We start from the raw sequence: 143,783 nt of genomic DNA on the forward strand, positions 1-143,783 counted from the left end.
GTTCGGCAGGGATCAGACACCCTATTTCCCGGTTAAGAAACTGAAGAGACTGCCGTGTTTGGGAGGGCGCTGCAGCCCCTTCAGCACTTGCCAAGCACAGCTCTGTACTTGGTATTGCACCTCAGCTCACTCACTTGAATAGGACTGAGCTGCAGTCAGGCCATGTGACCTATGAACGTGGTGTCATGTCTTGTGAATAGAGATTGCTGCTGCTTCATACAGCTAATTTATGGGGGTCCATTACATATTATATGCAGAGTGAATCTCCAGGAACAGGGAAGTCTTTGTACATGCATGACATGACCCTGCAGCGTGTAACTCAAGAATCAGTGTGGGATAAGAATAGCGAGTGCAACTATGGTGTAGAATAAATACTGTAACCCAGGACTCAATACGGGATAAGCAATGTGATGTAGGTACTCAGTGACTCCACCAGCAGAATAGTGTGTCTATGCAGCTTGTAACTTACAATCAATATACTATAACTAATGTAATATAGTTACTGCAGATGAATAGGGAGTCCAGCTCTGGTGCATGGTACAGGCTCTATTCAAGATCATAAATTTATATCTGTTTTCATCAACTCCCCACCAGGTGTTTTCTGTTCTGATCTCCCTTTTGTTTTTTCCTTCTGAGCAGTGACATTATTGAGTGAGTCTGTAACATTTACAATTTCCCTGTTTCCTACAGGTTAGCTGCTGGCTCAACACGGTTCTGTGCAGGTGTAGTGAGCACAGTCAAACATATTTCCATAGAGACGGAAATTGCTGATTACTCAAACAAACTTTATCAGCAACTGGAAGCAGAGACTGGGGTCCCCACAGGCAAGTGTTTACCCTATGAAGAAGTGGCGTCCTATAGACAGCAGTGTACAATCAATAAAGGCCTAGTTACATTAAAAAAATATTGGGACACTTACCTGAGACAAGTGTCCATAGAAATTCTTGTTCCTATAATTATCTCATCTAAGGGTGTTGCCACACATTTTTCTGCCTGTAGCGTAGATGCACTTAGTGCTGCTGGTGCTTTCTCTTGCTGACCACCCATTGACTATATGCATCAAATACGGGTAGCTGCAACTGGATGCCGGTGCAGCACACCAGCATCCAGTCACATACTCCGCTCCAGATTAGGCCGCAATGAATGGGCCTAGTCAAGAGGAGGGAGTGTCTTCAGGCGGATTTGCGCGGCAACTCCACCTGAAGAATGAGCATGTCCGTTCTTTTTTCCGGGAGCCGGAACAAATGGCTCCTGAAAAAAACAGCTGATCGACTCCCATTGATTTCAATGGGAGCCGTCCTTTTGTTCAGGATTTTGAGGTGGATACGACCTAAAAATCCTGACCAAAATAAAAGGGTTCATTGCCATCTCTAACTTCCTGATCGCTGTATACAAAGCTCAATGAGCACTGTGTTATACAGGTATGGAAGTCGGCATCTGAAAATATAAAAATACCAAAAAACCTGAATGTATCTGATCAAAAATGACCTGTACAATTATTATAAATAACAATCAAAACATTAGACATTCCTCCACAATGGTAAGAATAAAAAAAATACATCGACAACCATATTCTTTGTCGATGGTTAATTTGTGTTTTGTTTTATTTATTTTTTTTAATGTTTATCTGCAGCACATTACTCTGCTACATATTATCCTCCCCCATGTAATTTGCATCAGCCAGTATAAGGCCCCGTTCACACGGGGCACAGAATGGCGGATTTTGGTCCCGATTCTGACGCGGGAAGCCCCTGTGTGGATGGGGCCTAATAGGCCGATACTGGCAAGCAAAAAGTGATATGTTTGTCCACAGGTCTAATACACCACTTATACCCTAGAGCAGATCTTATAATTCTGCTGCTTCAGAGCTGAAATATCCCACCACTCATTGTTTCTTTAGGCTGGTTTGACACAAGTGGGGGATATTTGAGGTAGGGTTCAAACTACCATTGGTGTCTGTTGAGAAAATGTCTGTTTAAAAAACACAAAAAACGGACACCTATCATAACGGACAGTAACTGATGGCTATCAGTTACTGTCCATTATATGTCTGTTGCTCATAGACCTCAATGTTAATTTAAAAGAAAAAAAAAGACACTTGCATGTAGGATCTTTTTTGTCCGCTTGAAAAAACGGACATGGTTGTAAACGGACGCTAAAGGACACAAGATAAAATCCCATTGAAATGAATGGAAATTGCAAACGGACCAGCTATTGTCCATTGCTAAAATCTTGTACAGACAATCGCCACGGACACTGCCGAGCGGACACCAATGGTAGTATGAACGCCCCCTTAGTGTTTTTTACATCCAAAAAGGTTTTATTTGGTTCTACAACAAAAAGGAAAACCTAACTTGCTCTGTCAAGAGGAGAGAGACAAGAAGGCAGGGAGGGTGGGAAACAGCAACAAAATACACAATAAACTGGGGAATTGTAACGTTCACAATAAAACAGTGGAATTGTAATATTGAGCACAAAAAAAGGATAAGGTCTCAGAGGTGGAGAAGGAGCTCCAGGAAAGGGAGTATAAAACAAGATCCGAAAAAAAGAAAAGACAAATAATTGAGATGAGCGAGTACTGTTCGGATCAGCCGATCCGAACAGCACGCACGCATTGAAATGAATGGACGTAGCCGGCACGCAAGGGGTTAAGCGGCCAGCCGGCGTCAAAGCGGAAGTACCAGGTGCTTCCATTCATTTCAATGCGTGCGTGCTGTTCGGATCGGCTGATCCGAACAGTACTCGCTCATCTCTAATAATTAAAGTAAAAGATATTCCACAACTTCCACACTTTCTGGTTTTGAGTGTTTTTAAAAAGTGTTTTAATATTTTATCCTTAGTATAGACCATAAACAGCCAGCCCATGGTTGTTTCTGATGCCCATACTATACATACAACAGGGCAATTGGCTCTGTAGCCTGTGTAATGGCGGGGCATTCGTACCGCAGCTCCGCTCCCATGCCCACTATAAAGGGACTGCAGCTAACTGTGGGTTAGTCAGTAAGTTGTAAATTGTGAATAACCCTACATACATGGGTTTTTTGGAAAAAATACAGGAACAATGATATGTGAATAAAAACACCAATGGCAAAAAAAATATAAAATGCTTAGCCATGCAGGTTTCTTTTATTATTTTGTGAAGTAGCCTAACTCCAGGTTCTGCACAGTTATCTGATGTAGCCCGCTGTTCATTGTACATGTGACTTAGTATCCGGTTAGTTTTGTTCCCTTGTGATGGACAGAGGAACTGAAAGTGTTAACTCATCACATGGAAGCTTCTTTTCTTGTGGGTTTTTTCTTTTGGTTACTCTCTGCATCGTCTAAGAATACACCCCCTACCTTTCCCTACAATGCTTCTCTAATTTTTTTTTCTTCATATAGATACCAGATAGAAATGAAACAATATTCATAAAAACTCAGCATCTTTTTACATTAAAGGGATTCTACCATTAAAACCTTTTTTTTGTGGATAAGACATCGGAATAGCCTTTAGAAAGGCTATTCGTCTCTTACCTTTAGACGAGGTCTCCACTGCGCCGTTCCTTAGAAATACCTGCTTTTACCGGTATGCAAATGAGTTCTCTCGCAGCGATTGGGGCGTTCCCACCGTTGCCAGAGAAGTGTTTCCAGCGCCACCTCCTCTTCTTCAGCAGCGTCATCTTCAGCCTCTTCTTCTGGCGCAGGCTCGTAACTTCTAGGCCTCGGGTCTTGGGCAGAGCAGACTGCGCAGGCGCACAGGCCACTGGAAAATGAATTCAGCGCACTGTCGGCTTTCCCGATCCGTGCCCGGTGTAAAGCGCTATCAGTCCCGGTACCGTAGCGCTTTACAGTCAGAAGGGCGTTTCTGACCATTAGCCAGAGACGTCCTTCTGCCTCGCGGCGCCAATCGCGCTGTGCTGTGGAGCCGGGAGGAACGCCCCCTCCCGCTCCTGATAATGCTAGTCTACGGACGAGCTGTGTGAGCAGAGGGAGGGGGCGTTCCTCCCGGCTCCACAGCACAGCGCGATTGGCGCCGCGAGGCAGAAGGACGTCTCTGGCTAATGGTCAGAAACGCCCTTCTGACCATAGAAGAGCTACGGTACCGGGCCGTAAGCTCTTTACACCGGGCACAGATCGGGAAAGCCGACAGTGCGCTGAATTCAGCGCACTGTCAGCTTTCTGGCAGTATATAGAACTGCCTGTGCCCGGATATGGTGAAAGGTCCTCTTTAAAATTAAATTCCACATGGTAGCAAGGAAAGTTTTACCATTTGGGAATCTATATATGCTGGATAAAAATCCTGAAGGGTCATGCATGCGGTGGGCAGTTCTTGTGTAAGAAGATGTTGTTACAGCCCCCCACTAATAGTAGGGCTAGTGTGAGGTATGTGATTCTCCAACAGCTCAGCATGTATTTTGCAGGTTACAAGAGGACAGGATCCATCTTACTGGCTCAGACTCAGGATCGGCTTATATCTCTGAGGCGAATGGTATCACGGTTAAGGTGAGAATTGGCATAGAGATTGGTAACTTCAGTGGGGCAGAGATTAACCCTTTATTTTGATTCATAGAATGAAGAGCATTCCATGTGAGATCATTACACCTAAGCAAGTTAGAGAGCTCCACCCCCTCATTAACATTCATGATCTGGTTGGAGCAATGTATGTGCCTGAGGATGCAGTGGTCTCTACAGCGGATATAACTCTGGCTCTGGTTACTGCAGCACAGAGTAAAGGTGAGAGCATAGCAGATGGTCTGGGGAAGTGACTGTACTGAGGGGTTTATATTGGAGTATCGGCAGCTAAGAAATTGTTCAGTGAATAATAATCACACATTCCCTGTCTTTTCTGCAGGTGTTCAGGTCCATGAGCACACGGCTGTCAACCATGTACTAGTAGAACGGGGTTGTGTCAGCGGCGTGGACACTGACCGGGGGCAGATCGAGTGCGAGTATTTTGTGAATTGTGCAGGCCAGGTAATAGGAGCCATAGTTCCCTGTACAGAAACAAATATCAGGATTATACCTATGTTCACCCTGTCCTCCATATTGATCAAAGAAAATATTACAGAACATATCTGACTTTTTACAGCATTGGTCTTCAATCTTTGGCGCTGGATTGGTTGCAAACTACAACTCCCAGCATCCTCTGAAAGAACAGTGTGTGCAACAGTTTTGCAAGGTGGCAATGTGGTCAACTTAAGCCTGTCCAGCTGTTGCAAAGTAAATCTCCCAGCAGGCTGTCAGAGGATGGTTGTAGTTTTGCAACATCTGAAAAACCCCTGGAGACCACTGCTAGGTACGCTATTGTGATGCTGAATAAGTATATATATGCTTCTCCTGCAGTGGGCTTATGAGCTTGGTCTGTCTAATGAAGAACCGGTCAGTATCCCACTTCATGCTTGTGAGCACTTTTACCTCCTGACTCGCCCACTCCGCACACCACTGCAGGATAACACTCCAAGTACGTGGTCAGCCCCTTACCCCATCTGTATGTTACTCAGTTCTTCTTGTTGCTGTATAAGCTATGTTCCCTGTCAGTGGTTGTTTTCTGGGTCCTGCTGTCCCAGGATCACACCAGTAACGCACAAGTTAAGTCCTATGGATAGAAAGTTCATGCTACCAGTCTCTTCTGGTATAAATCATTATCCATGGTATTTTGGCAGCATTAGATCTAATATGGCGCTAGTTCTTTTTTTTTTTTTTTCTTTTTTTTTCTTTTTTTTTACGTCATCTTCCTTTTCTGTCATTAGATGTTGTAGACCCTGATGGAAGGATTTACATCCGCAACTGGCAAGGTGGTATTCTGTCTGGAGGCTTTGAAAAAAATCCAAAACCCATCTTTACAGAGGGCCGTAATCAACTGGAAATCCAGAACCTGCAGGAGGACTGGGATCACTTTGGTAAAGTACATAAAAATGTGACCAATCCCTCTGAAATTGTGTGTCCCTAAATAAATATCTCTGCCCTTATAAGAGACATGGGGGGTGTTGGGAAATGAGTCTGATACTTGCTGTAGATTTTTGGGCTGATGTTGTGGTTTTTACTACAGAACCTCTACTAAGTGCTTTGCTGCGCCGGATGCCATCCTTAGAGGCTTTGGAAATCCTGCGTCTTGTGAATTGCCCAGAATCCTTTACTCCAGACATGCGTTGTGTGATGGGAGAGAGCCCAACCCTTTTGAGATACTTTACCCTTGCTGGAATGAACTCCCAAGGATGTTCCCTTGGAGGTGGGGCTGGAAAGTAAGTGCCCCTAATATTCAACTCCTTCATTAACCACTTTACACACGCTGAGACTGTCATCTTCTCTTCTTCACTCAGGTTCCTTGCAGAATGGATGGTCTATGGTTACCCACAAGATAATGTGTGGCCCCTGGACATCAAGCGCTTTGGGGCTTTACAGAGCAGTAGAACTTTTTTGCGGCACAGGGTGATGGAGGTCATGCGTGAGTACTGGGCAGTGATTATGGATAGGACATAGACTTGTAGGATCCTTTACCATTTGTATTGGTAAAAACAATCAACATATCCTCTGCTCTTGGCTTATGCAGCTTTGATTTATGACCTGAAAGTGCCACGTTGGGATTTCCAAACTGGGCGACAGCTGCGCACATCCCCTCTCTATGATCGACTTGATGCTCAAGGGGCACGATGGATGGAGAAGCATGGATTTGAGAGGGCCAAGTACTTTGTACCCCCTGGGAAAGGTCTGTAAAATTCGGAGTCTGGGATTGTAAAATGCCATATAATTTTTTTATTTTTTATGGACAGATCTTTGATCTTGTAACACTGCTGTTTTCTTCCACAGATCTGCTGTCTCTAGACCAGAGTAAAACCTTCTATAAACCAGATTGGTTTGATATTGTGGGCTCTGAAGTAAAGTGCTGTAAAGAGGCTGTGTGTGTCATAGACATGTCATCCTTCACCAAGTTTGAGATCAGCGTGAGTGCCCTCAGAATCCTACTTGCTTTGTTTATCTGGACTATGGTTTTGGTCATATTTCCCTGGACACCTTTTTACTCTCTCACCTCCAACTCCAGTGTACATGCTCATACTGGATGTTGTTTATACCTTATTTCAATTGGCGTATTATAAGCCTGAATTTTATGACACAGTTTTGGTCCAATTAAGTTATGGGGTCTTCAGAGAAGCCATGTCCGCGTTTCTAGCAAGTCGGAAAATTTTACTGTAAACTGGAGGCGCTTAGATGCATCACCTTAACTCCAGTGTCTATTCATAGCCACAATAGTAAATATGAGTCAGTGTTTTTAGCTTGTGGCATGCATAACTTGTGGTCCCCTAATATTCCTTCTCTTGTAGTCTCCAGGGGATCAGGCTCTGGACACCCTCCAGTATCTTCTTTCCAATGACGTGGATGTTCCTGTGGGGCACATTGTCCACACCGGAATGCTGAATGAGCGTGGAGGATATGAAAATGACTGCAGCGTGGTGCGGCTCCAGAAACGCAGGTACACAGCTGGACAAGGGTAGAATTGTTATACTGCAGCTGGGGGCTCAAGTGGATTATGGACACTTGTACCAGAAGCATCACACAAATAGAGAACAAGCCATAACATACAAGAACTAGCCCCTGTCATGATATATAGGTGTGATCTCCTCAAATCTCCTATAACATGCACTTTATTTCTTTGGAGAAAGAGATATAAGGCCTGCCAGACGCTTACAGTGCTGTTCTTGCCAGTGACCCCCTTGTATGTGTGATGGTTGGTGAAAAGCCACAGGATTCCACAGCTCTTATCAGTGCTCTGAGTTCAATAGTTGGGGTGTAGCAGTGAGCTAGTGAGTGATTCATTTCTGTAAAGAATGGTGGTCCCACAGCTTTAAGGTCAAAGTGTCTTGTCTTATTGGTCAGAACATTAACCCTTCTTGTATCATTTTGCAGCTTTTTTATGATCTCTCCCACAGACCAGCAGGTGCATTGCTGGTCATGGCTAAAGCAGCATTTGCCAAGTAACAGTGACTTGTTTCTTGAAGATGTGACCTGGAAATATACAGGTGAGTAAAGATCAACCTGCTGGGCTCCACCTCCTGCTCTGTGGTTACTGGTTTCAGATTAGATTTTTTTTGTTTGTTTGTTTTTCAGCTTTAAACTTGATTGGTCCACGTGCTATGGATGTTCTCTCAGAGCTGTCCTATGCCCCAATGACCCCAGACCACTTCCCATCACTATTCTGCAAGGTTAGAACCACACAGTGCTTTTCCTGCTTAGCACAATGAGACCCCAGTGTACATCCTAATCTTTTCTATATGTGCACCCTTTCTGTGCAGGAGATGAGTGTGGGATATGCCAATGGAATCCGGGTAATGAGTATGACACACACTGGAGAGCCAGGCTTTACCCTCTACATTCCTATTGAGGTGAGTTACATAAAACAGTCAGTGACCTAGATTTACATAATGGTTTGTGCCTAGAAAATAGCCAAAAATGTACCTATATTTGAATCATAATGGCACACCAGTCTTAATAAACTCTTCCCATATTGTTCAAATTTTAAGACCAATTGCATAGAGTGACTGTTTTGATATTTGCCCTATGATACTCCTGCAGTATGCACTACACGTCTACAATGAGATCATGAGTGTGGGTCAGAAATATGGAATTCGTAACGCTGGTTATTATGCCCTGCGGAGTCTGCGCATCGAGAAGTTCTTTGCCTTTTGGGGCCAGGATCTGGACCCATTCACCACTCCACTCGAATGTGGACGGGAGTTCCGGGTCAAGTTGGACAAGGTAGACAATTATTTATATGGTGAACAGATTTGTGCAATAGCATGACACGTTGTCTCCTTCCATCACTACTGTTATTATGTCAGACCCTATAATATTTGCATTTACTGTAGACTCTGCTCCCCTCCTCCTTAGTCATTGGCTGGGGCTATAGTCACATGAAGTATAAGTGCTGTACTTTTTTTTTTTTATGCTGTGATTTTGTGCATATTCGTTTCTCTATTGAAAATCTCAGGTAAAAGAACTGTATATAAAGTGGACACTCGAGTGACTTTGTTCCTTTAACTGCTTTAAAAAACAAGTAAAATGCATTAAAATCTCAACCGAAGAATTGTTTCTTTGTACTATTACAGCATGTTTCCAATTGTGGCATACATCTTATAGATTTTTTCAGTCTAACCACTGTTTGTTTCTGTTCCCCAGGGCTATGACTTCATTGGCCGAGATGCATTGTTGCGTCAACGTGAAGAGGGCATATTTAAGCGATTCACAATGTTTATCTTGGAGGATCATGACACAGATCTGGACTTGTGGCCCTGGTGGGGGGAGCCAATTTACCGAAATGGAGAGCATGTGGGCAAGACAACCAGTAGTGCCTATAGCTACACATTGGGGAGACATGTGTGTCTGGGGTTCATCCACAGCCCTAACCCAGTCACCCCAGAGTTTATCAACCGAGGAGAGTATGAAATAGAGATAGCCGGCCAAAGGTTCCAGGCCAAAGCCAAACTATACCCTTTCAGCTCTTTGTTTACCCAGAGACGCAGGAAGGAAGACATGGAGATGGGGTATTGAGGATAAGATGTGCTGAAGGACACTAAAAGGGTTAATGCCATGGTCATGCAGGGGACCTTGCACTGTGACCTAGGGAGAGTGAGGGGAGATACAGAGGTCCGAATAACAAAGTTCTGGTGTGCTGCCCTCAGGGGCACTTTTGCTAAGCCTATACTTAATGATCTCTATATGCAATCTGGGGGGAGGAATAAATGACATAGGGGTCATTCAGCTGCACCACAAATCTGACAGTGCAATGGTTTATGACCAAGCGCATTCGAGGGAAGATGCCCCCCTACTGTTGTGTTATGTCCCTTTATTTCTTCAGACTATCTGTGGAAGAATCCATTATAGTTATCATATGTCATAGACTCAGTGACATCTAGTGGCTATGGTAGGTTGACCTCCAGTCCTAAGATCTCCATATGATCTCTTGGTTTTTATCTGTTTTTACAACTTGCAGCGTCTCTTTTATTCTGAAGTTCCCATGTATTTGCACGGGTCCTGTCTTGCCAGTTGTTGAAACCATTACAGTTCCTCTGTAATGGCTCCAATACCATGCGAGATGAAGCACAGACAAATGCACTTTAATACCTGGACATTGATCTGGGACCGGAGAGCACTAACCCCATCCTGGGTGATGCCTCATAACCTGTGTGACAGATTTGTGCTGAATGCTCATGTCCTGGATACTTCATTTTTATCAATACAGGAAGGGGGGGTACTCTGACCATAAGAGGAGATGGGGTCTGTAACTTCAGGAGTGCCAGTCCTTCCCTATCAAATACTCTGCAATGTTTATATCATTTTTACTGTTCTTGTATATACAGGAGCTGACAATAAACAAGTGTTTATCTGCGGCTGATGCTTCTCTTTAGATACCAATTTAGATACATGTCGGGTTTTTCTGTCCGCTTGAAAAGTCTGACATCTTTACAAGCGGACAGTGAAGGAAGGGCACAGAGTGCAAAAGAACGCACCCGATCGCCATTTAAATAAATGACAAGTGTCACGGACACAGCTAGTGTCCGCTTCTAATGTCCATGCGAGATTTTGAACGGACACTAGGAGCGGACACTACCTGTCGGACACAGACGGTAGTGTGAACGCCCCCTTATGTATCCGTTTTTTTTAACTGATCCATTTAATGGATCAGTTAAAAAAAAAAACGGACACATTAATATCAGTTAGTGTCTGTTTTTTTATACTGTCCGTTTTTGGTTTTTTTTTCTGTTTTATGCTTTCTGAGCATGTACAGAAAATAACGGACTGTAACTGATGGCCATTAGTTGCTGTCTGTTATATGTTCGTTGCCCATAGACCTCAATGTTTAAAAAAAAAAAAAGACACTTTCTGTCCGTTTTTTCAAGCAGACAAAAAAACCTGCATGTGTGATTTCTCTGTCCGCTTGAAAAAACGGACATGGTTGTTAACGGACCCTTAAGGACACAAACGGACAACAGATGAAATCTCATTGAAATGAATGGAAATTGTAACAGACACAGCTAGTGTCTGTTGCTAAAATCTTGAACAGACAGTAGCAATGGACACTGCAGTCGGATACCAACGGTAGTGTGAACGCCCCCTAAACGGTAAAACATGAACAAGTTAGAACTAGACATTCCAAAGGTACACCAGATTTTCAAACCGCATTAGACACTTTGTAGAATCTGGTGCAGTTTAAGACTGTCTAGTCTATTTTAGTTTATCTTTCTGTAAAACTGTTAAGTTTTATAACACAATGATAGAGCTTCATGTACAGGATCTTGTTCCTTCCCAAATGTGGTCTGCAATCTGTCGGTGTCTGGTAGCCGGGTCTCTGGGCATACACTTCCCCTGTGTTCTTTTCTGGGTCTGGATCCTATTTTGTGCTGTGGCTACAGGTTCATGGAGAATATGTAATTCCTGGACTCTACCATCCCTGGATCTGTTTACCTGACAAATTACTGTTCACAAACTGTCCTTTGTCAGTTGCCTCCTGTGCTGTAGCCCTGTCCTTACATTACCCTGGAGTGATTTCAGCACCCCTCTTCCAATCACTGTGGACCTTATAAGCTATGCCTCTACTAAGGCCCTCATATGCAGACAAACTAGCGTCAGAAGCTCCAACATCCACTTGCCAGGTCCTCTGCAGAGGAAGCATGTTTATTTTACACACCTATAAAATCAGCAAAGAAAATAAGCAGCATTATGAAGTGATAACTCTTTCTAAACAGTTGCCCTGCTCTGTGCAGATTAATTCTTTCATGGTTATCTAAGTGCATATGCAGAAATGTGTAAGTTAACCTTCATGTGTAGTTAGAACATGTACTGTGACACAAATAGTGTGACAGTGAATATATGTCTCCCCAGCAACCCTTGCGGTGACATCTCAGCCATCTCTACATCCACTTTTAGTTCTGCTGGGCCGCTCACTGACTTAGTGAGGAGGAGTTCTCCCCTGTGCCTGCCGGCTTGTCGTACTTCCAAACCACGATGACCTTTGCCCTTTATTAGTGTAAAGCGCTGGCTGTCTCCTTGGGAGCGTGGAGCGGTCATGGTGAACAAAACTCTGGGCACAGACAAATGGGACTGCAAAGGGATGTAGTGGAAAGAGATGGAGTGGGGGGCGTCCAGGCAGCTGCTGCTTCCCAAGGAACATGGTGTCCGCTCACACTGGCTGCATAGAGAAAGGAGGGAGAAGTGATCAAACTGCACCACACATTGGCATGTAAAAAGCTATAGTCACTCTGGCCCAGGGCAATTAAGGAGGATCTTGCACCACCTCCACCAATTCATATTCTTAGTATATTTGATGAATGTGACATCACTGACTTGTGAAGCCCCACCTTTGTTTTATGCATACTACTGTTATCAATACCTAAGTTCTAGGAAAACCTTAAGAACTAATGCAAAATGATAACATTCAGTACTGAATGTCCCACCTCATCATTAACTTTATACAACACCAGTAGCTCATTTATATCATCCTCATAACCCTGGTGTAGCTAAAAGGGCGATTGGATTTACATGGGACTACAGCACCTGGAGAGCCCCTTCATGCATAGGTACTGGCATAGGTGGAACAGAGATCTGTCATCACATACACAAAGAGGACATCATAGCTAGTTCATTTCTACCCATACTCACTGACTGGAGACTTTGACGTATGTCACGTTCATCTTGGGTTTTGGACACTCAGGTCGGACACAGGTGAAGCCTCCATAATGATTAACACATTGTTCACCTCCAGAACAAGCTGAATGATTGGAGACACATTCATCTACATCTGGAGAAGAGAAGAATCCAGTGACAGTAGCTGTGCACAGAGAACAACATGCATTATACTGACCATCTTACCTTTACAACTGTTCTGTTGCGAATCCAAAAGATAACCCTGTGGGCAGACACAGTGGTATGACCCAGGTGTGTTCACACATTCATGCACACAGATCTTTGAGCCTGCTTTTCCTTGGTACAAACCACATTCATCGATATCTGTGGGAGAAGGAAAAGACAGAATACAGAAATAGAGGACCTTCTTCGGTCCTGATAGTTTTTCAATACATTAATATACAGTAGAAATATTTGCGCTTTTGTCGTGTTCAGCTCACACTAGATTGTCAAAGTTGGATATAGTGTAACAAATTGTAAGCAATGATCTTCAATGGTATAAGGTCTTCAGCCTCTGGGTGTAAACAATGATTGTCTCACTCACTGACGGTAAGCAGAAATCCGAAAGTGTTTTGATAAGCGATAATAATATGGTTTTCACCCAGAATGTGATGTCATTGACCATTATAGAATCATTACACAACGATCATTCAGGATCAATGAAATTTCTGGTTTTTGTGGCTATGTGTATTTATTTTTGGTTGACTATTGATCATCTCTATAATACACTGAGACAAATCAGACGGGAGCAGTTACCCTGACAGAGGCCTCCGCTTTGGATGACATATCCAGGTTCACAGGCACAGTGCTGAACTCCCTGGGAGGTGGAACATTTGGCTGGACGCAGGGATGAGGTGTTGGTCACAGATGTAAGCTCTATGGACAGGAAAATTACACGGGTAGATGAAACATCCCTGCTACTGACACTCCACCTAGCTACTAATCTCATCTGAAAGACATACAGTAATATTGAGAATGGGGGTCTCTTTTGGGATTCCTTGATTGTAACAATGGAATCAACCTACAATGAGAGTTAGATCTTCTAGGTAGTTGGGGCCACTAGTTTAGAGGAAGCCCCAGTATTTACATTGACCAGACCAACTCACTGCTGAGGACATCAAACAATACAGGATTTCTATACAGCTTAATTTTGATCTAATTACCTGCCCAATAAACTAGCTCCGCCCACTGTGATGACATCATTTTAATACCTATAGTTCTCTACACATTTAACGCTCCCTTCTGATTCAGACTCTGTTCCTTTTATCTAGATTGATCATCAGCTCCTCAACTTCTGCACTTTATACACAACAGACAAAATGAATCGGTTCATCATCTATTCCCCACATTACGGTAAATCCTTCCACACAGACATGAGATTTATAGCCAAACACTGACCATGTTCTGTCTCCTTACCTGTATCTGCTCATACATACCCTCAACATATACCACTCAGCAACTGCAACCACCTCTACAGACTCCTATTTCTCCTCACTTCTCTACTTTTCATCTCTTACTTTCCTCCTTCTCTCTATACCGCATGGATTTCTCCCGTACTGCTCCCTTTTTCAGCCTAAATTTTATTTATTTATTTTATTAATTAATTAGGAGAGGTGAAAGAAAATAAAAAAAAATATAAATAAATAAAACATACATACGTACATACTCTTCTGTCTCAATTGCTCTGGTGTCCTCCTAGCACAGTTCGGTCCTGCTACTTAGCTGCAGACTGTGCATGCCCACAGGCCACGAAAAGATGGCCGCTTACAATACTGTGTAAGTGGCCACTTTCTCGTGGCCTGTGGGCATGCGCAGTCTGCTCTGCCCGAGGCCTAGAAGTCTGAAACCTGTGCCGGAAGAAGAGGATGAAGAGGCCGTTGCTGACAAAGATGGAGGCGGCGCTGGAGAGAGTTCTCTCGCAGCATTGGGGACGCCCCCAGTGCTGCGAGAGAACTCATTTGCATACTGACAAAAAACGGGATTGAAAGGTTCCGACGTATTAAGGAGAAAAAAACGTGTTTGATAGATAGGATCCCTTTAAAGTGTTCACTATGCAGCCAAAAATATATGTTTATAGGTTTAGGTATAGGTTTGTAGGTCTGACCGTTTTAGACATGGGGGTACCTAATGTGTGTATTTTATAGTATAATCTAGTGAAAGGGGGGATTTGAACTTTTATTTATTAAATTTGTTTTTAAGTGTTTTTTTTTTTTTTTTTTTTTTTTTTAGCCCTGCAGGGAGCTAGAACCTGCACAGTTCACTTGTTCCATGAGCAATACGACTGTATTGTACCTATTGAGTTTTGTTGAAGTCAAACCTCAATAGATACAATACTATGACAGGCCTGTCATGGTAGTAGGTCAGCTCCTGCAATCTTGCCATGCGGGACCTGTCCTACAAAACAAAAGTTAAAGTAAGTACCAGAGGGGAAAGTGGTCACATCAGGGAGTCAAACGATGAAACAGCGAAGACCCGACAATTATGGCGTTCACTCTGCTTTTAAGAAGGTGCCATATTTAAAACCCCATCATCCACCATAATAGTAAAGCATATGTCAGAGAGGGGTTAAACAAATTCCATCCATATACAGTGTGCCAATTATTGCTACATGTTTGGCTGTGGTTTTCAACCTTGAAACCTGGGCCCAGTTGCTTGGGAATTACAACTGGAAGCTGCAGTGAAAACCAACTGTTTACAACTGTATTTTTGCTGCAGGTCAGGTCCATTGCGGGATGTGTGCAGTAGACATTAGGTTGGGGGCTTAGCCTTTGGTCTTTTCCCTTTTTTTGTTTCTCCTTCCTCTCTTTTCCTCTTCTTACCCATCCTCATACCCTTTTCCCAGTGCCTTCTTTTCTCCTCTTGTCCCCCCCCCCCCCCCCCACACACTTTCTCTTGTTACCTTCTTGACTAGCAGTCCCCCTTGCCATTGTGAATTTTATGGTGCCTAGGGTATTATATTTGGGCCTGTTCTGGGTTTATATTGCCCAGGTTATACATCTGTTAACTTCTGAAAGTGGTTTATCTGTGTTGGGATTGTATGTGCAACCCTGCTGAGTTGAGCAAGAGATACACTGAGAGACTGTTACTGCTGTGAGGTAAAGTAGTCTGGGCATTATGGTTGTGCTGTAGGTCCCTCTCTTGTGGATGGCCAGTGAAAGAGCAGTCTTGTTGTGGATAACTATGTAGGCATCCTATGTATAAAAGGACTGTGTTCTATCAGAGGTTTACAACTATAAGCTGTGTCTTCAGTGGTAGACTTTGCAACCACCAAGATGACTGCCTCACATTTGTCTCTGTAACCATTAAGGCTGAGTTCACACAGGTATGCACGCCTTTTGCATCTAGCTGGAGGAAGAATGGGCAACTCCCTTGTTTTATGTGTAAATCCACATGTAGTTTAATCTATGTACACTGTACATTTAAGGTTGTAGTCTTACCTCCTTGAGGGTATATGGAACACACTCTGCAGCCACTCTGTGCAGTGTCCTGATGTGGACTTTATGGTTATATATTTAGGTGAAAAAACTGTGGCATGCAGCAGTAGACAGGGCTCACTTGGCTAGAAGACCCCAATTTGTATCAACACTAATAGGGCTTATATCTTTGGAGAGGCTGAGTAGATTTGGATAACCAAAACTCTCATTGCTCAGTATCTTGCAGATGATGTACGTCAAGGACTTTTAAATTCAACCACCACTGATTCTTACTCTTTCTGTGACAAAGTCAAGGACTTTTAGTAGACTGATGGCTTATCCTCTTTAAGCCTAAAATGTGCCATGACTTTCACTTCATTCTTACTCTCACTCTATGTTGCATACATCTTTCAGATAAAACACAACCCTCCGTGCTGTAGACTGTAAGCTCCTGTGATCTCCTTGTATCATCTTTGCTGGTAAAACTACTTTCTTACATACTTAAGTATGAGGTTCCACAATGTGAAAGCGCAGCTTTTTTTTTTTGCAGATTTTTTGAGCCCACCATACCGAAGGGAATTGTCTAAGAGCTTCCTTTATATTTTTCACTCCTTTTCAAGCAACTCTTGACTTTGTCAATCTGCATCACAAACTGCAACAAAACACTCTGCGTTTCCACAATGTGGGGCCTTAGCCTATAGGGGTTTTCTAGATTTTTTTTTTACAAAAATTGCCTGATGGCAAATATGTGCATATCTACTCCGCAGCATCTGCTACCCCTTTGTCTACAGATACACTGAGCTGACATGGGCAGATCTTGGTCTGGGTACACTCAATCCCTCCACAGTCCTCAGTTGATACCGCTGCAGACAGCAGGCTGCCCACTCCAAGTCTGGTTGTCCATGCAGGTTCTGGATTCAGAGCCAGTCAGCTGGTAGCTTGGGTCACATAGGAAATGCAGCTCATGGCCCACCTTCAGCTTTTTGCCTAGTATTCGACCATGACGTGGTGGTTTTAACTGTGGACAGGAATCTGTGATATGATAAAACCATAGTGAAAAAAAGAATTAGCAGTCTGATAGACAATGGGGGTTAAGAAGGGGAGTTCTACACCCACCTTTATCTTCTTGTTTCTGCAGCTGCAACCTCAGCTGGTTGAGTCTTCTGCCAAGTGTCCTTATGCCCCGCAGATACGAGGCCTCATGGTCAGTAAGCAACTTCTGAACCTGGCGGAGGATTCTGAGAGCCTCACGCTGATCAGGACAGGCCTGGGGATACAGAACATTGAATGTATTACCTGATTTATCCATACGCCCAAATCATAACATTTCTTGGAAACTTGGCCCTTGATTTGTGAGCCATGGGTGACAATGATGATAGGAGCAATATATGGTGTGTGAGATAAGGAGATTTTTTTTTTCTTTGTGAGCTCTTCGGATTAGAAATGAGGGGCAAAATAACTTACACTGATAACTTACCTCCCCAGGGGTGTAGCTATAGGGTGCAGAGGTAGCAGTTGCTACTGGGCTCTGGATCCTGAGGAAGCCCCAAAGGTCCATCTACCCCTTAAAATATACAACTATTCTAAACAGCACAAGGTATATTAGGGCCCCATTAGAAATTTTGCACGGGAGCTACAGTTTCACCTCTGCCAATCCCCCAACCCACAACTCTTAAGTAGCTTTCCCATTTTTTACGTGTCTCCTGAGTACTCACCTGCCCCTCACAGTCACCCAGTAGATGGAGGGAAACACTCAGAAGGAGAACAGTCTTCAACATTGTGTCTGTACAATTCGAAAATCAGATTTCAGATGTTTTCCTGTAGTACTGGAGACGGATAGCAGACGCCTCACAACTTGCACATCCTACATGATGGGTAATGACACAATGGATGGGATCTTATAATAGAAGCATACCTCTACCATCTGCATGTTTATGAGATCATGCATGGAGTTGGCACCTCAGATGGAAAGCAAAGTTCCCACAAACTGTATCTCTGTTATATTACATTTGCGTCACCTTTAAAAGCACAGCATGGCGGCATGGATTTCCTCCCACGTCCCAAAGACATGCTGATAGGAAATTTAGATTGTGAGCCCTAATTGACAGTGAGCATTGACAGTATATGTGTGGGGGGGATTATTAAGATCAATGCTCTGACGTCACGTCAGCTAGAATCATGAAACTGCCAGAACCTCTTCATAATTCCGGTGCACCATGGGAGGTTCTGTACACCAGAAGTGAAATCTACGCCAGTCGCTTTTCTCAATAGTGGTGAATTTTTTGGTGCAAAAACATTAGTGCAGCAAAAATGCGCCTCTTTACACCAGAAAACTGACATATTTTTGTTTAATAAATTTGGCCCAATGTCTGTAAAAGCAATGTAATACGTTACCACAATACAAGCGAGAGAAAGAAAATAGAAACGTTAATATAAAATAGACATTTGTATGAAACTAAGTCAGCCCCCACCTGCCAATATACTTGGGGCCCAATTCCTGAACAATTTAGCAGCAGACACTCACCGTCCAGGAGTCTCCAAAGAGATGTGATGCTGTTGGAGGGAATAGGATTTAGTGTGCGCTACTAAAGACACATTACCTCTACATTCCTAGCAGCCAGGCGGGGTCATTTCCCAGCCTGGTAAACATCTGAGCAGCAACAAGACTTGTTTGTTAGAGCTGTGTCCGCAGAGCGTCACTTCTCATCAAGTTCACAACGCAGAGCATTGCATCTCTAGCACCAGATGGGGAGCAGTCTGCCTCTTCAGGCATCATCTGCAGAGCATCACTTCATATAAACAGAAGAGTAACTCAAGTCATCTGCAGAGCATTGCATCTCATTTAGATAAGACTGTATGCCATTTCATCACATATAATCCTGTAGATCATTGCTTCTTGCCAGACTTCACAGTACCAGGCACTCTGCAGAGCTTTACTCAAGTGCTTATTCACACAAAAGGGTTCTCTGGGCTTGTGCTAGCCAATTGTATTAACAGCCAGTACATGGCCCCATAGACAGTAGTAAATCTATTCACTAATCTGTTTTTTTTTTTGTTTTTTTTTAGGGTCTGTGTTACTGACACATTAAATGATAGAACATACCATTTCCCAGGCAGTTTTCATGGATCCTTCAATAGTCTATGAGGGACCCAAGAAAACAGATTATCCTCAGGTGAACACTTGGCTGTGAAAAACTACTTTATCATGGTCAAGTGCATGGCACATTTGTGTGAATAAGCACTGACAATGAGCCATCAGTAAACATTGCACTCATGCCTATAGATGCAGATGTGTACTGAGCCCTGTACCACAACTTCACACTCCCACTAGAAATCAGCTCTGCCAATTGGATCCAGACCTTCAGCCAGCAGACAAATAACTCAGTGTATAAAGATTTTATGCAAATACTTATAGAGGGAAAATTACTGAGAAAAACATCCCCAGAAATTGCCCATCTCACCCAAGACATTTACACTCTATGGTATTGTCTACTGATATATCTGAGGCTAGCCATACACATAAGATACAAATCGTCCGCAATGTGGCCGATTAGTCATGTGATTATTTGTATGAGGGATCCCGCCATCAACATAAACAACTAAACCGGAAAAGGGGGATGGGGGCAGTTTAGAAAAAATATATATATTTTGTGTAAACTGGCAAATGATCAGTTAAATTCGGTGAAATATTCTCAAACACCCTTATTTTCAACTGACCGATGGCAAATTACCAGCATGGTGGATATTATTTTGGTTGGCAAAAGTCTAATGACTAACGTTTAATGTGGCCATTTTAAAGCCTTGTTCCCTCATCATTGATTATGATGTTAATCTGTTTTACCCTAGTCCTACCAGCAGCACAATGTGGGGGTATTTCTGCCCCTGTGTGCTGGTAGGACAGGCAGAACTTTAATCAATATAAAATGAATATGCATGACTACAACCCTATAAGAGGGCACAGAGACCTCCTCCACATGTGTTAATACAAGAATACGAAATAAGAAAAGCATGACTCAGGGAGGAAAGCTTGTGCTTCTCTTAGGACTAAGGGAAAACAGATTAACATCATAATCAACGATTCCCTTACGTCCTACCAGCACAATGCGGGGATGTAGCAAGTAATCCCGCTAGGGAGGGTTTCCTCGCCTTACAGAGTCCAAAACAGAATGCCCAAAGGTGGTAGCCTCTGAAGCACGGGAGCTCAACCTGTAACACTTGATGAAAGTAAGCTGAGAAGACCACAGAGCAGATCTGATCCAGGGGCATAGCCCTATTCTCTGCCCAGGGGTAGATACAGCCCTAGTGGAATGTGCCCTAAGAAATTCAGGAGTAGATAACTCCTGAACAGAAAAATAATAGCCTCCCTGACCCACCTGGAAATGGTAGACTTTGAAGCCCTAAGACCAATGAGCCTACCAAACTTATTTACAAGGAGGTTTTCAGACCTCCTGAAGGAACGAGTACGATCAATATATACGCGAAGGCACCTTACAAGATCCAAAGTATGTAGTCTCACTTCCTCATCAGAGGAAGGGGATGGAAATAAGGATGGAAGGGAAACCAACTGATTGATGTTAGTAGAGGAAGGCACAGCGCTTTGGGCCTGAGCAATGGAAAAAATCTCACTTGGACCCTATCCTCAAAAAAGGAAATATAGGGTTCCTCAGAAGAGAAGGCCTGAAGCTCCCCCACCCTCTTGGCGGAAATAATAGTCAAAAGAAAGGTGGTCTTGAAGGCCAGGAACTTCAAATCCACCTCCTCTAAGGGCTCAAAAGGAGAGTCACAGAGGGCCAAAAGAACAGAAGCTAAGTACCACTGAGGAACCGGAGCAGAACATGATGATCTTTGCCTCGCAGCTCCCTTGAAGAAATTCCTTACCAGGGAAAGCTGAGACAAAGGCCTCGCCAGACAGGCGGACAAAGCGGCCACATGCACCTTCAGAGTAGCAAGAGACAGGCCTTTGTCTAAACCGTCCTGAAGGAGAACCAGGATAGCTCCGACAGGGGGGTCTGAACTATCAACCCCATGAGAAGAGCACCAAGACCTGAAGATATTCCCAATTCTCAGATAGTTCCTGTTGTAGTCTCCGCCCTGGCGCAGTAAAGGGTCTTCAGGACAGCTTCTGACAGTCCATTAGATCTCCATAGAGACTGGTTAACCTCCAGGCTGTCAGGTTGAACCTCCTCAGATCCTGGCACTTCTGAGTTCCTTGGGATACCAAGGTCTGGGTTCGGGGAAGCCTCGAATATGTTCCTAGATGCATGAGCTGGGCAAACCAAGACCTCTTTGGCCAGAATGAAATGATGGCTATCACAGAGACTTGGTCCTGTCTGATTTTCATCAATACCCGTGGTATCATCGGAAGTGGAGGGAAGATATATGCCAGCCTAAACCTCCAAGTGATGGACAGGGCATCCACTGCCAAGGGATTGTCCTCCTGGTATAGTGAGCAGAACGTCTCCATCTTGGTGTTGAGTCGGGTTGCCATGAGGTCCATTTCTGGGAGACCCCACTTCAGGATGATTTGTTAGAACACCTTTGGATTGAGGGACCATTCGCCTGATATGGTAGGACCCCCGACAACTGATTCGCTACTATGTTCAGAGAGCCCTTGTTGTGAACCGCAGATAGATGGGACAGATTCCTTTCTGCCAATGTGAAAATCAAACTCTCCTCTCTGAGGAGAGACAGAGACTTGGTTCCTCTACGCCAGGTAGACAGCCCTGGTTCTTTCCAATTGGATGTTGTTCCCAACTCTTGTTTGGTCTATCGACCTTGCATGGTCCTGTCGTCCAGATGGGCTACCCATTCTACAAGGGATGCATCGGTTGTCAATAGGGTCCAACGAGGTTGGACCGTGGACCTTCCGTCTTTCAGGTGGGTGTATCCACCATCTGATGCAAAGATGGGTATTGAGAAAAAGGCAGATCTTCTTGTCGAGGCCATGAGGCGACCTGTTCCAAGCTTTCAAGACCTCCACCTGGAGGGGATGCAAATGCCATAAAGCCCAAGGGACGCCATGGCAGAGGATGACATCAGGCCGAGGACTCTCATCACAGTCCTGATGGAAACCAAACGGGTTCTGAACAGATACCTGGTGGTAGCTATTATACTTAGACTTCTTGGAATTGTCAAGGAGATCTGCATTCTGACTGAATCTAGGAACTTTGTCTGGGTGGAAGGTACTACCTCCGATTTTTCTCAATTTATTAGCCACCCCAAAAGCTGAAGAAAGGAGACGGATAACTGCAGATGCTAGAGAAGAACTGACACAGACTGAGCTTTTATCAGCCAATTGTTGAGGTAGGGAGCAATGAACAGGCCTGCCTAAGGGCAGCGGTGACAGGAGCCACCACTTTGGTGAACATGTAGGGGGCTGAGGAGATGCTGAAAAACTGACCAGAAACTAGAACGACAATTCTGAGGAACTTTCTGTGCGGCGGATAAATGGGTACATGCAAATAGACGTCCATTAAGTCTAAGGTGACAAGGACCTCGCCTTGTTGAGAAAAGATGTTATGTAACTTATGGATTCCATCCTGAAATGTTTTTTCCTTATAAACTGGTTTAGGTATCTTAGGTCTATGATCATCCTCCAGTCCCCAGATGGTTTTAGCACCACGAAAGCTGGAGAGTAGACCCCCAAACCACGTTCTAGAAGGCGTACCCTTTCCAGGGCTTCCTTTTTGATGTAATCGAGGATAGAACCCTCTAGAGTGGACTGCTGAGTAGCAGGAAGAGACTGGGTCATAACAAAGCGATCGCAAGGAGGATGGAGGAATTCTATTGTGTACCCTCTCTGCACCACCTGCAAGACCCAGGGGTCTTGGATGTATTCTCACCACACGGAAAGAAAGTGGGAGAGACGACCTCTCACAGGAAAAATGGTCACAGAGACTGCCCCCTCAAGCGCCTTTGGGGCTAGGATCTAGATTGGGGTTGAAACCCATGACCCCTACCAGAGGGTCTGGATCTACCCCTATAAGACTGGGGTAAACACTTACCCTTTCTATCCGTCAGCCCCTCCATTAGCGGATTAGCACTTCCTCAGGGTTCCCTCAATACGACGGTCCATCAGATCGTGGAGATTAGACCTGTCATTCACAGGTACCACAGTACGGCGGGATAACTTTGAGAGCGCCATATCTTCAGAGGCGCACCCCAACGGTCCAGCTGAGATGAAGCATTCGGATACATTGATCTGGAGCGCTGGGTAGCCACATGTGCTTTTTCCGGGTGTTTCCACTCAAGCTGCATAAGTTTGTCCAGAGAATCGTCCACATGGAAGGCCCTGGGTCCCCTATTGGTGGACGAGGAGGCTTCCCCATCAACATCATGGTCCCTTGACCGGATGGACTTGAGTAGCCTATTAACCTTGTCCACAGGAAATAAAGGTCTGCTGGAAAATGCTTGAATCATCATACCCGGAGGAAAGCGTCTCATCCACGACCCAAGGTAGATGATGACATCTATAGAAAAAAAAAAAAAATTAGCAAGAGTCAGACTGAAAATAAAAGTGCCCTTATGAATGTACCTTAGGGAACTGACGCAAAACTTAACACAGAAGTGATAAGTCACAATAGTCAAGCGGTAATAGCCAGAGGCAGTATCCCAGGTAGCCAAGGAAGCCAAAGGCAAACGCACAACCTTGCCAGAGAGGCAAGGAGCGCAATCTAGGGCAGGGCTACACTACAACACCATATAAGGCAGCTGAAATAAAGTCAAGAACGCTAGCCAGCCCCCCATCCCCTCCGGAGGAACAAAGAAGGAGGAAGGGGGGGGGGAAAATGTAGGCCACACCGGAAGTAGCCACAGTGCGGCTGAAAAGTGTCCTTCTCCAAAAAATCAGACAAAGTTCCAGGCCATGAAACAGCCACAGGAGAGCAAGAGAGACCTGAAACAGCGCAGGACGCAGGACCAGCGAACCAACTGCAGTACACACCAGTACTACCAGTACACAGAGGCAGAAATACAGTCTTATGAAAAAGTTTGGGCACCCTTATTAATCTTAATTATTTTTAGTTCATTTTGGTCCGGATTCTGATGCGGCTTCCCACATCAAAATGTGAACCGAAAAACTACGTGTAAACTAGCCCTTATTAACAATAGATCCTTCATCTAAAACCCCCCCTCCTCTTATAAATAATGTGCAGCATGGACTTCTAGTCTTCTATGTCAGAGCAGGGAGCTGTACGGCTCTGGCATAGATGTCAGAGTATCTGCAGGCATAGCACGCCAATACACTTGTATGTATGGCTCCCGCTATCCGGGTCATCAGACTAAATGTCTGATACTGTGGATCCCTAACGCCAGCCCTTTTGTTATTAGAGGGACAGTCCACCATTTGCAGGGGTCCGGGCTGCCCCAATATGGCCACACTCCATCTCATTTTGAATCCTGGGGTGTAGAAGAATTAGATAGAATGCTGAAGCGGGGGTGGGGGCAGAGACATGTGTGAGGCCACTGCAGGGTGATGCCATTAAGGGGCATTAGACTATGTGGGGACCACTGAGGGGGCATTATTATAATTTGTGCTGGTCAGGTATGTCCAAGTGTTGTGTGTGTGTGTGTGTGTGGGGGGGGGGGGGGGCGTATATGAAATGTTTGCAATGGGTATTAACACGCCGCTGGTCAGGAGGAGGATGACACTCCTTGACACACACTATCCTCTAACTACTGCGGGCATAGAGCGCCCTCCGCCGGTCTACAGCTATAATCCTAGGCCATTGTATGTCACAGGCCCCTTCACGGCCCCACTTCCAGCCTTGCTCCGTCTTCATTTATCCCCTAAATACCCCTATCACGTGACCAGTGCCTTGCCTCCAGTTGCATCAGCCTGCAGCCTCGTTATCGCTAACTGGCAGCTGATTTATCCAATAGAATTGTAGAGTTGGCACCTGTTACCCAATCAGCGGTTCTCTAGGGCGGGGATTCTGGTTACTGTCAGAGGTTTCTGATTGTACGGAGACAACGTGTGAAGCCGGTGAGTGTAGCGCAGATCCTGTAATCCGCAGCCGCCGCCTGCACGACTGGTCACCGGACGGTACAGAAGAGTAAGCCCCCATATTGCGGATAGAAGATGATTACCCCCAAATATCAGAGTTTACCCAGATATTAGGGGGCATGACTGATAATGACAAGTGGGGTTGTAGCAGACATGCCAGACAATCCCATTGGAGGAGTAGGGGGTATTACCCTACATATAGACGTATAACTGTGCTGGCAGCTATAGATGCCCCAGATGTAGGGGTATAGCCAGGCTGGCAGATGTAGATACCCCAGATGTAGAGGTATAACCGTGCTGGCAGCTATAGATGCCCTAGATGTAGGGGTATAGCCAGGCTGGCAGATATAGATACCCCAGATGTAGAGGTATAACCGTGCTGGCAGCTATAGATGCCCCAGATGTAGGGGTATAGCCAGGCTGGCAGATATAGATACCCCAGATGTAGAGGTATAACCGTGCTGACAGCTATAGATACCCCAGATGTAGAGGTATAACTGTGCTAGCAGATCTAGATACCCCAGATGTAGAGGTATAACTGTGCTAGCAGATCTAGATACCCCAGATGTAGAGGTATAACTGTGCTGGCAGCTATAGATACCCCTGATGTAGAGATATAACCGGGCTGGCAGATATAGATACCCCAGATGTAGAGGTATAACTGTGCTGGCAGCTATAGATACCCCTGATGTAGAGATATAACCGGGCTGGCAGATATAGATACCCCAGATGTAGAGGTATAATTGTGCTGGCAGCTATAGATGCCCCAGAGGAGCAGCGGGAGGTTTATTTATCCCAGATGTAGAGGTATAACCGTGCTAGCAGCTATGGATACCCCAGATGTAGAGGTATAACCAGGCTGGCAGCTGTAGATACCCCAGATGTAGAGGTATAACCAGGCTGGCAGCTATAGATACCCCTGATGTAGAGGTATATAACCGGGCTGGCAGCTGTAGATACCCCAGATGTAGAGGTATAACCGGGCTGGCAGCTGTAGATACCCCAGATGTAGAGGTATAATAGTGCTGGCAGCTATAGATACCCCAGATGTAGAGGTATAACTGTGCTTTCAGCTATAGATACCCCAGATGTAGAGGTATAACTGTGCTTTCAGCTATAGATACCCCAGATGTAGAGGTATAACCGGGCTGGCAGCTATAGACACCCCTGATGTATAGGTATAATAGTGCTGGCAGCTGTAGATACCCCAGATGTAGAGGTATAACCAGGCTGGCAGCTATAGATACCCCAGATGTAGAGGTATAACTGTGCTGGCAGCTATAGATACCCCAGATGTAGAGGTATAACTGTGCTGGCAGCTATAGATACCCCAGATGTAGAGGTATAACCGCGCTGGCAGCTATAGATACCCCAGATGTAGAGGTATAACCGGGCTGGCAGCTATAGACACCCCTGATGTAGAGGTATAATAGTGCTGGCAGCTGTAGATACCCCAGATGTAGAGGTATGGCCATACTGGGAGCTATAGCAACAATAAGCAATTACTGCTGTTGTTATGGACTTGTATGTTTTGGGTCAATTTTTTTGTAGCTTTCACTGATCCCCTGGGACCCTGTTCCTGAGGCAGGTCCTGGTTACTGATGCGCTTCCATTATGACTGTGACACACCTTTTTAGATGGAGGTGAAATTCAGTGTTCTTCTCATGCAGATCACAGTCGTCAAAATGACATCACTGACAGCAAGCGAGATCCGACAGAAGTTTATTGACTTTTTTAAGGAGAATGGGCATACTTATGTCCACTCCTCTGCCACCGTCCCCTTGGATGACCCCACGCTGCTGTTTGCCAATGCTGGCATGAACCAGGTGAGTTGGTGCCCACTTTCCACTACAATTTCATATTTGTAAATGGTTTACAAATATATAAGCTTCGACGGGGTATGAGCTTAATGTTTTGTATTTTTTTATTTTTTATTTTTTTTTTAAATGACAATCTTATCTTCAAAGGGTGGAGTATAGCTACATCCCTGGTTTTGCTTATATCTTGGATTGTGGTCCACTTACTGCAGTGAAGAAAGGGGGGGGGGGAGGGGGACATCTTTCTTATTACTCAGCATTTTGTAGGGAGACAGTACATCCTGCATCTCCCCTCCCCCATAAGTCAGCAGGGTGGGAGGTATGCTGGTGTCCGCAGTAGATTAGTCGATCTGTTCTGTGCAGTGTGAATAGGGTCATTTTGGCTGCAAAATATGTGGACACTGCACCTGATGAGACCTCTGCAGACACAGTGTACACCCTCGGGAAAATGGAAACTGCAGCAAGCAGGTCATGTGTTAAATGAATTTGATGTCACTAGCTTGTGAACTGGAAGCCAAACTCACTTGAGCAGTTGATCTGTGAGGGCCCAGGTGTCATGAACAAGCTGTGGATCTCCAGGTAAGTGGTGTGTGGAGATCCACAGCTTGTTCCTTGGCTCCCTTTTCACCTGATTCTCTCTCCATCCGATAAACTGAGGAAGGTCTATTATTGACCGAAACGTTTGCACTCTATATATATATCGGATGTAATAAATACCACACATTGGAAGCTACTGAACAATTGAGTGCCGGAAATTCCTTTACTATTGGTTATTGTGGTGAGAAGCCTTTCCCAAGCACCATCCATAGTGACCAAGTGACTGTTTATTATCTACAAGATTTACTATCTTAAGGATAGTTTATTAATTTTCTGGAAAACCCCTTTAAGGGCTTGTTCACATCATATGTTTTTTTATCTCCATTGAGCAGACACATTTAACATCCTTATAGACTTCTGCTGGTAAAACAGGTGTCAGTCATTTTGACTCTACTTTACCTCCATGACATCATAATCCATTGTGTATAAGGGAAAGAAAAACATGCTATACCATGCTTTTTCATCCATTCAAATGAACAGATGGACATGCATACACTGGAGTCTCCTCAGAGACCCCTGGGTGCCTAGGAGAGGTGAGACAAAATCAGTTTATGGATAAGGCACCAAGTTCCGGAAACGCAGTCATCAAAGTCAAGAGTGGAAAATATAAAGGAATCACTTTGACGTTTCCCTTCTGTTAATTCCATTGCTGACTTTGGCTCAGAAAACACGCAGTAAAATCTGCAACAAAAAAAACTGTATTTCTGCAATGTGGAGCCCTCTGCCTTTCTGCCTGTTATTATAACTCCCCTACCCTGGGCCTCTGCTTAGTATAACCTGTGGAGACCCCACAGTATAATGGCACTTTTGGTAATGATCCGAGTAGACGAACCTCACAAATATTTGTTGAAAAGAATCTTGTAAGGTTTGCCCCATCTAGACCAGTTCAGCAAAACAAACCTGTTTTCTTAAAGGGATTGTCCAGCCAAAAACAGCACAACCTTTTTAACGTTTAAATCCAAAAAAATGCATACTTACCTGTCCCTGTTGCTGAGGTGTCCTCCCACGCGTCCCGGTACTTCTGTGTATCCATTTTTGCCTGGTCAACCCCCTTAATGTAAAAACGGACGCATATTTGTATCTGTTTTTACTATTAAATAACCAGATCCGTTATACAGATCTGCTGATTGGATAGCAGGAACGTGATGGGAAGGGCCCCTTACACATTATACACTGGGCGATTTATAGATTTAGATTTTCATATCTCCTGCTTCGGCATTGGGTGCGCCACATTTAGTTCGAGGAGCACCTCTGGTTTCCAGCATCACTTTTGCCAATTTTTTGTTACAATGGGTGTTTAAAACCTGCAAACCCGAGGTTTGCAACTGTTCTATGTAAGAAATTTGGTGTATGAAGTACAATAAATTTGCCCCAGTGTTTTTCTGGTCTTTCATGGAGTTTTTGGACCCAAAATGCTGAAGCCACACTATATAATGAAATATGAAATGAGCTACGTAAATAGCGGCTTGTGGGATATTTTTCACAATGTAGGATGCCCTGGGTGTGACTTTTTTTTATTTTGTTTCGATCCCATAGGGCATTCAGATGATTCCATTCAGTAGAGGCAAAATCCTAATTTCTTCATATTACGATTTGTAAAATATGCCAAAATTTCTTTAATCATTCATTTTATTTTAAATGCATGTTCCATGCATTTTTTAATGCCAAAAGATTCCATTCTATGAATTTACTCTTCTAATGTGTATGTAGCTCAGCTCATCAGTATATATACAGTGACTGGTCACTGGTTGATCTGGTTGTAGGTTTACTTGCAGTTTAGGACACAATGACCTGAATAGTCCACAGGATATCAGCCATGTATATTACAGAACTGGAACATTATAAAAGTACAAAAGTTCAGCCAAGTGCTCTCTAGTAAAGGCCTAGTTGTGATTTTACATGCGGCCCTATTAATAAGAGCAATTATTATGTTCAACTGCTAAAGTAAATGAGTTTTCAGATGATAGGACTTGATGAATCTTCTCTGAGTGTCCAGCATTAATCTCTTCTGTCATTTGTCCAGTTTAAGCCAATCTTTTTGAACACCATTGACCCTTCCCACCCCATGGCTAAGCTGAACCGCGCTGCCAACACCCAGAAGTGTATCCGTGCCGGAGGGAAGCACAACGACCTGGACGATGTGGGAAAAGATGTTTATCATCACACCTTCTTTGAGATGTTGGGCTCCTGGTCTTTTGGAGACTACTTCAAGGTGAGGCCTCTTAGTCAGTGCTGCTGCTGTAGTGATGGTGTTTCTGTGGGTGACAACATTGTGCTACCTCTATAGGAGCTGGCTTGTAAACTGGCCCTGGATCTTCTGACCAAAGAGTTTGGCATAGACATTGAGCGCCTGTACGTCACCTACTTTGGTGGTAATGAAGCAGCAGGTTTGGAACCGGACCTTGAGTGTAAACAGATATGGCTAAATCTGGGGTAAGTTGGGTTGTTTGGGGTAGAGGCACCATGTCTTTTTACGGGGAGGTTGGGAACAATCATATATATGTAAAAATGACACTCTTCTTTTCCCAAGGCTTCCAGAATGCCGCATATTACCTGGCAGCATGAAAGACAACTTCTGGGAAATGGGTGACACAGGCCCCTGTGGACCCTGCAGCGAGATTCACTTTGACCGTATTGGTGGCCGTGATGCTGCCCACTTGGTTAATATGGATGACCCCAACGTGTTGGAGATTTGGAACCTGGTGTTCATTCAGTTTAACAGGTAAATCTACATGAGTTGATCATATAGGGACGAGGACAGTTTACCCTCCAGGCCTGAGGGTTCCCCTAAGTAACTTCATATATCTTTAGACTAAGTTCACATCTTCTTTAGAGTCTCTATAGGACCAAAAATCCTGAACTCACAATTTTTTCATCCACCAATTTCAATTTTAAAAAATTGGACAACCAATGGGACTCCATTATAATCACTGGGGTATGCTATTTTGGATGTCGGTCTGTCTGTTGTTTTGGTCCTCTGATGGACCAGAACATCAGATAGACTGGCTCAGATGTAAACTTATCCTTACACTATGTTCACAACTGCGTCTGTCTTTGCAAAACCAGAACAATGGACAGGCGGACAACATTGTGTGTCCATTTGTTTAAACTGAAACCACTGGAGCAAAAGGTCAGGCTTGTAGCAGTTTTTCGTCCAGCAGTTTTCGATGGACACTATGGTGGAGACCCCAGCGCAGATGTGAATCCAACCTCACAGATTTTTTTTTGTTTATTGCTCCAGTGCACATAACTCAAAAGCGTAGCAACTTAGTAATTTTTTGTTTTGCGTGTATAGTTCCTGTTCAGGGCTGTTTGTATCTGTAGTTTGCTAAAGGCAGTCACTCTTTATTTGGATATACTTTGTCATCTATTCCTTATAAATGTATGTAGGCGATTTATGTAAGAGTGACTGTAGGATCAGACCTGTTTATAATCTGTTACTGTGAAAACAGAGATTTCTTCATGGGTGCTGTAAATGATAGAAATTGTAGATGCACTGGTGAAATAAAGAAACCAGTAAAAGATTTTGGAGCATTGTCAATTCTTTCCCATTTTAATATGCTTGAGTGGTGGTTGTACCAATTTTTGAAGTTATCCCTTATTGATAGGATGGGAATTAGTTCATGATTGGCAGGGCTTTGATCGCTTTGACCCAGACGATCCTTGAATGGGGGTCCAATCCCCCAAACCTGCTGAAGTTGTAGCATTCGAAGGTGCTCTGCTGCTCCATTAATTTTCTATGGAACAGTTGGAGAGGCCTATTGTTAGGGAACAATTTCAAAACTTGGTGCAAGCCTTATATAAGATTGGCCTTTCAATATCTCTTTCCCCAATATCTGCTTCCTTTGCTCCCGTTGCCTGAGACTGAAATGCTGACTTTTCTCTTGCAGGGAAGGTGATGGGAGTTTGAAACCACTGCCCAAGAAAAGCATTGACACTGGGATGGGGCTGGAGAGACTGGTGTCCGTGCTGCAGAGCAAGATGTCAAACTACGACACAGACCTCTTTGTTCCTTACTTTGATGCCATCCAGAAGGTACAGACAGCACAAAGCTTTACTGGTGATATTCCTCTTTAACCCCTTCCCGCCGATGGCATTTTTTGATTTTCGTTTTTCGTTTTTGACTCCCCTCCTTCTAAACCCCATAACTTTTTTATTTCTCCGCTCCCAGAGCCATATGAGGTCTTAATTTTTGCGGGACAAATTTTTCTTCATGATGCCACCATTAATTATTCTATATAATGTACTGGGAAGCAGGAAAAAAATTCAGAATGGGGTGGATTTGAAGAAAAAATGCATTTCTGCGACTTTCTTACGGGCTTTGGTTTTACAGCGTTCACTGTGCAGCCAAAATGACATGTCCCCTATATTCTGTGTTTCGGTACGGTTCCAGGGATACCAAATTTATATGGTTTTATTTACATTTTGACCCCTTAAAAAAAATCCAAAACTGTGTTAAAAAATTTTTTTTCTAAAAGTCGCCATATTCCGATGGCCGTAACTTTTTTATACGTAAGTGTACGGGGATGCATAGGGCGTCTTTTTTTGTGGGGCTGGGTGTACTTTTTAGTTCCACCATTTTCAGGAAATGTTATTGCTTTGATCACTTTTTATTAAAATTTTTATCAGAATCAAAACAGTGAAAAAACGGCGGTTTGGCACTTTTGACTATTTTTCCTGCTACGGCGTTTACCGAACAGGAAAAATATTTTAATAGATTTGTAGAGCGGGCGATTTCGGACGCGGGAATACCTAACATGTATATGTTTCACAGTTTTTAACTACTTTTATATGTGTTCTAGGGAAAGGGGGGGTGATTTGAACTTTTAATACTTTTTATTTTTTTTTTTTTTTTTTTTTTTACTTTTTTTTTATTATTTTTTTTTTGCATTTATTAGACCCCCTAGGGGTGTTGAACCCCAGGGGGTCTGATCACTAATGCAATGCATTACAATGCTAATGCATTGCAATGCATTGCAAAAAATCATCCTCTCTTTTGCAGGCTGCATAGACCAGCCTGCAAAAGAGAGAATTTGCAGACAAGCCTGGGAGCCTTGTACAGGCTCCCGGCTGTCATGGCAACATGACGTTGGCCCTGGAGCATGCTCCAGGAGCCGGCGATCCCGCGCAAAATGGCGGCGCCCATGCGCCGCCGGGAAAATGGCGCCTCCGGCGCCTTTGACCGCGGCGCCGGAGGGGTTAATGCCTCCGATCGGTCCGGGGACCGATCGGAGGCATTAGAGCTGGTTGTCTACTGCTTAAAGCAGTAGACACCCGGAGGCTACGGCGGCTGCCCGGCTCCCGGGCAGTCGCCATAGTTACAGACCCGACATGTGCCGTACTATTACGGCACATGTCGGGAAGGGGTTAATATCACAGACACAGTGATACACCTTTTATAAGTTATGGCTCATACTCCTCTCCATGTAGAATACAAATGATATATGAGTAGCAGAAACCTTACCTCCTCCTACTTCAAAAGGTCTATCCCATCTGTAGACCTCATGTAATTGTTGGCAAATGGATTTTTTAAATAGATTAATTTGAACATGATCAAAGAATGACTATAATCGCACCAGAATATAGTTATATAAAGACTAGAACTAGAATCAGACCAGAATATAGTTATATAAAGATATAGTTATATAAAGACTATTATCTCACCAGAATATAGTTACACTAAGACTATAAACGCATCAGAATATAGTAAAATAAAGTGTTTATAAAAAAAATGAAGAGTAATAATCCTGAGCTGCAGTTACAGATGTTACAAATGATGAGTGATAAATTACAGTAATTACTATTATCTCTATTACTGTCCTGTCTGTCTCTGTCAGTATCCTCTACACACCACTTAACAGCCTTGTTTAGTGCTCCATTTAGTGTCACCGCTGAGCTACTATGGTAGCTGACCTGGATAAGATTGTTCTGTATGTGAAGAACTGCTCTATCTTTTTTACCTCTGTGCTGTTATACATATATACCTCCAGCAGTGTCTCCAGGTAAAGAGCTGTTCTGTGCATTCTGAATAATCTTGACCCAATTCTGAGCAGCCAAATGGAGTGCTAACCATCGCTGTAAACTGATGTGCAGAAGATACTGGCCACGAGCACAGGACATTACACGAGGGCTAGAGGTGAGATACATCTATTTTATTAGAAGCAGCTATTGTTTGACTACCTACAAGAGGGACTCTGCAGAACATGATGCAGATTTTGTTTATTCCTATGAGGGTTGGGAGTTTGTAGAATTTCACCACTAGACTCCATATTACAGTCAATAAATAGCTGATGCTGGGTAACTGTAAATACTGTATATTGAACTGATCACAAGTTATACCATATACCATATATATATACCATATATAGTTTAGTCACCGCCAGAGCAGCATTCACATATTTATGGGCTTCAGAGCTGAAATTTCCCACATTGGCCTGCTTGTTGAGTGTCTGTTCATAAAATTAATGACTGTGTCAAAAAATGGTTTACAGGACCAGACACCACATTAAATCATCACCTAATCGTAAAGTGTCTTGTCACAGGGCACTGGAGCAAGGCCTTATTCTGGCAAGGTAGGAGCAGAGGATGAAGATGGCATAGACATGGCATACAGAGTGCTCGCAGATCACGCCAGGACAATCACAGTTGCCCTTGCTGATGGTGGAAGACCTGATAATACAGGCCGTGGGTAAGTCTTATAAAGCAGTAGTAATATGTATAGTATGTATATGTAGTGGAGTTATTTCCTCATTTTTGTAATCCTTGATTTTTAGATATGTTTTACGTCGCATCCTTCGCCGTGCTGTGAGATATGCACACGAGAAACTTAATGCATCCAAAGGATTCTTCGCTACTCTGGTTGACGTTGTTGTCCAGTCATTGGTAAATGTCACAAATTTTATCCTACCTATGTTGTGGTGTTTCTAGCTGCAATGTCATTCTCTTCTGTGTATTCAGGGAGATGCTTTCCCTGAGCTTAAAAAAGACCCTGACATGGTGAAGGACATCATCAATGAGGAAGAAACTCAGTTCCTGAAAACTCTTAACAGGGGACGCCGTATCTTGGACAGGAAAATACAAAGTCTTGGGGAGAGCAAGACCATCCCTGGTAAGAGATGCTTCTAACTGCATAATATTCCCTGACTAGTAGGTGTGAGAACTAATCTGTATTCTTACTTCCACCTCCAGGTGACACTGCATGGCTGCTGTATGACACGTATGGATTCCCTGTGGATCTGACTGGCCTGATTGCTGAGGAGCGAGGCATGAAAGTGGATATGGAGAGCTTCGAAGAGGAGAGAAAGGCTGCCCAGGTAATACAGAACCTGCATCAGTCATAATCTGGAAGGAAGGAAGGGAAACCTTCCCACATTTGTTCTGGTGTTTTGTACTTCTCTGGCCAATTGGGCTGAAATACGTAGCACTGGACTATATTAGTCTATCAGAAAATCCTATGATGTAGGCAGAAACATTTTTTTATATCCTGTGGTGGTGAATAGTCAGCAGTCCCTACCCTTTAATGTTACAGATCAAGTCTCAAGGAAAAGGGGCAGGAGATGAAGATCTATTGATGTTGGATATTTATGCCATTGAGGAGCTGCGCTCCCGGGGTTTAGAACCAACCGATGATACCCCAAAATACAACTACACGTCAACTTCCGATGGCAACTATGGTAGGATGAAACTGCAGCAACTGCTTTATGTGTGTCATGGATAGGGGATGGGCAGAGAAAACAGTAGTGTTCTTAAAGTCTTGCTGATGTTTCTGGTTACATTGCTATATGTTGTTGCTTTGCAGAGTTTGAAGGAGTAGAGGCCACTGTAAAGGCGATCCGCCGAGAGAAGACCTTTGTGGATGAGGTCAGCACAGGACAAGAGTGCGGACTGGTTCTGGATAAGACCTGCTTTTATGCAGAGCAAGGAGGACAGACATATGATGAGGGATACATGGTCCGTGAGGATGACAGTAGTGAAGATGTGAGTCTTCTGAAATTGTGTGTGGTAACATTGTAAATGGGGGGGGCACAGATCACTTATTGTCCACTGCTAGAATTGTGTCTAAAGAGGGAGTTTCGAGGTTCTTCTCTATCTCTGCTGCTTTGGGGTGCCATTGAGTCTTTCTTTCCTTATCATGTGACACAATACATTTCATTATAAAAAAAAAATTATCCTTTGTTTCCCTTACTAAACCTTTCTATTTATTGTAGAAAACAGAGTTTAGTGTAAGGAATACACAAGTCAGGGGTGGTTACGTCCTACATGTTGGAACTGTATATGGCAGCTTGAAGATTGGTGACCGGGTACGCCTCTACATTGATGAGGTGAGTGCACGGTTCTTCAGTTCTGTGAAAATGCAGAGATCAGCATAATAAATGATCAAATCTGATTTTAAATGTCTCTCCTCATTGTAGACGAGGCGACGTCCAATTATGAGCAACCACACAGCCACCCACATCCTGAACTTTGCCTTGCGCTCGGTTCTTGGGGAGGCAGATCAGAGGGGGTCTCTGGTTGCCCCTGATAGGCTGAGGTTTGACTTCACTGCAAAAGGAGCCATGAGCACCAAGGAAATTCGCAGAACAGAAGAGATTGCGCATCAGCTGATCCAGGAGAACAAGGTGAAAGACACATCACTGACCATAAACTACCACTACCACATACTCTGGACCAGGGGTCCTCAAACTTTTCAAACAGTGGGCCGGAGGCAGAGCAGGTCGCACAGACATCAGGAGCGGTGCCCTCCAATACGTAAAGTGAAGTGCGCTCCATGGCCTGGCCCGAGCTCCCCAGGAGCTTCATTATAAATGCACGCCTGCCGGCGTTGTCGGCGGGGCCAGACAGAAGTGCTTGGCGGGCCGCATGTGGCCCTCGGGCCGCAGTTTGAGGACCCCTGCTCTGGACCCTCCAAACATCATTCTTCTCTGTGTAGTGACTTATGCCTGTGAATTTTTTTTTACAGACTGTCTATGCCTTGGATTGTCCCTTGGCTGCTGCTAAAGCAATTCAGGGACTGCGTGCTGTGTTTGATGAAACATATCCAGACCCTGTACGAGTAGTTTCTGTAGGGATTCCTATAGAGGATCTGCTGGCTGACCCCTCAGGCCCTGCAGGCTCTGTAACGTCAGTGGAGTTCTGTGGTGGAACGTAAGTGATGGGTCACTGGTCAGGTATTTGCAGACTTTTTGTACAGTGGCCCCTGACATTAACATCTCTTACAGGCACCTGCAGAATTCTGGCCATGCTGGACAGTTTGTCATTGTTACAGAAGAAGCCATTGCAAAGGGAATTCGAAGAATTGTGGCTCTCACTGGAGCTGAGGCACAGAAGGCGAGTTGTTTCTGTGTTTGTCATATTGAGCAGTTACTTGGAGGTTCAGATGATGACTTTATTATCTGTCTTTGTAGGCTATGCGGAGGCAGGAGACCTTGAAAGCTGCACTCACTCAGTTGGAAGCCAAAGTTAAGCAGCAGACTGCTCCCAACAAGGATGTCCAGAAGGAGATTGCTGACCTCAGTGAGGTATGACCTTCTCACAGTGCCCTATGTCCTGTACTATCTCTGCCTCTCTAACATTCTTCGCATATCTTCAGGTCCTAGCTACAGCCGTCATCTCTCAGTGGCAGAAAGACGAACTTCGAGAGCTGCTCAAATCCCTTAAAAAGACTATGGATGATCTGGACCGTGCCCACAAAGCAGACATTCAGAAGCGGGTGAGTCATACAGAATAAATCATAGAACTGACAGTGTGGACCTTCATAGGATTGTTAATAATCCATATTTATTTTAATTTGCACAGGTTCTGGAAAAGACTAAACAGTTGATTGCAGAAAAACCAAACCAACCCCTCCTGGTCCTAGAAATGGAAGTGGGGGCATCAGCCAAGGTCTGTTTATCTTTGATCTTTCAGCTTTGTCTTGTGCTAATTGTAGTGTCTTCAATCACTCTCCTTATTTTTATTTCACCCTGACCCACAGGCTCTGAATGAATCTTTGAAGCTCCTCAAGTCCCAGTCTCCAAAGACCTCAGCCATAATCTTTGCTGCAGACAATGAATCTGGAAAAATCACCTGCCTGTGTCAGGTTCCCCAGGTAAAACAAAACAAAAAACCCAAAAACTTACATCAGACAACAATTTATAGGGCCTAGATTGACCCTGAGACTTGTGCTCTGTGTGCTTCAAGGTACTGACCGATCTTCTCTTCCACAGGAAACTGCAGATAAAGGCCTGAAAGCTAATGAATGGGTCCAGCATGTGACTGATGTGATGGATGGTAAAGGTGGTGGGAAGGACACGTCTGCACAGGCCACAGGCAAGAACCTAAGCTGCCTTCCTGAAGTGCTGAGACTGGCTGAAGATTTTGCCAAATTGAAGCTTGAAAACTTGAAGAACTAAACGGAAAAAGGAATTGTAAGAACACTGGAGAGAACTGCTCCTTCCGTCCAGTGCTTGTAGAACAGTTCATCCATCTGGCATGGAAAGGATTTACTTGATGTCTCTGGCCCCAATGGACATTACTCATCCTCTAGTTTCATCACCATTTCCCCTGCTCGCTGCCTAAGCATTAGTGCATCATTCATTGACTGAAATTTGCAGGATTGCATGGGATGTAGCTGTTCACATTCCCTTACTGATGAAAAGGGATTATTCAGGAAAGTGTTAACATAGAATCCACTAGTTAATAACTTGTGTCCTCCTCTTGGTATTGGGGGGAATAACATGTTCTGGGTTTACCACCTTGTATGTAGAATAAGCCATAACTGTCTGACCTTCAATAAAAAAAAACAAAAAAAAGCAAAGCGTTGTGCATTCTCTGAATGTCCTAAGTGCTGGAAATTGATGTCTGAACTGTAGCATTGAAGGATCCACCAGACAGAGCACTGGTCTTGATGATCCACCATGTCTGTAGCAATAAATGCTTCCCCAGACGGATCAATGTGCCCCCATAATCCACATAGCTGGAATCTGTTATAATCAGTGGTCTCCCAGACAAATCACTGGTTCTTATGACCCAGACCTGGAAACATTGCTGGCTGAAATGACTACAAGTGTAAAGTTTGTTTTGTGTGAAATAACTTCTGATTAAATCTGAGAACTGACTACACCCTGTGATAAGAAAACGCCACAGATGCTCTGTAAGATAGATCCCCTGCCCCACTATCACTGCAGTGGTAACATGACCACTGTGGACTGAACATGAAAATCAAATTATAGTATTATACAAGTTATATTACCATGCAGATAGTAACCGAGTTGTAACAGTTTTGGTAGGAGGCCTCTTACCAGATGGAGATGACAATGGTTGGGGAAAGTCTGATACCCCAACCGCTGTTTCCCTTGTTAAGATATCTAAATTGGACTCATATCTGTTGCTCCGGCACCTGTGCTGTTCTAATGTGAACCTGGAGCTGTATACCCTGGCGGCAGTGTGCACTGAAGCTGAGGTGTACTCTAATGGCTTCATTGAAGAACTGCTCTTGTGAGGGGAGTACAGCCAATAGGCGATTTATAAAGCTTTGTTTATCTTTAATGTGGCCGTGGTTTGCGTTATAACAGGGTGAGCTGGGACACTAAACCTCCAGGGAAAGGGTCACTAATACAGGTATTCAGGCAAGAAAGACGACTTCTGTAATTGGCTCAAAGGATGAGAGTGAACCGGATCAGGTATGGTAGGTGAGGGGATCAATGCTGTCTGGGAATCGGCAATTATTTCCTGACTGGTCTTGTCAATTTTGTAATTGAAATGAGTGGCCAGGTTCTCAGCAAAGAGGTCTGTGATAGGTGGCTGTACCTTGGAAGTGAATAAGGCGTGAAGCGTTTCAAAGAGTCGTTTAAGATCGATAGAAAGGAGTAGAGAGTGGTGAAGTCGGATTGTTTGGCAAGGTGAAGGGCAGCGTTGGGCTTTATTCATGTGACAGTGATAAATGGCCGTCACTGGCCATTTTGAAAACACCTTGATTTAGGTTTTCACGTCCATTCAATGCGGATGCGATGCTGAGTTTTGTGGGCTACAGGTAGTATCGCCATTTAAATTTCTCAGCATCCTTATTGCTCGTGACAGTTCCAGTCTTATGATCTTAATTAGAGATGGGCGAGTAGTTTCGATCGAATACCTCCCCGCATAGTTATTGGTGTAAAAAAGAACCAGGCAAGGTGGGAGGTGAATTGAAATTTTACTGCGTGGTATTCGACAGAGTACACCAATAACTATGCAGGGGAGGTATTCGATCGAATACTACTCGCTCATCTCTAATCTTAATGTATACTCTTGCTGTCTTAGCTCAGAAATTTGCCATGTGTAAGCTCCTCCCTTTGCCAGTGGAGTTAACCTCTTTCAAATGATAGTACTCCCCAATCTGCTGTACATCCTGGAACATGCTGATGTGATGGTTTCTAGATGTTTTTTTTTCTCCGGTGAACTTGGTCTCTTTGCTTGTGTGGGGGAGTGGACAACCCAAGCTGAAGTTGGTGACATTTAAACGAGCCAAAGATGAAGCTAGAATGGCATTGCCATATTTCTTCCCACACTATTTAGCTGGTCAATGTTGCTTCTTGCATAACTGGGTCTCCTCAGCTCCCTGTCAAGCGCAGAACATCACCTGGCACATTTCCTGCACTTGCAATCGCGGTAGACAATTTTGGAGCCCTGTGACATCTTCCTGAGGCACCTCTTTCCCCTTCATAGGCTGACCAGACAGATTTCTCAGGTCTCAAAGGCAGTGGAGTTGCCACTATGGTTTAATGAGGCTCTGGCTCACTTTGGTGTGGATCAGTATCCAGGGTTTGGGATGGGGAAGGAGGTTCTGATTGCTGTACAGATGGTTAGAAGGGACAGAACTTATCATGGCATCACTGGAATTGCAGGATAGTTATTTGCTACAACAACAAGAGGTGTTTAGATGTATTCAGTTGCACCATGCCTTTAACTCCCAGTTCCCATTACCCTTCTCCTCATATCCTCTTTTGGGTTCCTATGCTTTTAGAGTCCGCAGGGCTTGGTGTCTCACCTATTATCTAGAAGGTTGTGCCACTCACCCCTGTCCAAAGAGGCTAAGGCGGCGTTCGCACTACCGTTGGATTCCACTATGAAGGTGTCCATTAAAAAAACAAAACTGACACATATCATAACAGACATTAACGGACACTAAGGGGGCGTTCACACTTGTGCCTGGTGTCCACCCTGTGCCATTCCGCTGGGATTCTGTCCTCCGTCCCGAGAAACTGGACAGGGGATGGCTTCCTGGTGGTCAGTTTTAAAACCTATTCATTTGAATGGGTTTTAAAGGTGTCCACCTGTGGCCTCTCCTTGAGGAAACAGTTTTTTTTTTTCGGCCGGACACAAAGTCCTGCATGTCTAGCCCTGGATGGTCAGTATGATGGAGTGGATGGGAAGGGGGGGAAGAGTAGTAGTGATGTTCCGTTTTCAGGAACGGATCATCACCAGATAAACAGGAAATGTCCCTGGGATGGTCACAGGGTTATGGGTGAATATATTTTTCATATAGGAGGGGGGAGGGTGTTTAGATTAAAATAGGGATTTCCATTTATCCTGGACAAGAAGTTATCAAGTTTTTAAACAATATGGGCGAAATAAAAGGATGCATCAATACAAAACATTTCCAAATATATATCATGTTTAACTTTAGCCCTGTTTATATGATTTATTTTCAGGTCATTAGCCTCAGGTTGACGTTTCGTTGCGAGCTCACTAGCCTTCCCCCTGTGAACATTTCAGGCAACAAATGACAGCACCAAGTGGGAGAGATTTATTTCCTGCAGCTTCTCCCGGAGTTCCATTGAAGCCACTGATTGGCGAAGTACCTGCGATGTCGCTACCTGTCACATCACGGGTCCTCTTCCTGAGGTCAATCATCAGAACACCGGAAGAGACCCAGGAGAAGCCACTGGAGCAGAAGAATCGGGAGGACGCCGGGGCATCGGGGACAGGTGAGTATGAATTTTTTTTCTATGCCACAACTGATTTAAAAGTTAAAAGGGTTGTCCATTTTTGCCTGGACAATCGCTTAAAGAGGACCTTTCATCAGATTGGGCACATGCAGTTCTATATACTGCTGGAACGCTGACAGTGCGCTGAATTCGGCTTTCCCGATCTGTGCCCCGGGTAAAGCGCTATCGGTCCCGGTACCGTAGGGCTTTACAGTCAGAAGGGCGTTTCTGACACTTAGCCAGGGACGCCCTTCTGCCCAGCAGCGCCTATCGCGCTGTACTGTGGAGTGGGGAGGAACGCCCCCTCCCTCTGCTCACAGTGCTTATCCATAGACGAGTATTATCAGGAGAGGGAGGGGGCGTTCCTCCCCGCTCCACAGTACAGCGCGATAGGCGCTGCTGGGCAGAAGGGCGTCCCTGGCTAAGTGTCAGAAACGCCCTTCTGACTGTAAAGCGCTACGGTACCGGGACCGATAGCGCTTTACCCGGGGCACAGATCGGGAAAGCCGACAGTGCGCTGAATTCAGCGTGCTGTCAGCTTTCCAGCAGTATATGGAACTGCCTGAGCCCAATCTGATGAAAGGTCCTCTTTATCATGGCTAGGTGCTTACTGTCTTTATTCTTGATAATGGCAGTTGTGGGTGTTACAGTTACAAGTCCATAGGAAACTGACTAACACGAATACACTGTGTGGATGTAGTAGGGGGGCCTGCACTGGAGCCCACAGGACTGTAGTTCCGCCACTCACTACTACACAGAATTCTCCACACAAGACCTCTGGTTATATTGTTACTTGCTCTTCTCTCCTCCCTGGAGCTGACCTGTTGGTTCTCAGCTACCGCTCTAGCCCTTCCTCCTGTAGTCTTGTTGGTTTTTGGGAGCCGTTCTGTCCCTCCCTCTTCCAGTCTCGCTGGTTGTGAGTGCTGTGGTCCTCTCACGCTGTGGAGTCGCAGTCATGCCGGGTGACAGCCGCCGTGTGCGCGGCCCGGACGAGTCTCAGAGCCCGCTGTTGTATGCAGTGTCCGGCCACCCCCAGGCGGAGAGGACAGGTCGTGGGGCTGGGGAGCCTCGGGCAGTGTTTGTGCGGGCCGGCCTCCTCACTCAAGCAGCGGGCTCAGCTTATGTGGAAGCTGGAGGCACAAAGGTGCTGTGCGCGGTGTCGGGGCCCCGAGAATGGGGCGGCGCTGGCGGAGACAGACGTGGGCGCCTTCTATGTGATCTGCGCTGGGCTCCATTCTCCCGAGCGGCGGCCTGGTCCTCCTCTGCGACCTCTTCCCGTCAGGCCGGTCTTTTGCTGCAGGAAAGCCTGGAGGCAGCGGTACGGCTGGAGCGATACCCACGAGCGGAGCTGGCCGTATGGGCGCTAGTGCTGGAAGACCGGGGCTCTGCATTGCCTGCAGCCGTCTCCTGCGCCTCTCTGGCCCTGGCGGACGCTGGGATAGAGATGTACGACCTGGCGGTAGGCGCGGGGTTGAGCCGGGGGCCGGACAGTGAGGAACTAAAGCTGGACCCGGATGACGCTGAAGAGGCGGCCGGAGCCACCATGTACCTCAGCCTGCTGCCGACGCTCAACCAGGTAATGGCGGAGCCGCTGCTCAGCAGTCCTATGTCAGCAGCTTAACCCTCCTGTTCTGAGACTTGTGACTGTAAGCGTGCGCGGTTACCTGTACAGGCATCTGCTGACGGTTTACGTTGTCTCTAGGCCATAAGCAGCAGCACATTGCTCTCTCTCAGGTCCTGATCTAGCTGCACTGATACATTGTAAGAGGTTGGGAATGTGAACAACAACCAATTCAACAGTGTTCACACTACCGTCTGTGTCCGCTGCTAATGTCCGTTCAAAATCTTGTACAGACATTAGCAGCGGACACTAGCTGTGTCCATGACATTTTACATTGATCAGTTAAAAAAAATGGACACATTAGTATCAGGCATCAGTTAATGTCCGTTTTTTCTTTTTTGCTGTTTATGCTTTCTGAGCATGTGCAGAAAATAACGGACTGTAACTGATGCCCATCAGATACTGTCCGTTATATGTCTGTTGCCCATAAACCTCAATGTTAAAAAAAACAAAAACGGACACTTTCTGTCCATTTTTTCAAACGGACAAAAAATTCCTGCATGTGTGATTTCTCTGTCCGCTTGAAAAAAACGGACATGGTTGTTAACGGACCCTTAAAGGGGGATCTCCGCCGCACCGTTCCTTAGTAATACCGGTTTTTACCGGTATGTAAATTAGTTCTCTGGGCCCCAGCACTGAAAATGCGATGAGGGCGTCCCCACCGCTGCCAGAGAACAGGATCCTGTGCCGCCTCTATCTTCTGCTGGATCCTCCCCTTCTTTCTTCGTCTTTCTTCTGACGCCTGCGCAGTTGGCTCTGCCACTGAGACACTAGTAGAGCCGACTGCGCATGCGCGCAATTGCAGCCTCGGAACTATGGCCGTGCATGCGCATTCGGCTCTACTAGTGTCAGAGCCGACAGAGGTGAAGCCTAAATAAAATCACTATTAATTGGGCATTAATATAGCCAAAATGAAAGTGCTATTATACTCTGGTGTCTCTTCAGCCCCCAGAGTACAATAGCTGGAGGCCTCGGGGAGGTGATCAAACATAAAAAAGGGTTACTCACCTTTTCTTGGTGTTGGCATGACTCCCTGCTGTCTTTATTGCTTCTGACTAATGTCATATGGGTGACGCAGGTACGTAACGCTTGCCTCTGTCCGTCACGATGCCACTTGAGCCGCTGAGATCCAGAGTATAATAGCAGTTCCGATTCGAACATGTTCAGGTCAAACTAAACTAGGTAGAACCTTGCAAATATTGTAATAACTGACCTGAATAATCCTGGTTGGTGTTTAGTTTCGATTAATCGTCCAGCCCTACTTTCAAGTGAGGGTGTCCTGTACATTAAGGGTGATATATGCTTCTCCCGAAAATAGCTCAGGTCTGAAGCAGTAGTGTGAGGGATTCCATATATTTGGAAGGTGGGGGGGGGATATATGCTTCCTGTGATTAGGGTCTTCTCAGAAATTGGGTTTTTAGGTGTTTTCCTAATGCATCTGTGCCTTTGTCTTGTCCAGGTCTCCGGCCTCCTATGCAGCGGTGAATGGGAGGGTGACAGCTCTGTGGCGGCTGTGCAGATGTGTATGGAGGGCTGTCAACGACTGTATCCGGTACTGCAACAGAGTCTTGTGAAGGCAACCAAGCGGAAGATCCCTGCCCCGCAGCCCCAGTCTGGATAGCTGCTGCAGACTCAGGGACATTTGTATATTAAGATTTCTGGGTCACATATTTTGTGTAATAAAGGACACGGCTCCTACACGCACAAAGAGCGTTAATAGATGCTGGACTATGACTACGAGGAGCTGCAGTCCTAGAGCATATCACCAACGTGACTAATGGAGGGGAGCAAAGCTCTGTGACTTCAAACTTTTGTTGCTTCTCACTGCCTCAGCTCCATAACTGACCAGGTTTTGGGTTTTTTTTTTTAAGAATTGTAAATTAAAATTTCTTTTCTGAGCCACTGGTTATGTGATTTCCCCTCCCCCTCACCCAGGTTTTATCTGACTGCTGCCCACCCTGGTGGTGCAGATTTTGAAATGTATAAAAATTCTTTGCAGGCAGATCTATCTTTTAGGATGTAATAAAGCAGCTGGCACATTTTTGGGGTAACTGTAATGGTGCTATTATCAGATGTTATGCCAGGTGAATGAGGAGAGATTTATTCATTACCAGATTAACATATAAGAATGCACTTGGCTTGGTCTAGCTCTGCTGCCTTGAAGCTCTATGGCATGGGTCAGCAACCTTTGGCACTCCAACTGCTGTGAAACTACAACTCCATGGGATTTCCAAGAACAGCAGAGCAAGTATGTATGCATGCTGAGAGTTGTAGTATTATAATAGCTGGAGTGCCGAAGGTTGCCTACCCCTGTTTTATGGTATTAGGGTTTTCTGGAATTATTTTTATAGTAATTTTTTTTTTTTTTTTATAATTATTTTTATATCATTGGGATAGGCTTTCAATATCTGATATAGTGCTGTCACTCAGCTGTTCAGAACTGCTGCAGAACTTAGCTTAGGGTAAGGAGACAGAAATAGATGGATCCATACATTGTATAGTGGCTGTGTGTGTTGTTGAGGTGACTGGGAGCTGAGCTGTATATTCCCAGCTCTGTATACTGTATAGCAATTGTACCAGACAGCTGATCAGGACAGAGTCTGGTGTACACCAGGGGAACTGCAGACAGCATTTGTATAATATACTGCACTGCTTTTGTATTGCAGTGTATTATGCTGTCAGTGAAAGTTGACAGGTAATGATTTTAGGCCTAATAGGCATGCACAGATGGCAGACCTGGAGAGCCTTTATGTACAGGCACAGTCACCCTGTGATTGCATATGTAGGCTGTTCAGGGAGTCCGTGTGGGGACCCTCCCCCCCCCAATCCAAAACGCAATACCAAGCGCAATTGCAAGCGCTGTGCAGTAAAAGCACACGGACCCCATAGACTATATAATGGGGTCAGTGTGCTGGCGTAGATTGTGACCTACTTTCCTGTCCGCATTATCCCTGCGGAGATCTGGCGGCAAGCACATGGACCCCATTATAGTTTATGGGGTTCGTGTGCTTTCACTGGCACACCGCTTGCAGTTGCGTTCGGTATTCCGTTCGGCAGGTTGCGGACCCCCCGGACGGAATACCAACGCAGATGTGAGCCAGGTCTTAGGGAGCTCTCCCTCTGAAACCTAGATGCTGCAGTATATTGGGTTGGCCTGTAAGACTGGGAAAGAAAATCTGATGAGACCATACACATAGGTCGGCCAGAATGTCAAATGATCAACCAAATTTGACTGAAAACGCCATGCAGTTGTATGTTTAGCATTTGAAAATACATCTGAAAATTTACAACACAGCAGATCGGTGTTTTTTTTCGCTGTCAGAAGTCTATTGGCCATTGTGAATGATCACTCCAATGACAATTTGAAGCAATCATCAGCCATTCATCTGAATTTTACCTTATGTCTATGGCTAGCTTTAAATTGTACAGTCATTCTCCACCTAGTGAGTCACTGCTCTAGATGCTGCAATATACTATAGTAGTGGTTTATTCTACAGCTATTGTTCCCAAACTTTCTGATGATGTGACACAATTTTGGGCAACACTACCGGTCTATTTCTGCCCCCCTTGGCACTTTTTATGAAAGCGGGCAGAGTGGTGCAAAGCCTAAGGTGGGATGGAACACCTTTGCCCAACAAATTTGGTAAAATTTAGGCCGGAAAGCAGGTGTGGATTATCCCTGAAATGTATGTCAGTTCCTGACTGTAATAACTTCAATTTTGGTGCACAGGAGTGAGCTTGAATTATTAAAAGACAAAACACTAAACGCCCACGGCACACCCTTTTCTTTTGATTCTTCAATTATACAACATTTATTAAGGTATATCCAGGAACAACTGAGCAGAGATCAAATATTAATCCATATATTGTAGATATAAAGAGAATTCAACACATCAACAGTTTTTGTAATGTTTCACTCTACTAGGAGGCCCCTTGTCAAGCGTGATCCGATAGTGATAATAAATCTCACATAAGACGGTATACAATAATAATGGTGTATACATCAGCCACTTCAATCCTCTCAAACACACCCATTATGATTTCCCAAGTGTGGGTGTAACAGTTAATTGCTCTAGATTCTGTAGGACTGTATAGTGATGGGTAAGTATATAGCGTTCTAGATTAGTGTCCCCACAGGACTTCCCATATTATAATTCCTGCTATTTTTTTTAATGAGAACTTTGTAGCATATTCACATGACTACAAAATCTGCGATGTGTAATAGTAGGACTGGAGTAAAGCAATATTTGTGTAGCTTATTTATTGACAAGCTTTTTAGTGTTCTAGGTTCTGAAGTATACAGTGGGATTAGCTTCTTTACATTCAGCATAAGTAGCAGATGGTTCTAGTGGGCAGGAGCACACTATTCTACATATCAGGCAGATACAAGTGTTTAACAGCAGCACAATGATGGGGTATTTCTGCCTCATTTTTAATGACAAGAACATGTAAATTAATTGTGTCTCACTCCTTTCCTAGACTTTGTAAAAGGGGACTCCTACCACTGTGTTATTATAAAGTAACTGACATTAGGGAGGAAGCCTTGTGCTACTGTTAGTTAATGTTTTATCTTCGTTTTATCTTCATCCTATCTATGCTTCCCATACATAATAATGGGGAAAGAGCAAGAATTGCCCTTAGCGAAAGCCCCCTTCAGTAAGAGAGTCAAAACTGAGTGTCCAAAGGACAGAGACTCAGAAGCCCATGAATTCAATCTAAAGTAGTTGATGAAGGTGCAGTGGCAACTCCAGAAAGCTGCACTATAGATCTGTTACAAAGGAATTGAACTCATCTCTGTCCATGAAGTGGAGATGGACCACATGTACAGTATATTCTAACAAATTCTGGAGGAGTCAAACCCTGAGAGAAGAAAATTTTGATAGATTCCTTAGCCAGAGTAGATTTAGAGGCCTTAAAAGGGTTGTCCAAGCAAATATTTTAGATTTGAAATAGGCCGGGGAAGGTGAAAAAAAAAAAAAATATATATATATATATATTCTATCCCTGGCGCCTCCTAGCACGGTCTGATTCTGCCTGGTCCATTGCTGGCTTCTGGTAGAAGTCCCCCACCACACGTGGCCACAAAAGCCAATCAGCAGCCTCCATACAAGGAGTTTCACTTTAAGAATACTGCTTAGCAGAAGGACCAGGCCGTGCTGTGAGGACACCAGGAAATAGAGGAAGATAAAAAAAAAAATTTTACTTTTTTTGGAGCGAACTTAGTCGAATATAAATATATATATATGTTATATTTTGTGGACCTGTTTATAAAACTGATATTTATATACATTTTTGGGGAAGAGAGTGACCCCAGCTCAGTGTATCTGCAATTACTTTGAAAGAGCCCCTGGTGTGAACCAGCTGAGAGATGTGGGAGGTTCTGCTCAGCCCAGATCTTGATCATATCCAGTTCCTTGAGGGGTTGAGATTGAGTGCCTCCCTGCTTGTTGATGTACAGGACTGTAGTTATGTTGTCTGAACTTTTCCTGACTATCTGTTCACTGAGCTGAAATGAGAAATGGTGAAGAACCAGATGGACCCCTCTGAGCCCTCTCTTGGAAGTTTCTCTGAGGCTCCATCCAAATGGATTCCTCATCACCAAAAGTATGCATCTGTCATCAACATGGTCAAGTTGGACTGTGCACCTCCTATCCTTCAGTAGAATCCACTAGCTGACTGAAAGAAAGATTATGAATGATAATCTGTTTTCCCTTAGCCCAAACAGCAGCACAACTGGGGTATTCCTGCCCCTATGAGCTGTTAGGACAGGTGGAATTTTTAATTACCTAACAGCTTTTGAACCCTATAAGAGGCCGGAAGACCTGCTCCTCCCTTGTGTTAGTAACAAGTATGATATACAGAGAGCAATTTATGCCAAGAGCTACACACACATACACAAAATCTGTACAATAGCACCTCTTAGGGAGGGAGCCTTGTGCTGCTGTTTGGGCTAAGGGAAAACAGATTATCATTCATAATCTTTCTTTCCCCCTACGCCCAACAGCAGCACAACTGGGGATTTAGCAAGTATTATCTCCCCTAGGGCGGGTCCTCCTGGCAGGCTGATGCCAAGACGGAGTGCCCAAATGCTGTAGCATCGGCCGTACGCCAGTCCAATCTGTAGTGTTTGGCAAAAGTCAGCTGTGAGCTCCACGAGGCTGCAGCACATATCTGTTCTAGAGAGAGGAACCGTGTCTCTGCCCATGATGTCGCCACTGATCGGGTGGCATGGGCTCGTAGGAAATCTGGAACAGGAAGATTCTGAGCCCGTAGGGAACAGCTGATAGCTTCTCTGATCCATCTAGACAGGGTTACCTTTGATGCTTTAGCGCCTCTATTGTGGCCAAACACATTAACCAGAAGATTCTCTGATCTTCGGAACGGTGCTGTACGGTCCAGGTAGATACGTAGTGCTCTTACCAGATCCAGTGTGTGTAGCTTCTCCTCCTGCTCAGTGGCAGGGGAAGGAAAGAACCCCGGTAGGGTGATCACTTGATTGGTGTTCTGAAGTGTGGGTACCTTCGGCAAGAATCCTGGGACGAACCTTAGCTGTACTCTGTCAGGAAAGAAAGTTATGAAAGGTTCGGAGGCTGCTAGAGCCTGCAATTCGCCAACCCTCTTGGCGGAGGTTATTGCCAACAGAAAGGTCACTTTAAATGACAGGTACTTCCAGTCCACTTCAGATAATGGTTCGAAGGGGGGTGCACATAGCCCTTGTAGAACCGCGGCCAGGTCCCACCTGGGGACAGGGGGCCGTACCTGGGGGCGGAGCCTGGCAGCCCCCCTAAGGAACTGTTTGACAAGAGGATCTTGTGATAACCGTGTCTCCAGGAGAGCAGATAGAGCTGACACTTGAACCTTGAGGGTGGCAGGTGCTAGTCCTCTCTCCAAGCCGTTCTGTAAGAACTCTAGGACTGCATCTCTGTCTGGATCGTGGTGGCTGCCTGTACACCAATCTCGGAATATCCGGGCGATCCTTTGGTAGCTCTGATTGGTTGCCTCTGCTCTTGAATGGGCTAAGGTACTTAGCACTCCCTGGGACAATCCTCTGTCTGCGCGTATGGCGCGGATAACCTCCAGGCAGTGAGGTTGAATTTGTCTAGGCCCAGGCACGGCCGACTGTTCAGTGACACCAGGTTCCTGACTGGTGGAAGCCTCCAGTAGTTCCCCCGACTCATAAGGATAAGGTCGGTGAACCATGCCCTTTTTGGACAGAACGGCATGATCACTATTGCCGAAGTCTGGTCCTGCCTGAGTTTCGCCAATACCTTCGGTATCATCGGGATGGGAGGGAACACGTATGCCAGTTCGAACCTCCATGGTATTGACAGGGCATCCACAGCCAAAGGGTTGTCTTCCCGGTACAGGGAGCAAAACCTTTCTACTTTGGCATTGTGTTGGGTGGCCATCAGATCCACCTCGGGGAGACCCCACCTCCTGGTCAGGTAGTGGAAGATGTCCTGATTCAGGGACCATTCGCCTGCGATCGGCCGGCCTCTGCTGAGTTGGTCCGCTAGGATGTTCAGGCGGCCCTGGATATGTACCGCGGCCAGCTGGGAGAGGTTTCGTTCTGCCCAGGAGAAGATCAGGTTGGTGACTTGCAGGAGCGAGGGGGACCTGGTTCCTCCCTGCTTGTTGATATAGTAGACTGTGGTCAGATTGTCTGATCTTACTTTGACCGCTTTCCCTCGTAGAAGTGGTGCAAATTACAGAAGGGCTCGATGAACTGCGGTAAGCTCGCGCCAGTTGGATGAGTGCGTCCTCTCCCGCTGATTCCATGTACCTTGAACCGGGGTCTCCCCCAGATGAGCTCCCCAGCCTGTGAGGGAGGCATCTGTAGTCAACAGGGTCCAGGCGGGCTGGACCGAGGACTTCCCATCTCGCAGATGGGTCCACCAGGGCAAGGTTTGCCGGGTGCTGATGGTTAACTGGATTGGCTTCTGTAAACCTGAAGGACTGTGATTCCAGACTCTCAAGATCTCGTTCTGTAGAGGGCGCATATGCCATAGGGCCCAAGGAACTGCATCTAGGGCAGCGGACATCAATCCGAGGACCTTCATCGCCGTCCTGATGGTGACCTTCCGTGTGGAAGACAAATGATGTGCCGCCCGAGCAATTTTCCTTTTGCGAGGAGAGGGTAGAGAGACCGTCATGTTGAGAGAGTCTAGAATAAGTCCCAGGAACTGAACTCGTGTTGATGGCACCATCACTGACTTCTGCCAGTTTACCAGCCACCCCAGCTTGTCTAGTAGAGCTACGACGGTCTGCACCTGCGTGGTAAGAACCTCCTTTGAATGAGCCTTCAGAAGCCAGTCGTCCAGGTACGGAACTATGAATATGCCTTGAAGGCGCAGGGCGGCAGCGACCGGAGCTATGACCTTTGTGAAGGTGTGGGGGGCGGAGGATATGCCGAACGGGAGGGCTGCGAACTGGAAGTGCGCCTCTTTCCCCTGTATGTCTACGGCAATCCTTAGGAACTTTCGGTGTGCCAGAAAGATGGGTACGTGGAGGTAGGCGTCCTTCAGGTCCAGAGTGACGAAGTGATCTCCAGGGTGCATGAAAGGTAGTACTGACCTTATGGTTTCCATGCGAAACCGCAGCCTGCGGATGAAGTGATTCAGATACCTGAGATCGATGATCATACGCCACTCGCCTGATGGCTTGGGGACCAAGAAGACTGGAGAGTAGACGCCTGTGCCTTGTTCTGCGCGAGGAACCATCTCTAGCGCGGCCTTGTCCACGTACTCCCGAATCAATCTCTCCAGATGAAGTTGTTTGGGGCCCTGAAGAGGGCGGGTTCTTACCATCTTCTCTGGCGGCTGGGAAACAAAATTAATTTTATAACCTTCCTGGATCATCTGGATGACCCAGGGGACCCGAATATTCTGCCGCCAGGCCTCCACATAGTGGGAAAGACGACCGCCCACCCCAGGGGAGGGGGGGGAGTAGGAAGGGGGGGGTGTACTGAGAGGGAATTAGAAGGGGGCATTCTTACGGCCACGAGATGAGCCCCGACCTCTTCCTTTCCCGGATCGCCGCTGGCCTCTGGTGCCTCTTCGAGTGCCTCTTCCTCGAAAGGAGGTACTCCGACCTTCAAGGGGCTGTGGCAGGTTCTTGCCCTTGGAGTCGGCCCAGCCTTCCATGATGTGGTCGAGCTCCCTTCCGAACAGCCGTCCGGGCTCAAAGGGGAGACCACAGAGGCTATTTTTGGAGTAAGGTCAGCCTTCCAGGGCTTCAGCCATAGGGGTCGGCGAGCCACAGTAGCCAGTGCCATGGATCTAGCCGCCAGACGGGTCTGAAAATGGGTAGCCTCTGTCAGGTGATCCACCAACAGCGTGATGTCGGACACTGCCGCGAGGAGATCATCACGATCCACGCCGGAATCGATGTCCTTGGCCAGGGATGACAGTTCTGCGCGTAAGCCAGTTGCTACCTCATTCGCGACCATGTCCAAAGAGGCCTGGGCAGAGGCGGACGAATATACACGCCTCAAAGATCCTTCGACTCGGCGATCCATGGGGTCCCTGAGGCCCGAGCCGTCCTCTGATGGAAGGATGGAGCGCCTTGATAACTTGGCCACGGCGACGTCCACCTTTGGCGGGGGACCCCACGCCTTTAGTTGACTCTCAGAGATGGGAAAAAGTGCCGCAAAGGATCTCTCCGGGTGCCTCCATTCGCCCTCCATCAGGCGGAGCATCTCCGAAGAGGGCCTGAAGGTACGAGACCTACGGCTAGAGCCTTCCCCGCCTTCCCGGTCTCTGATTCTTAGGGTCTTGAATACTCTGGACATTTTGTCCAGGGGAAAAATCTCCTTCTCCTCCTCCGTACTAGAAGACGACTCCACATCCCTGAGGCGCAGCTTTTCCAGAGGCGGCAGGGACAATTCGCAATCCAGCCGTGGCCTCTTGGCCAGGGAGACGGCTTCCATTCTTTTCATGGAGTCCTGGACGTACCCCTTCACCCAGGACACCATCTCTCGCATGGGAGTTGTTTCAACAGAGGGGGCCCTGCACCCCTGACAGAAGCGATATTGGGAGTCATCAGGCAGCGGCACTCTACAAGAAGCGCACGCCAGATGCTTCCTTTTGGAAGTAGCCTTCCTTCTAGGCAGAACAGCAGAGGAAGAAGACGACCATGTCCACCATGTCCACCAAACCTTAGTCAATGAAGACAGTTCTCCAGCACAGAAATTGACCAGGGAGCTTCACCAACTGATGTGCTTGCAACCGGAGCGACAAGCACTAACTGAAGCTCTAAGGGGACTTAAATCGGCCAGGGGGCGGGGTTTTGCCCGGAGCCCCGCCCAAGGGGCAGGGGCTACAACGGAACCAGAATCTCATGAAAAAAAGGGCGAGGGGGATCTGACCCAGGTATGGTCCCCAGGACCGGGGGACCCCCCTCCCGAACTACCGTGCAATGCTCGTGTCTAGGGGTTGTTCTCTTCCCGTCTGCCGCGAGACCCGCGCACTGCGCATGTGCGGTGGACCCTGTTTAGACGGGGGACCGGAGGAACCTGAGAAAGGTTCCTAGGTCTAGCGTTCCTAGGGGAAAGCCCCGACCCGGCGCCAGACGGACAGGAGCGTGCACGAGCCGGCAGGGTTCCCGCCGGGAGAAGGGGACCTCTTCTGAAAAAAGAGGATGTCCAAAAAAAAGATCTTCTGCTGTCAGGTACCGGTGGGGGAGAGTAGTGGACCCCTATAGGAGGTCAGAACACCTGCTCCCCCCCTGACCACCTGTCCTGTCCCACAGGACAGAAAAAAACACAAGGGAGGAGCAGGTCTTCCGGCCTCTTATAGGGGTCAAAAGCTGTTAGGTAATTAAAAATTCCACCTGTCCTAACAGCTCATAGGGGCAGCAGCCAGTTGTGCTGCTGTTGGGCGTAGGGGGAAAGATGGTTGTCTGGCAATACAGAAAACGTACTAGTCTCCTGGGAGTGTGATTCCATGTCCTAAGGAACAGCCTCCACTGCTGCTGATGTAAGGCCTAAGGATCTCATCACTGCATGGATGGAGACATTTTGATGCTGCAATTGAGGTTGAAGTCAGGTATAAACCCCAGAAATCTCTTGTAGATGGATGAGGCTATGACTTGTCCCAATTTATGACCCAGCCTAGATGCTGTAGAAAGGTAAGGGTCTTCTGCATGTATAGAAGAAGAATCTGGCGGCTTTTATGAACCAGTTGTCCAGATAAGGTAGATAGAAGTCGAGAGTTGTCATAAAATCTCCAGGTTCTAGCATGGACATACCGGATTTTCATTCTCCATCCAGAATCTCTTATTCCTGATAAACTGATTTGGGAAGTGCAAGTCTATAATCACCCTCTAATCCCCAGATGGTTTTGGGAGGAGAAAAACGGAAAAATAGAAACCTACACCCTGCTCCTCAGGCTGAACTTCTACTTGCACACTCTTCTGGAGACCCTCTAAACCTTTCCCACCCCTGCTGGGGTTATCCACTTTATATAGTCTAGAAAGGGGGTGGTGCACACTGTTTAATTGTTTTATGTGGCCTGGTCATGAAAAATTCTACCGGTCCTACTAGTGTACAGGAGAAATACGCCATCATCATGATAGTGTAGGAGGTAAGGGAATGCTTGTGGTTCTTACAATGTTGCAGAATCCTTCAGACACATTCACATGGTCTGTGGTAAAGAACAGCTTGTTCTAAAGGTCGCTCTGTCATGGAGCACGCAGTTAGCCACTCGACATCTTGTACTGGCAGATATAACGATTGCGAATCTTACAACGTTGGTCGTTCCAATTGAATCGTGAACTTGCACTCATCTCCACACAATTCGCAAAGCTAAGAGAAGCAGAAATATCTCAGAGAGAGCACTCCATGACTGACACAATAGGATACTTATATTCCTCAAAACAATACAACAGTACAAGTCACATTCAAACAGCAAAGCTTCATCTGTGAAACTCAGTCCGTGGGTTGGACAGCTTTACCTTTTGCCAGGAGAGTAAATCCATCCAACACAAGGGCCAAGTTTCACAGCTAAAATCCAGTCCTATAAATGCGACCTTAGGGTGCATTCACATACGGATACGGTGACTGATTCTGAACGTTAAAACACGTTCAGAATCAGCGCGTATAAAGCAGATCCCATTCATTTCAATGGGAGCCGGCATACGAGTGAATAGGAAGCGCTTGCGTGTACGGCACGAACTGAGCCGAGCGCCGGGCCCCTTCACACGGCCGTACACGCGAGCGCTTCCCATTCACTTCAATGGGAGCGCTCGTAGAGTAAAAAGCAGCCCATTAATTTCAATGGGGAGCGCTCGTATGCCAACTCCCATTGAAATGAATGGGATCTGCTTTATACGCGCTGATTCTGAACGTGTTTTAACGTTCAGAATCAGTCACCGTCCCCGTAGTGTGAATGCACCCTCAGATACCAATAAAGTTAGAACAAAGCAAACCAAATATAAATCAAATTCCCACTACAGATGACACTTCACACTATAGGCCTCATTCCAATAAAGATATAAGACATTCCATAGGCCTCATTCTGATACAGATTTAGGACATTCCATAGGCTTCATTCAGATGCAGATTTTCCACCAGTATTTGAGTAACACACATAAAAAGCCTATCTGTACTCTTCCCCACAGATTACTCTTGACAAAATTGGTTAAAATACAGAAGGGACCTGAAGGAAACAAGTGTTGTGTGGTTTACACACATACCATTGATTTTTCTTGGGAGAAATATGGTGTGATATGCTATATTGTAGGGCACATGTGTCCATATGAAAAAACTACAGAGAAAAACTAAATTTTCATTGGATTCATGTGTTTTATAGATGATAGTAAATATAACAGTCTGAGTCAGACCTAAATTTGTTTGGGTTTTCTTTGTTTTATTTTTAAACTGTAGTTTTTATTATAGGGGTTCTATCATTAGAATCCCTTTTTCTACAAATACTACGACGGAATAGTCGTTAGAAAGGCTATTCTTCTACCTTTCTCTTTCTGATTCACGCCACCGTGCCTGAGAATTTTTTTAAATTTCTTATGCAAATGAGTCTTCTGCGCTCATAAAACAAAGGGGGCATCCCCTGTGCTCACCGAAGACTCTCCAGCAACACCTCTCTGCCGCATCATCGGTGGCTTCATCAGCCGGCAGAGCACATCCGTTTGGCCATTTTCCTGTGGCCGCTTACATGAGCATCCGTTCGACCAAAGGAAAACAGCTGGGCTGTGAGGAACACCCACCTGACAGTACTCATCCATAGTACAGTACCCCCCCCCCCCCCCCCAAGTACAAGGCTATGGACGAGTACAGCCGGGGGTGGAAGGGGGAAACGTTTCTCACAGCCCAGCAAGACTGTCAATAATGCCCTTCTGACAGTGGGCAGAGATCAGTGCCGAAACTAACAGCACCGATGTCTTCAGCCCCGTAGCACATAATGGGAAAGCTGGCGAGCGCTTAATTCAGCACACTGTTGGCTTTCTAGCAGTATATAAAACCGCATGTGCAGGAGGACGTGAAATAACTAAGAGAAATAGAGATAAATTCTGCATTTTTCCCCTTCTACAAGCTCCAAGTCATATAATGGCCATATACAGTATTATTACTCACTTGTACTTACATACATACCTGACTGCTTATCCTGGAAAGTCACCTGAAAAAACAAACACAAAGGTTGCTTTCACACAACCAAGTTTCATCCATACCTACCTTGCACTGTCTGGCTGCCCCAGGGCAAAGCTTTGGAATAAAACAGGGTCCCCAGAGTCCCAGCGGAAGAAAGAGAAGCGACTCTTATAGGTCAGACCTAGAATATGAGGAGGGAGAGAATGGACTCTGCTCCAGAATAGATGGATGAATAACAGGTTCTGAGACCCTCCAACTGTTGAGGCTACAAATCTCAATATATCCTGACAGGTATATAGAGAGTTGTAGTTTCATAACAGCTGGTAGGTTACAAGTTGCCTGGGTTTGATCTCACCAATCCAGAAGTTCCGGGACTGAAAGTCTCTATCCATCACCTCATTGGTGTCTTCTAGTCGTCCAAGGAAAAAGGCCAAAATATCCTGGGTTTTCTGGGTTCTTACCTCAGCCAGACTTCCCCCAGCCTCCTGCAACACAAAAGGCACCCAGTTACATCTGTTGACCCCACTGAATTTGCCCTATTAAAGGAGTGTTCACACATAGGAATTTGACCCTGAATTTGAAACAATTTGCATTTTATTTCATTGAGGTTTATAGCTTTAAGGGGCCGTTCACATGGCAGAAAATGAAGAGGAATTCCTCTTCATTTTCCTGCCGCTGGCTACCCATAACAGAATGCAATGGGACAAATTTACTAGTCTTGTCTAATAGTTAGTGTAAACTTATATTAGGCTGAAGATGTGCCACATTTGTCCTGCCATTGTCTGAATTGTAAACCATAGGCTACATTACGCCTCCAGCTGTGGGCAGCAAGACGTAAGTATTAGGACAGTACTTACCTCTCTGCTCCCTGGCCCCTCCAGCTCCAGTGCACATAACAAAACAGCAGAGGAACAATCATATATATCAGGACTAAAAGTCAGGGCACTGTTTGGGGACTCTATATGGAGGTTGTTATATTGTATGGGGGAACGTACGACAGGAGCCTTTATACTGTGTGTGGGGGGGGGGGGGGTGGTATTATGTTTTGAGGTAAATTCAGCCCTGATTTTGCCTTCCACTGTTTTCAATGTGAGGCAGAAATTGAAGCAAGACACTGAAAAAAATAAGCATCCTGCTTGATCTTGCCATGGATTCTAATGAATGGGCTGAGATGAATAGACATAATCATTGAGGAAAGCTTCAGCTTCCAACTGCGGGGATCCAGAGGACCAGAAAACAAAAAGGAATCTGAGAAATCTTCATTCTGTTAGGATTCGCAGAAAAAGCAACCCATTGAGGTCAATAGGAGCTTGTTTTTTTTTTTTCAGTGCTGAAATTCCACACCAAATTCCTCACCATTTTCCTCCGTGTGAATGGACCCTTAGACTGTATCTACCAGGGCAGTGTGAGATTTCGGTAGCATGTTACATTGCTCTCTGTTATCTGACAGTTTTCAGCATTTTGGGAATTGCTTTTAGGGCAACTCCATAATAATCTACCTTTCTAATATTGATTGTCTACAATATTACATCTGTGCGGGTCCAACAGCCAGGACACTGCAGACCAGCTGCTATGGGAATGTGGTGAATGGTAATGTAACATGTTGGGTGCCATACTGGTCATGTGCCATATGTAGTAGTGGGTTTAGGTAATTAAACCGTGCACATCGTCTGGCAGATGAGCAGCTCGGCTCCTAGCACGTTAACATTACTGGTAGCTACAAGGACTCTGAACAGCTTAGATACAGGGTCCCTTGCTGTCAGACCCCCACAAATTTAATATAGAAAAAGGATAGGTCATCTATAGTAGAAATTTGAAAAACCTATAAAATATCGGAAGCCATCATTTATAATGAGGGGACAAAGAACACCCTGGAAGGCTCTAAAAGGGAGCATGGGGACATGGCTTGAAAATTCTCACAACATATTGTGGACTCCACCTCTAATTCCTACCCAAAAAATTTGCACATCATGCTTTGCGCCCCACCGCCACCCCTCCTCTCATAGTCCTCAGCGGTAACCTCTTCGCAAATGTCACTTGACTGCTATGACATGCCATTTGTAAATAGGTCACTGCCGGGACTTGTGATTGGCTTACCAAGGAAGCTATACAAATGAACGGATCTACAGCCACTATAGACTGAGGCCCAGGGAAAGGGAATGAACTATCTAAGGTGGTTAGTGCCAATAATTGTACCAGACAAATCTTCTTGGCTTTATAATACGAGCGAACTTCTGAGGAGACTGTGAAGCAGACGCCATCACTCAGGAGGTCACAGGACAGCACAGAGGATTTCAGCTTCTCTAGAACAAGAGAACATATGACATTACAGAAATTGATTCCACTGATTCCCAAACACATGGAAACCGCTGAAGCTCAAAGGGGGAGCAAAGCATTTATTGTGGATTTGTCACTATGTCTAACATCTCTACACAAAGATTCTGCATGCAAAGTATACCATTGTGATCTGTGCCCTAAGCCCTCCTTCTATGATCTGTGGAGCATAATGTACAAGCCTAAGAAAATAGAGATGTTAGACTTAGTGACAGATGCTCTTTAAGTAGACAGCGATGATATTATGAGAAAAGTCATCATGATAACAGTATACGTTACCTGTGCACTCCGCCCCTTTGTATCCAGGGTCACATATGCAGGAACATTCAGCTGCTTTGTATTGCCCGTGTAGACACGGAGACCTGCACCGCACTACAAGAGATAGAGCGTGATCACTACATATATAAATAGAGGCAAGCTGGAAACCATCACCTCCTATGGGATCTACGTAAATCTTTTTACAGCTAAATTTACAACATTTCAAGCCACACTCCTATTGGCTTAACAATTCCGCTTTTCATCTAAGCCATATTGCCTTTTTGAGCTAAAAGCCCAAAAAAGATTCAACATTCTGTGGCAGAAATCTAACAAGTTTCAGTGCATTTTACACTAGATTGTAGGCAGTGCCGCACCTCTAATGAGGCAAGGTGAGGCGACAGCCTCAGGCGGCGCTCCGGAGGGCGTGGCAGCCGCGGCAATTTTTATTTTTATTTTTTTTTACTTTTTTTTGCCCACACTAATGTCATTACGCTGCCTACGCTGAGACGCAGACGTCTTACTGCCGGGTGAAGAGGAGGCAGTAACAGCAAGATCGGTAAGTAAAATAACTTTTTTTTTTGTGTTATAATAGGCCGCTACCTGCTGGAGTATCCCCAGCAGGTAGCAGCCTATTTACCAACCTCCCTGGGGACTGCTCACTGCTGCCCCCCCCCCCCCACTTCCCCTTGTACTATAGGCTGCGGAGGGAGGTAGTGAGGCCGCAATCCCACTACCGCTATTATTATACTCGGGGGTCTTTTCAGATAATAAATCTGCGCCAATGTATCAACGTGCATGAGCCTGGAGTCCAGCACAGGAGAGAGATTTGTGCTGGTGCAGGATTGTCCAGGCAGGATACATTGTAACAAACCTTACTTGTGACCAGGATGATGCCAGCAAAGGTTTTCTATTTCTTAAGGTATTTCTAAGGATAATAGGAATCAAAAATTTAAGGAAAGTAATGACCTACTCAAGCTTAGAAGAACAAATATGCCATGTGTGTCCATACCCCAAGATATACAGGCAGGGCCGCCATCAGGAATTTTGGGGCCCCATTCAGCCTAAGTGTCTGGGCCCCCCCCCCATTTTAAAACTGCCTTATATTGCGTCATACCAATTATGTATTAAATTTACCTTTAATTAGCAGCATTACAAGGCTTAATCAGATTCTATTTGCAGGTAAAATCTGCTATGTGTGACAGTGCCTATAGAGAGCCAACACCATTTATAAGAGCCCTCTTAATAAATCCTCATTGCGTTTTTGGCCTCCCTTGCTGGGATACATTGGTAACCAGTCAGAATCAGCTGTCAACTTATCCCTGCACGAAGAACTGGCCATTAAAAAAAAAAAAAGGGGGGGGGGGAGGCCTGCAGTTCTCCGTGCAGGGATAAGTGGGTAGCTGATTGTGACTGGTTACCAAAGTATCCCGGCAAGGGAGGCCAAAAACGCAATGTGAACACTCCTTTAAAGTGAAAGTCCCACCCCCAAACAGGCTTCTATGCTAGTAGTATGCAGCCTTCATCATTATTAATACAAAGCACACATACCTTTGGAGGTATTGTGTGCTTTGTAGTTCTCCAGCTAAAAACTTATATATTATTGCCCCAGTTCCCTCTCTGCAGTGCCGCACACCCGATGCCCCAACAATCCCCCCCCCCCCCGTCCACCTTCTAACATCTTTCCATTGCCCCCTGTACCCATACCTCACAACTTTTGAAGAACCAAAAGAGGGACAAAATGTGTGGCGCGCTTTGCGCGCCGTGGCAAATTTAGCCCCCCCTCCACTGTTATGTTGATTCCGCCCATTCTCATTAATTTTTCATGTGCCCGCACAGTATAATCCTCCTACAGTCACCCGTACATTATATGTCCCCCCTCTATCTCTCCCCAGCTTCATATACACCCTTCATCTGCCCCCAGTTTCATGTCTCCCCCTCCATCTCTGCCCCCAGATTCATGTCCGCCCATCCATTTCTGCCCCCAGTTTCATGTCCCCCCCTCCATCTCTGCCCCCAGTTTCATGTCCCCTCCATCTCTGTCCCCAGTTTCATGCCCCCCATCTCTACCCCCAAATTCATGCCCTCCATCTTTGCCCCCAGATTCATGTCCCCTCCATCTCTGCCCCCAGATTCATGTCCCCTCCATCTCTGCCCCCAGATTCATGTCCCCTCCATCTCTGCCCCCATATTCATGTCCCCTCCATCTCTGCCCCATATTCATGTCCCTTCCATCTCTGCCCCCAGATTCATGTCCCCTCCATCTCTGCCCCCAGATTCATGTCCCCTCCATCTCTTCCCCCAGATTCATGTCCCCTCCATCTCTGCCCCCAGATTCATGTCCCCTCCATCTCTGCCCCCAGATTCATGTCCCCTCCATCTCTGCCCCCATATTCATGTCCAATCCATCTCTGCCCCCATATTCATGTCCCCTCCATCTCTGCCCCCATATTCATGTCCCCTCCATCTCTGCCCCATATTCATGTCCCTTCCATCTCTGCCCCCAGTGTCATGCCGTCCTCTCCATCTCTGCCCCCATATTCATGTCCCTTCCATCTCTGCCCCCAGTGTCATGCCGTCCTCTCCATCTCTGCCCCCAGATTCATGTCCCTTCCATCTCTGCCCCCAGTGTCATGCCGTCCTCTCCATCTCTGCCCCCAGCGTCATGCCGTCCTCTCCATCTCTGCCCCCAGCGTCATGCCGTCCTCTCCATCTCTGCCCCCAGCGTCATGCCGTCCTCTCCATCTCTGCCCCCAGCGTCATGCCGTCCTCTCCATCTCTGCCCCCAGCGTCATGCCGTCCTCTCCATCTCTGCCCCCAGCGTCATGCCGTCCTCTCCATCTCTGCCCCCAGCGTCATGCCGTCCTCTCCATCTCTGCCCCCAGCGTCATGCCGTCCTCTCCATCTCTGCCCCCAGTGTCATGCCATCCTCTCCATCTCTGCCCCCAGTGTCATGCCGTCCTCTCCTTCATCTGCCCCCAGTTTCACGTTCCACCTCAGCGTACCCTACATTACACGCCCCTCTCTCACTGGCGCACAGTTGTAGACGCGATGTGACGTCATCACATCGCGTCTACAAGCCAGTAGCAGCGGTAGCGGCGAAGCGAGGAGCTGACACAGGTCAGCTCCTCGCTTCAGCCGCATATGTGTCAGCGAGAGGCGCGCAGCGGCGAAGCGAGGAGCTGACCTGTGTCAGCTCCTTGCTTCAGCTGCGAGGTCTTTAACTCAGATCTGCGTCCTCTGGATGCATATCTGAGTTGAAATAGGACATACAATGACTGCTACGGGCGCCAGGGGGCCGGCGCACGGTGGCGGGCCAAAACCGGGCCCCCCCCATTTTTCAATTTGGCCGGGCCCCTGACGCCAGTAGCAGTAGTACTGGCCTATCGGCGGCCCTGTATACAGGTGATATTCAGGTAATTCAAAAATGATAGAATCCAATAGATGTCTAAGATCAAATGGGCTGGCTACTATACTATATACAATCTTCTCTCCTGCCTAGAACTTTATTTTGCGCATGTGTTATGGTACTTGTTCTGACCTTACACCTTTGTATCAAACAGAGTAGCACAGTAGAGGATCTTTTTAAACTAGAACTAGAGACCTATTTGGTTCCTATAAACTACTTGTTTTCACATTTCCGCCTACCCCCCTCAACTCGTGTTAGGTGACAGTGTCTGGTTGCTGATCCTAGTGCTGAGGTACTCACAGATCATGATATTAGGGGTCCACGTCCCACATTAAAATGAACCAAAGTCTCAAGCAATGTTCTTCTAAGTAAAATGCTGTACTCAGGACCCCTGATCTTGTGATCCTGAGACCCTAGGACCCACAGCAACTAGACACTGATCACCTACACTGTGAATAGGTGATAAACTGTTATTGTGGCCAATGTTCTGGGTCGTCCTGTCCTGATCTCTTCCGAGATTTGCTTATTTGGCGTGCTGGAGGAAGAGATGTGGCAGCATCACTCCGGATTTTGCTTCGGGAGTGTCTATTCTATGCCAGGAAGGCCATTGCCCTCCGGTGGATGGCCCCACAGTCTCCATCGGTACCTCAATGGAGGAAACTGGTCAATTCGATCCTCTAATTTAATCAGATTATATATAAAGGTAGGGACTGCCCCCAGAAATTTACTAAGGTTTGGGGAGCGTGGTGTGCTTCCCGTTACCCAATACTCTGCCCCCTCACTGCGTTTGGCCTTGGGTGCCTTTACGTCTTAGGAAGGGCCGTCTGTTGGATGGATCCGTGACCTCTGGTGTTGGTATATCTTATGACTGCTGACACTGGGATGCCTTGCTCATTGTTGCACCTTTCAGTGTAAGAAGTGGGTTTGGACTGGGACGAGATGGCGCTGTTCTTCGTTTGTTTGATTTTTCTGTACTTTATTTTTATGCTCTCCTGTATATGTACTCTCCTGATTGCATTATATGTCCTGTTATATTACCTTCAATAAAACAAGTTTAAAAAAAACAAAACTGTTATTGTGGCACAACCTGTTTGAGGTTTTCTTGCCACAAAGGTCACATATATCCTTTATGTCACTCACCTTGGCAGAGGCGGCCAGTGTACCCCCTGGCACATTCACATTGGCAGATGCTTGTGTTTAATTTTCCATGAATCCCACAGTTTATTCGGCATGGATTCCTGGGCACCTCTAGAATATGAGAATTAGTCAAGAAGACATAGTATAGCCACCCATTAATAGGTACAGGATCCAGGAGTCACAATGTATATGTTCTGGAATCCCAGATTCCCCTTTAGGTACTCTCAGTACTTACCACAGAGGCCTCCACGGTGTTCCCAGGATGTAAAACAGCCAGACCAGCTGGCTGTGCAGAGGCTGCACCAGGGGCCAGGATGATAGGGACGGATTATGTGTCCCCCAATGTGCCAGTTACCTCTTCAGGAGAAAAACAATGGAGTTATAAGCACTAGACAAAGAAGCAGGGGCAGCACGGTGGCTCAGTGGTTAGCACTGCAGCCTTGCAGCACTGGAGTCCTAGGTTCAAATCCTGCCAAGGGCAACATCTGCAAGGAGTTTGTATGTTCTCCGTGTGTTTCCTCTGGTTTCCTCCCACACACCAAAGACATAATGATAGGGAATGTAGAATGTGAGCCCTATTTGGGACAGTGACTGTAAAGCGCTGTGGAATATGATGCCGCTATATAAGTAAGCATAATAAATAAATAAAATAACAAAGAGTTAAAGCAAAGAGGTTCCCATAACCATGTAGTCATCTCTCCAGCATGTTATATAGCAGGATGAGCTGAGCAGATGAAAAGATTCAGTTTGATTTGTCATTTATTCATTTAAATGTTAGGAGTCCAGTAGGCGGTCCTACTTAGTGAATCACATGCCTAGAGGTATCTCTGTATGCACATTGATACAGAGAGACCACCCACTGGACCCCCAAGCACAAAGTACGGTATATAAAACTATGTATCAGTCTGACTCTCCTACTCCATAACATGCTGCTGAGTTTTGTTTTAAATGCAACTATCAGCACTTTGTTGAACATGTGACCTTACCCCGGAGAATATGCACATACGAACACATCTACTTCGCCCACCTCTGAGGAACACCGACTCATCCCACAGCCCAACTCCCATGAAGATGCCCAGACCAACTAAAGGGAAGAGAAATATGGACAGTGGCATCATTCCTTCACATAAATGGTATTGCAGTCAACACCAGCCATACCCAACTGCCGTTCCTTTCAGGCACCTACAGGGTAGTAGGTGATCCCCCGCTGAGCCCCTAGATGCACAACCCCTGCAAAAGTGGTGGATGGCACAGTACACTGATTGTACTAAATACACAGGGGTAGGAGTAAAATTTTTAACAACTGGTTTCATGGAAACTGGGAGGGTGGCATGCTGTGAAAATTTTCAAGCAACACCCCTTTACCATGAAACCATGTTGCCTTTTGCCCCCTCCCCCATAATGTTCTCTGTCCTCCTAATGGAATTTATGCTGTCATATATTAAACGGATTTTAGATCTGTATGGGTCTAACAGCCATGACCCCTGCAGATCAGATGGACGGTGACAACGTGGCTCTCAGCAATAACATGTTGGGAGCCATGCTGCTCACCCACCATACAATGTTCACCAATGCAATAACTAAGCCCACTGTTACACCTTGTACAGCGAGTTAGCAGCACGGCTCCCAGAATTGTTAATATAAACAGTAGCCGCACGGTCCAGGAAAAGCTGATCTGCAATGCTTCAGGCTATTGGACCGATGCAGATGTAATTTTGTAAAAAGCCTATCCCAAAAAAATGTGTCAGTGCAGTTTTAAGAATTTGCAAATGGAAGGCATTTATCTGTGTAGGGGTCCCCTGGGATGAACTCTACTGGTGGGCTCTAGGCACCATAGTTCGCCACTGATCACTTACCTGGGTGTAATGGCGGCAAGTTTGATTCTGGGTGCACTCAGAAGTGTGGAAATTATAATTGTATCCTTGGTGGAACCAGAGAGAGATGACATCAGTGGGGGTCATGGTTCCAGCTGGGAAACTTTGTACATTCCAGCCAAGCTGAGTGTTGTCTGGTTCATCCTTCTGGCAGCGGGAAGAGACTTCAAGGGCCCTAGCCCCCAGAGCCTCGCTCCACTCCTGGAAAGAATGGGTTTTAGAAGATACAGATATGTCTGTAAATTACAAAAATTATTATGTCCTCGAGGAGATGAAGGAGATTATATATACCCTATATACTCGAATATAAGCCGACTCGAATATAAGCCGAGGCCCCTAATTTTACCATAAAAAAACTGGGAAAACTTATTGACTCGAGTATAAGCCGAGGGGGGGGGGGGGGGGGGGAATGCAGCAGCTACTGGAAAATTTTAAAAATTAAAATGGTCGGAGTTTTGGGATGCAGTAGTTTCGGGGTGCTGGGGAAGGGGAGGGGGTGTTTTGGTTGTCTGTCTGCCCCTTCCCTGAGCTTGAGACAGTTCCCTCCCCCCTCCACCTGGAATTCAGCCTGGCTGAATATAGGGTATCTGAAGGGCTCCTATTAACCCCTTCTCTACGGAATAGGAGCACTGAAGATACCCTATATTCAGTAGACCGGGCACTTTTAGACACAGAAATACCTAATGTGTATGTGGGGTCCTAGTGTTCAAATCCCGCCAAGGTAAAAAAAAAAAAAAAAAAACATCTGCAAGGAGTTTGTATGTTCTCCCCGTGTTTGCATGGATTTCCATCCCATATTACAAAAAGACATACTGATAGGGAAAAAAAATGTACATTGTGAGCTCTATGTGGGGCTCACAATCTACATATTTATTAAAAAAAAAAAAAGTGTTAGGTGCCCTCTCTCACAGACATTGCCACCCAGCTTTCCGGGTGTGTATTGCTAAATAATTAGCTTTATTATTTAGGGATGAGGGAAAACTGAGTGAAATCCCCGACGGTAGCTGAAATGGCAGCTACATTGTTTGTCATCCAGTTTTTCCATAAACAAATTAGCATATGTCTGAATATTAGCCCATATGGATAAGATATACAGATTTGCAGGCTCTGGAGACCTTTCTGGGAGAGCAGCATTTAGTGGATCACAGGTCATGGGGGAAGAGGGCACAGCCTGAAGACCTGTAGGTTCTCAGGATTTGGGGATCTATGTTGCCCAGCACAGATGTCATTTTATGGCCCCTCAGAGAAAAGAAGGGAAATATGTTCTCAGTAGCAGCACAGAGAATAGGCCAGAAGTCTGAGTCACTGGCAGCTGCTGCTCCCCCCACTCCTACACTCACCATCCTCCTCATGTTGGCGGCTGGGGGGCGCACATTCCCGCGCAGCTTGTTGTGTAAAGAAATTAGTGTGAATCTCTCCTTGTCCCCAAATCCTGTGAAAATCAACAAGATGGACACAAGTCAGAGGAGGCTCCAAGACAACCAGCGGACAAAAAGACTGCCGTTCTGGATGCTACTTGAATAGAAGACAGTATTTGCAGCTTTGGATGTGACTTGGGGTACAAGACATGATGGATAATGAAGCATAATAATGAAGCATAATAATGAATACAGTGCTGGATGTGCTTAGAGTATAAGGCTTGACGTAAGAGCAGCATTGACACACATCAGCACGCAGCAGAGCCTATCTTATGGGATTAGCTGAGCAGTAGTGTTCGTGCAGAATCTCGGCAGGTGGACTGCAGTTCTGGATATAACTGGAGTATAAGACATAGCAGAACAGCAAAATAAAAACTGCAGCTTTAGATGTGACTGGAGTACAAGCAAACTAGTGACAGCAGTTGTGGATGTAGCCAAATAACAGAGCTGAGTGGTGCAGTACAGTTAGAGGGATAATAAGTGGGTGGATAATAGCAGGGTCGGACTGGCCTGCCGGAGCACCGGGGGATCCCCCGGTGGGCCCCAGGCCCCGACTATATTTTTGATCGTTTTGTTTAAGAAATCGTATAGGCAGGGGCCCGATCTGCATGATCAAGGGCCGATCGGGATGGTTAGGGGACCGATCGGGGCCCTGACATTGCAATTCGGGCCCCTGCCCAGGAGGACGTTTAGCCTGGTGTCCTGTCGGTCGCCTACCTACGCAGAGCTGCCGGATACATGGGGGCGGGAGAACGTCTGTAGTTGGGCCCGCCCCCATGTATCCTGGAAACGAATTGGCCAATCCAGCCGCAGCTCTTTTTCTGATGCGTCAGAGCAGAGCGCGGCGGCTGGATTGAAGAAACGGAGGCCAGACCTGCAGACAGTGACAAGGTAAGTGGGAATTTTACAATTAAAAAAACCCTGCTTTTATTGTCCCCTATTTTGCCCCCCAAATCTTTCAAATACTACAACTCCCAGCAGCTCCAGATGCCCTGGAGCTGCTGGGAGTTGTAGTCCACCCACTCCATAAGTAATGTCTCACTGTATTGTAATGCTGGAGCCCTAGAAAAGGTCACCAGCATAACAATAGAGTGGGACATTACTTATGGAGTGGGTGGACTACAACTCCCAGCAGCTCCAGGGCATCTGGAGCTGCTGGGAGTTGTAGTATTTGAAAGATTTGGGGGGCAAAATAGGGGACAATAAAAGCAGGGTTTTTTTAATTGTAAAATTCCCACTTACCTTGTCACTGTCTGCAGGTCTGGCCTCCGTTTCTTCAATCCAGCCGCCGCGCTCTGCTCTGACGCATCAGAAAAAGAGCTGCGGCTGGATTGGCCAATTCGTTTCCAGGATACATGGGGGCGGGCATCTGGAGCTGCTGGGAGTTGTAGTGCACCCACCCTATAGATAATGTTCCACTCTATTGTTATGCTTGTGCCCTTTTCTAGGGCTCCAGCATAACAATTTCCAAGTTGCAGAAACCACTCAGGACTTATGCCTGTCACTTTGAAAATGGCTGACACCTGGCGGACTTCATTATGTTAATGAGGTCTGCCACTGTCTGGGTGTAACCGCCATTTTGACAGCCCACCTCTCCGTCATTCTGGTCCCATGGTGGACCTGTATGACGGAGAGCTTGCCGCTGTTGTGAACCTAGCATTAGGCTATGGCTACACTATAACTTCTGTCATGCAACCAAAGATGTGTCGCCCTGTGATTCTTTCCCTTATGTTAGTGAATGGAGTCACATTGCAACCTGACGGACCCAATGCGACTTCATTTACTAATGTGAAAGAGTCCCAAAGTGACACTGGTTGCATGACAGAAGTAGTAGTGTAGCCATAGCCTTATGCTACGTTCACAACAGCGGCAATCTCTCCGTCATACAGGTTTTTTTTTTTATCTTTCAGGTTATGATGGATTGCTTGGATTACATCGGATTCGTTGGACTCCATCGATGATCATCGTTTTTGTTTTTTTATAATAAAATAGTCAACGAGGGTTGTCTGAGGGCGTTTTTATTTCAGTAAAAAAAATTTCTCTCATGTCTCTTGATTTTTTTTTTTTTTTTAAATACTTTCTTACCCCCTTAGTAATGGCGACTGTCTGATAGACAGCATCCATTACTAAGGTGTGGCTTAGTGTTAGCTGGTGAATAGTCTAGCACTAACCCTCCAATTATTACCCCGGTACCCAACACCATCAGGGGTGCCGGGAAGAGCTGGGTATCGTCCAATACCCAGCTGTCTAAAGAGACTGCTGGGGATTGGGGTGGTCGCAGGCTGGTATTATAAGGCTGGGAAGGGCCAAAAACCATGGCTCTTGCCACCCTTGTAATGTCAGGCTGCTGCTGCTTGTTATATCTGGCTGGTTATGAAAAATTGGGGGGACCCTATGTCATTTTTTTTTCTTATTATGAAGCAACATAGAATCCCCCCAATATTTCTGAGCCAGACAGATATAACAAGCAGTATCCTGACATTACAAGGGTGGAAATGGCATGGTTTTCGGCCCTTTCCAGCCTTATAATACCAGCCTGTTGTTTTCGGCCTTTTCCAGCCTAAGGGTCAGTGCACACTGAGTTTTTTGGTGCTCATTTTGAGTTCTATTGGGAGGCTTTTTTTTTGGAGGCTGATTTTGAGGCGGATTTAGCGTCAAAATAAGCACTGACCCTAATAATTCCAGCCTGCGACTGCCCCAATCCTCATCAGTCTCTATTAAACAGCCGGGTATTGGATGATAACCAATTCTTCTCAGCGTTATGTAGCGGGGTAATAATTGGAGGGTTAGTGCTAAAATATTCACCACTAATGCTAAGCCACACCTTAGTAATGGATGCCGTCTACCAGTCACCATTATTAAGGCGTAAGAAAGTATTTATAAAAACTCAAGACGTGAAAGAAATTTGTTTTTATTGAAATAGACAAATCGTTGACCATTTTATTAAAGAATTTAAAAAAAATAAAACAAAAATGATGATCATCGATGGAATCCAACATAATCCAATGGATCATCGTAACCTGAAAGAGAAAAAAACACAGCATAAGGGGCCATTCACATGGAGTAACGCCTCACGTGTATCAGAGGCGTACACGCCGGCGTTACGGCAGGGCTGCTGAGCACTTCCCATTCACTTCAATGGGAGCACTCATAACGCCGCCGTAACGGCGGTGCTACGAGCGCTCCCATTGAAGTGAATGGGAAGTGCTCGGCACGTACGCCTCTGATACACATGAGGCGTTACTCCATGTGAATGACCCCTTATAAAGAAAAATTATACTCATGTTACGTGCTCACCCGTTCGAACTCCTGCACCATTCTCTTGCTGCATTGTACAGTGCAGGAGGTCTGTCTGCTTATGAGTACCTGCTCCTGGTCTCTTGTCATTGTGTTGTTATTGTTAGGGTGCATTCACACAGAGGAAAATACTGTTGAATTTGGTGTGGAATCTGCATTAGATTCAGCGCTAAAAAAAAGCCTCCCATTGACTTCAATGGGTTGCTTTGCAGAAAAAGGAACCCATTGAAGTCAATGGGAGGCTTTTTTTTCAGCGCTGAATCTGTCACAGATTCCACACCAAATTCAGCCATTTTCCACCGTGTGAATGCACCCTAAGGGGTGTTTGCATTGTGTTTGAAAGCTTATCTGCCAATCAAGCCTGAGACGGGTTCTGGGCTTCCTTAAATGTTTGCTGGATATTGTCTCTGACTTTGCTTTGTCCTTGCTCTTGTTTTGTATTTACTGATCTCTGCTTCTTGGCTTATTGACTACTCTTTTGGATTGTGATTTGGTACTGTTTTGCCTCTCTGGTTTGACCTCGGTTTGCTGAGGTTTGCTCGGTTTGCTTCCCTACTGCCTAGGGGAGTTGAGGCAAGTAGAAATTGGCTTCTATTCTGGTGCAGAATTCTGTCACATCTGAATGAGCTATGAAGGGACGCATAAGCTATAGATGAGTCCCTGTGTGATTGTTACTCCTGTCAATATTCACCATGCATACCCATATATAAAATAAAATATTTTTTTCTATTCAAAGACAGTAAACCAAGGCGCAGCTAAAAGTGATCAATTTAGTACAAATGACAATACAGTTCTGTTTTGCACACTGTATTGTGTGTGAAAATGCACTTTAAACGTGCATAATGGCAAAAACTGGACGGGCAATATTTAATATGGCAGTAGGGTGGGCCCCTGGAAATAATCCCACTGGTGGGCCCTAGGCACCCCAGTCCGACCCTGATTGGCCCCTTTAAATTCAGCCATCATAGATCCACCACCTTCTTCAGATGTACCCACCATGAACCACCGGAACCTCTGGATCCACCCAGCCCGTACCCATATAGCAACAATGAATTCAGCGGAACCTGGATCCAGCAGCACTAGATTCAAGGCCCCATGTAAGAGAAATACAGAGGGAAAAAAACATTTTCCTCTGTGACTTTTCTGTAACAATTAAATCTATAGAGAAAAAACACAATTCTGCAGCAAATTACTGCATTTATCAAACACACACATTTTTGGAAACATAGCATTTGCTGATATTGTAAAACACTTTTTGGGGCACTAGCTGTTACATCAATATAGGGCCTATTAATTGTGCCATCAATAGAAATGACAATAAGTATTCCGAATATACATTTGTTTCATCATCTCTGTGTCGGTTCACGCCATTATACTGAGAATCTAGTCAGCAGAATACAGTACAATATCGGATGTATCGTCAGTGAAAGAAGCAGGAATATCATTTAGGTTCATGTAATATATTAGTATCAGGACACCTAACTTTTTCCGTTCTAAATTCTGCTGCACTTTCTCTCTGAAAATCAGGGAATCTGTTCAGCCTAAATAATATCTCACCTCCTTTCACTGATATAGCAGAAGCTGTACTGTATTCTGCTGAGCCTGCATGACTTATTGACCATCACAAGAATGACATTTATTGTGGCATTTCTTTGGTATTACAATACTTAAAAGGAGTTTTCTGGGACTTATTAATTGATGATCTATCCTTAGGTCATTGATTAGAAATCAGCAGGGGACCAATACCTGGGGCTCTCTGCAGATCAGCTGTTTGAAGAGACTGCATTATTGTGTAGGTGCTGCAACCTCTATAGTACTTACCAAGCACAGTGCTGTACTTGATATTGAAGTTGTGTACATGCACTTAAAGGGAGTGCGCTGCAATCAGGTCATGGGACTGTTGAATATGATGTGTCACATGGTCCGAGAAGCAGAAGAGGTGATGCTGCCTCTTCGTTTAGGTGATCCACAGGTGTCCCATATGGAACTTCAGTTGATGCCCTATCCTAAGAATAGGTCATTAATTAAAAAGTCTCAGAAAAAAACCCTTTAAACAAACCACCTCTAAAATTCATATTCAGTTTACGTATTTGTATTAAATGGCACTAATGCCTATAAATTTTCCATGGGTATAAGCTAACCCATACACTAACTGCTGTCACTCCTGTTTATGGCAACCAACATATTTCTCAAAATCAGGTACAAAATCATCACCCAGTGATAGGACTCCAAAATGAAGAGCTAACAGAGCAGGGAAAGTCACTAACCTGTCCTCTTTGGGCTCACATGTTCAGGAAGCTGGCCAGATATGGGACCCAGGATGTAAAGGATGACCAGGAGGAGCCTCCAGGTGTCTGGGCTGCACACAGACATATCCTCCCGTGTGCTGTGGTTGCTGCCCTCGCTGCCTTCTCTATATGCGATCTCTGCCTCCTCCTATCAGAGTCCAGCCCAGTCTCAGGAGGGACATTTATTGCATCAATCACAGAAGCCCATAATGGTGGACTCCAAGAGAAAATCTCCAGCTGCAATGAAACTTAAAATACATTCAAAACAGTCATATGACTGCTGGCTCTCCTACAGTAAACTAGCGAAAGCTCTTCTATGTGTGACTGGTAATTTGGTATATTGATAATCCAGCATTCTTGAATGACAGGAATGTACTAAATGTCTGATGCCAAGAATCACACACGGGATGCAGTCCGATATTTGACTTCCCCATGGGGGGGACACATTTTACCACCTGCAAGGTGAAAATTGCTTGCCACGACCGATCAGGCTGAAATGAGTAACTTGGAGCAATCCGGTTCCAGCTCAAGACTTGGACAGATCTCTCCCATAAGAGGAAATAACTACGCAATACTTAGACCTCCAGCATGATAGTCAGCTGTGCAGAGCACCAACACGGCGAATGCAAGAGAATAAATCAGACAAATGTCAAGTGTTTCTTCTTTATTATTCCAAACTTTGCTGCATATTCCCACCGGGGGCAGCACCATAATGACAATGGCTCTAGAAAGTGCACAGAGAGTAATACTGATAAACCCCACAACCGAGGATCAACAATGAGGGGAGACTGAAGGGTTAAAGCAAATAAAAGTCACCAAGAGTTCACATTTATAACAAACACTGATAAAGTCTTTATGCTGCAGCCAGTATATATGCAAAGCACCTGTACAAGACATGGTCATATGACCCAGAGCAACCAATCACAAGTTACTCTTTCATCTTAGAGGGACAGTTAAGTTGTGATTGGCTGTTCTTGGTAACATGCCACGCCCCCTGGTGCTGATACAGAAAACCCCGGGGACAGTATTCAATATGTTTATTTCCTAACTGAACAGCTAGAAGTAATAGTGTCCTGTGAGAGCAACCCCCCTGACAGCACAGCAGAACCAAGAGAACATGCTGCACATGGTACAAATAGCAAAAAGTCCTGATGTGGATCTCTGCGTAGGCGGCCATCTTAGGGGAGCCCATGGTGTAGTGGTCAGACAGCACTAATTGTGCAACTACAGAATCCTGATGGAGTCTGTGTCACATGTACAGGAGCTGGTTAAAATATCAGTAACCCCACAGCATTTAGTCCATTGACCGTTCAGAAGATGCCTCCATATGGAGCCAAGTAAAGAAGGTGGGAGAGGAACCTATCACATTTATGGGGGCAAAATACTGGAAAGCAATAAAGTAAGTGCATGATAGTCATTGTCTCAACTGGATCACCCAGCTTTATGTAAATTAACTTTAATCATGGAATAAAAAAATTCTGCAACCTCCTAATATATTTTGCACTACAACTCCTCACCATCCTGATCATATATGCTTGCCACCAGAGACATGAAACCCTAGCTTAACCATGCCATGCTCTTACAACTGAGATTGTTGTTACAATGCATACAGCATGGAAAATCCTCTTAACTAAGCAGAGTTCATTCTTTGACACCAAGCCGAGACCTTGAAGAAGGTGAGGAGTTGTAATGAAGTCACTTATCCGGCTGCAGAACGTTTCTTTCTAAACTGTAATTTGGCTGGTATTGTTTGCTGCTACAAATTTAACACTGCACATGAAAATACTAGAGAAATTCAGGATTTAGTGCTGCCCCAAGTCAAGATCACCCTTACCTCCCTGTCGTCAGAGCAGGTAAAAGGGTCAGCTTATGACATGGGGCCAAAAAATGTCTCCAACATGATTGGCTGATGCAACAAGGAGAATTGTAAAAGGCCAGCTTTATACGTTTCAGGAGATTGTCATTACAGAACAACCCCACCACCCCTGGGATGCCATGTGCCTTGGTATATTCAGAATATACCCAAGTCACATTGTAGTGCCACCCTGAGGTGAAGGTTGATGAAGGGTCTTCTCACATAATCAATATAAAGTTGAGACTTCCAAAAAGTGCTGTGGTGCGGAGCACTGATAATGCCCTTCCAGTCATCCCAATATTCATGCCAGTAACACATTAAACCCTGGAGCCAGAATTCAGCATTTACAATGAGAGTCAAACTCTAGAGCCGTAATGAAGCCCATGAGATTCCGTATCAAAATCATTTGCTCCAGGAACATGGTTGTTTATTCCAACTTTGGAGGAGCGAGACCTCGGTGTTCTATTGTAATGGTCAGTGGGAAGAGTTTACAGAGACTGGCCACTGTACACCTTGATTTTTCCCTCCCGGGCGAGTGTGTCAATAAGCTGAGCCTCAAAGTCTGCGTCATGCACTCCAGTTTTACGGAATTCGCCAGCATAGCGGTTATTTTCCCAGTAGTGATGCCAGTTTCCCCGACTATCTGCACCAAAACCAAAAACATTCACCTGGGGGAAAATAAATAAATAAATACAAGTTATTGATCATAATCAAACAAGATGAGACAGATAAGCGGAGTCACATGGCATACACTACAAATCCTGCACTCACCTCATCACAAACATGGAGTGCGAAAAACAGGACCAGCATACCGGTAGAAGGGTAGCGACCATGATGCTCTGTCCAGCGGTCGTGGATGTATTTAAAGAAGGCTGGATTATAAATCTGAACCTTAAGAAAAGAAGTAAGGAAATTATAACGATTCTCACTCCTCACTGCAACTCCCATCCTATCCATCATTGCACATCAGCCCAATTTGAATTTTTATTGACCTCCCCTCTACTCCCATCCTCACTCTCTCCTTACTTACAGCTCCACCTGTCCCATGATTTTCCTCCTCACTAGTATACCCACCCACCCACCCTTCCTCCCTCCTCACCCCATTTCTTCCTTCACTATTACAGTCACCATTCCTCTCCTTACTCCCTTTGCTGATCTGCTCCCCTTGCTCTTCCCTCACTTATGGTGCCATCTTCCATGTCATTGCTACCTCTCAACTTCCCTCCAAGACAAAACTCAAAGCATGCACTGGAACAGATGGTCGCTTTCCAGAAGCTTGTTATGTAATATTCAGCAAAGGAACAGATTAAATATTAGTCCCACAATCCATGTCCTCACCTTATCCTTGTCCACCCGCAAGAACGCCTTCACTGGAGCGTATGTGCTGTATAGAGGAGACAAAACAGTTAGAGAATAGACAAGCAGCAGAACAGATAGCTACTATATACAAGCATTCTGGACTAAACAAGCTGCAAGAAATCTACAGCCACCAGGCGGCATTCTGTTCCCATTCCTGAGGTTTTAGTTACCTTATGCTTCTAATGCCATTAATCATCCATAGGGTTTTGTTATAAATCAGGTACACATGAAACATTGAAGTTATGTAACCCTATGGATGTGTTTAATGCAAGTTAGAAACTTTCCCTACAAATATGCTAAATATAGGATTATAGCCTTAGATCTACAGATTCCCCTGTTAACTTAACCCCAGATTAACCCCCAGGTACTTACAAGCGGATTTGCCCAGTGGAGAGGGCACTAGTGATCCACAGGAGATCCAGAGCTTTAAATGGAACCAATACAAAGCTCACATTAGCAGGGAGATTTTTAGCACTTTCCGGGTACATGAAGTGGTGAGTGGTTTTAGAGCCAACGTCATTCTCAAAGCCAAGTGTTGGAGCCTGGTTTATCCTGACAGACAAGAAACCAGGGTTAGATTCAAGATACTATGTCGAGCTCAGTGTATAACATAACCACAGAAATATCAGGTCAAGTAACTGCCCTACTGATGCCATCCCCTAAGTGCACCTGAAATAGCAACAATCCATGGATGGAACATGTAGACCTATAGTCTGTCACCATGGAATGTACAGGTAAATGCATACAAGTCCCTTGCAGCCAAATGAAGATTGGTAAAGGAAGAGTGACCGGGAGCCAGAATCCTGTCTGCCTCTATAACAACTACTTCATGTCTCAGTGTTGTGAATCTCACATATACTATCGCTGCACTCATAAGGCTTTAGCCCTGATGTAACACATTTGTATATTATACAGTAAATGACGGATATCAACTGTTCCTTTTATAATGCTCAAACGGGAATAACACCTATAATGTGACTGATATCACACCGTGGGAAAGCAGCTTCTTTCGTTGCAGATTCTGCTCTGTTTTTTGAGCCAAAGGAAAGAGTGGCCACAAAATGATTGGGAAATATATAGGAAGTGCTTCTACTTCTCTTTTTTGCTCAATTCAATCATCTAAAATCATGGCTTTGGCTCTAAAAACCACAGCAAAACAATAAAAGTGGTCTGCAGCAACGTGGGGCCTTAACCTTAAAGATACAGCCTCATTTTTCAACTCTGACATATGTAAAGTTACATGGTAATAATTTTAGAGTGCTTTAACTTATCAAAGTGATTTGGTGAATGTTTTTTCATGACAAACTATACTTCATGTTAATGGTAAATATTTGTTGATAAGTAGAGATGAGCGAACAGTGTTCTATCGAACTCATGTTCGATCGGATATTAGGCTGTTCGGCATGTTCGAATCGAATCGAACACCGCGTGGTAAAGTGCGCCATTACTCGATTCCCCTCCCACCTTCCCTGGCGCCTTTTTTGCTCCAATAACAGCGCAGGGTAGGTGGGACAGGAACTACGACACCGGTGACGTTGAAAAAAGTAGGCAAAACCCATTGGCTGCCGAAAACATGTGACCTCTAATTTAAAAGAACAGCGACGCCCAGCTTCGCGTCATTCTGAGCTTGCAATTCACCGGGGACGGAGGTTTCCGTCCAGCTAGCTAGGGCTTAGATTCTGGGTAGGCAGGGACAGGCTAGGATAGGAAGGAGAAGACAACCACAACAGCTCTTGTAAGAGCTAAATTCCAGGGAGAAGCTTGTCAGTGTAACGTGGCACTGACGGGCTCAATCGCCGCAACCCAGCTTTCCCAGGATCCTGAATGGAATACACTGTCAGTGTATTCCCGTATACCTGATATATACCCCCGATACCCGTTCCAACGGTGTGCCCCCCCACCTTCACCCCAGAAATACCCTGCAAGTCCCCTAGCAATAGGATTGGGGCTATATACACCCACTATTTTTGCTACTGCCATATGGTGCCATTGTCTGACTGGGAATTCAAAGAATATATTGGGCTTACATATAACTTCAATTCCAGGGAGAAGCTTGTCAGTGTAACGTGGCACTGACGGGCTCAATCGCCGCAACCCAGCTTTCCCAGGATCCTGAATGGAACACACTGACAGTGTATTCCCGTATACCCCATATATACACCCCAAATCCCCGTTCCAACGGTGTGCCCCCCCACCTTCACCTCAGAAATACCCTGCAAGTCCCCTAGCAATAGAATTGGGGCTATATACACCCACAATTTTTGCTACTGGTATATAGTGCCATTGTCTGACTGGGAATTCAAAGAATATATTGGGGTGACGTGCACCCACAATTTTTGCTACTGCTATACAGTGCCATTGTCTCACTGGGAATTCAAAGAATATATTGGGGTTATAAATACCCTCATTTCTTGCTACTGCCATATAGTGCCAGTTTCTGACTGGGAATTCAAAGAATATATTGGGGTTACGTGCACCCACAATTTTTGCTACTGCTATACAGTTCCATTGTCTCACTGGGAATTCAAAGAATATATGGGGGTTATGTGCACCCACAATTTTTACTACTGGTATATAGTGCCATTGTCTGACTGGGAATTCAAAGAATATATGGGGGTTATAAATACCCTCATTTCTTGCTACTGCCATATAGTGCCAGTTTCTGACTGGGAATTCAAAGAATATATTGGGGTTACGTGCACCCACAATTTTTGCTACTGCTATACAGTTCCATTGTCTCACTGGGAATTCAAAGAATATATGGGGGTTATGTGCACCCACAATTTTTACTACTGGTATATAGTGCCATTGTCTGACTGGGAATTCAAAGAATATATGGGGGTTATGTGCACCCACAATTTTTAATACTGGTATACAGTGCCATTGTCTGACTGGGAATTCAAAGAATATATTGGGGTTATGTGCACCCACAATTTTTACTACTGGTATACAGTGCCATTGTCTGACTGGGAATTCAAAGAATATATGGGGGTTATGTGCACCCACAATTTTTACTACTGGTATATAGTGCCATTGTCTGACTGGGAATTCAAAGAATATATGGGGGTTATGTGCACCCACAATTTTTAATACTGGTATACAGTGCCATTGTCTGACTGGGAATTCAAAGAATATATTGGGGTTATGTGCACCCACAATTTTTACTACTGGTATACAGTGCCATTGTCTGACTGGGAATTCAAAGAATATATGGGGGTTATGTGCACCCACAATTTTTAATACTGGTATACAGTGCCATTGTCTGACTGGGAATTCAAAGAATATATTGGGGTTACGTGCACCCACAATTTTTACTACTGGTATATAGTGCCATTGTCTGACTGGGAATTCAAAGAATATATGGGGGTTACGTGCACCCACAATTTTTGCTACTGCTATACAGTGCCATTGTCTGACTGGGAATTCAAAGAATATATTGGGGTTATGTGCACCCACAATTTTTACTACTGGTATACAGTGCCATTGTCTGACTGGGAATTCAAAGAATATATTGGGGTTATGTGCACCCACAATTTTTACTACTGGTATACAGTGCCATTGTCTGACTGGGAATTCAAAGAATATATGGGGGTTATGTGCACCCACAATTTTTAATACTGGTATACAGTGCCATTGTCTGACTGGGAATTCAAAGAATATATTGGGGTTATGTGCACCCACAATTTTTACTACTGGTATACAGTGCCATTGTCTCACTGGGAATTCAAAGAATATATTGGGGTTATGTGCACCCACAATTTTTACTACTGGTATATAGTGCCATTGTCTGACTGGGAATTCAAAGAATATATGGGGGTTACGTGCACCCACAATTTTTGCTACTGCTATACAGTTCCATTGTCTCACTGGGAATTCAAAGAATATATGGGGGTTATGTGCAACCACAATTTTTAATACTGGTATACAGTGCCATTGTCTGACTGGGAATTCAAAGAATATATTGGGGTTATGTGCACCCACAATTTTTACTACTGGTATACAGTGCCATTGTCTCACTGGGAATTCAAAGAATATATGGGGGTTATGTGCACCCACAATTTTTAATACTGGTATACAGTGCCATTGTCTCACTGGGAATTCAAAGAATATATGGGGGTTATGTGCACCCACAATTTTTACTACTGGTATATAGTGCCATTGTCTGACTGGGAATTCAAAGAATATATGGGGGTTACGTGCACCCACAATTTTTGCTACTGCTATACAGTTCCATTGTCTCACTGGGAATTCAAAGAATATATGGGGGTTATGTGCACCCACAATTTTTACTACTGGTATATAGTGCCATTGTCTGACTGGGAATTCAAAGAATATATGGGGGTTATGTGCACCCACAATTTTTACTACTGGTATACAGTGCCATTGTCTGACTGGGAATTCAAAGAATATATGGGGGTTATGTGCACCCACAATTTTTAATACTGGTATACAGTGCCATTGTCTGACTGGGAATTCAAAGAATATATTGGGGTTACGTGCACCCACAATTTTTACTACTGGTATATAGTGCCATTGTCTGACTGGGAATTCAAAGAATATATGGGGGTTACGTGCACCCACAATTTTTGCTACTGCTATACAGTGCCATTGTCTGACTGGGAATTCAAAGAATATATTGGGGTTATGTGCACCCACAATTTTTACTACTGGTATACAGTGCCATTGTCTCACTGGGAATTCAAAGAATATATGGGGGTTATGTGCACCCACAATTTTTAATACTGGTATACACAGTGCCATTGTCTGACTGGGAATTCAAAGAATATATTGGGGTTATGTGCACCCACAATTTTTACTACTGGTATACAGTGCCATTGTCTCACTGGGAATTCAAAGAATATATTGGGGTTATGTGCACCCACAATTTTTACTACTGGTATATAGTGCCATTGTCTGACTGGGAATTCAAAGAATATATGGGGGTTACGTGCACCCACAATTTTTGCTACTGCTATACAGTTCCATTGTCTCACTGGGAATTCAAAGAATATATGGGGGTTATGTGCACCCACAATTTTTAATACTGGTATACAGTGCCATTGTTTGACTGGGAATTCAAAGAATATATGGGGGTTATGTGCACCCACAATTTTTAATACTGGTATACAGTGCCATTGTCTGACTGGGAATTCAAAGAATATATTGGGGTTATGTGCACCCACAATTTTTAATACTGGTATACAGTGCCATTGTCTGACTGGGAATTCAAAGAATATATTGGGGTTATGTGCACCCACAATTTTTACTACTGGTATACAGTGCCATTGTCTGACTGGGAATTCAAAGAATATATGGGGGTTATGTGCACCCACAATTTTTAATACTGGTATACAGTGCCATTGTCTCACTGGGAATTCCACAAATAATTTGGGGATTCATTCACCCTACATCTCAGGCTCTTGCCATATTCACCCAGGTTGTCAGTGCTGCACCAGCTCGTTCCCAGACAGCTCGGCCCGAAAAACACGTTACCTATATAGAGGATTTGGACAATGAAGACAACATGTTCTAAATCTAATGTCTGCACCTTCTCCAGAATTAAAATAAAGGCAGCGTTTAACTTTCAAATAGCACTGCACAAAGGAAGAGCTTATCAGCTTGTCTCATGACATGCTACTGAAAAGTTTCATTTGTGTATCTTAATGTAAATATAGTTGTATAAGCTTTTTGGGTTTTAGGCACTGCCAAGTTATTTATTACCACCCACTCCCTTATAATGATGATGACGCCAAAGTCACTGTGGGTGTTCAGAGCTCACAGCTTTGGGTGACATTTGTCTTGCTCTCTGTCGGTACCAGCTGTCTTTTTGGATACCGTAAAGTTATGTTGACTTTATTAACAGCTATAGAAGCTTTAGCCAGGTTGTGACGGTGTGTAACCCTAACAACACTAAGTGGGATACACATTAATAGTCAGTCTATGTACGCTAAACGTATCACTGAAGTAATTTTTTTTCCCTCTCCCCTAATATAAGAAAGGAACAGACATTAGACCTAGACCGGGGTTCGAGGCTTGAAAAAATCCAGTATTATTTGTTCTTCATGATGTGAAATATGTGTTGAAAAGCAACCCAAGATGAAGTCAGCCATGTGTGCCAGTGTGTTACTTGGCATGCCTTTGCTGGCCCCAACTGTAAGGGTCACTCTCCATTTCCTCCATTTTCCACTCCCCTTCACACCATTTGTGGTGAAGCAATGGGATGCACTGAAGTGCACCCTCTAGCCTCGTGTGGGATAGGGACATCAGATGCCACTCCAACCCCCTCGTCTTCCTCCGCCAGCCAACGGTGCGAAGATGAGAGGAGTGTGCTCTGAATGTTTTCTGCCTAGCAGAGGCTAGTTCTCACTTACGAAAATGGCCCCACTTTGACCTGTATATCAGGCACAATGGTGTAGGTTTCAAAGAAACATGGCACCAACAAGTTGGAAAACGTGGGCCATGCGTGGACCGTGTTTGAGTCTGGCAAGCTCCAGATCTGCTACCAGGTTCCAGCCATTATCACAGGCGCAAAAATGCCAGGCCCCAGGTGTAGCAGGGAAAAAAAAATGCCATCTCAGCCAGGATGGCATCCCTGACCTCGGAGGCACTGTGCTGTCTGTCCCCCAAGCTGATCAGTTTCAGCACGGCCTGCTGACATCTCCCCATGCCAGTGTTACAGTGTTTTCCGCTAGTAGCTGGGGTGGAGGTTGCAGCTTCGTAGGGTTTCAGTCTACTCCTGCCATGAATTTTGGCCTGGGAGAGGAGATAGGCCACCCCAGTTTGCACCCGGGGAACAGACTCCACCACATTCACCCTGCCTGTCATTAAAGATAAGCACTGCAGCATCCCTGACCACAGGCACTTGTCCATGTGTCGGTGGTCAAGTGGACCTTGCAGCAAAGCGCAGAGCTCTGGGCCCGACTGATGTTATGGGACACATGCAGGCGCAAGGCAGAGACAGCACACCAAGAGAAGTAGTAACGGCTAGGCCCAGCATAGGGAGGTGCCCCAGCTGCCATCTGCTGACGGAAGGCCTGGGTCTCCAGAAGCATAAACAAACACCAACATCTCCAGGGCCAGCAGTTTATCGATGAGGCTGTTACAGGCTTGGGCATGGGGGTGGGTTGTATTGTACTTCTGCCTGCAATGAAAAGCTTGGGAAATGTGGAGTGGCTGGGAAGAGGCGCATGATGGTGCAGGCCAAAAGGGCGCATGAGGGTGAACTCCCCAATGTGTCAGAGATAGGTGTGTAGGTGTCCTTCCATCATATACTTGCACCATATTTGGCTTTGGAAGTTAATTTTGTGCCAAAAAGTGGTTAAGACAGCGATCCCTCAGCTACTCCCGTTACACTGTCTATTGAAGTTACCATCTGTGGAAGTGGACCACCATTTCTAAGATCCCAAAGGAAGCAGGCAAGAGATGTGCAGTTCAGAAACAAAGATGAGAAAATAAGTTTAGGCTGTAGAGCACAGAGGGATCGGAGAGGACAGAGCTGGTGTCGGCCAGGTATTCCCACAACATGCGCCTATACTTGTCCCTCCTGGTGACACTAGGCCCCTGAGTGGCAGTAATTTGTCCAGGGGGGCCATTAACGTGTTCCAGACCTAGGAATAAGTCTTCCAACAGGGTAGAGTTTTGCATGCCTTTGCTTCTACCCACTGTTTTTGCTGCTTAGCTTCCCTCCACATCTACTCTGCTTTCACCCCTAAACATCACCCCAGTTTATGCCTTTGCTTCTACCCAGGTTTTTTGTTGATTTAGCTTCCCTCTACATCTACACTGCTTTAGCCCCTAGACATCACCCCTATCCATGTGGGGTCGGTGGCCTCGTCATCCACCAACTCCTCTTCCAATTGCGCACTGCCCCCTTACTGCAAACCGCACATGACCACAGCTTGCCTTGATGGCAACTGTGTCTCATGATCCCCACTTAGGTCCAGACAAGTCGGTGGCGGGTCCAAAACCCCAAAATTGGAAGGAAATGGCAGATGCTGCAGTATTTCTAACACCTGTTCCTGGTGCTCGGGCCTGGTCTGTGTTGTACCCTGCACCCTGCTTAACGCATCTGCCATATCCGAAGTTGTGCTGAGCGCATGCTAATGTTTCGTGTCCAGTGCAATGGATGGGATGGGATTTCACATAAGTCTGCCACCCATGGCCACTCATGGTTGAGCAACTGAGGGAGTTGACTTTGACGAACCCGAGGGTTTTGGAGTTGGAACTACATCAAAGGTCTGTGCTGCTCACACACTCTGCTCAACACATGATATGTTTAGTGCCAGCAGTGTGGAGACGTCGCACAACAGCCGTTGTTCCAGCAGGTACAGGCGTTGTAGGAGTGCATAGAGGCTAGCAGCGGCAACTATACACTTTAAAAACTATCCGCACAAGCGCCACACTTTCACCAGTAGCTCAGGAACATTGGGGTACCTTTTTCAAAAGATTAGCAGCAATGAGTTAAAAACGTGGCCCAGGCATGGAATATGTTGCAGGCTGCCAAGCTACAGAGCCAATCCCAGGTTACGGCCATTATCACACATGACAACATGCCTGGGCCCAGGTGCAGTGGCAAAAACCACATTGCCGTCTCATCGAGGATGGCATGACTCACTTTGTAGGCAGTGTGCTGTCTGGCCCCCAAGCTGATGAGCTTCAGCACGGCCCGCTGACGTCTCCCCAGACCAGTGTTGCAGCGTTTCCAGCTCGTAGCTGGGGTCAATTTAACAGCGGAGGAGGGTGGTGTTTCAGCCCTCCTCCCAGGAATGTTGTGTGGGGAGACAAGTCAGGCCACCACATTTTGCGACCCGGTCCACGCCTCAACTACATTCAACCACTGTGCCCAAATTGAAAGGTAGCGTCCCTGTCCGCATGCACTTGTCCATTCGTAACTGGTCACATGGAACTTTAGGGCTAAGCGCTGAATTTAGGGACCGCCTCATGTTTGGGGGAAAGTGCTGGTGTGGACGGCACAGTGCGGTGGCGCAGTAGACACTCTGCCCAAAAAGGGCAGAGTGTCCCCCAGCCGGGATTCCAACATCTCCTGGGCCAGATTTCTTGAGATGAGGCCGTTGAAGCCTTGGGCATGTGGGTGGGTTGCGCTGTACTTTAGCATGAAATGAAAGGCTTGGGAGATGGGGAGTTGCTGGGAAGAGGCGCATGATGGCGTGGGCAAAAGGAGAAATGGCAGGAAAAGGTGAGGATAAGGGTGAACTCCCCAAAGTGTCAGAGGCAGATGTGGAGGTGTCCTGGCTCCTGGTCTGGACTGCAGCGCCAGCCCTGTCAACAGTGGAAGAGGCAGTGGCCGCCAGGCCAAACGACGATTATCCTGCGCTTGCTCTCACCCACTGAGCCCAGGGCTTGCCTTCCAAATGATGGCACCCGCAAGAGGTGGTGAGATTCCTCTCCGCAGATCTCCAAACCATCTTGGACTTGCAAATTGCACTAAATTTGTCATGTAACTGACATGTATATGATGAGTCTATCCATTGTCTGTTCATTTTGGTGAAAGTCAGCCTGTCAGCTGACAGACAGCTGTGCTTGTCAGTGATGATGTCACCGGCTGCTTGTACCCCCAGTTTTTGCTGCTTAGCTTGCCTCCACATCCACACTGCTTTTGCCCCTACACATCACCCCTATCCATGCCTGTGCCTCTAGCCATAAGTCTGCCACCCATGGAAACTCATGGTGCAGAAAGTGAGGGAGCTGACTCTGAGGAACCCTTGGGTTTTGTAGCTGGTACTCCATCAAAGGTCTCTGCTGCTCACACACCCTGCTGAACATACGGTATCTAGGGTTAGAGCGTGTGGTGACCTCGCACAACAGTAGGTGCTTCAGGCAGATGTAGGCCTTGCTGGAGTGTATTGCGGCTAGCTCCAGGTACTGTAGACTTGGGAAAGTGGGTGTCCAAGTGCCGCACTTTCACCCTTAGCTCAGCTAATTTGGGGTATGTTTTTAAAAATCATTGCACCACTACATTGAACATGTGGGCCAGGCATGGAACGTGTTGGAGGCTGGCAAGCTCCAGAGCCCTCCAACAAGCTAAAAAACCTGGCCCCAGGGGCAGCGGGGATAAACAAATTGCCATCTCATCCAGGATGGCATCCCTGACCTCAGAGGCAGTGTGCTGTCCGTCTCCCAAGCTGATGAGCTTCAGCCCAGCCTGCTGACGTCTCCCCACACCAGTGTTGCAGCGTTTTCAGCTCGTAGCTGGGGTCAATCTAACAGCGGAGGAGGAGGAGGGTGGTGTTTCAGCCCTCCTCCCAGGAATGTTTTGTGGGGAAACAAGTCAGGAAAATTCTTGAAACGGGAGAGTTTTGCATCTTTGCCCTTGCTGCCTATGGACATCCCTTTGCCTCTAGCCACCATTTTCCCTGCTTTGCTTGCCTCCACATCCACACTGCTTTTGCCCCTAGACATCACCCCAGTCCATGCCTTAGCTTGTACCCCCAGTTTTTCCTGCTTAGCTTGCCTCCACATCCACACTGCTTTTGCCCCTAGACATCACCCCAGTCCATGCCTTAGCTTGTACCCCCAGTTTTTCCTGCTTAGCTTGCCTCCACATCCACACTGCTTTTGCCCCTAGACATCATCCCTATCCATGCCTCTTCCCCTAGCCATAACTCTGCCACCCCTGGAAACTCATGGTGCAGAAACTTTGGTTGCTGACTTTGAGGAACCCTTGGGTTTTGTAGATGGAACTCCATCAAAGGTCTGTGCAGCTCACACACCCTGCTCAAGATATGGTATTGTAGGGTTTCAGCGTGTGTGAATGACGGACAACAGCCTGTGTTTGGACAGATGTAGGCCTTGCTAGAGTGTTTTTAGGCTAGCAGCGACTCCTGTGCACTTGCAAAAGTGGGCGCACAAGCGCCGCATTTTCAACAGTAGCTTCGGTACATTTGGGTATGTTTTTAAAAAACTTTGCACCACTAGGTTAGACGTGGGCCAAACATGGAACGTGTTGGAGGCTGGCAAGCTCCAGAGCCGCTACCAGGTTCCAGCCATTATCACAGGCGTAAAAATGCCAGGCCCCAGGTGTAGCAGGGAAAAAAAAATGCCATCTCAGCCAGGATGGCATCCCTGACCTCGGAGGCACTGTGCTGTCTGTCCCCCAAGCTGATGAGCTTCAGCACCGCCTGCTGACGTCTCCCCACACCAGTGTTTTAGCGTTTGCCGCTAGTAGCTGTGGTGGAGGTTGCAGCGTCGTAGGGTTTCAGTCTACTCCTGCCATGAATTTTGGCCTGGGAGAGGAGATAGGCCACCCCAGTTTGCACCCGGGGAACAGACTCCACCACATTCACCCTGCCTGTCATTAAAGATAAGCACTGCAGCATCCCTGACCACAGGCGCTTGTCCAAGTGTCGGTGGTCAAGTGGACCTTGCAGCAAAGCGCGGAACTAAGGGCCCACCTGATGTAGAGTGACACGTGCTGGTGCAAGGCGGGGACGCCACACCGGGAGAAGTTGAGACGGCTAGGGACGGCATAGTGAGGTGCCACAGTTGCCATCAGGTCCGGGAAGGCGGGAGTTTCAACAAGCCGGAACGCCAACCTCTCCTGGGCCAGCAGTTTAGCGATGTTGGCGTTCTAGGCTTGCGTGGGTGGGTGGTTAGCGGTGTATTTCTGCCGGCGCTCCAATGTCTGAGAGATGGTGGGTTGTTGTAAAGAAGCGCCTGATGGTGCCTTTGATGGTGCAGGAGAAGGAGATAAGACAGAAACAGGGGAGGATGAGGGAGAAGTCAACAAAGTGGCGGAGGCAGATGAAGTGATGTCCTGGCTCGTCCTCTGGAGTGCATCGCCAGCACTGTGAGCAGAGGCAGTGGCATGAACGGCGGGCGACGTTTGTCCTGCCGTTGCTGCCTGCCACTGATTCCACTGCTTGGATTCCAAATGACGGTGCATTGAAGTGGTGGACAGGTTGCTCTTCTCAGGGCCCCTACTCGATTTCGAGAGGCAAATTGTGTAGACGACACTATATCTGTCCTCGGCGCATTCCTTGAAAAAACTCTACACCTTCAAGAAACGTGCCCTCGATGGGGGAGTTTTTCTGGGCTGGGTACAAAAGGGAACATCTTCGGACATTCCGGGTCTGGCCTGGCTTCGGCAAAGCAGCTGACCTCTGCCTCTGGACATGTCTCTGCCTCTAGCTACCCTTTTTGGTGCTGCACCTGCCTCAACATCCACACTACTTTCCCAGCTTGACATCTGCCTTGTCCAGGTGGGGTCGGTGTCCTCGTCGTCCACCACCTCCTCTTCCAACTCCTGTCTCGCCTCCTCCTCCTGCACAATGCGCATGTCAACTGGCTGCCCTGACAGCAACTGCGTCTCATCGTCGTCGATGAGGGTGGGTTGCTGGTCATCCGCCACCAAATCGACCGGAGATGGAATGGAGGAGACTCTAGTGTTTGAGCATCTGGACACAGATACTCGTCTGTTAGGTCCGTGGAATCGCGAAATGGAGGGGCAGGTTGCGGTACAGTCAAAGGAAGGGAGAACAGCTCTGGGGAGCAGGGACAGTTGGGGTTATTGTTCTGGGAAGATTGGGAATTTTGGGTGGAAGGAGGACAAGACTGTTGGGTAAGAGGAGGTAGAGGCTGCCTGGCTGGTGGACAATGTGCTTTAAGCGTTATCCGACAGCCATTGCAAGACCTGTTCCTGGTTCTCGGGCCTACTAATCTTTGTACCATTCAGCCTAGTTAATGTGGAACTTTTGTGCAAAGCGCAGAACTTAGGGCCCGCCTGATGTTAAGGGACACACGCTGGTACAAGGCTCAACTCACCCTAAGTGCCAAAAACACTGCTGGTGCAAGGCTCTACTCATGCCAAGGGCCTCAATCTCTGCTGGTAGCTCAGCTTAAGGTCATGTAACTTTGTTTGGAAGGGCTCATGTTAAGGGCTAGAAAAGTGAATTTTGGAAGGTCTTACCACATATCTCACACACACACACACACACACACACACACACACACACACACTCAAAATGACAGTTAAGGGTGAGGGCTTTTGGAATTCCCATTGCCTATTCCATTTGTGGTTGTCATGGGGAACGTGATTTAAAGGGGTGGTTGTTACTGTTTGTTGAGCTTAAATTGGGGTTTGTGTCCATCCATTTGGGGAGTAAAGAAGGTTTCCAGGTATTTTCCCACTTTGATAGAGGTTTTTTTGAATGTGGAAAGTGTGTAGTTGTTAGGCAGTGATGTTGGGGTAATAGAGGGTCTTTGGTGTGTTAGATGCCCCCAGACATGCTTCCCCTGCTGTCCCAGTGTCATTCCAGAGGTGTTGGCATCATTTCCTGGGGTGTCATAGTGGACTTGGTGACCCTCCAGACACGGATTTGGGTTTCCCCCTTAACGAGTATCTGTTCCCCATAGACTATAATGGGGTTCGAAACCCGTTCGAACACACGAACATTGAGCGGCTGTTCGAATCGAATTTCGAACCTCGAACATTTTAGTGTTCGCTCATCTCTATTGATAAGGTTTGTGTTAAATTATGAAAAAATAGGAAATTTTGGGGAAAAAAATGCAGTTTTCCAACTTTGAAATGACATGCTCTTCATACTGATTATATTTCTGAAGAAGTATGACAATTTATCATATCTCTACTTTATGTTGGCATCGAACTTGAATCACCCTTTAAATTATTTTCCATATATTATAAGGCTTACAAATGTATCCAAATTTTAAAGGACCCACTTTTCAAGGGACCCATTCAGTTCTGAAGGAGCTTTAAAAAGACCTCTGTAATAGAAAGCACCACAAATCACCCCATTCTCAAAACTGCACTCCTGATTGAATTCAAAACAGCATTTAGGAAGTTTAACCCTTTCAGCAATTCACAGAAATGTAAACAAAAATTTACAGATTTCAATGTATTTCACATTCATTTAGTCCTAGAATTTACACATTCCCAAGGGGTTAAAAGAGAAAACGTGCCACACAGTTTGTTACGCAATTTCTTCCGACCGTGGGATTATGCCACATGTGGATGTTAACAGATGTAGGGGCCACAACAAGATGCAGAAGCTAACGCTATTGGGGGGTTTTGGAGGGAAGATTTTGCAGGAAACATTTCCAGGTCCTATGTTGCATTCGCAGAGACCCTGAGGTACCAGAACAGTATATAAACACCCAAGTGAAAACCATAGACCCCTCAAGAAGGTTAACAATTTAACTAGTACGTATTTTGACCCTACAGGTGTTTCACCAAATTTCTTACCATTGTGATGGAAAAATGTCAAGCGACTAAAATAATAAATTGCATTCCACAGTTTGTTACACAATTCTCCTAACCACCACAATACTGCATATATGGTGGCAAACTGCTCTAAAGGCACATGGCAAGGCTCAAAATGGAAAGAGCACTATTCGGCTTTAAGAGGGCAGATTTTGCTGGAATAGTTTTCAGGTTCCATGTCGCATTTGCAGAGCACCCAAGGGTGTCGGAAGAGTGGAAAGCCCCAAATGAGACTCCATTTTGGAAGTGAGACGCCTCAAAGAATTTATCAACAGCTATAGTGAGCACTTTGATCTTGTGTTTCACAGAATTGGGCTGTGAAAATTGAAAATGATAATTACTTACCATAATTTGATTTTCCAGATTCCATGACAGCACCAGAGAGAGTAAAATAGGAGAAATTCAGGGAGGGACCACTGCTTGAAGCACCTTTCTGTCAAAAGAGAGATCAGCTGCCTACCCCAAATCAAATCTATAATGCCGCAAAAACGTAGAGAGTGAAGACTAGGTGGCTGGCCGACAGATCAGTTCTATAGAGGCATCAGCTTTTTCTGATCAAGATGTAACAATGGTTTAATAGAGTGTGCTTTAAGGCTGAGAGAGTCTCTACTTTAAAATGAATCCAAGATCATCTTCATAGCCCTAACTGATCCTGAGACACGGGAGATCTAACGTATTCCTCCCCCTCCTGTACCCATCTGATCTTCATAGAGTAATCTATGCCGACCGTTTCTCTAGTATTATCCGTTAGACGCTAAAATAATAGCAATAAACTATTATTACTCGTAGAGATGAACGTATATAACACTGCTAAGTGGAAAAGGCAGATAACACATTTTCATTCATTGAATGTAACCACATAAAATCCAAGTTTATGGGTAAAATAGCAGGGTTTTTTTTAGGGGGGGGGTTGCACCGACAGTACAATCAAAACACCTTGGACTTCCAGTAGATCATCAGATCTATAATTATGGGTCTCTAAAGCCAGTAATGATGAACCGCAGGAACTTCAGAGGCTGCATCCATAATATGTGAGCAATGAAGCGGCCATGTTTCACCAATCTGATACTGGCCCTAGTTATCACATTGATTAGGTACAGAGATTAGAATTGGAGTGATATCCTTCTGTCCTCCTTCCCTGGGCTTGGCTGACGGCTGATGTTCATCCATCTTCAGGGAGGATACAGGGGTACAACCAGGAACCCTAGCAGGTTAGTGGCTCTACCTGTGCGTCCACCTACATCCTCCAAACGGAAAACGACCAGTCCCGCCTCTTCCACCTGCAGCTTTGTTCTTGGTCTACCAGAAGCCAGAATGCTCAGGCTGGCACTTGGTAGCCTTCTGGCCAGACCCTGCTTGAGGTACTTTTCTGTCAAAAAAAGAAATCAGCCGCCACCCCCAAATCCAATCTATAGTGCCGTAAAAATGTGGGGATGAAAAGACCAAGTGGACTCAATAAATGAATCAGGGGGCATAGTGGGCATTCTGACCATACAGCTGTTTCTTAGAATTGGGCAGTAAATTTGGAACATATTTCACAATAAGATGTTGCTTTAACTCTCATTTTTAATTTCTATAAAAGGGGTTAAAGGATAAAATACACCCACAATAAGGTAAGCAATTTCTCCCAACTACAGACATGTAGATGTAAACTGCTGTGGAACAGAATGCTATTTATAGGGCAGATTTTGCAGAAATGTTTTTTGTTGACATGGCGTATTTGCAGTGTCCATGAAGTACCAGAACAGTGAAAACCCCCAACTAATGACCTCAGTTTGGAAACTAAACCCTTTAAGAAGCTTATCAAGGAGTATAGTGAGTATTTGAACCTTACAGGTATTGGATTCATTTATTTTCCAGAACTTGATAAGCAACAGAGGTTGCAAAGTAGATCAGTGTGGAGTACATCACAGTACAAGGAGATGATATACTAGGGCAAATAAATTATAAAATTAATAATCCTTGGATATATGATACAATCTCAAGCACTCCTTCATGCACCGGCCAGTTGTCACACTTCTATTGTTCTTCCTTAACCCCATTTTCAAACACACATTGCACATTTTTTGGGTCCTCTCACTCTTTCCAGTTTGCAGGGCTTCACATGGAAAGTGCTCTTCCTGGTCCTCAAATATTAGGGTCTTTACAGCTTCCTCCTGTCCTGCCTGCACATCAATATTAGCATGTAAGCATCATTTTTCAGAGAACTTTTATTTCAGTGTAATCTCCCTTGACTTCAATCCACTTATTCCACATCGCCTCCAATGATTGGATGGTCTCAGAAAAGAAGGTGATCTCTTAGGGCGCCTTCACACGGAGTAATGCTCTGCGCATTTTGCTACAAATTACACGTGTAAAAATACACGTGTAAAATGTAGTAAGCCATTGAGTTCAATGGCTTATTTTTTTTGTTCGTATAATGCACGTTATTTTGAGCGCGCAAAATTATGCGCTCAAAATAATTTGTAGCAAAATGCGTGGAGCGTTACTCCGTGTGAAGGCGCCCTTACTGCTGCAGGAAACCTGCTATCGCCTCACTGACTGCATTTTCTGTAAGCATGTCTAAATTCTATTGGCTATTTTGCTGGTGACATGTTTGTCGATCAACATTCGTGTCACTCATCGAGAACTGACCTTTCACATCATCAAAATATCATGACCAACACTGGATATGTGGCAACTAAAATTCATAAGCTATAACACAGACTTTGACCCAATGATCTTCCACAATCATGGTCTCCACTTTATGGCATGTTTCCTCTGAAGATTCTTCGTCAGGACGCCTTGGCTCATCTTCAATTGATTCCCTACCCTACTTGCACTGTTTGGCCCACAATTTACTTGGTAGTGGGAAGGTGTATCACAACCACACACAGCGATCATTCTTTCAGGGATTTCTTTGAACTTCTTTTCTTCCTTTGTAAGAAATTTAATCACGGGACAACACTCTAAATCCCTTAATTTCTTTGTAGGCCTGGTCTGTACTGCACTTGCCATCCTTTCACTTCCAGTGCTCTCATCAGCCAAGCTCAGCTTTCTAACACAACATACTGAGCTAGATAACCTAAGAAACCTCATACATTGCTATCTGCACAGTCAGCATTTTGTATCACATGCTTGAATTTCTCATGGTGCTATATGGCTGCAGGACTTGGATCACATATATCAACCCCCTCACATGTACTTATTGTAGGCCAGGCTGCAGTCTGGGTCACAGGGGTGTTGCAGTTACCATGTATTGTGTCAGTACAAGGAAATTGCTCTTGCCCTTATACTTCACCAACAATATGTTATATAAAAAACAAAAAAACTTTGCAAGTCTTCAGTAGGTGATACCTTTTTTAATGGCTAACTCATAATGATGACAGAATATGACGTTTCGAAGCTTCCTCTGAGCTTCTTCTTCAGATATAACTAAAAAACACTCTGTAGAGGCTGCATATTTATGACTGGGCACAGGGCTAGAATTACAGGAGGGAGGGGGGAAGAGGCTTATTACTATATACTTATAACAACAAACAATCAATTGCCAGATCCCTGGTTCTTATCTTAATGGCTGTCTTAATGATCTGTATAAAAAGACATAAACCCAAGTGAGATGTTCATCCCATTGTCCAATGTCTGGAATAGGGTCATGGCCTTGTACTCATAAATCAGTCGCTGTTTCCTTGATTTAAAGTTCCCTTTTAAGATCAAGATTTTCATGTCATTGATGATGTTGTGATCTTCCTGGCAGAAGTGTTTTGGCATGGGAAGATCAGTTCTCTGTTGTTTGATTGTATGGCGATGTGAATTAATTCTCATTCTGAGTTTCTGACCGGTCTCTCCAACATACAGATTTTCAGTGGAACATTTGGTGCAAATGATCAAATACACTACATTAGGTGTGTTACAGGTGAACGTACCTGGGATTTTATATTCCCTGTTAGAGTTTGGTATCTCTATCCTGTCAGTGGTCAGTATGTGAGGGCAGGTTTTGCACCTCTTCTGTCCACATGGAAATGTTCCTGTGTTAGTTGGAGTTGACAGTGAGCTGCTGACAACCATATTCCTGAGGTTTGGTGGCTGTCTGTAGCATAGTCTGTAGCATTGATTTGGATAATTACATAGACTGTTTCAGACACATGGTCAAATCAACTATACTGGATACAAATAAAGCACTGCCATCTAACATCACTGCCCAGGAAAGAAGGGCCATAAAATCTCTGAGAAATAATAACAACATCATCATTAAACCAGCGGACAAGGGTGGCGCTATAGTCATGATGAACACATCAGACTACATACAGGAGGCACACAGACAGCTGAATGACACACACTACTACTCCAAGTTGGATTCAGACCCCACAGTGGAATACTCTAAAAAAGGTCATCTCCGGCCTATCTGATGGAGCCAAAGGCCTAAGCAGCCTCATACCAGCAAGCCCTAGGACAGGGACTTTTTATATGCTTCCAAAACTGCACAAACCTGGGAACCCAGGGAGACCGATCATCTCATGTGTTGGGACTCTCACTGAACAAATCTCTGGATGGGTGGAGGGTATCCTCAAACCTTTAGTGAAGGATACAGCCAGCTACCTACAGGATACTACAGACCTATTAAACAAACTATCCACTATAGGTCCCCTTCCAGATGGAACCATCCTGGCCACCATGGATGTAGAATCCCTATACTCCAACATCCCACACCAGGACGGTATAAATGCCTGCCAATTTTTCATGGAAAAGTGAGGTATGGACGCTGAATCGGTGGTGAAACTGACAAAATTCATCCTCACTCACAATTACTTCTCCTTTGGTGACTGCATCTATTTACAACGGACCGGCACCGCAATGGGGAGCAAAATGGTGCCACAGTACGCTAATCTCTTCATGGCCAAGCTTGAGAGTGACTTTCTATCCACCTACACCATTAGGCCTCGGGCCTACTATCGCTTCATTGATGATATCCTAATCATTTGGACCGGGTCTGAGGAACAGCTGAAAACCTTCCATGAACAGTTCAACCAGTTCCATCCCACCATCAACCTGATGCTCAATCACTCCTTCTCCGAAATAAACTTCCTGGATGCAGTTATCAAGATACAGGACAACAAAATTGAGACATCGCTGTATCGGAAACCTATTGACCGCCCTACGTACCTAAGATGGGATAGCTTTCATCCTAAACACATAAAGAACTCCATTGTATACAGCCAGGCCATCAGATACCATCGCATATGTTCAAACCCTGCAGATAGGGACGAACACCTTGGGGGCCTCAAAAACACATTCTTGAGGCAGGGTTACCATCCAAGAACAGTTGATAACCAAATCACCAGAGCCACCAGGATACCAAGATCGGAGTTATTAAAATACAATACCAAACAGGAAAACAATCGGGTGCCCCTGGTCGTCACATATAACCCCCACCTGGAGACGCTGAGAGGAATCACACGCAAATTACATCCACTACTGCAAAAAGACAACCGTCTAAAATCCATATTTTCTGACCCCCCTCTCCTATGCTACAGACAGCCACCAAACCTCAGGAATATGGTTGTCAGCAGCTCACTGTCACCTCCAACTAACACAGGAACATTTCCATGTGGACAGAAGAGGTGCAAAACCTGCCCTCACATACTGACCACTGACAGGATAGAGATACCAAACTCTAACAGGGAATATAAAATCCCAGGTACGTTCACCTGTAACACACCTAATGTAGTGTATTTGATCATTTGCACCAAATGTTCCACTGAAAATCTGTATGTTGGAGAGACCGATCAGAAACTCAGAATGAGAATTAATTCACATCGCCATACAATCAAACAACAGAGAACTGATCTTCCCGTGCCAAAACACTTCTGCCAGGAAGATCACAACATCATCAATGACATGAAAATCTTGATCTTAAAAGGGAACTTTAAATCAAGGAAACAGCGACTGATTTATGAGTACAAGGCCATGACCCTATTCCAGACATTGGACAATGGGATGAACATCTCACTTGGGTTTATGTCTTTTTATACAGATCATTAAGACAGCCATTAAGATAAGAACCAGGGATCTGGCAATTGATTGTTTGTTGTTATAAGTATATAGTAATAAGCCTCTTCCCCCCTCCCTCCTGTAATTCTAGCCCTGTGCCCAGTCATAAATATGCAGCCTCTACAGAGTGTTTTTTAGTTATATCTGAAGAAGAAGCTCAGAGGAAGCTTCGAAACGTCATATTCTGTCATCATTATGAGTTAGCCATTAAAAAAGGTATCACCTACTGAAGACTTGCAAAGTTTTTTTGTTTTTTATATTTTATAACCACTGGCTAACACGGTACCAAAACAAACATTTTCCTTTCAACAATATGTTCACACTGAAGAGTTCCCTGCTCTCATTCCTTCTGAGGGGTTGCACAACCTGTGCCCTAGGGTGCCCTCTCTGATATTTGCACATTGTCCCATAACCTGCAATTCCTTTGGAAGAGTGAGATGCTGTTGTAAAAGTTATCCACATATGTGTGATAAACCTGGCCCAGTAGTGGGTGCAGCAAATCCTACAGTATTTTCCCATTATCTCCTAAGATTAGGGGACATTCTGTGGGCTTAATTCTGTTGTCCTTTCCTTTATAAATGCTAAACGTGTGGGTGTACCCTGAGCTACAGTCACACAATTTATACAATTTAATGCCATAGTGTGCCCTCTAGCATGGATTGCTCAGGTAATCCCTCCCTTTGAAACTGATTAGGGACTCAAAAATATTCTCATCTGGGACGTATGCCTCAGCAAATTTGGCAATGAAGTGCACAATGACTGGCCTGACTTTAAATAGGCGGTCAAAGATGGATGCATCATGGAGCTGGCTCCTGTGCATTAATATCATAATTCAGAAAGTTCAAGACAATTTTTTTTTTTTACTATGCCCATAAGCAGCAGAGGACCCCAGGATAGTTTCATTTTTGCTACATTTATGTGAATTCATCTCCGGGGCCTAGCATATGAAGAAGTGGCATTTTGTTCAATAAATTGCTCAGCATATGAATGTGTTTGGGCCACCATAAAATTTAGGAAAATCACCAGAGAAAAAGACTTTGAAAATGTACATTTCTGTGAGCCCTTCAGTCCCAAATCAGCTAATTTTGTGGGGGATGGGGGTCTACATCTGGTCATGAATTTCCTGAGCTGGCTCATTATTGTACTGGGGAGGAGGAAAAATAAAGGAATGGAGCATCGTTCTCAATACAGCATTTAGTAGGATAGATAGCGAAATACTGATAGCAAATGAAAACCCTGTTCCAATTGAGTAACAATTCAATCAGTAACTTATATGTCACAGACCCGCACTCAGTGGCAGCAGGGCACAAAAAAATTAAATGAATAAAAAATTACATAGCTACCACTGACCAATGTTCAGCGCCGCAGGACACACGCAAGGAAACAACTTGTGTGCTTAAAAAAAACAAAAAAACAACTGTAGTACAAAAATGTTCTACAGTAAAAGAAAACCTTGCCCTGAAAGTATCTCTGTATAGACAGACTTCTATCTAATATGGAGAGAGAGAGAGAAAGAGCAACTAATTGTAACCACTATTACATTATTAGACTAGCAGAACAATTAAAAAAAATAAACTCACACACAAAAAAAAAAACAAAAAAAACCCTGCACCAAAAAAGAATTTGCATGATGAACATGAGCTCCTTTAGTTGTTGGGCCCCATGGGAGCGTCTGTGTTTGGTACCATAGAGATTACACCCCTGGCTTCAGCACTTGTTTATCATGTTCACAGACCTTTATATCATACGAGACTGATATCAGCTGCTCCTCCATTGCAAAAAGGTCCAAAGAAATTTACATTATTATGTACTTCATTACAAACAGGGTCATATACACCCATCCTACCTCATGATAAAACTGTGGCTGTCAATGTCTGTTCCATAGTTAGATCCTCGCAGGTTGCCAGAATTTCCAACCACAGCACAGCGCCGACAAAGATGAGGGTCCTGCTGCGTGTAGGGGTTATGACCAGGAATGATCTGGAAGAGCTGGGTCAAGATCTCCAGGGTGTTATGTGACCGGAACTGAGGCTGCAGCATCTAAGGGGGGGACACAAGTCACATATAAAAAGGAAACATGAGACACGACGGGCGATGGCAGAAGCCAATCAAACTCCGGCACTCTTTCCTGCAACTTTGTACGTTGGGGCAGATTTGTGACTTTCTAAAAGGGGCTATTAGACAACACGGCTCCGATTTCACCTTCAAATTACCTGCCGGTTCACATACTTTTGCCATTCCTAGATATGCGATATCACATCATTTTCTTCTATAAATAAATGACCTTGTCTTATATCTAATTCATTTGTTTGATTAGGTTTTCTTGTAGTTTTAGGTCACATTTATGCAGAAATGATAGGAATTCTGAAGGTCTCACAAATTTTTAAGCACAACTGTACTTTAGAGCCTGTTTTCTACTAAAAGGAAATAATAAAAAAAATGTTCTCTCTAGAAAACGCTGTAGCTAAGCATTGCCAGGAAGAATTCACCCTGTACACGCTGGCGGGCATTTATCAAGCCTCTTACCACAATAGGAATACATAGAACGGAGCAGGTGGATTAATGTGGAGGTCAGGCTTGCTAATTCCAGATAAACATGTCCTTCAAATGTGAAATCTTCTGAACCTCATCACTCAACACCGTCCCAAAGATGGATTGAAAACCACAAGCTGCTCTTTCTTGCTTCAATCTTCCAGTAACCCTACATGTTGCACAATTTGCAGCAAGCTGAAGGCACACTCATATACTGTATAGTGCAAGCCCAGTATGGATATGAAGCTTTAACCCCTTGGTGATTGGAGAGAGAGGAGTCTGGTTTTCAATCTCTGGTGAACTTCCCAAGATTAAGCTTCCTGATCCCTTAAGGCTGCGTTCACACTGAGTTTTTTGGTCAGGAAACTGACTCAATTTCCTCCTCCTAAAAATGCCTTACCATAGGACTGTATGGTGAGGTGTTTTTTGGAGGAGGAATTTGAATCAGTTTCCTGACCAAAAAACTCTCTGTGAACGCAGCCTAACTTTTATGCTCTGTGCAGGAGATTTATCATACATTTGCACTTCTTTTGAAAGGTTTACAGAAGGCTCATGACTTTGCTTTTTTATAGGAAATGTGGACATTATCTATCTGGAGTAACAGTTTGCAATGCCCTTATAACCTGAACATGTTTTGTAACCCTTTCCAAACAACTGCCAAAATAGTACGACAGATGTCGGGTATTTAAAGGGATTTGATCAATAGAATCCTGTTTTTAGCTAAACCTACGTAGGAATAGCCTTAAGAAAGGCTATTCTTTCCCTACCTTTAGGTGTATTTGCTGTGCCGCCGTTCCTTAGATATCCCAATTTTCGGCCATATGCTAATTAGTCTTCTCGCAGCACTAGGGACGGTCCCCAATGCTCAAACAGCACTGGGGGCGTTCCCAATGCTGTGAGAAAACTAAACAGTGCCGCCGCCTCTTCTTTCCTGTTCAGACAAAGGAAAATGGCGACATATATGCGCAGTCGGCGCTTTTTGAAGAAGATGTGACAGGACAAGGAAGAAGAGATGGAGAGGTCGAACAAGAAGAAGGCAGCACTGGACAGTTTTCTCGCAGCACTAGGGACTTCCCCAGTGCTGCGAGAAAACTAATTAGCATAAGGACAGATATCTAAGGGATGGCAGCGCAGAGAAGACATTTAAAGTTAGGGGAAGAATAGCCTTTCTTAAAGGTATTCCGACGTGTGTTTAGCTTAAAACGGGATGCTAATGATAGAATCCCTTTAAAAATGGCAGCAATTCATTGCCATGACAGCCAAGAGCCTATTGATGGCTTGGTCCTGCAGTAATTGAGCCCTCATATTTCTCAGTGACTGGAAAAATAAAGTTATGGCTTTTGGAAGACAGAGTATATAAGAAAAATGAAAAATTTCTCCAGCAGGAAGGAGTTAAAAAGGTGAAAGAAAAAGGTGCAACTGCACTTCAGTGCCTAGGAAGTGTTAAAAACAAAAACCTGAACTAACAGCAAACACTGGAATCAAGGGTTTCCATGAGGTGAATTTTGTGCAAGATTTACAACGATATTTACCTTTTAAATAAATCAGCTGAAGCAAATAACAAGACTTAATAAAGGGTACAAATTTTTTTTGAAGTTGACAAATATTAACCCCTTAGTGACCAGCCTATTTTGGACCTTAATGACCAAGCCAAATTTTGGAAATTTGCCCTGTGTGACTTTATCAGTGAATAATTCTGTAACAGTATAGCGTATCCAAGCGATTCTGATATTGTTTTTTCGTGACATGTTGTACTTTACTGAGAAGGTAAAATTAGACTGATATAACTTGCGTAAATTTATTTAAAAACTCGCAAATGCCGAAAATTTTGAAAATTTTTCAATGTTTTCCATTTTTAGCTGCGATATCTCACATATACACAATAATACAGGGCAAAAAAGTTAGTAGTTATATACTTCCAAATGTTCCTTTTGTGTTTCAAGCATATTTGAAATAATTTTAGCATATTTGAGTAACTTAGACAATTTACAAGTTTATCAAGTTTATAAGCAAATTTTGGAAATTTTGAGTTTGTCATTTTTTCCTGTACCAAGCTCTGTTTGCAGACAGGAATTGGTGGAATAATGACAGAACCTCCCATTAAATGACCCAATTTGGAAAACTAGACCCCTTCAGGTATTCTTTGAGCGGTTTAGTGAGTATTTTGATCAAATAAATATTGTTTTGCAAGAATTATTACAAATGATGAAAAAAATGACATTTTCATTTTCTTCAAATATATGTCATTTTAAAGCCAGTTTTTTTGCACACAACACATCAAAAAGAAGAAACACACCCCAAAATATATCACCCCACTTCTTCCGTGTTAAAATATGTCCATTTTGTGGCCTTAGTCCTATGTACGCACATATAGTAGGGCCTAAGAGGTAAGGAGGGCCAAATGAATTTCAAAGCACAAATTTTGCTTGCAGATATTTTAGGCCCATTGCACATTCAAACAAGATTTGAGTTACCAAAGCAATTGAAAAACCCCCATAAATGACCCCATTTTATAAACTAGACCCCTTAGGGTATTCATTGAGGGGTATAGAGAGTACTTTGACCCCATAAGTTTTGAGAAAATGTGCGTCAAACAAAAAAAAAAAATCATATTTTTTACACAAGTGTCATTTTATAGGCAGTTTTTTTTCACATAACACATGAAAATGAGGAAAAACACCCCAAAATAGATGACCCCATTTCTCCTGTGTTCAAAAACGTACACTTTGTGGCCTTAATCCTATGTACGGATGCACGGTAGGGCCCAAAAAGAAGGGAGCACCAACTGGATTTCAAGACACAATTTTTGCTTCTAAATGTTTCAGGCCCATTGCTCATTTAAACAAGATTTGAGTTACCAAAATAATTGAAAACCCCCATAAATGACCCCATTTTATAAACTAGACCCCTTGAGGTATTCATTGAGGGGTATAGTGAGTATTTTGACCCCATAGGTTTTAAAAGAATTTGCGTCAAACAAAAAATTCTAATATTTTTTTACACAAAAGAGTCATTTTAAAGGCAGTTTTTTTGCACACAAGGCATGAAAATAAAGAAAAACACCCCAAAATAGATGGCCCCATTTCTCCCGTGTTCAAAAGTGTACACTTTGTGGCCTTAATCCTATGTACGGATGCACGGTAGGGCCCAAAAAGATGGGAGCACCAACTGGATTTCAAGACACAAATTTTGCTTGCAGATATTTCAGGCCCATTGCACATTGAAACAAGATTTGAGTTACCAAAACAATTGAAAACCCCCATAAATGACCCCATTTTATAAACTAGACCCCTTAAGGTATTCATTGAGGGGTATAGTGAGCATTTTGACCCTATAGCCGTTTCACAGATTTTACTAACCTTGGGATGTGTAGGTTAAAAATTACTAAAATGTCCCTTTATCCCCAAAGTTTTCATTTTCACAAGGGGTTAAAAGAGAAAAAAAAAAAACCACAGTTTGTTACACAATTTCTCCTGAACACGGCAATACCCCATATGTGGCCATAATCTGCTGTATGGGGACATGGTGGGGCTTAGAATGGGAAGAGCGCTATTTGGCTTTTGGAGGGCAGATGTTGCTGGAATAGTTTTCAGGTGCCATGTGGCATTAGCAGAGCCCCTAGAGTACCAATACAATGGAAACCCCTCAAATGTGACCCCATTTTAAAAACTACACCCTTCAAAGAATGTATCAAGGGGTATTATCATTTTGAGCCTAAAAATGCTTCCCAAAAATTAATGTACAAAATGAAAATTGAAATTTTTAAAGAAATCTGCCATCTCGGTGCCCAATACGTTGCACCCACTTTGTGTTGTCAGAGACCTGCACTCCTAAAACTATTAAGGGGCCATCCCGAGGGGCAGAAAATTATATATGTGGGTGTAAACTGCTGCTTGGGCACACAGCAGGGCGCAGAAGGGAAGGAGCACTGCGCTTTTTAGCTATTGGGGTACAGAGTTAGAGGGACTTTTGGGGCGCCATGTTGTTTTTGCAGAGCCCTGGAGGTGCCAGTAAACTGGAATTTGCCAAGAAGTGACCCCATTTTGTAGGGGAAATTTTAGGGTCTCAGCAAATATGACATGGTGTCCAAACACCAACAATCTAAATCTGCACTCCAAAAGCACATATCGCTCCTTCACATCTGCGCCCTGCTGTGTACCCAAATGGCGGTGTATGCCCACATGTATGACACTGGTGTACCCCGGATAACGGACTTAATGCCATATGTGGGTAGAAAGGCTGTTTGGGCACAGCCGGGCACAGAAGGGAAGGAGCGCTATTTTGGGTTTTGGAGCACAGTTTGGTTTTTGGACGTCACTTTTGCAAAGCCCCTGAATTGCCAATAAAGTGGAATCCACAGACATGTCACGCCATTTTGGACACTACCCCACTGATGGGATTTATCAAGTGGTGTAGCGAGCATTTTTAACCCTTGAGTGTTGCATTTATTTGGTTTCCAGAAATGAAATTGCGGCTGATAATGAGAAGTTAAAAATGAAGTTTTCCAGAGATTCGCCATTTCAGTATCTGATATGTTGTGCCCGACTTATGTCAGCAGAGATACACACTCCAAAAACTGGTAAGCGAGTATCCCGGGCACAACAGCTTTTAGAGCGTTCATCTCTGATACAAGGCGGGCACAACATATTAGGCACTGAAATGACAGATTCCTGGAAAAATGGTCATTTTCACCTCTCACAATCAGCTTCGTATTCATTTATGGATAATAAGTTATAGCAACATTTGGGGGTTAAAAATGCTCTCTGTACCCCTGGAGAAATCCTTCAGGGGTGTAGTTTCCAAAATAAGGTCACATATCAGGGGATTCCACTTTACTGGCGCTTCAGCTCTGCAAAAGTGTCATGGCATCCAAAAACCAAACCGTCTGTGCTCCAAAAACCCAATAACCGTTCTTCCCTTCTGTGTCCGGCTGTGCCCTAATATCAGTTTATACCCACATATGACATTATGTCCGTTATCCCGGGTACACCAGTATCATACATGTGTCATACATGTGGCATAAACTGCAGTTGGGGTACACAGCAGGGCGCAGAAGGGAAGGAGTGCAATGGGGCTTTTGGAGTACAGATTCAAATGTTTGGTATCTGGCTGCCATGTCATGTTTGTAGAGCCTGTAAGGTACCAGAAAATTGGATTCCCCAAAGGAGTGACCCCATTTTGAAAACTGCACCCCTCAAAGAATTTCTCACGGGGTGTAGTGAGTATTAGTATCCCAGACGTGACTGCACAGCGGATGGCGAAGAGGAAATATATAAACTGTGCGGAGGACATTGGGAACACCAAATTCCCTACTATGTCCCAGTAGCTCCTATGATTGGGGGAGTCACTCTGGGGGTCACTTTGGGGTCACTTCTGGTGTCTTTTCGCTCATAAACTCTAAATCTGGGGTGTCCCCTGATATTCGCTCGCACAGATTATATATTCCCTACCTGCCGCAGCCAGTTGTGTTCTAATAATTTGGCGATTTTGGGGTTGTTTGTCTTCACATTACTAGATGCTATATTTTCTTTATTTTTCTGGTGATGTGGCCATATAAGGGCTTGTTGTTTGCGGGATAAGATGCATTTTGTAATGACACCATGTTTGGGTACCTACAACTTATTGAATACATTTTATTAACTTTTTTGCTGGATTTTCTAAAGAAAAATCAATTCTGGCATTGCATTCTACCTTTTAAATTTTTCGCCATGCAGCGTACAGTATAAGTAACAGGTGTCCTTTATTCTGCGGGTCGGTACGGTTACGGCGATACCTCATTTAAGTTATTTTTTAATGCGATACTAATTCTGTAGAATAAAAACACATTTAGGGACATAAATCAATGTTTTTTGTATCGCCATCTTCTGAGAGGCGTAACATTTTTATTTTTTGGTTGACAGTGTTGGTTGAGGGCTTATTTTTTGTGGGACAATGTGCGCTTTTTATTGGTACTGTTGTTCGTTGATTATGACTTTTTGATCACTTTTTATAGCATATTTTGTAAGGTGAGATGGCGAAAAATCACTACTTCCGGCAGGTTTTTTCCGTTTTTTTTTTCCGACGTTCACCGTATACATATATATATAAATATATATATATAAATATTGTTGCAGTTTTATTGTTCAGATTGTTACGGACGCGACGATACCAAATATGTATTGTTTTTATTAACTTTTAGGGTTTTTTTTAATATAATTCATTTTCTATAGAAAAAAGGGAATTTTGGGGCTTTATAAGTTTATTCATTTTTATCAGACACTTTATTTATTTATTTTTCACTTTTTGTTTTTTTACTTTTTCATGTGTCCCTTTAGGACACTTGAATTAGTGATGCTTTGATAAAAGCATCACTAATTCTCTATTAGACGCTGCAGGACACAGCTGTCAGTGTCTTGCAGCGTCTGGAGGAAGTCAGACGCAGGGGCTGCCTGCGTCTGACTTCCTCTTCCCCGGGCAGGATCAACCAGGTATTGGGGGTCTCTTGGAGCTTGGGGTCACTGGCCAGACCCCAGGCTCCATGTTAGAGACATCGGCACCCCTCGATCTCGCCGCGGGGGGTGCCTATTCAGCCGGCACCATCACGGAACCGCTTCAGTTCCGTGATCATGTTTGATCACGGAACTGAAGGGGTTAAAACCCCCCGATCGGAGACCCCTGCGATGGGGGGTTATGGAATGGGGTCTTAGCTGTTAGATACAGCTAAAATCCCATCCAATTATGTCGGCACTTACAGGGAATCCTTCCCTGACTGCCCGACGTAGTTTTCCTATAGGGCAGTCAGGAAGGACCTGCAAGTGCCGACGTAGATTCCCTATGGGCCGGAATGGATTTTGGCTACTTTTTGTGAAATATTGTGCTGAAACCCGCTTTCTGCCTCTTTTTTTATTCTCTCTCCTGTCTGCTTTTCACTTGAGTAGAGACAGATTGTCTCTTGTATAATACAGGGAAGTTGGGGGGGGGGGGGAGTACTTCAAACTGTTATATTGCAGGCATTATAAATGTACAGCAGTTCTGGTGTCATATTAAAGATGCATTTCTCACCGAGTCGCAGTTCTTCTTCCTTTATTATTTCTGGAAATATTCGCAGCTGAACACCAAGTCAGAATTGCCATATATCTAAGCACCAATCCCAACTGTGTTCTCAACTGGTGATTTCTCCAGAAATAAAGGCAGAACTGCAAACTTGATGCCACATGAAAGAGGAGAACCATCGATCTACATTTTATAGTGCCTGAGATATAAGTGTTTGAAGCGATCACCCTCAGCCCCAGCTTCTCTGTATTATAGCCATACTCAAAGACAGAAAGAGTGAAGCTTTCTGAGTCCAGGAACAGGGAAAAGACCACTGAAGGACAAAAAGCAGATTCCAGCCCAGGAATTCACATAAAAGAACCAAAATCCATTAATGAATTATAAAAACAGTTCAAGAACGTCTCCAGAAAACTGGATTTCAACCAGTCACGGCACATTGTAGGGGACATTAGTTTGAGCACCATTATGCTTGTAGACAGTATAATTAATGCGCCATTTTCTAATAGTCTTTATAAATATTCAAACACACACTTCAGAAATACCAGGTGCCTGTGCAAGAGTCTGTGTCACAAGTGTAGGATAGGAAGAAGGTGTCAATCAGGTATACACAGGGCGCATAATCCAACCTGTGACAGAGTCCTTGGAGACTCAGGCATTGCCCCTCTGCACTTGAGTCTCTAGTGTTTTATACAAGCTGCTTTTTTCAAGGAAATTGTGCATTTACTGCACTCTCTAAAGATATAACAGTGCTCAGCATAACGTCTCCCACAATGCATTGCAGCTAGTTTGGTGTAGAGGTTCCTGGGGACAGACTATTTAATACACAGAAAACCCTTTAAAAAGGATAGTCCCTATACAGCCATGTCCCTTCATACAGACCCAATGAGAGTAAATAAAGTACTCCTGGGCCACCATTTTATTTTGTAGGATGGATGCATCTTAGCTGCTGGAAATAGTCTTTGCAAATTTTACTAATCTTGTAGGACACCGTTCTTTTCCAGCCCTCACCCATCCTGCAGCTACTCACCATCCACCAGTGCTGGACGTCTGTCGGCAGTTCCCGATTCTCTAGGGTCCATACAGGGGAGATGGATGCATCATAATGACTGTCAAACCAAGCAGAATTCCCAAGCTGCCGCAGACAGTGGCGACAGGAGCAGTCCTTAGGATGTTGAAAAGCAGGTGAGTGATGCCTCCCCCCAGGGTAACCTGGCACAAGCCGGACCGGGTGGCCCTCTGCTGATGACCATCCCCCCAGTTCTGAATACAGTGGAGCCTCTGTCCCATTGTGAGAGAAGGTGAAAAGGACTGACATGATGAAGAGCAGAACAGAGGTGCTGAGGAGCCATATTCGTAGGGAGCACCTCATCCTGACGACCACCCCCAAGCTTCCCAGGGACCGCGAGTCCCACCTCTCCACAGCATGGGCCTCCACTCTGGCACGCCTAAGAGCTCTGGTTGATGGCACTGTAAAACTTAAGCACCATGTGCAGGTGATGTGAGCGAGTGTCAGCTATGTTTCTTGGGGCCAGCGGTTCCACACATTTATCTCCGTCTTCAGCTCCACCACCACACACCTTGCACGTTATCATCTGATATACGCCAACATGAAGGAAAATGTGTCTGCAGTGCAGGGAATGGCACCACACCACCCAGTAAGTGAGTGTCACCGCCACATCCCACAGCAATGTTACCTGAAAAAGAGAAGAAACACGATGACCACTAGCAACTTCCTCAGAACTGACATCTATCTCTGCAACAAACCCGCAGTGACCATATCTTTGGCTGCAATACTAACCCTCCTGCAGCTGGTGCCAGAGGATTCTCAACACAGTACAACCAGGGAAAGCAATATTAAATTCCTGCTCTGCGATAAGGAGGTCACATGACACTTAATCCTCCCCTGTGCCACACTCCTCACAGTAATACTCTGCAGCTCTGCCAGCGCCTCAAATGCCCCTGAAACATCAGGGGAAATGAAGACACAGGAAATCCAGCAAGAGAAGAAAAAAACACAAGGGGAAATAGCAATAGTATTTAGAGAAAGAGGAATCATGATATATATTCCATAGTGAGAAGAGATTTCATACGGCTGATATATACAGCATGTGAGGATACAGTATTATATGCAGCCACTCAGATCGATTGTGGTCATATAATAAGTGATCTTTTATAGAGGTTTTCTATTCTGGCACATAGAGAGGGGGTTCTGAGATAAGCTTCACCAACTATAGCCATAGCCCATAGATTGTGGTTAAGCCATGTGCGCTCATATCACTGCTGGCTTCTAGTTGGGTCATTCCATATCAAGTGATCCAAATAGGAATATTTTTTTTACCTGATGTCTTTAGATTTTTTTTATTTTTATTTTTTATGAAGTACAACTTAAGTTAATTACAAATAAAAAGTTTTGAATTTTTTTCTTTATCAGTTAATTTTTTATAGACTTCTAAAGTTTTGAAAAAGTGTGAATTTTGGCCTGGTATGGCTTTACATTTTTTAACATATCTTGGGCTAGAATTAAGATAAATAGGTGGGAGAGGCGTCACTTTTCTCAGAGCGGTACCGGCTTTCATTTGATATGTCACAAGACGATGTTTCTTTATATTTTGTTTTGGAGAAATCAAATTCAAAATTTTGATGCGCAATTGTGAAAAAAATGTATGTTTTAAAATTGTGAAAAAATGCATTTGTGTTACTTGTGTTCTTGGTTATATTTGTACAGGTTTTCAACTTGGGACCAAATTGGGATCAATTTTTTTTTTTTTTTAAGCCTTGAATCATCTGATTTTATGTGTGAGCTTCTTCCTTTTTTCTTTTCAAATTACAACTTGCTGAATTCAACATTTATATGCAACAATAAAAAAACATAAAAAACAAATCCTGTAAGTGCCAGAACAAATACATCTTATCATCAGAACACAGCTTGTTCAGCATTTTCAACCTGAATGCATTGAACAAACCGAAAGAAAAAAGCTGCTCATATCCTCAAGTGGGATTGTCTAAATTAGGGGTCCTCAAACTGTGGCCCACGGGCCACATGCGGCCCGCCAAGCACTTCTGTCTGGCCCCGCCGACAACGCCAGCAGGCGTGCATTTATAATGAAGCTCCTGGGGAGCTCGGGCCAGGCCATGGAGCGCACTTCACTTTACCTATTGGAGGGCACCGCTCCCGATATCTGTGCGACCTGCTCTGCCTCCGGCCCACTGTTTAAAAAGTTTGAGGACCCCTGGTCTAAATAGTCTCATCCTAATTATATGTTAACAAGATTACAAGATCCAATATTTATAACACCTATTTCTACATGTAACAATTGTTTTTTATTATATCACTAAATTTATTAAGAAAAATAGTCCAGTAGATAAATCCTCATTCTATAAAATATGAACTAATTAAACAATTAATAGGACATTTTTAAACTACTAGCCTTTTATCATCATCTTCTTGTGGTTATCTGAGGTGCCCTACAATAAGTGTCCTACCAGAAACACACCTCTGAGAGAGATGGTCCCACTCTAGTGTCATATTACAGGACCTGTATACTGCTAGTCTGACACTAGTTAACATTAAGATTTTGTGAGGTGGATCATTCTCTGTACATATCTCACATATAGACCCCACACTTTTAGACCACAGGTTGAACAGATCTGAATTCAAGATTTTCGGAATGACACTGTAATAGTTAGATTTTAAAATATTATCCCATCGCGATCCCAACTTGAATTTTGGTACAGATGTGGCTCGGAGCATAGCAGTCCCATGTGCATTTTTTTGAAATTTTTAAATAAAACGTTTTTTTTTTCGGAAATGCGTTTTAAAATTTTGCGTTTGCGTTCACATGGGTAAAATATTAACAAAGATACTCTTGTGACATATTTGGTGAAAGCCTGTATAGTTCTGAGTAGAATGGCGTTTATTTTGTTTCTCTATCTTTTTTCTAGCCTGAGTTATGAGGAGAAATGTAAAGGCAGGCAACACAGAAATTCGCACTTTTTCTGAACTTTGAAAATCAATTAAAAATCCCAAAAAATTTCTAGAATTTTTTTTTCTTCACATTTTGCATTCTCTGACACACTATTACCAAATAACAAAATCTCAAAAGAATTGAAAATATAGAGGGAAAAATCATTGGTTCACTTGACACGGAATTACCCAGTTACATTATCATTGTTGTAGCAATATATCTATCTCTGCCATAAGCAACAGGCACTAAACACCCAGCTTTCTACAGATCGTGCAGTACAGTGCTTACAGAGTTACCTGCTTAGTTTCTATAGAGCTGCCTAGGTGACAGTCTTCACTATAGTCCTGGCATTCCATTTATGAGAAAAAAAAGACACTAGGTCAGTTACTAAATGCTATATAATAACCCTTTCATATCATCACTGACAATGCAAGTTCTGAGGGAGAGAGGCGCTGATTTACATGCATGTACCTTGGGGGAGGGAAGAAGCAGTCTAAGGGCATCAGAAGAAAGCCTGAAATCTACAGGTGTCCTGAAGAAAGGAGACCATAGTTTATGGTCTATGGGGGTCCTGAGGATATCTTTAAAGGGTAACTGTTGCTAGAACTTATCATACCAGCCCTGCAGATAAGTTAGGGTCACCTGAATCAAATGGTGCTTTCCTCTTCTGAATCGTTGCCTCCATTGCTGAGAGATTGGCGTTTTTGTTAACATGCAAATGAGCTCTTTTGGAGTAAAGAGGGTGTTGCCTCTTACCTCTTTGGAGCAATGACAACACCCTCATTACTCCAAAGAGCTTACTTTCATATTGACAGAAACAGCAACAGAGACAACAATTCAAAAGGGGAAAGTACCAGTTGATTCAGGAGACAGTATCATATCTAACTGTGAGGTTGGGATATGTGCCCCCCCACACACACACACACACACACACACACACCCACACCCATTTAACGGATGCAAAAAAGCAGGAACACAACAACAAGGACACATAAATGTGGTATACACTGATTTCTATGTAAACAGATTACATCCGTTAATTGTGATGTGAATAGGCCCTTAGGTTCACACTAGCCGTGTGGTCTCCATCATTTGGGTCCGCCGTGGGACCCAAACAATGGAGAGTTTGACTGCTAAAACATTGGTCACACTTGGACACCATTGGACCCCTCTGACTATAATGGGGTCTGAGGTATCAATCGGGTAAGTTCACACTGAGTAAACACTAGCTTATTTTGTAGAGTAAAATTACACTTGTAAATTTTACTATCCCATTGACTTCAATGATATTTTTTTACACGTGTAAAAATACGCCTGTAAAATGTCATTGAAGTCAATGGGAGTCTTATTTTTACACGTCACACTGAGTAAACGCTAGCTTATTTTGTAGAGTAAAATTACACTTGTAAATTTTGCTATCCCATTGACTTCAATGACATTTTACAGGCGTATTTTTTACAGGCGTATTTTTACACTTGTAAAAAAATATCATTGAAGTCAATGGGATAGCAAAATTTACAAGTGTAATTTTACTCTACAAAATAAGCTAGCGTTTACTCAGTGTGAATGACTTTGCAAAAATACACGCGCGTTTACTCAGTGTGAATGCACCCTTATTAAGTCTGAATACAAGGTGAATTTGTGGAACTGTACAAACACTCCCAATCCAGCGTATAGCATTGTATTAGCATTTCATTTGTCCTCCGTACAGGAAGCGGCTCCACACACAGGTAGACACAGCTGACTCAGAACGTTATTCTTTCTGTACTCTCAGAGGGTATTTTGGGTGGTTTTAGCATGGTGTCTAAGGGGGGAGGGGGGTTAAGTGACCCCATAGGGACATTTTAGATTATGTGAATTTTTGGCTTCTCTTTCTCCTGCTGACTTCCCTTGACAAGACAATCCTATGAACAGATAATTTTTGCGTAATTTGTGTGTACGTATATAAATGCAACAATACTAGCGTTTATATATATATATATATATATATATATATATATATATATATATATATAGCACTGTACTTTCCAGACTGTGTTTTTAATGGATCTGTGAGTCCAGACATAAAACGCAGAACAGATCCTGTTGCGGTCTGTTTTGCGGCCTGGGCTCATTCATTGACATGTATATATGTATATATGTCAATATAGAGAATGAACAGTGCAGGAATGGCATCTATTTTTCGTGGATTTCTACAGGGCACACTGTTGTGTACATGTAGTCTAAGGATTCATGTCCTGCAGTAAGTGTCTGTGTAGGTGTAAATATATTTGCAGCCTGCAGCTGTGTCCCATTTTCATGCAGGTCTGTGCATTCTCTGTTCTGCATGTGTTACATTGGAGTAGATGATACATGTGCTTTATATGCAATAAGAAGCAGCTGCAGACTTATTTCTATGCAGCTCCACTAGAGGGTTGTGGATTGCTGCTTCATCTTTTAGATATGCTTTAACTATAAATGGATGATGCAGGTCATACTATTACACCTAAACCCATTAAATCCTGACTTATCACCCTCTCTGAATCTTTAGCTACAGAACAATAGCCACTATGATGGATGATCCCAGTCTACAGCTTAGAAGATAAAAAGTCATCACGGACATCCACACATTGTTCTCTTATCACGAGTCTTCTATATATACGAAAAGAGGTGTCAGGGGTCAGTAAAGATGTCTAATAACCCAAGTTACACTAGATAACAGAAGAGGTTCCAATAATCCACATATTATCAGCAGAAGCAGCCACAATTGGTTTAGTATATGATGTCTGACAACCCAAGTCATACCTGATGCTAGCAGAGGTGTTCCAAAGGGGCCAGTACAGCTGTCTAAAAAGACCAAAACATTATACCAGCAGATGTGCCCAAATGTTATATGGCACTATACATCACTAGTTACCCATTTATAATCGCTATGGGCAGAGCTGCCCACAAAAGTGTCCACATAGACTTCTAAAATCCCATGCTATACAATATACTAGTAAAGATGTGCTAAAGGGGTCAGCACAGAGGTTACAACCTATGTTAGGAAAGATACCTGCAGAGGTGCCTAAGTTAAACCAGGCTATGTGCCCCCAAAATCCCCTGGCACCAGCACTACAACAGTGCACGACATCAGCCCATGTGACAATGGTAATACCCATAAATTACTAATAAATCTAATAATGAATAAGCAGATTACAGCAGTAGAGGTACCCAAACATAATATTGGAAAAGCCTCAGGTCACTATTGCCCTGTATCCATCATCATTCCAGATATTATTTATTGAAAGTGAAGGGAGGTGAAGGGAGACTACAGATGTGTTATGGAGAAGGGGCGTTAACAGACAGGCATCTAGGGGTAGGTGGGGAGTATATATAATATATATACATACACACACACATACATGAAGCTGGAAAATATTTGGAGTATATATCTATACCTATTGGGAGTTATATTACAATTCATTCACATATGTACAAAGCACCCAAATACTGAACCTGCTCTGGATACATCATGTATTTTTATATGTTGTGGATATTCAGACTCCATGTACTGTATATACTGAATATGTACACTCACCGGCCACTTTATTAGGTACACCATGCTAGTAACGGGTTGGACCCCCTTTTGCCTTCAGAACTGCCTCAATTCTTCGTGGCATAGATTCAACAAGGTGCTGGAAGCATTCCTCAGAGATTTTGGTCCATATTGACATGATGGCATCACACAGTTGCCGCAGATTTGTCGGCTGCACATCCCTGATGCGAATCTCCCGTTCCACCACATCCCAAAGATGCTCTATTGGATTGAGATCTGGTGACTGTGGAGGCCATTGGAGTACAGTGAACTCATTGTCATGTTCAAGAAACCAGTCTGAGATGATTCCAGCTTTATGACATGGCGCATTATCCTGCTGAAAGTAGCCATCAGATGTTGGGTACATTGTGGTCATAAAGGAATAGACATGGTCAGCAACAATACTCAGGTAGGCTTTGGCGTTGCAACGATGCTCAATTGGTACCAAGGGGCCCAAAGAGTGCCAAGAAAATATTCCCCACACCATGACACCACCACCACCAGCCTGAACCGTTGATACAAGGCAGGATGGATCCATGCTTTCATGTTGTTGACGCCAAATTCTGACCCTACCATCCGAATGTCGCAGCAGAAATCGAGACTCATCAGACCAGGCAACGTTTTTCCAATCTTCAATTGTCCAATTTCGATGAGCTTGTGCAAATTGTAGCCTCAGTTTCCTGTTCTTAGCTGAAAGGAGTGGCACCCGGTGTGGTCTTCTGCTGCTGTAGCCCATCTGCCTCAAAGTTCGACGTACTGTGCGTTCAGAGATGCTCTTCTGGCTACCTTGGTTGTAACGGGTGGCTACTTGAGTCACTGTTGCCTTTCTATCAGCTCGAACCAGTCTGGCCATTCTCCTCTGACCTCTGGCATCAACAACGCATTTCCGCCCACAGAACTGCCGCTCACTGGATGTTTTTTCTTTTTCGGACCATTCTCTGTAAACCCTAGAGATGGTTGTGCGTGAAAATCCCAGTAGATCAGCAGTTTCTGAAATACTCAGACCAGCCCTTCTGGCACCAACAACCATGCCACGTTCAAAGGCACTCAAATCACCTTTCTTCCCCATACTGATGCTCGGTTTGAACTGCAGGAGATTGTCTTGACCATGTCTACATGCCTAAATGCACTGAGTTGCTGCCATGTGATTGGCTGATTAGAAACTAAGTGTTAACGAGCAGTTGGACAGGTGTACCTAATAAAGTGGCCGGTGAGTGTATATGGGGTCATAGATTGAGTGTGTATATATTTGTCTTTAGTGTATATTTACAGTGTACATTGAGGAGTGTCATGGCGTGGGATTCATCAAGAGGGAGGATGCTCTTACTTCATGAGAAGGCGAAGTAGACACTCCTTCCCCCTTGGCACCTTTTGTGCCATAAATGATAATAAATGAGATGCAAGCTGAAGCCTCACCCACACTTTGCCATACTTTGGAAAAAGTGGTTAGGCCAGTGCAAAATCAACACTTGTGACTATTTTAGTTGTAAATCACTGATCTACTTTACACCAAATTCTAAAAACTTGATTTGGTGGAGATGGTGAAAAGTCCTCTTTAGGCCTGCTGCCTACAAACTAGTGGGACACAAATGGTGTATCCGGCCATTACTCAGCTCTCTGCTCCCTTGGCCCACCAGATCTTTCAGGCTCTGGACATACATAACACATCACAGCATTGTGACTACAGAAGAGATGGTGCAGTGCTGTCTAGCTCTAAGTAATGAACCGATACTCACCACTCTGTAGGGGCACGGAAAGCAGGGTTTATACTGTGTGAGAGAACTGAAGGGGGCAATTCAGTTTTCATTATCCTATTTGAGGCCACTTAGGGGGGCCAGGAAACTGTGTAACTTTACCAGGGAATATTAAAGGAGTTATTCATCTTTCTAATATTGATGGCCTATCCTTCCAAGCCAGGACCCCATAGATCAGCTGATTCAGTAATGTTTACAATGGTGTTCCACTGAAGTGTATGGGGCAGCCCTGCAGCACCTGAACCTGCTACTAGACCTTGCATGTCGAGTGAGAAGCAAATCTTTACAAGTAGCCATGATATCCTGAACAGCTGATATATGGGAATCCTCCCTGTTGGATCTGATCCTCACCCCCACTGATATAATAGTGACAGCCTATTCTAAGGATAAACCATCAATAATAGAGCGGTGGATAGCCCCTTTAATCCCATAATAATGCAGCCTATTTTGGCTTTCAGGGAAACAGCATAAGGACTTGCTTATTTTTTCTCATCCCTAGCCATAACTTTTTATTTCTCCCATTGATATAGCCAGACTAGCTGTAATTTTAATTTTATTTAAAAAGTTTGACAATTTTTTTGGAAGGGGGGGTGGGGAATAGAAACAAATGTGTAATTCTTCAATCCTTGGGGTTATTTTTGTGCTTCCCCTTTCACAGCTATAAAGCTGTTTCTTCATTTTACTACATTGCACAATAAAAACTCTTGATAAATATTCTGCATCGCTATATTCTAAGAGCCAGTAATTCATTGAGCTGTGTAAGGGCAGATGTTATAGGATGAGCTATCGTTTTCTTCAGAATTCTTTTGGGGTACATTCGACATCTTGATTACTTTTTATTCCATTTAATATAACATTCAGATATATTGGCAGTGCCCACATGAACACTATGGTGAATACATCCATCATGGAGCATTAACTACTGCTGATCTACAGATATAGCTGTCAGAGCGTGATAGGGTTAATATAAGGGGGCATAATTTATATAAATGGACCATTAATGAGGGGTAGGAGGGGTATATAAGTAAGGGATGTATAGTTTGGGTTGTATGTATTCAGGTTATATACATCCAGTTGAAGGGATGCACAGGGGTGTACATGTATGTAAATTCAGATTATTCAGTCTGGGGAAGCATAATTACGGCGTATATTGTGCAGTGCATATATTTGGGGCATATGCAGGGACAATATACATCTCACACACAGTACATATATGGAGGGTGTGTGTATATATGTAGTAGGTGGTATATTGTGGAGTATGTATATTCTGAATGTCTATATTCAGTCTGGGGGAGGTATAACCATGGTGTATAATGTGAAGGCATGCCTCTGGGCTTTATACGGGAATGATTTCTATATGTATAGATGAAGGTAGAATAGGGTGTATGTATGTGAATGGGACAAGTAGCAGCACATACCCCAATACACTCGGATCCTCACCGGTACCGGCACCGCCGCTCAGGCCTTTGTCCGCGTCCCTCCTCTTATCTCCGGCTCATCCTGGACCACACAAGCCCCATCCGTCCAGCCGCACATTACAGGCTCTCAGAGCAGCGAGCAGTGGCGCCCAGAGGCTCCTGGGAGTTGTAGTCTTGTTCCCCTCTCAAGCACATCTTACCAATGAGCGCAAGGCTCAGACAAAACTACAAGCCCTAAAATGTTTAGCGCGGGGGGTCGAGGTTGTGCGGCGTGTTGCATTCTGGATTTTGTAGTCCATTGCACAGAATACCTCCTTGATAACCCCCGTAATCCAGTCACAACCAAACTACAAGTCCCAGAGGCCGCCTAGATCAAGGGAATTCTGCCTGTTCTGGATAACGGGACCCAGGGCAGGGATCTGGCGCACAGCTCATCCATTCATCCCAAGACCAAGGATTGCGGGAGCCGGAGGGCGGACACTAGAGCCGCAGCCGTGCCCTAAACCTGCCACTAACCGTGGTAGTCTGTGAGTGTCTGCAGCACATCTAATAGCACAGACAGTTCAGATTCCTAGACGTCTACACAATGTATAGGCCATACAGTCAACCGTGATCAATATACTGACTGAAAAAAACACTTACTATGGATTATACTGCCAGATGAATCAATCACCGATCAGTATTATAATAGGAGAGTCAGCCACGGTCAATTAATATTACTATTTATTATAACTGTTATTTATAGAGCACTATTAGGCTGCATTCACACAGAGGAATTTGGTGTGGAATCCGCCTCAGATTCTGCGCTGAAAAAAAGCCTCCCATTGAAGTCAATAGGAGGCTTTCTTTACGGCGCTGAAATTTCACACCAAATTCCACACCATTTTCCTCCGTGTGAATGCAATTCCATGGTGCTGTACATTATATTAATTCAATGGTGCTGTACATTATTATATAAATTCCATAGTTCTGTACATTAGATTAATTACGTAGTTCTGTACTTTATACTAATTCCATGCTGCTGTGCATTATTATACTAATTCCATGGTGCTGTACATTATATTAATTCAATGGTGCTGTACATTATTATACTAATTCCATAGTTCTTTACATTAGTAGTGTAGCGTCTATACTTTTCGTCAAAGTGACAGGTACCACACCCCCTTGTTGAAACCCTACCCCCAACGCTAGGTTCACACTAGCGCCCGGAGTCCGTTCTCAACTTTCTGCATGCAGAAGACGGAAAGCTGTCAGACCGGGTCCGGCCGTGTGCGCCGGTGAGTGTTTTGTGCTCTCCGCCGCAAAACCGTTTTTTTAAAATCGGACACAGAGTCTGTGTCCGATTTTTAAAAAAACGGTTTCATGGCGGAGAGCATAAAACGCTCACCGGCGCTCATGGCCGGACATCTTTCAAATCCATTTAAATGAATGGGTATGAAAGAGTCCTGCAGGTTTCCGTCTCCTGCTCAGTTTTGTGCAGGAAACAGAAACCTGCATGAGCGGAGACCAGGCACAGATGTGAACGAGCCCTTAGCTGCCAAAACACTTCTTATCAACACACCCCTTTCCTTTGTGTTGTGACAGGTCCCCCCCAACCAATCAACCCTACCTCGCCCCCCTCCAGCCCCCAATCTACCCTGACAGATGTCGCAAGCATATCTGGACAAGTCTCTTAACCCCCCCCCTTATACACACACACACCAAAGAGTCAAAAATATGATGTTCCTCTCACACTATCCCCCCCCCCCACATACATACACACACACACAGACGTACCAATAGACTAAAGAATGTGATTGTCTTCAGAATGTGGTGATGCATAGGCTATCATCAGTCAGGGCTTAGTTTGATAATGTCATAAAATCAGGCTTAATTTCCCACCCCAAATCAAAACTAGCATTACATTCTATTATACAGTGATTATTGCAAAAACACTAACCTTCTCCTTTTTAGCTACATCAGTTGGCGCGGACTATATTACATCGGGGTGTACAGTGAAGTGTGGTGCAGCGATTAGAATAAACATTCACATGATATCTCTCTCATATAACGTATTAGGAGCATGTGCCTACCTAGCTATAAAGTCACACAGGCGTGTCTGGGGCGTGTCTAAATTATTATGTTAGAAACCTTGCCGGGACAAGCTTTACGGTGCCCTTCTGTATTTTATCACTAATGATGGTATACAAATTGAGCACAGACAAAAACGCAAAGTTTGAAAAAGTTTATTCAAATAGATAAAGTGTTACAGCGCATATAAATTGAAAAAATATGTTTAGCAGAGTTACATTGTACAAAAATATACACATGATCACTATTTACAATCTTAAAGGTCTGTTAGTGCTAGAGATGGGCTAATAAATACACCCATATACCTTTAGCAGTTATTTGAGTGATGTGTGAGTGTCTCTGGTTGCTGCTGCATCCTCTGTGTTTGTTTACATGGTGTTAAGCTTCATACTGTACAGATTTCCTGTGTAAGCTGATGCACTAACTCTCTCTCACTCAGCCCCTCCTCCTCCTCTCTCACTCCATTACAAAACCCTTTGTATCATTAACCTAACCCTTCCCACCCTCACTGACTAGCGATCCCACCCATTACTAGCGTCACCCACCCTGCCCAAGCTATTCGGGCGGAGCCATTCCCTGGACATGGGAAGCCTTGGTAAGTATTGCAGGGGATAGGGGAGGGGGAAGAGTGATGGTGAAGTTCTGTTTTGGAAGAGGTGAAACAGAACGCCACCGGATTATTAGAAAGTGTCCCTGGAGTGGTCACATGACTGCTCCAGGTATATGAGTAATTATAGAATTTTTTACATTGAAACAAATTAAAAGTTAGGTGGGGGAGGGAGTTTAGTTTAGGGGATAATTATCAGTTTATCCTGGACAACCCCTTTAACCAAGAAGATTGTAGCATCGGAGTGAGTCGTCATTTAGGAAGCAAGCTGGCCTATGTCACGGCCATAGGAGTGGAGGAATTGGCCAGATTATGGCGCTTAAGGGTGACATTACAGATGACTCAATCAGGTTAGTTTTGAAACCATCCAGAATCTCTCTAGTAGATGAATTACCCTTAATAGTAGACGGAATATTTATATCAGCCGTGACAAGCATAAATGCATCCCAACCCGGAGGGCTTTTGTTTCTTGGCAGTCTGTAGCTTTGCATCATCTTGCCCACAAGATCCATCATGTTTGTGAAAGAGGACCAAGGGCTGGGCCCACAGGTTCAGCAGGTACACGATGCCACACAGACGCACACAGTGTTTTAATTCCCAGGACAAAATTTACTGAATAAGTCACAGAATAGAGATCTGGGAAAATATACAGCAAGGTATAAACAGAAAAGAGGGGCCACACGGTGGATCAGTGGTTAGCACTGCAGCGCTGCCGTCCTGGTGTTCAAATCCCGCCAAGGGCAAAAAACCATCTGCAAGGAGTTTGTATGTTCTCCCCGTGTTTGCATGGATTTCCATCCCATATTGCAAAAATAAAAGACATACTGTTAGGGAAAAAAATATATACATTGTGAGCTCTATGTGGGGCTCACAATCTACATGTCACACCCTTATATTTGAACCAGGAACAACATCGCCCTTGTAAATAAATTCACCTTTATCATTCCACACTGTAACTCTGCCGCTTTGCTTCATCCTAGTTAACAAAAGTTCTGCATTTTTCTTAAGACGGTGGTTGACATGTGTTCCAATTTCGAGGATAGAATCACTTTTATCAGCGTCTGTATTTGTCGATTGTTGATGACCAGGATCAGATTGGTCACCATCATGATGAACAAAAGTGACAGAATCCTTGTCGTGATAAAAGCCCCTTTCCTGCAGTCTGTCCAGCAGGGAGTAGAGTTCTGGTCTGGCATAGGCAGACTGGCTATAAAAATGTTTGTGTTGTTTTTAACTGTGTGGTGCCCTTTTGTGTATTTCCAGTTGATCAATGCTGTTTCTTCATCGATAAAATTTAGCTCTGAAACCTCGTGGTATGGGAGAAAGATGTAGCTAAAGAGCTCATAAGGGTCATTCATGATGATGGTAGAGGGTAAATTAGATCTCTGTGCAAACTTTCCCCATAATGAATTTAAGAAAAGTTTGGAGATTTGCATTTTCGCAGGATTCACGACAATATTTGCCAGTTCTAATTGTACACCTTTTTCAAGAAAGGCATCAATGTATTCTTTTTTCTTATAGAATTCATACACCAGCTAGAGATAACCCGAAGCTTCCTGCTTGGCCCTAAGATGAAGTTCGATGTAGGGAGCAAACAGTTTGTCCATCGTGTTGTGAAAATGCCACACCTCATAGACCTCTGCCAGCCTGTAACCTTTTTCCAAAGCCATCACTAATTCTATTGTTACACCAAGTACCTGTCAGAGAGAGTTGCTCATCTCTATGCGTGCAGACATCCGTCAATGAATTTGTTGCGCAGGTATTGCAAAGAGGCAACATTAATTTACCCTTCATTTTCACTGGTAGGATTGGGAAAAACATCTCTCTCGGTGGTGTGAGAGAGTGAAGGGTGTGGTCTGGGAAGACAGGTATGTTCCAGCCAGGCAGCTAAAGGGTGTTTGGTAAAGGCCCACACCAGGGAGGTGAGCTGACTAATCAAGGCCTGATAATAGTCTGTGTATGAAGACTAGCAGTGTGGCACCACACTGACAGAGCTGATCTCACCATACCATACCTACAGAGCAAATACTGTGCCCCTCGTTGTTGCCAAGGTGGGAGTCTGGTAGCCGGTCTCCTGTATAGTCAGGGAAAAGTGTTTAAGTTAGTTCTCAGCCGAGAAGGAGTTTGTTTTGGTTATTTGAGCTTTTGCAAAGGCAGTTAATGCACTACAAGTGAATAAAGCCTGAACTTGTGTGCAGCCCAGTGTCTGTGTCCCTGTTTCCTGCACTGCTACAAGCATCTACCTGAGCGAATCCCCACAGTGGATTAACCTTAACTTTGGCAATACCAAAGTAATTTTTTATTTAGCCAAGATTTTCATTTATGATGACAAGGTGGCCAATCGGATACATTTTTGTTTTGTTGACAAAGGGATACAGACTTGTCAAATTGTAGTAGGTGTTGGGGACATTAAGGGGTCCCCATGATAGAGTATGTTGCTGAGTTCCAAATTAAATATCAGGCCTGAAGTAATTACGCCCATTATCAGGTCTGGAGAAGCCACACACACACAACTGATGGTGTATCAAGTGAGTTCTAATTTAATGGTGCACAAAGGTGGTTTAAATACAATACAGACAAGAGCAGGTTGGACTATTCTAATAACATAACATGGTTGGCATAAAATGATTGGTTATAAGATAAACCTGGCACATGACTATTGGCTGAGGCCTTATGTATTTTGCATATCATTACAGCTTAATGGACTTTGTACTTTGTCCTTAAACAAAGAAAGCTTCAAAAACACTTATGTGTGAACTAGCAGCTCACACTATGTCTATATGCATATATCATGGAAACAGAGATAAGATGTCATGTTGGTGCTAAATGAGTCTCAGTGACCTCCATATACCATGAAGATAAGATATACAAATAGCCAGCTGCGACTTACTTATACAGTTTATGTGTGAAAGGTTACAAGATGACTGACGAAATACAAAGATGGAGGATTTGACTCTAACATTCCCCCATTTTGAGATGGTTGAATACAGGAATTCATATTTAGGTACTTCAGTGACCTAATGTCTACTGCCGGACTTTACCAGATTCCCCTCATATGTTCCTGTATTCTAACCTAATCTCAATCATAGTTCTGGCCTTTTATATCTTGGTCTGCTCATCCTTTTGTATATGTTTTGTATTAAACAAACAAAATGAAGATAAGATTTTTACTACAACTTGCTGATATTTACTTGTTTATACTATGTATTGTTCCTAAAATATGAGGTGGTATCTTCTTAACTATATACTTCAAACATTTCCTGTTGCGTCAAAGAAACAGCTATATATGACATGACTTAGGCTAATATGGGGTTATGAGTACATATCCTACAATCTGACACATTCAGATCTTTGATCAAAATCATATGATGTTTAAGAAACTTATTGTCCCACTTCATTGTTAAATGGTCTATGCAGGCTTATCGTCAGGACCATCTGTAACAGCATTATCAGGAGAATCTTCATCGCTTTGTGTGTAGAGACTTTCTTGCACTATGAAGCATGGATACAATTAGGCTCTCCTTCAAATATCACAGAAGTACTGGTTATCATCAGCATTTGGAATGGACCATCAAATCTTGGCTCCAAGGTTTTTCTCACGTGTCTCTTTATCACCATCAATCTCTTGGTTCAAATGAATAGGTCCCGCCCACTAACTTAAAATCTGAGAAGGAGAGAAAACTCAAAACTATACATTAGTCAAATGTTTTTGCCAATACATCACATAGTCAGTCAGTACACCATACCACATCTGTAGGAGTTGCCAAGAATACAACCCCCAAAGAAAGTTTGACATGGGCTAAAGCCAATTCTTCTCTTAGGAGGGTACCTTACAGAAAATACCAATAGAAGTGACACACTACATCTTCAGTAGCCGTCTATCTGCAGTCCCGTTTGTGATGGCTTTCTTCACCAGATATGCCCCAGGCCATCCTGAAGATAGATAACTATACACACAAGCACGTACTTATACCGTCTCACCTTTAGTAACTGCATATAGTTAACCTGCAATCTCTGGAACGGGTACAAGGGCTCTGGGCCTGGCTCTGAGAAACTTTTCACTTTTTGGCCTACTTTGCATTTAACACATGCCATGCAGTGTCTGTAGTGATGTTAAATCCTGCAGCCGCCCATCCTCTGCTCACCAGGTCACACAAGGCTACTTCTAAACACTGCTTTATGCCATCAGTGGGGACAATGCACTCAGTAAATATATTCTCTTACCACCGGAGATCAGGACTTGTACATCCTCTTTTACTGTAGTCCTGGACCATTTTTGGTGCCTCAGTGTTGTAAAACCTGAAAAGAGAGCTAAAAGGGGGTTTGGGTCGAGTATAGTGACCACTTCTCAGTAAGGCATATCCCCTAGGCCTCTGCAACTGGGTTAGTGGCAGTGTCTGCCCACATGTTACCTCTACCTTCCTTCGTATCAGCCTTGGTGTGTGTCCTGACTTTTGACTATACCCACCTGTGTGGGGGCAGCAGGGTCTATCACTACCTGAACAGCATGGAAATCCTTTTAAGCTTAACATTGACCCTACAGAAAGCTCTCGCTTTCCAGATTGGACCATAGTCCCACTATATCAAACACCTACCCTCAGACATTGTACCCTGTCTCAGTGATGGCTTCTAGTTCAGCTTCATGAGCTGAGACCCATACAGTTCCATAATGGTTCTACTTGTGCTTGGTTTTACCCTTGGTTTACCTCATATTCAGTGACCATGACATATCTGGTGCAGAATCCACCATCATTCCCAAATCGAGAATCATCTAAAATAAAAGAACTCTCATCAGTGTCAACAATAGATTCATCATTTATTAACCAAATCAGCAAAAGTAAAATTAATTTTAAGTTATCTGACTCTCCTTACTCCTCCCCTGAAACTATTGTTAACAGGTTAGAAGGGACTTGTAGTGCAGCACAGAATGCAAAGCTTACATTAGAAGACATAGATAAGACACACTGCAGCCTGAGATATCCAGCCATTGTCATCTTTGTTTCCAATGCAAGATTTATCACCCCTTGTAAACCGTGTCTTATCATGGAAGCAACTGCGCTGACTCTCCCCACACTTGTCATAGCTGTAGTACTACATATCCCAGCAGACTTATTTATACAATCCCAAGTAAATTCAGTTCTTTAAAGCTTCTAAACACTCCAGAAATTCATTGAGGTAAGTAAATACTCAAAATATATCAGCCATTACAGAGCAGATATGTGAGTGACTTCTGATTTACTTAGACAGCTATCTAACACCTTGTCGCAAACAATGACCCAGAAACACCACTTTAACTTTGTAGAACTGCAATTTATCTTTACCTGCGTGTACATATTAGGGGCGTTCTGTGCCCCTTGTGGCAAGATAGTTCACATGTATTGCCTACCCCTATGGGGCCTAATCCCATATCAGAAAGAACATCTGAATAACTTTTTCACACAATAAATCCCGATTGTTAACATTCATGGATTTATAGTATAAACCCATAACAAATATTTATGTTACAAGTGTAAAGCCCATCTGATATAATTGATACACATACGCACCAATACACACTGAGTACATAATACATGTACATGGTATATCAAGTACATCTCATTTACACCAGAACACACATATATGTATTCAACAATGGAAAGAACTTTTATGCCTCCCTTTCATATCTACTTGTCACCACCCTCTGTGGTTATCAGCATTCAATATCTGCTTGCTGTGGAGACTGAAAATGTAACAATACAGACATGGACAAACAGAACATGTACACATAGCAGACACATGTAACATGTACATATAACTGACACACATATATGGGCCCATTCACTTTTCTGAACCTTCCATACAAACATGCAACGTCACACTGGAGCTCCAGACAAAACAAAACAAATGTCAATTAAATAAAAAAGAACTTGTCTGAACTAAAATAAAAATTTTCATATATTTTGCACCGTGATATCACTTATTCTCTTGGGACGGCCAAATCTTATTCCTACAAATAGGCACAGAGTTAGTTATAATTCCCGCACAGCTAAATATTGAGGAGAAAACAAACCAAAACATGTAAATAGTTGCCTTCATCTTCTTACCAATTTGCATATTACTATAAAATAAACATAATAATGTTGATCTCATATTTATGCCATTTATCCAATTTTAAAAACATTACCATGAGAGGAGCATTCTCAAAATGGGAAACCTTTCCTGAATAAAAGGACACTATAGACATTCTAGAAATAACTTAATGTCCACCCCCAAGCCTATATACACACATATGTGTATACACATACCTACACTTAACCTGCAGTATCCTCACCACAAAACATATCATGTTTCCACTTTCCACTAACCAACAAACTAACAACACAATGCTAAGTGCCAAGCACATTAACCCTTTAGCTGGACTGTCAATGGATGCTCACTATACATTTCCTTACACTCAAAGCCTTTGTCCTTCGCTTAGGACACCAGCAATCTCTAGCCAAGTGTCCCTGGTTTCCACAATTAAAACACTTCCTGGTTACCCTCTATCCCTGTATCTGTCCTGCCTATTCTCCATTGGTAACTCCTGCTCTTTTTTTTTTTTTTTTTTTTCTTGAGCGGCATCTTCTTCTCTCTCTCCCATTCCTATTAGTTCATATGGGGGTATACCCTACCTCAGAGGGTCCCTCCCCCATAATAGCTGATGGCCAGTCAGCCGTGAGCATCCCACTCCTCTAGGGCAATTAAGACAATAGAGGGTCACTTTTGACTCACCTAGTGGGACCTCCCAAACAGTCACTGTTTTCATTGAACTAATCTCTAATGTGCATGTTCTGGCGTAGTGCTCAGGGCAAAACCCTCATTTGGTTTCCACAGACTCCACTTTGTCTGTGTCCCTCTATCGAACACCCCTGAATCATTGCATGTACTTACTCAGATTCTACTCAGTCCTTAGTGTCCAAAACAAGGACTTTTCAATCACTCAGTACTTCCACTCTCGCAACTCTAGGGATTAAGGATGAAGAATAACTCTCTCTTCTGCACCGCTTTTTACACTCTATAACAGATGTAGCAACTAGAGATGAGCGAACACTAAAATGTTCGAGGTTCGAAATTCGATTCGAACAGCCGCTCACTGTTCGAGTGTTCGAATGGGTTTCGAACCCCATTATAGTCTATGGGGAACATAAACTCGTTAAGGGGGAAACCCAAATTCGTGTCTGGAGGGTCACCAAGTCCACTATGACACCCCAGGAAATGATACCAACACCCTGGAATGACACTGGGACAGCAGGGGAAGCATGTCTGGGGGCATAAAAGTCACTTTATTTCATGGAAATCCCTGTCAGTTTGCGATTTTCACAAGCTAACTTTTCCCCATAGAAATGCATTGGCCAGTGCTGATTGGCCAGAGTACGGAACTCGACCAATCAGCGCTGGCTCTGCTGGAGGAGGCGGAGTCTAAGATAGCTCCACACCAGTCTCCATTCAGGTCCGACCTTAGACTCCGCCTCCTCCGGCAGAGCCAGCGCTGATTGGCCGAAGGCTGGCCAATGCATTCCTATGCGAATGCAGACTTAGCAGTGCTGAGTCAGTTTTGCTCAACTACACATCTGATGCACACTCGGCACTGCTACATCAGATGTAGCAATCTGATGTAGCAGAGCCGAGGGTGCACTAGAACCCCTGTGTAAACTCAGTTCACGCTAATAGAATGCATTGGCCAGCGCTGATTGGCCAATGCATTCTATTAGCCCGATGAAGTAGAGCTGAATGTGTGTGCTAAGCACACACATTCAGCACTGCTTCATCACGCCAATACAATGCATTAGCCAGTGCTGATTGGCCAGAGTACGGAATTCGGCCAATCAGCGCTGGCTCTGCTGGAGGAGGCGGAGTCTAAGATCGCTCCACACCAGTCTCCATTCAGGTCCGACCTTAGACTCCGCCTCCTCCGGCAGAGCCAGCGCTGATTGGCCGAAGGCTGGCCAATGCATTCCTATGCGAATGCAGACTTAGCAGTGCTGAGTCAGTTTTGCTCAACTACACATCTGATGCACACTCGGCACTGCTACATCAGATGTAGCAATCTGATGTAGCAGAGCCGAGGGTGCACTAGAACCCCTGTACAAACTCAGTTCACGCTAATAGAATGCATTGGCCAGCGCTGATTGGCCAATGCATTCTATTAGCCCGATGAAGTAGAGCTGAATGTGTGTGCTAAGCACACACATTCAGCACTGCTTCATCACGCCAATACAATGCATTAGCCAGTGCTGATTGGCCAGAGTACGGAATTCGGCCAATCAGCGCTGGCTCTGCTGGAGGAGGCGGAGTCTAAGGTCGGACCTGAATGGAGACTGGTGTGGAGCGATCTTAGACTCCGCCTCCTCCAGCAGAGCCAGCGCTGATTGGCCGAATTCCGTACTCTGGCCAATCAGCGCTGGCCAATGCATTCTATTAGCTTGATGAAGCAGAGTGTGCACAAGGGTTCAAGCGCACCCTCGGCTCTGATGTAGCAGAGCTGAGGCTGCACAAGGGTTCAAGCGCACCCTCGGCTCTGATGTAGGAGAGCCGAGGGTGCACTTGAACCCTTGTGCACCCTCAGCTCTGCTACATCAGAGCCGAGGGTGCGCTTGAACCCTTGTGCACACTCTGCTTCATCAAGCTAATAGAATGCATTGGCCAGCGCTGATTGGCCAATGTATTCTATTAGCCTGATGAAGTAGAGCTGAATGTGTGTGCTAAGCACACACATTCAGCTCTACTTCATCGGGCTAATAGAATGCATTGGCCAGCGCTGATTGGCCAGAGTACGGAACTCGACCAATCAGCGCTGGCTCTGCTGGAGGAGGCGGAGTCTAAGATCGCTCCACACCAGTCTCCATTCAGGTCCGACCTTAGACTCCGCCTCCTCCAGCAGAGCCAGCGCTGATTGGCCGAATTCCGTACTCTGGCCAATCAGCACTGGCTAATGCATTGTATTGGCGTGATGAAGCAATGCTGAATGTGTGTGCTTAGCACACACATTCAGCTCTACTTCATCGGGCTAATAGAATGCATTGGCCAATCAGCGCTGGCCAATGCATTCTATTAGCGTGAACTGAGTTTGCACAGGGGTTCTAGTGCACCCTCGGCTCTGCTACATCAGATTGCTACATCTGATGTAGCAGTGCCGAGTGTGCATCAGATGTGTAGTTGAGCAAAACTGACTCAGCACTGCTAAGTCTGCATTCGCATAGGAATGCATTGGCCAGCCTTCGGCCAATCAGCGCTGGCTCTGCCGGAGGAGGCGGAGTCTAAGGTCGGACCTGAATGGAGACTGGTGTGGAGCGATCTTAGACTCCGCCTCCTCCAGCAGAGCCAGCGCTGATTGGTCGAGTTCCGTACTCTGGCCAATCAGCGCTGGCCAATGCATTCTATTAGCCCGATGAAGTAGAGCTGAATGTGTGTGCTTAGCACACACATTCAGCTCTACTTCATCAGGCTAATAGAATACATTGGCCAATCAGCGCTGGCCAATGCATTCTATTAGCTTGATGAAGCAGAGTGTGCACAAGGGTTCAAGCGCACCCTCGGCTCTGATGTAGCAGAGCTGAGGGTGCACAAGGGTTCAAGTGCACCCTCGGCTCTCCTACATCAGAGCCGAGGGTGCGCTTGAACCCTTGTGCAGCCTCGGCTCTGCTACATCAGAGCCGAGGGTGCGCTTGAACCCTTGTGCACACTCTGCTTCATCAAGCTAATAGAATGCATTGGCCAGCACTGATTGGCCAGAGTACGGAATTCGGCCAATCAGCGCTGGCCAATGCATCCCTATGGGAAAAAGTTTATCTCACAAAAATCACAATTACACACCCGATAGAGCCCCAAAAAGTTATTTTTAATAACATTCCCCCCTAAATAAAGGTTATCCCTAGCTATCCCTGCCTGTACAGCTATCCCTGTCTCATAGTCACAAAGTTCACATTCTCATATGACCCGGATTTGAAATCCACTATTCGTCTAAAATGGAGGTCACCTGATTTCGGCAGCCAATGACTTTTTCCAATTTTTTTCAATGCCCCCGGTGTCGTAGTTCCTGTCCCACCTCCCCTGCGCTGTTATTGGTGCAAAAAAGGCGCCAGGGAAGGTGGGAGGGGAATCGAATTTTGGCGCACTTTACCACGTGGTGTTCGATTCGATTCGAACATGGCGAACACCCTGATATCCGATCGAACATGTGTTCGATAGAACACTGTTCGCTCATCTCTAGTAGCAACCAAATGACAGCATGGACAGTAGACAAAGAATGAGGTATAACATTTCCCACCCCACTACAGACAACATACTATTCAGGTTCTTGCACACTATATAATATGGCATCGATTGTTATAACATATGCAGCACTAATCTTCACTCACCGACACACAGGATCCGGAACACGTAGGAACTCAGATTAGTTATTTGGCAAGAAAAGGACTTACCGTTACAGCGCCGTTTTATTCATCTGAGGTCCTCCGGGCCCGTCTCCAAATCGGTTGGTGAGTGGATCAGTACACTATCGGCTGCACATTAAACGATTATCGATGCCCCACGTTGGGCGCCAGGTTCTGTTGGGGACATTAAGGGGTCCCCATGATAGAGTATGTTGCTGAGTTCCAAATTAAATATCAGGCCTGAAGTAATTACGCCCATTATCAGGTCTGGAGAAGCCACACACACACAACTGATGGTGTATCAAGTGAGTTCTAATTTAATGGTGCACAAAGGTGGTTTAAATACAATACAGACAAGAGCAGGTTGGACTATTCTAATAACATAACATGGTTGGCATAAAATGATTGGTTATAAGATAAACCTGGCACATGACTATTGGCTGAGGCCTTATGTATTTTGCATATCATTACAGCTTAATGGACTTTGTACTTTGTCCTTAAACAAAGAAAGCTTCAAAAACACTTATGTGTGAACTAGCAGCTCACACTATGTCTATATGCATATATCATGGAAACAGAGATAAGATGTCATGTTGGTGCTAAATGAGTCTCAGTGACCTCCATATACCATGAAGATAAGATATACAAATAGCCAGCTGCGACTTACTTATACAGTTTATGTGTGAAAGGTTACAAGATGACTGACGAAATACAAAGATGGAGGATTTGACTCTAACATTGGGAATGGTCAACTGTGTCAAAGGCAGACTAAAGGTCAAGGAGGAAGAGGACAGAGTTATTCCGTGGCTTTGGAAGTTAGTAGGTTATTTGTGACTTTTGTTAGTGCAGTATCTGTGGAGTAATGGAATCAGAAGCCTGACTAGTAGTCTATCAAAGAGTAAGATGGACAAGAGATAGGAGGATGGCTGTTCTCCCCCTCCCCCCTCAGAGACGAGCTTCTCTTTGCTACTCTCTATCCTAAGGACTGCATGTACAGCCCTGAAGGCTGAGTATACTGCATTCTTCTGGACATTGTGTTTCCCAGGACAACAGTAAACTTGCTATACTAGAGGGCCATAGCTGAAGGTCTGAGAACCCTTGCTCTGTCTGCACTATTGATGTGAGCCTCCCTCCCCCTCCCTTTACATCTGGCACGCATAGACAGTGTCCCTTGGGACTAACTGACAGCACTTCCACTGGTGAAGGGGTTAATGCAGTGTGTAAGGGAACTCTTCTGCTCTCTGAACCCCTTGCTCTACCTGCTGCCTGGCATCCCTGCATTGCCTGAAGTGGAGACACCTCACCCCCCCCTGCTGTTTGGCTCCCATCCTGACACTTTCTGCTGGGACATTCTGCTAACTCTGTGAGTACTCCCTGCTGTTTTTTGGACTTTCTTACCCTCTTCAGAGACCTTTCTAGCAGGGAATTTTTTTGTTGTCGTGCACTGCAGTGGTGTGAAGGGAGTGCTGAGCCCCTACTCCACCATCAGGGGGGGCTCCTCACCTTCCTCCACTTGCTGTGTGTTCCACGTTCTGCAGTATATCCCCACGGAACTAGCACTTCTCCCATTGCTCCTTTTGTACCTCATGGGTACCAGGTTTGATTATGGAACTGTGTGACCGCCTCATGTAAGGCCTGGTAATACTGTGAGTGTACCTTCATTACCTTCTATGGTCACTTCTCATTGTGATATGTCCAGAAGACGTCCTAACACCTCTACTGCTCCTTCCCGCACGCCGGGCCGCTCTCTTACTCACTCACCGTCAATCTCTACCTTCCTGTCCCGATCTGGAACCTCGGCTACTGGGTCTGGCACTGATGACATGGCTCCTCCATCTCCTCCGCTTCGCCAATCGCAGCCACCTCCTTCACTGTCTGCCACCCCCCCTGGACATGACATGCAATCCTTGGATTCAGCCTCCCTGCCCTGCTCGGCAGCTCATATTGCCTCTGCGGACTTTCAGCTACTTCGGGACCTTATTCAAGCTCTGCCCACTAAACAGGACCTGGATGCTGTAGTTTCCCGAATGGAACAATCCCAGGCACAGGCCCTCGGTGCGATCCAGTCTGATGTGTCTCAACTTACTACTAGGGCTGATGCTACTGATCAAACACTGTCCTCTTTGGAACAACGCCTGTCTGCAGTGGAGAGCAATCAAACCCACTCTGAGGCCCGCCTCCAGCATATTGCTTTGCTCCTGGATGACCAGGAGAACCGGGGTCGCAGAAATAATATTCGATTACGAGGAGTGCCAGAAAAAGGCCCTCAGGATGATCTGATCAGCCGTATTAATACCATTTTCAATATGGCGACTCAACGCCCGCTGGATGCTACCTTCATGATGGACCGTGTGCATAGAGTCCAACGTTCTGGCCCGCTTGACCCTGCTAATCCTAGAGACGTTCTGTGTAGACTACATTACTTCTCGGACAAGGAACACATCCTGAGGTGTGCCTGGGATATGGGATCGGTGCCTTTTGAGAATGCCTCTGTCAAGCTCTACCCAGACGTCTCATCCCGCACATTGGCTATGCGCCGTGCCCTTCAGCCGGTGTTGACTCTGATTAAGGACTGTGGAGGTTCCTATAGGTGGGGTCATCCCTTCCATTTGATTGTTCGTGTTGGCTCGTCTTCGATTGTTGTCCGTTCCCCGGCGGACTTGCCTGATTTGATTGCCTCCCTGGCTGTGTGCCCTGTCTCAGTCCCGAACTGGCTTGCTCTGGATTCCTCCCGCCCTACTATATCCAGGCGCGGCCGCGGTTCCAGGCATTCTTCTTCGGCTGCTTCCAGAGAGAGACCTCGGCGAAACTCATCTCCACGACGTCTTCCAATACCGGATCCGCCTGGGTCTCCGCTCTGCCAACCAGATCTCTCAGCTCAGTTTCCCATTGAAGCATGATCCCTCATGCCGCCGGTCTTTGATCTGCCCACAGGACAGTGTTAATATCCTTTTATGTTGAGTGGTCTTGGACTTGTTTTGCGGTTGGTGGACATTTTCACTATGTTTATTTTGTTCTGTGACTACTCTGTTCCTCTTGATCCTGTTCCTGCTGGGCTTTATAGATGGCCCTTGTTGTTGATATTGCTGTGTTTTTATACAATGTTGTTATTTGGACCTTAGAGTCACTTTGTAGCCCTGTGCTTCCTATCCCTGTACATTTTGTTGGGGGTGGGGGCATAGGGTCTTCCTTACCAGGTACACTCGTGGTGCTTGCGGGCCCACTTCTCCCCCCATCTTTTCTTACTCCCTCACTCCTTCCTGTTTGTTGTTGTGCCCCTGGCCCATTTGTCTAGGGGTAGTTAGATTTGTTCTACTCTTGGTTCTTTTTCCCTTTCCTTTCTCCCCCCCTCCCTCATTCTTTACTGCTCTCCTTCCTCTACTCTGTTACTTTTCTCTCTTTTTTTTTTTTCTTTCCCTCCCCTTTACCCTCTTCAATTCTTCGCCCTCTCCCCTTCCTCCCCCCCCCCTTTTTTTTTTTTTTTCTCTCTCTGCTCCTAGGGTGTGAGCTGGGCAGGCCCGTCTCCTTCCATGCCTCTGCTTGATCGCCTTTCCTCCCTCGCCGTGGGCTCCCTCAATGTGAGAGGCCTTCATAGTCCAGAGAAGCGCTCCGTACTCTTCAATCTGCTCAAAGGTAAGCGCCTTCATGTTGTGTTTTTGCAGGAAACTCACCATTGCTCTACCAAGCCATACAAGTTGACTAATGCTTGGTTTCCTCATGCATATCATAGCTCTTCTCCTGACCCGAAATCCAGAGGGACTAGTATCTTGATTTCTCGCTCCCTGCCTTGGGAACATTTGGAGACTCGCACTGATTCTGAGGGGAGACTTGTTATGGTCAAGGGTCGTATCTCCTCTCAGCTTTTTACTTTTGCCTCTTTGTATTTACCTAACTCGGGACAGGGTTGTGCCCTTAGTTCTTACTTAGGGCTGTTGTACGGCTTTGTGGAGGGCTTCCTGGTGGCGGGGGGTGATCTTAATCTGGTCCTAGACCCTTCATTGGACTCTTCTGCTGGCGTCTCTTCTCACCCTTACTCGCTCATCAGGAGGGTTAAGAGGGACCTTCATTCCCACCAGCTTGTGGACTCCTGGAGGTTACTCCACCCATTAGATAGGGATTACTCCTATTACTCTCCGGTCCATCACCGATACTCTCGTATCGACTACCTCTTTATCCGTCACCAACATCTCCACTCTTTGTTGGCTGCGGAAGTCGATAACATTACTTTCTCAGACCATGCTTTGGTTACTTTGTCTGTTTCCTTGTCCTCTCCTATTCCCTTCCAGCGTCAGTGGAAACTTAACGCATCACTTCTTGATGACGTAACCATCCTGGATGACATTAAGACCCGTTTGGGGGAATACTTTGAGAGGGAGGAATTGTCGGGGATTGCTCCCCAATGGTGTGGGAGGCTCACAAATGTTTTATCCGGGGTATCCTGTTGCAACATGGTTCCCGCTTAAACAAGGAACGCCGGGCTTGTATTGAATCTCTGCTGCAGCGGATCCGCTCATTAGAACTTCTTCATAAACGCCAAATCACTCCTGATGTTTGTTCCCAGCTTGCCAGCGCCCGAGAAGAATTGCGTACGCTCGTCACTGATAGGGTGAAGGGTACTCTAGCTAAATGCAGACGTCATTTTTATGAGTTCGGAAATAAGAGCGGGCGTTCCCTAGCTAGGGCCCTTCGGGTTCAGCAGTCCTCCACCTACGTTCCATGCATCAGTTCCGCCCAGGGTACTCGATTACACATGCCCCTTGATATTGTAGCTGCCTTTCGGGACTACTATGCCTCTTTGTATTCTGTAAACTCTGGCCCTTCTCCTCTCCCTGAAGCGGAGTTCCGAGATCGCATTCGTTCTTATCTCTCCTCCTCTGGTCTCCCGTCGTTGTCTCTAGAGGACTTGACGGCCTTGGAATCTCCTATTGTTGAAGAGGAAATTTCTTTAGCTATCTCCAGTATGGCAACGGGTAAGGCCCCAGGCCCAGACGGCCTTACCTTGGTATACTATAAGAAACTTGGCCCTGAACTCCGCCCCAGACTGTTGAAAGTTTTCAATTCTCTCACCGATGGCTCGGCCCTTTGTCGTGACTCCCTGTGTGCTCACATAGCGGTTATCCCCAAACCCGGAAAGGACCCTCTTCTGTGCTCTAACTACCGCCCCATTTCGCTAATCAATGTTGACCTAAAAATTTTAGCCAAGATCCTTGCGACGCGTTTATCGCCCTTGTTAGGAAATATTGTTCACCCGGATCAAGCTGGATTTTTACCCGGCCGTGAGGCTCGAGATAATACTACCAAAGCTATCAACCTCATGTATGGGGCTAAACAATCGGGCTCTCCTCTCATGCTTCTTTCAACTGACGCTGAGAAAGCCTTCGTGTCACGAACTGAACTCACTGGGTCTTGAACCCATGACTTCATGACTATGTTCTGTGGCCTTAACCATTGCACTATTTGGAAACCTGTTTTGTTCTGTGCTTTACCTTGTCTGGTCTCTTCTGTTGGAGTAATTGGTTTATTAAGATCACCTGTTCTGTGGCCAATCACAGTTTAGCCCGTCCTATATGAACTCACAGCTCACTCCATCCTGTGCCTGATTATTCTGGCTGTCTGCTTCCTGTTGCCCTGAACCTCACCACTGCCTTGCTGCTCTTGTGTACCGAACTTTGCTAACGCCTGACTACGATTGATCTGCTCCTCCTGTGTACCGAACCTTGCTAACGCCTGACTACGATTGATCTGCTCCTACCGTGTACCGAACCTTGCTAACGCCTGACTACGATTGATCTGCTCCTCCTGTGTACCGAACCTTGCTAACGCCTGACTACGATTGATCTGCTCCTACCGTGTACCGAACCCTGCTAACGTCTGACCACGGTTTCTTCTACTTCTGAGGTACTTATCCTTCATTTATTACTATTTAAGTACTGTACCATTTGCCCCACCAATTGGACTCCAAATCTGATAACTAGCATCGTTACATAATAATCAGGCCCAACATGGAGGCCGGAGGGGCGGAGTCTGCTTTGTCACAGCATGCCTTCCAGATCTCGGAATTGCATAACCTTGTGTATGGCCTTCAAGGACAATTAAATGAAATGAAAAGTCAAGTCACTGAATTACAACAACAAGTAAATGAATTGCGTGCAAATTCTGCTGCTGTCAGTGCCACTTCTCAAGTTTACCGGATTCCACTACCAGAAAAATTTGGTGGAAAGAGACACTTGTACCGAGGATTCCTTAATCATTGCCGGATGATTTTTTCTACGCATTCCTCACAGTTCCCTACTGATAGGTCCAAAGTTGTGTTCATCATTGCCCTGCTAATAGACGATGCACAAGCATGGGCATCACCTTATTTAGAACAGGATGATGAGATTTTGGACAATCTGAAGGACTTTCTTGCAGCAATGGGCTTAGTATTTGATGACCCCAATCGTTGCGCCACTGCTGAGGGGGTTCTGCGGGATCTTCGCCAGGGAAGACGCTCTGTTGCGGAATATGCTGCAGAGTTTCGGCGCTGGGCTTCTGATGTTTCCTGGAACACCTCCGCACTAAAATGGCGGTTCTATGGAGGACTTTCTGAATCTGTTAAAGATGAACTTGTTAAAGTAGATCTTCCAGCTGACTTTGAGGAGTATATACGGTTATGCATCCGTATTGACCAAAGACTCCTGGAAAGGAAGCGAGAAAGACGAGGCTATTATGATGCAGGCACCTTCTCTCATTTACCTGAGGGACGGTTTCTCCCAAAGATGCAGACACCTTCTCAAACAGGTTCGGCCCCAGAACCTATGCAAGTAGATGCCATCCGGGGACCAATTTCAACTGCTGAAAAACGTCGCCGCCTTGCTGAAAAATTATGCCTTTATTGTGGACAACCTGGACATTATGTTCTTGACTGCCCTAAGAAACCTCAACGGGCAGTTGCGGCAACTGAGATTCGACCAAATTTGGAATCTTGTCCCCACTGTGCTTCTCTTAGTCTGGTGACACAGCCTCTGTTTTCCACCACATCTTGTCCTGACAATATGACCTCTAACCGACCTCATTTCACCTTACCAGTTCAGCTCTCATATGGTTCCTACAAGTTGTCCACTACAGCAATGTTGGATTCCGGTGCAGCTGGAAATTTTATGGACATTAAGTTTGCATTTGATAATCATATTGAGCACAGTGCAAGATCTTCACCAGTTGAATTAGTAACTGTTGATGGGTCACCTTTAAATTCTGGTCCGGTTACTCATGAAACTACTGAACTGGAAGTATTGATTGATCCCGGTCATCAGGAGAGGATTTGTTTTCAGTTAATCTCTTCACCAAAATTTCCAGTAATTTTGGGCATACCATGGCTTAGCATCCACAATCCTTCAGTAGACTGGAAGTCAGGAAAGGTAACTTTCACTTCTGAATATTGTCAACAAAATTGTCAACTGAAGCAGCCTATTCTTTCACAGGTGGGAGCTACTGAAAGATCCAGCACTATCGCTGTCGAATTACCTGAACCTTATAAGGAATTTAAAGATGTTTGTGACAAAAGGAATGCCGACCAGCTACCCCCTCACCGCACGTATGATTGTCCTATTGAACTTTTACCAGGCGCATCCATACCTTATGGACGCATCTATCCACTTGCAGAGATGGAGCTGAAGGTCCTGGATGAGTACATCAAAGAAAATCTGGCCAAAGGATTTATACGGCATTCCACTTCTCCGGCAGGAGCACCTATATTCTTTGTACCAAAGAAAGATGGCACATTACGTCCTTGTATTGACTACAGAGAACTAAATCAAATAACCGTTAAAAATCGTTATCCTCTTCCGCTTATTCCAGAGTTACTCGAGAGATTACGGTCAGCAAAGATCTTTACTAAGTTGGATCTACGAGGGGCATACAATCTTGTCCGTATACGACCTGGGGACGAGTGGAAGACAGCATTCCGAACACGCTACGGCTATTTTGAATCCCTTGTTATGCCTTTTGGACTTTGCAATGCCCCAGCAACTTTTCAACATTTTATTAATGATGTCTTCCGAGATCTGCTGGATCAATTTGTGGTGGCGTATTTGGATGACATATTAATATACTCTGAGAACCTTGAAGAACATCGTAAGCAGGTTACCATGGTTTTGAGCCGTCTAAGAGAGAACCAACTATATATTAAACTGGAAAAATGTGAATTTGAAAAGACAGAAATTCAGTTTTTGGGGTACATCATTTCTACAGAAGGATTGCGCATGGACCCTAGTAAGATCCAAGCTATTTTAGACTGGCCTTCTCCCAAGAATGTCAAGGAGATCCAAAGATTTGTCGGCTTTGCAAACTTCTACCGCAAATTTATTAGGAATTTCTCAAAAGTTATTAGTCCGATAACAAAATTAACCCAGAAAGGGATTCCTTTTAAATGGTCTTCAAGTGCCGACGAAGCATTTAACCAATTAAAGACACTTTTTACTTCTGCTCCTATCTTAGTTCATCCTAATCCAGACCTCCCATTTATAGTTGAAGTGGATGCTTCAGATTCAGCAGTAGGAGCGGTGTTGTCCCAAAGAGTTGGAGATAAACAGTTGCTTCATCCTTGTGCTTTTTTTTCTTGCCTGATGTCTCCTCCAGAAAGAAATTATGACATTGGGAATAAAGAATTACTTGCAATTAAGAAAGCATTCACAGAATGGAGGCATCTTCTTGAAGGAGCATCTCATGTGGTTCAGGTTCTTACAGATCACCGAAATCTAGAATTTATTAGATCAGCCAAGAGACTTTCTGGTAGACAGGCTAGATGGTCTTTATTTTTTTCAAGATTTAATTTCATTATTTCCTACAGACCGGGATCCCGCAATGGAAAAGCAGACGCCCTATCCCGGATGTGTTCTGACATAACACAAGATGACACATCCGAAACCACCATCTTACCTGCTAAGAATTTTGTAGGGGCAATCATTTCCAAGGATATACTTCAGAAGATCAAAGAAGGTTATAATGGAGATTCCTTCCTTAATCATCCCCCCACAGATATTGATTTGGTGTTTAGAGATGGGGTTTGGACTCTTGATCAGTGTGTATATGTTCCTGAGACTACTCGATTGGAAATTCTGCGCCTTGTTCACGACTCTAAACCCGCAGGTCACATGGGAGTCGAAAAGACCAAAGAACTTTTGTCTCGTTCATTTTGGTGGCCCAAATATCAAGTGGATGTAAAGAAGTATGTTTCTTCCTGTCAAACCTGTGCTAGGAATAAGACTCCTCGATCCTCACCAGTGGGATTACTTCAACCCCTTCCTATTCCATCTCGTCCTTGGGGTTCTGTTTCCATGGATTTTATTGTTGAACTACCATCTTCAAGAGATATGCGTACAATTCTGGTAGTGGTAGACCGTCTGACCAAAATGGCTCATTTTATACCAACAAAGGGGGTACCCTCTGCTGAAGAGACTGCAGAATTAGTCATCCGAGAAGTTTTCCGCCTACATGGCATACCCGACAATGTAGTTTCTGACCGTGGGGTACAATTTACCTCAAAGTTCTGGAAGAGTTTTTGTGCCACTCTAGGGATGGAAGTAAACTTATCTTCTGCCTTTCATCCACAATCTAATGGGCAAACTGAGCGCACTAACCAAACCCTTGAACAGTATTTGCGGTGTTACACAAGTTATCTCCAGGATGACTGGGTTAATTTCCTTCCTACAGCGGAATTTGCTTATAACAACTCCCAGCATTCTTCTACATCTCAGAGTCCATTTTTTGCCAATATGGGTTTCCATCCTACATTCATTCCCAACCTTCCAATTTCTTCTTCAGTTCCTGCTGTCTCCGACAGACTGTCTACTTTGAAGCAAGTTCAAGAAAAATTGACAAACGCTCTGCATGAAGCCCAAGATCGCTATAAGAAGACTGCTGATAGACATCGCAAGTCTTTTCCTTCCTTTGGTATAGGAGATAAGGTATGGCTCTCTACAAGAAATTTGAAGCTCAAGGTACCTTCAGCCAAGCTAGGTCAGAAATTTATTGGACCTTTTGAGATTGTGGCTCAAATTAATCCTGTAGCATTTCGTTTAAAACTCCCAGAATCTATGCGGATTCACCCTGTTTTTCATTCCTCTCTTCTCAAGCCTTTTGTGGAAAATCCATTCCCGGGACGTAACTTGCCTCCACCTGACCCAGTTATTGTTGAGGGAGAAGAGGAATATCTAGTAGAGGCTATTTTGGATTCTCGTATTCATCGAAATCAGTTACAGTACTTGATAAAGTGGCAAGGGTATGGTCCTGAAGACAATTCATGGGAACCCGTAAACAACATCCATGCTCCACAACTGGTAAGAGAATTTCATCAGCGCTATCCAGAAAAGCCAAGCCAAGTACCGTCCAGAGGACGCTCCTGGAGAAGGGGGAGTAATGTCACGAACTGAACTCACTGGGTCTTGAACCCATGACTTCCTGACTATGTTCTGTGGCCTTAACCATTGCACTATTTGGAAACCTTTTTTGTTCTGTGCTTTACCTTGTCTGGTCTCTTCTGTTGGAGTAATTGGTTTATTAAGATCACCTGTTCTGTGGCCAATCACAGTTTAGCCCGTCCTATATGAACTCACAGCTCACTCCATCCTGTGCCTGATTATTCTGGCTGTCTGCTTCCTGTTGCCCTGAACCTCACCACTGCCTTGCTGCTCTTGTGTACCGAACTTTGCTAACGCCTGACTACGATTGATCTGCTCTTCCTGTGTACCGAACCTTGCTAACGCCTGACTACGATTGATCTGCTCCTACCGTGTACCGAACCTTGCTAACGCCTGACTACGATTGATCTGCTCCTCCTGTGTACCGAACCTTGCTAACGCCTGGCTACGATTGATCTGCTCCTACCGTGTACCGAACCCTGCTAACGTCTGACCACGGTTTCTTCTACTTCTGAGGTACTTATCCTTCATTTATTACTATTTAAGTACTGTACCATTTGCCCCACCAATTGGACTCCAAATCTGATAACTAGCATCGTTACACTTCGACAGGGTCAACTGGCGGTTCATGGAAGAGACCCTGTTACATATTGGTCTTGGAAATTGCATGATGAGTTGGATCATGGCTCTATACTCTCTCCCTACAGCGATGGTTAGGGTGAACGGTTTATTGTCCCAGTCCTTCCCTATCCGAAATGGCACTAGGCAAGGATGCCCCCTCTCGCCTCTCATTTTCGTCCTGACTCTTGAACCCTTCCTCCGCCAGGTTCGAGCCGACCCGAACATCTCAGGCGCTGCTCATTCTTCCTGTTTATACAAAGTGGCGGCTTATGCAGACGACTTGCTATTTTTTCTCTCCTCCCCTCATGTTTCTCTTCCAGCTCTGATGTCTGCCTTTCAGGTTTACTCGACCCTTTCGAATTTTAAAATCAACTTTTCGAAGTCGGAAGCCCTTAATGTGACCCTTTCCTCCTCGGCGGCCACCTCCTTGAGTCAATCTTTCCCTTTTCCTTGGGCCCCCACTTCTCTCAAATATTTGGGGGTTTATCTTACTTAAGATCTCTTTCGTTGCAACTTCCCCCCACTTCTGGCGTCTATCAGGGCTGATTGTACTCGATGGTCCGCTGGAGCCTTTACTTGGTTCGGGAGATGCGCGATTTTTAAAATGAACATTCTCCCTCGTCTTCTCTCCTTGATGCAGGCGCTTCCCATTCACATCCCTCTGTCTTTTCTTAGATCCCTCACTTCCGTCCAACTGAAGTTCATATGGTCGGGCAGACCCGCCCGAGTGAGCAAGGCTTTTTTCTTTCGTCCCAAGAGTTGCGGTGGTTTGTCGCTTCCGGACCTGAAGTCCTATTACTTGGCTACCCACCTGACTCGTGTCGTGGACTGGTGTAGGCATGCTGTTTCTAAACCTTGGGTCTACATCGAACAGGCATTCTCTCCGATCCCTTTGCAGGTTGCCCCATGGTTGGACTCCTCCTCATTGTCATCTCTCTTTTCTCACCCTACCCTTGGTCCCACGCTTCGGATTTGCTCCAGGGGCCTTGTTCGCTCCACTCTCCTCCCTAAGGATTCCGCTCTTTTTCCAGTGCTGGGCAATCCTGCCTTTCCACCTGGAATGTTTGACCGAGTTTTTCGTAATTGGCGCCGTCATGGGATTTTCCGTGCCTGTCACTTCCAGGACGCTGGGGGATGGACTACACTTCTGAATTCCCAGGCCCCTCCTGAGCTGCCCCCTTTGGATACTTGGCGGGGGATGCAACTTCGTCACTTTTTACATTCTCTCCCTGCTCCTGCAGAGTTCCGCGTCGAACCTACCCCCTTGGAGAAGATTTGTGTTGGTGCTGGCCCCCTTCGCCACTCCCTCTCGCTCACTTACCGGATCCTGGTTGAACCTCCGGAGGACTTTGTTCCACCGTTCTTGTTGAAATGGAAATCTGACTTATCCCTTTCCCTCTCTCAGGAGCAGCGTAGGTGCATTTTTCGCCTTTCTCATACTGCTTCCATCAGCTCTCGCCACCAGGAGGCCAGCTACAAAATCTTGTCCCGATGGTATAGAGTTCCTACAAGACTCCATGCTATGTTTCCTCAGGTCTCCCCATTATGTTGGCGCTGTGGCGACGAGGAAGGCACGCTGCTACACATTTTTTGGTCCTGTCCTGCCCTTTCGTCCTTCTGGGAGGGGGTCAAGCGGATAACCCTCCAGCTTACTGAAACTTCTCACCATTTGGGCCCTGCCCTGTTCCTCCTTAATCATTGTGAGTCTTCTGTAAATGTCTTTAAGCGTTCCCTACTTAGATTCCTGATCCTCGCTGCCCGGGCTTGTATCCCCCTTTTTTGGAAACGAGTGGATCCTCCTCCTCTCTCCCTCTGGATTTCGAAGGTCACCGAGATAATGCGCATGGAAAATCTCACGTCTTTCCTGCATGGCACGACTGAGGCGTACATCAAAACCTGGTTCTACTGGTTCAGGTTTCAACAGTCTGCAGAGTACCGGATGCTTCTGGGCTCTGACTCCTCCTCTGATTGATACTCTTGTTGTTCGTCTCAGGTATTTGACCAGTGGTTACTCCCAAGCCCTTCCTAACTGGCTGTGGTATGGATGACCTGACGAGCGCTCTCACTGGTTTCCTGACTGCTCACACTCACCCCTACCTACCCTTTCACCCCCCACATTTAGTCCTCTCCCCCACTCATCTGTCCCACTAACCCCTCCCTCCTCCTCCCCCCCCTTTTTCCTTTTTCTTTTTTTTTTCTATGTTGCTTTCTTTGTCTTTAATTTTTTTTTTTTTTTATTCTTCTATGATTGTATTTTGTGTTGCACTGTGTGCTTTTTCTGTTCGCAGGGCGGGTGTTCGCCTTGTAACTTGTATTTGTTTTTTCTTTTCTTATTGTTTAAAAAAAATTTCAATAAAAAATTTGAGTTATAAAAAAAAAAAAAAAAAAGAGATAGGAGGATAATTCAATTTGGATGTGTTGTTCAAGAAGTTTTAAGGCATACGGAAGCAGTGAAATAGGATGATAGTTGGATGGAGAAGACAGGTTTGTAACTGATTTTTTAAGGGAGTGTGTGACAGTAGTTTATTTAACCCCCTTCAGAATATCCACCGTAATAGTACAGCGGATGTCGGGTATTTAAGTATGGCAGCCACTCAGGAGCTGAGCAGCTGTCATAGATGCTGGGTCTCTGCTGTATTAGACCTGGCACTAATGCAGCCTGCAATAAAAGTACTGTTATTATGCAATACATTAACATTGTAATGCAATGTAATATTTTGCATTAATGGTCAGACTTCCTGGAGTTTCAAGACCCCTAGGATCTAATAGGTGCAATAAAAAAAAAAAGTAAAAAAAAAATATATGCTGTAGTGCTGAACTGCTGTATTTTTACAATTTTGTCTCTGATAAAAAATTTAAAAAAATGATCAAAGCAATAGACATTCTCCAAAATGGTATAAGGTACACCTAGCCCTGTAAAAAGAGATGCCCTATGCATCCCTGTACACAGAAATATAAAAAAGCTATGGGTGTTAGAATATAGTGACTTTTTTTGCAAAGTTTTAGATTTTTGTGAACAGGTTAAAATCTAAATAAAAGTACCGTACTAATGCATCTCAATAAATTAGAATATCATCAAATGGACTGTTGCTCAGTGGTCAAAAGTGTTTTCAGATGAAAGTAAAATTTTCATTTCATTTGGAAGATCCCAAAGTCTGAAGGAGAAGTGAAGAAGCTGTACACAATCCAAGCCTCTTGAGGTCTAGTGTGAAGTTTCCACAATCACTGATAGTTTGGGGAGCCATGTCATCTGCTGGTGTAGGTCCACTGTGTTTTATCAAGACCAAAGTCAGCGC

The 143,783-nt window shown here is 44.7% G+C and overlaps 6 protein-coding genes across 12 annotated transcripts in view; 3 read left to right on the plus strand and 3 right to left on the minus strand.

The window, feature by feature from the left end:
• The window catches only part of PDPR (pyruvate dehydrogenase phosphatase regulatory subunit), an 11,227-nt gene extending 866 nt beyond the window's left edge, over window positions 1–10,361 (plus strand). For all 3 annotated transcript variants that reach the window (XM_075282186.1, XM_075282184.1, XM_075282185.1), the window contains exons 3-18: window positions 691–824; window positions 4,401–4,482; window positions 4,550–4,713; window positions 4,832–4,953; window positions 5,323–5,440; window positions 5,730–5,879; window positions 6,029–6,221; window positions 6,300–6,424; window positions 6,530–6,685; window positions 6,787–6,920; window positions 7,299–7,447; window positions 7,882–7,994; window positions 8,083–8,177; window positions 8,268–8,357; window positions 8,548–8,730; window positions 9,151–10,361. In XM_075282186.1, the coding sequence (XP_075138287.1) occupies window positions 691–824; window positions 4,401–4,482; window positions 4,550–4,713; window positions 4,832–4,953; window positions 5,323–5,440; window positions 5,730–5,879; window positions 6,029–6,221; window positions 6,300–6,424; window positions 6,530–6,685; window positions 6,787–6,920; window positions 7,299–7,447; window positions 7,882–7,994; window positions 8,083–8,177; window positions 8,268–8,357; window positions 8,548–8,730; window positions 9,151–9,522 (2,380 nt within the window). In that variant the 3' untranslated portion in view covers window positions 9,523–10,361. The remainder of the gene's footprint in view (window positions 1–690; window positions 825–4,400; window positions 4,483–4,549; window positions 4,714–4,831; window positions 4,954–5,322; window positions 5,441–5,729; window positions 5,880–6,028; window positions 6,222–6,299; window positions 6,425–6,529; window positions 6,686–6,786; window positions 6,921–7,298; window positions 7,448–7,881; window positions 7,995–8,082; window positions 8,178–8,267; window positions 8,358–8,547; window positions 8,731–9,150) is intronic.
• Window positions 10,362–11,706: 1,345 nt separating this feature from the next.
• Window positions 11,707–18,674, minus strand: LOC142212662 (fibulin-7-like). Of its 2 annotated transcripts, none has more exons than XM_075280641.1 (8): window positions 18,592–18,674; window positions 17,783–17,893; window positions 17,184–17,334; window positions 16,929–17,099; window positions 13,411–13,530; window positions 12,841–12,978; window positions 12,631–12,769; window positions 11,707–12,160 (listed from the first exon to the last, which is right to left on the minus strand). In XM_075280641.1, exons 2-8 carry the CDS (start codon window positions 17,843–17,845, stop codon window positions 11,800–11,802), a joined length of 1,143 nt encoding a protein of 380 aa, XP_075136742.1. In that variant the 5' UTR covers window positions 17,846–17,893; window positions 18,592–18,674; the 3' UTR covers window positions 11,707–11,799. The 2 variants fall into 2 exon arrangements, with proteins under 2 accessions (XP_075136742.1, XP_075136741.1); XM_075280640.1 differs by having other exon boundaries at window positions 17,783–17,931; window positions 18,592–18,624.
• Window positions 18,675–25,009: 6,335 nt separating this feature from the next.
• AARS1 (alanyl-tRNA synthetase 1) lies at window positions 25,010–38,282 on the plus strand. Of its 2 annotated transcripts, none has more exons than XM_075282196.1 (21): window positions 25,010–25,050; window positions 26,742–26,897; window positions 29,509–29,697; window positions 29,773–29,918; window positions 30,016–30,207; window positions 31,376–31,520; window positions 34,028–34,173; window positions 34,259–34,367; window positions 34,443–34,593; window positions 34,674–34,798; window positions 35,014–35,158; window positions 35,284–35,462; window positions 35,693–35,806; window positions 35,897–36,103; window positions 36,445–36,629; window positions 36,704–36,812; window positions 36,890–37,003; window positions 37,075–37,194; window positions 37,281–37,367; window positions 37,459–37,572; window positions 37,691–38,282. In XM_075282196.1, exons 2-21 carry the CDS (start codon window positions 26,757–26,759, stop codon window positions 37,874–37,876), a joined length of 2,904 nt encoding a protein of 967 aa, XP_075138297.1. In that variant the 5' UTR covers window positions 25,010–25,050; window positions 26,742–26,756; the 3' UTR covers window positions 37,877–38,282. The 2 variants fall into 2 exon arrangements, with proteins under 2 accessions (XP_075138297.1, XP_075138298.1); XM_075282197.1 differs by having other exon boundaries at window positions 25,036–25,120.
• A 4,017-nt stretch (window positions 38,283–42,299) lies between these two features.
• Window positions 42,300–46,596, plus strand: EXOSC6 (exosome component 6). 2 transcript variants are annotated; one of them, XR_012717244.1, is made up of 3 exons: window positions 42,300–43,004; window positions 44,509–45,838; window positions 46,151–46,596. XR_012717244.1 is itself a non-coding variant. In XM_075282198.1 (2 exons), the coding sequence occupies exons 1-2, from the start codon at window positions 42,384–42,386 to the stop codon at window positions 44,668–44,670; spliced, it is 783 nt and encodes a 260-aa protein (XP_075138299.1). In that variant the 5' UTR covers window positions 42,300–42,383; the 3' UTR covers window positions 44,671–45,919. The 2 variants fall into 2 exon arrangements, 1 of the variants encoding a protein (XP_075138299.1); XM_075282198.1 differs by lacking the exon at window positions 46,151–46,596 and having other exon boundaries at window positions 44,509–45,919.
• A 6,362-nt stretch (window positions 46,597–52,958) lies between these two features.
• Window positions 52,959–72,988, minus strand: LOC142213739 (C-type lectin domain family 18 member A-like). The gene is made up of 11 exons (XM_075282199.1): window positions 72,644–72,988; window positions 67,002–67,093; window positions 65,644–65,862; window positions 64,774–64,871; window positions 64,023–64,144; window positions 63,791–63,898; window positions 59,266–59,358; window positions 58,849–58,955; window positions 57,008–57,137; window positions 56,737–56,833; window positions 52,959–54,852 (listed from the first exon to the last, which is right to left on the minus strand). The coding sequence occupies exons 1-11, from the start codon at window positions 72,747–72,749 to the stop codon at window positions 54,744–54,746; spliced, it is 1,281 nt and encodes a 426-aa protein (XP_075138300.1). The 5' UTR covers window positions 72,750–72,988; the 3' UTR covers window positions 52,959–54,743.
• Window positions 72,989–73,313: 325 nt separating this feature from the next.
• ST3GAL2 (ST3 beta-galactoside alpha-2,3-sialyltransferase 2) lies at window positions 73,314–116,572 on the minus strand. Of its 2 annotated transcripts, none has more exons than XM_075282209.1 (7): window positions 116,402–116,572; window positions 106,736–107,402; window positions 97,991–98,184; window positions 76,251–76,430; window positions 75,858–75,903; window positions 75,291–75,410; window positions 73,314–75,187 (listed from the first exon to the last, which is right to left on the minus strand). In XM_075282209.1, the coding sequence occupies exons 2-7, from the start codon at window positions 107,075–107,077 to the stop codon at window positions 75,008–75,010; spliced, it is 1,062 nt and encodes a 353-aa protein (XP_075138310.1). In that variant the 5' UTR covers window positions 107,078–107,402; window positions 116,402–116,572; the 3' UTR covers window positions 73,314–75,007. The 2 variants fall into 2 exon arrangements, with proteins under 2 accessions (XP_075138310.1, XP_075138312.1); XM_075282211.1 differs by lacking the exon at window positions 116,402–116,572 and adding an exon at window positions 107,507–107,618.
• Between the last annotated feature and the right edge of the window lie 27,211 nt (window positions 116,573–143,783).

The sequence above is a fragment of the Leptodactylus fuscus genome, chromosome 7 (assembly GCF_031893055.1).
Source record: "Leptodactylus fuscus isolate aLepFus1 chromosome 7, aLepFus1.hap2, whole genome shotgun sequence".
Classification (NCBI taxonomy): domain Eukaryota; kingdom Metazoa; phylum Chordata; class Amphibia; order Anura; family Leptodactylidae; genus Leptodactylus; species Leptodactylus fuscus.

Coding starts and splice junctions, on each gene's coding strand:
- EXOSC6 (XM_075282198.1), top strand. CDS start 42,384: ATGCCGGGTGACAGCCGCCGTGTGCGCGGCCCGGACGAGTCTCAGAGC. Junction 43,005..44,508: donor TGCTGCCGACGCTCAACCAG/GTAATGGCGGAG, acceptor TGTCTTGTCCAG/GTCTCCGGCCTCCTATGCAG.
- LOC142212662 (XM_075280641.1), bottom strand. CDS start 17,845: ATGTTGAAGACTGTTCTCCTTCTGAGTGTTTCCCTCCATCTACTGGGT. Junction 17,100..17,183: donor GCAGAAACAAGAAGATAAAG/GTGGGTGTAGAA, acceptor ATCATATCACAG/ATTCCTGTCCACAGTTAAAA. Junction 12,770..12,840: donor GCAACAGAACAGTTGTAAAG/GTAAGATGGTCA, acceptor TCTCTTCTCCAG/ATGTAGATGAATGTGTCTCC.
- ST3GAL2 (XM_075282209.1), bottom strand. CDS start 107,077: ATGAGGTGCTCCCTACGAATATGGCTCCTCAGCACCTCTGTTCTGCTC. Junction 76,431..97,990: donor AGCCACAGTTTTATCATGAG/GTAGGATGGGTG, acceptor CTTGTCTGTCAG/GATAAACCAGGCTCCAACAC. Junction 75,904..76,250: donor TCCACTGGGCAAATCCGCTT/GTAAGTACCTGG, acceptor TCCTCTATACAG/CACATACGCTCCAGTGAAGG.
- AARS1 (XM_075282196.1), top strand. CDS start 26,757: ATGACATCACTGACAGCAAGCGAGATCCGACAGAAGTTTATTGACTTT. Junction 29,919..30,015: donor CAGATATGGCTAAATCTGGG/GTAAGTTGGGTT, acceptor TCTTTTCCCAAG/GCTTCCAGAATGCCGCATAT. Junction 37,195..37,280: donor AAGCAGACATTCAGAAGCGG/GTGAGTCATACA, acceptor TAATTTGCACAG/GTTCTGGAAAAGACTAAACA.
- LOC142213739 (XM_075282199.1), bottom strand. CDS start 72,749: ATGTCTGTGTGCAGCCCAGACACCTGGAGGCTCCTCCTGGTCATCCTT. Junction 65,863..67,001: donor CCGCCAACATGAGGAGGATG/GTGAGTGTAGGA, acceptor CATTCTTTCCAG/GAGTGGAGCGAGGCTCTGGG. Junction 54,853..56,736: donor GGGCAGCCAGACAGTGCAAG/GTAGGTATGGAT, acceptor TGCTTCTCTTAG/CTTTGCGAATTGTGTGGAGA.